Source organism: Globicephala melas, chromosome 7, assembly GCF_963455315.2.
Source record: "Globicephala melas chromosome 7, mGloMel1.2, whole genome shotgun sequence".
In the NCBI taxonomy this organism is placed as follows: Eukaryota; Metazoa; Chordata; class Mammalia; order Artiodactyla; family Delphinidae; genus Globicephala; species Globicephala melas.
Genome location: NC_083320.1, coordinates 52,944,587 through 53,086,838, shown reverse-complemented (window position 1 = coordinate 53,086,838; position 142,252 = coordinate 52,944,587). Strand labels below are relative to the sequence as shown.

Genomic DNA, 142,252 nt, shown 5'->3' with positions numbered 1-142,252 from the left:
ATTAAGAGATGCAGACTACTATGTGTAAAATAAATGAGCAAAAACGATATATGATACAGTACAGGGAAATATAGTTATTATTTTGTAATAACTTTAAATGGAGTATAATCTATAAAAATATTGAACCACTATATTGTACACCTGAAACTAATACAATATTGTAAATCAACTATACTTCAATTAAGAAAAATACTATTGTGGTCAGAAAACATAATCCAAAGATTTCAACCTTTGGAATTTATTGAGACTTGTTTTATGGCCCAATATACAGTCTACCTTGATAAATTTGCCATGTGTAATTGAGAAGAATTTATATTCTCTTGTTTTGGGCGGTACTGTTTTGAAAGGGACAATTAGATCAGGTTAGTTGATCCAGTTTTTCCAGTCTTCTATATCTTTACCGATTTTTATTGTCTACTTGCTCTATCATTTACAGAGGTGCTAAAAACTCCCAGTAGGTTTGTCTATTTCATACTAATGACTTCAAGCATTTAAGAGCTTTATTAGATGCACACATATTGTTTTCTGTTTTATTATTATGAAATGTCCCTCTTCCATCTATGAATATTCTTTGTCTTGAAGAGTCATATTTTAAAGAGTCTCACTCTGATGCGTGAGAGCAAATTGTCTTTGAGTATGAGAATCTTAGGATTTCTGAAACATCACGCTAGGCTTTACTCAGATTTTCAAAATGTGTTAAAAAAGCCCAGCCATTTTCTTCTTACTCACTTTTGTGGCATCTTCCTCTTCCTCCAGCTGTTCCACCAAGAACGGAGCATCTGTGGATTTCCTCTCTCACTTTCTGAATTGTAGTTTATTAGGTTTCTTTGCATCCTCAGCTCTCTTCTGTGCTCCCCCAAAACAAAACAAAACTATGAATTTGTACATTATCTAGATTGTTCTTGTTGTTTAGGCAGGAATAATGCTTTCTTGTGACTTTCTATAGCCTACACCATAACTGGATGCAAAAGGGCCAACATAAGCATTTAAATAACATAAGACTCTCTCTCTTAAATCCTATACAATATTAAGTTCTTCAGATTAGTTTGTTACTTCTCCTTTCCCCAAGCAGGACCATGATTACATTAACCTAGACTTGATAGCAGGGGTCCTCAATCTTTTCTTGATGATGTTACTTTCAATATAATAGAAGTTTCATGTACCATCACAGAGATTATATCTAATATAAGTGAATCTTACCCTAAGCAAGTCCCTCAACTATGGAGTCTCCTCTCATCGGTGCCTCTCCACCATCCTTCTTTGTCACCAAGGCTCCCTCCTCTAATCTTGCTTGTTCTCATGTGCACTCTGTACACTGCTGAGAGATAATTCCTAAAACACAGAAGTGGTCCTGTAGCCAGTTTTGAAGCCCTTCAATGGTTCCCCACAGCACAGATTACAATGCTTCTTATGATCTGGCCCTGCATCAAATCTACAGCCTCTTCATTTTAGATCACAAGATATGTGGTTTTAGTTTCATCCAAAAACCCTCTGTTTTGAACTCTATTTAGTGACAGTAAAGTTAATCTAGCCAATCTGGGGTAAATCCAGTGAAGCCATGGTTTTCTTGTTCCCTCTTTTCTCCCCTAGATTGGGCCTCTCATTCTTTAGTGTTTGGGTCCATCTTGGAACACTGTAGTTATCACCACTCTTCTACACTGGCAAATCCTGTGATGTCTGAGTGCTCATGAACCCACAGTGTGAAACAGTTGTGGGTTTCACAGTGTATCTGCTGCTGTGCCTTCTCCCTCTTTTGATGCCCCAAACCACAAATCCACAGGTTCTCAGTGGCATATTCACAAGAAAGTCTTTTGGCTAGTTCCCTCTCCTAGCTGAGTTTTTTGAGGAATCTATAAGTCTTCCTAAGATTCTTTTGTCTATTTATTGTATTTAGACATTTCTAATGTATTCTCCAGTGCTATGATGATATAAAGAATTCTTCAGGTCTTGTCACCTTCCCAGGAAACCCAAAAGGGCAGCAGATTACAGGATTCTTTAACTCTGAGAATTTCAAATTTATACCGGTCATCTGCTCTCCCTCAGGATTCAGAGAATCTTTATCTTAGATGGGAGTGATAAAAAACGAAGTCCTCCTAATCACATATTCTTCCAAATATCTCTGCCTTACTCTTTTGAAACTCAAAAGCGAAGACATCTTTGTTCTCTGATTCTACTGGGGCAACTCCCATTGAGGACAATAAGTCACCTGCCTAATGATTTAAATGCTGAAAAGGGTAATAGAAAGTAGAAATAGCAAGAATAGAGATAGCATTCTCTGCAATACTCCTGAACAGTCTTAATGATGGTGTTATTGAGCCTCTATCAGTAGAGCATATACTTGGGGAGGTTTTCTTATTGTGGCCACACAGTTGTGTTAATTATTCACCAGTCTCCCTCATCCTGCACCTCTGATTAGTAATACACATCAGAAAGACAGTGGCTAGGAGATAGGGACTACCATGCACAGCTAAGAGAACTGATTCATTATATAGAAGTCTCCTAAAAACTCAAATTACAAGCCAAAAGTCTCTCAGAGTGAGGAAAATTATAAAAATTACTGGCTGTCCTACTACACTGCAAAGAGATGAATGCCAACTTTTCCTGAGCTTGCTTCTTTATGTTGCATTTGTGGCATAAACTAAAATCATGGGTTTGGTAGGGATCAAAAGATTACTCTTAGATATGTCCAAAACGGAGAGAAGTCTTTCTTTCGAAAGCTTAAAGTAGATTCCACAACCCTCCATGGTAAATTTGTTCAACATTTCTCTGACAGGAAACATATTCCTTTAAAAAAAATCATGTAGTTGCTAAAGAACAGTTTTGACCATTATTTTCTAGACAGATAGGAAACAGTGATCAGCATGGTTTGTGGGAAAAACCTTACTATATCTGTAGGTCATTCCTGGAGTTTTCAAAGAGGCTGGTATAGTAAAATAATGATAAAAACAGTGCAATAGATATTTTAAATAGTTTAATATTTGTAAAGCTAAATATTGGAGGTTTATGTTGTAAAACTGACCACTAAGGAGAAAAGACTAGAAGAACAAGGAGAAATCTCCATCATTATTAAAACATTTGTTAACTGTGTAATAATATGTGAAAAGTATTATACTAGTTGCTGTGCAAAATGTTCAGAGATCATTGTTGTATGTATCTGTTAGGTTTTGTTGTATAGCAAAATACTCTTAAATCAGTGATTTAAAAGAGCAAACATTTATTAGTTCATGAAGTCCTGAGGGTTGACTGGGTGGTTCTTCTGGTCTGTGACAGCCAGGTCACGGCTCACTCATGTTTGGTGCTTGGCAGTCTGGTTGGTCTGGGGGCCTCAGTTATATGTGTGGCAGTTGTCTCAATGCAGGCTAGGGGGGTGGCCCCAGCCTCTCATCACCCAGCAAGCTAGCCTGGGCTCATGCACTTGGTGGGAAAAGGATTTCCAGCATCACGATATGCCATGCCCCAGTGACAAGACTACTCAAGCCTCCCTGTGCATGTTTGCTAATAGTCCATTGGCCAAAGCCAGTCACATACCTAGATTTAAACCTCTCACAGAGGTGTAAATTATATATTCTTGTTGTAAAAAGGCTGAAATTCTAACTAGGGTTCAGATAAATACTCAGATTCAGTATTGGATATCTCTTTGGGTCCCAACAGTGGAGTGATAGAGTATAACTCAGTGATAAGGGGTGTGCAGAGAGAGATTAGATAAATTTGTGGCCCTGAATCTCCTTCATCGTGCATCTTTTTTTATAGTTATCATGAGGCAATAATTCCAGCTGTATCTGAGTTGGAAAGAAGGTCAAAAGCACCTATAGATTTTACACATCTGTATCGTTTTTTGGCTTTGCTACTGAACAGAAAGTGTACAAATCCAAAGTCAATGCATTAGCTCAAAATGAAGACAATTATGTAACTAATACCCGGGATGTATTAATTTTAGTAACTAGTTTTAGTAATTAGTTACAAAATTAGTTTTGTAATAATAACTAATGTCTGGAAATAGAACAATACCAGTACCCCAATAGTCCCATTTGTCTCTTCTCCCAACATCGTCCCACTCTCCTCCCCAAAGGTAACCACTATCCTGATTAGGTCAGTTTTACTGTTTTCCTATTTCATATAATTGGGATCATATAGCATGTGTTCCTCTGAGTTCTTTCGTCAACACTTATGTTCTTTACATTTATCCATGTTGCTGAACACAGCTGTGGTTTTATCATTTTCATTTCTGTATAGCATTCCACTGCATGAATACAACACAAGTTTATTTATCCATTCTACTGTTGATGAATGTTGGGTTGTTTCCAATTTTGGGCTATTATGAATAATGATATTATGAATATTCTTGTACTCGTCTTTTGGTGCATATCTGTACACAGTTCTGTTGAGAAGAAAGGAGATTGAAATGTTTGTAGTGCTCTTAACTGTTCAAGTACCTAAGTATGTAACATGTGGTGTTTTGGGTTTTTTTTAACAGCTTTACTGAGGTATAATTGACAAAATTGTAAGACATTTAAAGTGTACAAAGTGATGATTTGATATACATTTACACTGTGTAAGAATATCCCCCCATGGAGTTATCTCTTACCTCACATATTTATCATTTTTGTTTGGTTGGTTGGTTGGTTTTTTTTGGTGAGAACATTTAAGTTCTGTTCTCTTAGCAAATTTTATTTATATAATACAATGTTATCAACTATAGTCACCATGTTGTACATTAGGTTCTTAGACCTTATTCATCTCATAATTGAAGTTTGTACCCTTTTACCACCCTCCCCCTATTCAACATGCAGTATTCCACTGCCCTGTTGAGCAATTAGGAGTGAAATTACTGGCTCATAGGGAGCACCTATGCTCAAATTTAGCTGATACTGTCAAACAATTTTCAAAAACTGACTTTACTCATTTACACTCCCATCACTTCTGTACTTTTTTTTCCTTTAACACACTTTTATGCATACATCTTTATCTTTCTTTTTTTTTTTTTTGCGGTACGTGGGCCTCTCACTGTTGCGGCCTCTCCCGTTGCGGAGCACAGGCTCTGGACACGCAGGCTCAGCGGCCATGGCTCACGGGCCCAGCTGCTCTGCAGCATGTGGGATCTTCTCGGACCGGAGCACGAACTCGCGTCCCCTGCATCGACAGGCGGACTCTCAACCACTGCGCCACCAGGGAAGCCCTATCTTCATTTTGGTGTCCTAGGTTTGAAGCTAATGCATTCTTACCTTCTATTTTCTCTTGCTCTACTACAAAATACTTACATTTGGACTCCAATTAGGTTAACAATAATTGATCCTGCATTTAAAATTTCATAAAACCCAGAGGATCCCAAAGTGTATCAAATCATTCTGCCTAGCAATAAACCAAAATAATCTGTTTGCCCATCAAATGCTTATTGACTACCTATAAGAGATAGATTTGAACCTGGGGACACAAAGGAATGTAAAATTGAATGTCTGACCTCCAAGGAGTGTCTACAGTAGTAGAAGACTCTTTTTCATTAGTACTGCTTGTTCCTCTCCAGTGCCTCCCGTCTCTCCTATCGATTCTCCAATACTTGCCTCCAGCCTAGGCGAGAAATGCAGCGTCTTTCATTAACCACAAACACAACTTTTCCTCCTCTCTCTTTTCCCTCTTTAGACAACTATAATTAAGAATTTTGTTTCTTCCTTTTTGGACAGAAAATAATATTAAGGACATAAGGAAAATTGTTCTCCAAACTTGAGGAATGGCAATATTTACTTTCTGCGTTTTTTCTATATTTTGAGGAAGCATCTCTGTGTATCATGGGGTTTTCAGGCTGCATTTATATTCTGTAAGAAGATTGCAAATGTTCGAAGTCTTCTTACTGTTCAGTATTTCATAGTGTAAAATGATCAGGAGAATACATTAGTTGTAAAGGTAATGAGCTCAAGTATCTTTGTGGTTTAAAGGCGGCATTACAGGTCCCAAAATAGCTGCAGTTAGTCTTTTTCACTGGTAATATGAAACCAATTTTTGTTTGTGAACTGAATTGTTACATCTGTGCAATACATTTCAAAGCCCAGGAAGAGTGCTGTAGGAAAAGTGAGGTTCTGTTATAAAAATAGAGCACTAGTAATAAAATTAACCTCATTTAAAATCACTCATTTAGATATTTCCGTGAAGTATTAAGAGCCACTCAAAGGTCCTTTTTTATATTTTTCACAGGTTATCTTTATGGAGTATATATTTATTTTCTTCTATACTCAAAAGGAAAGGCTACATGCAGAAGTATGTAAGCAAAAGTATAGTGTGGTGGGAAGAGCTGTCCTTGTCACCCAAAACTGCCGAACAACAGGAATCACCCTGAATTAATACAGATGCTTTTAGTGCAAGTGGTACAAATCCAAATCAAAGTAGCTTAAATAGAAAAGCGAATTCATTGGCTCATATAACTTGGAAGTCTAACGCCAGCCACACTTAAATTTATTTAGGAACTCAAAATTGTTAGGACTCCTCCTCTATCTGGGCACTGCTTGCTTTTGAGTTGTACTCATCCTCTGTACTGCAGATTGGCTTTTTCCATGTGGCCGTGGATGCTCTAGCTTCAATAAACACCTTCCTTGCTCCGTGTGCCCTTAGATATGGCCCTGTGTTTCATGTTCCAAACTGAAAAACTACTGGAGAAGCTCTGAGTGGCCCAGCTTAGGTCACATGCTCACTCGTGAACCAATGGCATTGCCCAGGGGGATCAGGTACTTTGTATGGCTAGGCCAGGGAGTTCTTTCTTTGGCAGGTTTACCAGAATTATCTGATCAGAGAGAAGGAATAATCCTCATACAAAAACAGCGAATGTTCAGTACAGCCCTCATAAGGCTTTTATGACTATATATCGGTCGTAAAAACAGTGTTAGAGGTCCTTCCCTGGTGGCACAGTGGTTACTAATCTGCCTGCCAATGCAGGGGACATGGGTTCGAGCCCTGGTCTGGGAAGATCCCACATGCCGCAGAGCAACTAAGCCCGTGCGCCACATCTACTGAGCCTGCACTCTAGAGCCCCTGAGCCACAACTACTGAGCCCACGTGCCACAACTACTGAAGCCTGTGTGCCTAGAGCCCGTGCTCCACAATAAGAGAAGCCACTGCAATGAGAAGCCTGCGCACCGCAACGAAGAGTAGCCCCCGCTCACCACAACTAGAGAAAGCCCGCACGCAGCAATGAAGACCCAACACAGCCAAAAATAAAATAAATTAAATTAAATTTATATTTTAAAAAAAGTGTTAGAGAAGGGTAGCTCTCTGGTTAAGCAAAACGGGTGCTATATAAAGTATGGGACTCATAAGGACTCCTAATTCATACCAGGTACTGTTCCAGGATTTTTTCTAGGAGGGAAACCGACTCACAGGAGATTCAATCCCATTTGCCCAATCATTTAGGTCTTGTAATGCACAAAATTACTGATTAAATGACTAGTTAATTCACTTTAACAACCATTTGACTGTCACTGAAGTGTATGATCAAAAATTAAGGTATTTGGATATTGGATAATCTAATTCTCTAATATGGGATTAAAAATAATACAATACTCACAGCTGGTTGTTTTCCATTCCTAAAATGTGTTGGTTATAATAAACAGCTATGACAAGAAACCAGAACCTATATGAGACAATCATTTGAACAGGCTAATCATGCTTCCATTTGCAGAAAATCTACCTTTTAAAATGTCAACCAGAATGTGTTCTGTTCTCTATTAAATGGTGAGTTCCTCATTTAAAACAAATCTCGCCCTCACAAAAACAAGAGGGCTGTATAAGTAGACACAGCTTTATATGAGTGGAAGACAGTGAAGTTCCCACAATAAACACTATCATTGTGATCCACTGAAGGGTATTTCCTAAGTGCTACATCTATGGCCGTGGTCATCAACTAGAGATGATTTTGCCTCCAAGGGCCTATTTGGTAATGTCTGGAGACATTTTTCATTTTCAGGACTGGGAGGCTGGTACTACTGGCATCTAATAGGTAAGGCCAGGGATGCTGCTAAACATTCTACGATGTACAGGACAGGCCCCCAAACCAAAGAATTAACTAATCCAAAATATCACTAGTGCTGAGGTTGAGAAACCCTGGTCAATAGCAAGGTACAGACAGAAAGGCAATGTTTAAGACAAAACTCCTGCCACTGACAAATGTATAATCTACTTAGGTGGGTTAAGACAAAAAATAAAAACGATCTCATTGTATGATATACAAGTGCTAATTACAAGGTGTTTACTATGTGTGCCTTGAAATGCATCAAGCGCTATAGAAGGAAAAGCCATTGTTGGGTTCTACAGCAGAGCAACCTTCAAGTTAGTAGCAAGGTGGATGTGTGTTGAATCTTGAAAGATTTGGATGGGCAAACAGAAAAGGATATTTTAGGAGGAGGGTAGGAGGGAGGCAGAAATCCAGAGAGGAGAAAGGGTAGTATCTTTCCAGGGCAGTAAATAACCAGCTCAGCTATAGCAGTGTTTGTGCAACAGGGTAACCTTAAGAAAAAACTGATTTCACCTGTCATGTGTGATCACGTGGGGGATAGAGTTCTGGCTTTGCCATGTCTTAGCTGGGCAGACATGAGCGTGTGAGCTGTAAAACTGGGATAGCTCTTACCTTTTAGTTGTCGTTGTAAAACTTAGGTACTCTAAAATGTGCCACATAGTAGTGCTCAGAGGATGGTCAGCTGCTAGAACCAACATTAAGAAAGACAAATGGAACTTGAACTTTAAAAAAATGCTAGAGAGTGTTCTTGTCCCCACGGTGAGCCACAGCCACACCACGCCTCTGCAGGAGGCCCTCCAACACTAGCAGATACACCAGAAATACATCTACACGTGGGACAACTCCTACAGAGCACCTACTGAACCCTGGCAGAAGACCTCAGACCTCCCAAAAGGCAAGAAACCCCCCACGTACCTGGGTAGGGCAAAAGAAAAAAGAAAAAACAGAGACAAAAGGATAGGGACGGGGCCTGCACCAGTGGGAGGGAGCTGTGAAGGAGAAAAGCTTTCCACACATTAGGAAGCCCCTTCGCGCGAGGAGACTGCGGGTGGCAGAGGGGGAAAGCTTCGGAGCTGCGGAGGAGAGCGCAGCCACAGGGGTGCGGGGGGCAAAGCGGAGAGATTCTCGCACAGAGGATCAGGGCCGACCGGCACTCACCAGCCCAAGAGGCTTGTCTGCTCACCCGCCGGGGCGGGCGGGGCTGCGAGCTGAGGCTCGGGCTTCCATCAGAGCGCCGGGAGAGGACTGGGGTTGACGGCGTGAACACAGTCTGCAGGGGGTTAGTGCGCCACGCCTGGCCGGGAGGGAGTCCGGGGAAAAGTCTGGAGCTGCCGAAGAGGCAAGAGACTTTTCCTTCCCTCTTTGTTTCCTGGTGCCCGAGGATAGGGGATTAAGAGCACTGCTTAAAGGAGCTCCAGAGACAGGCGCGAGCCGCGGCTAAAAGCACGGACCCCAGAGACGGGCACGAGACACTAAGGCTGCTGCTGCCGCCACCAAAGAAGCCTGTGTGCGAGCACAGGTTACCATCCACAACCCCCTTCCGGGGAGCCTGTCCATCCCGCCACTGCCAGGGTCCCAGGATCCAGGGACAACTTACCCAGGAGAACGCACGGCGCGCTTCGGGCTGGTGCAACGTCACGCCGGCCTCTGCCGCCGCAGGCTCGCCCAGTACTCCGTGCCCCGCCCTCTCCCCGGCCTGAGTGAGCCAGAGCTCCGGAATCAGCGGTTCCTTTAACCACGTCCTGTCTGAGCGAAGAACAGACGCCCTCCAGCGACCTACACGCAGAGGCGGGGCGAAATCCAAAGCTGAGCCCCCGGGACCTGTGAGAACAAAGAAGAGAAAGGGAAATCTCTCCCAGCAGCCTCAGAAGCAGCGGATTCAAGCTCCACAATCAACTTGATGTCTGTGGAATACATGAATAGACAACCAATCATCCCAAATTGAGGAGGTGGGCTTTGAGAGTAAGATTTATGCTGTATACGTTTGCTTCCACCATTTGTCCTCGGGTTCTATCCGTCCGTTTTTTTGGTTTTTTTTTTTTTTTCAATTTTTTTTCTTAATAATTATTTTTTTATTTTAATAACTTTATATTTTATCTTACTTTATTTTATTTTACTTTATCTTCTTTCTTTCGTTCTTTTTTCCTTCCTTCCCTCCTTCCTTCCTTCCTTCCTCCTTCCCTACCTCCCTCCTTTCTTTCTTTCTTTCTTTCTTTCTTTCTTTCTTTCTTTCTTTCTTTCTTTCTTTCTTTCTTTCTTTCTTCCTTCTTCTACTAATTCTTTCTTTCTACTTTTTCTCCCTCTTATTCTGAGCCGTGTGGACGAAAGGCTCTTGGTGCTGCAGCCGGAAGTCAGTGCTGTGCCTCTGAGGTGGGAGAGCCAACTTCAGGACACTGGTCCACAGGAGACCTCCCAGCTCCACGTAATATCAAACGGCGAAAATCTCCCAGAGATCTCCATCTCAACACCAGCACCCAGCTTCACTCAACGACCAGCAAGCTACAGTGCTGGGCATCCTATGCCAAACAACTAGCAACACAGGAGCACAACCCCACCCATTAGCAGAGAGTCTGCCTAAAATCATAATAAGTCCACAGACACCCCAAAACACACCACCAGACGTGGACCTGCCCACCAGAAAGACAAGATCCAGCCTCATCCACCAGAACACAGGCACTAGTCCCCTCCACCAGGAAGCCTACACAACCCACTGAACTAACCTTAGCCACTGGAGACAGACACCAAAAACAATGGGAACTACGAGCCTGCAGCCTGCAAAAAGGAGACCCCAAACACAGTAAGATAAGCAAAATGGGAAGACAGAAAAACACACAGCAGATGAAGGAGCAAGATAAAAACCCACCAGACCTAACAAATGAAGAGGAAGTAGGCAGTCTACCTGAAAAAGAATTCAGAATAATGATAGTAAAGATGATCCAAAATCTTGGAAATAGAATGGACAAAATGCAAGAAACATTTAAAAAGGGCCTAGAAGAACTAAAGATGAAACAAACAACGATGAACAACACAATGAATGAAATGAAAAATACTCTAGAAGGGATCAATAGCAGCATAACTGAGGCAGAAGAACGGATAAGTGACCTGGAAGATAAAATAGTGGAAATAACTACTGCAGAGCAGAATAAAGAAAAAAAGAATGAAAATAACTGAGGACAGTCTCAGAGACCTCTGGGACAACATTAAATGCACCAACATTTGAATTATAGGGGTTCCAGAAGAAGAAGAGAAAAAGAAAGGGATTGAGAAAGTATTTGAAGAGATTATAGTTGAAAACTTCCCTAATATGGGAAAGGAAATAGTTAATCAAGTCCAGGAAGCACAGAGAGTCCCATACAGGATAAATCCACACATATTAATAAGACACATATTAATCAAACTGTCCAAAATTAAATACAAAGAAAACATATTAAAAGCAGCAAGGGAATAACAACAAATAACACACAAGGGAATCCCCATAAGGTTAACAGCTGATCTTTCAGCAGAAACTCTGCAAGCCAGAAGGGACTGGCAGGACATATTTAAAGTGATGAAGGAGAAAAACCTACAACCAAGATTACTCTACCCAGCAAGGATCTCATTCAGATTTGATGGAGAAATTAAAACCTTTACAGACAAGCAAAACCTGAGAGAGTTCAGCACCACCAAACCAGCTTTACAACAACTGCTAAAGGAACTTCCCTAGGCAAGAAGCACAATAGAAGGAAAAGACCTACAATAACAAACCCAAAACAATTAAGAAAATGGGAATAGGAACATACATATCGATAATTACCTTAAATGTAAATGGACTAAATGCTCCCACCAAAAGACACAGATTGGCTGAATGAATACAAAAACAAGACCCATATATATGCTGTCTACAAGAGACCCACTTCAGACCGAGAGACACATACAGACTGAAAGTAAGGGGATGGAAAAAGATATTTCATGCAAATGGAAACCAAAAGAAAGCTGGAGTAGCAATTCTCATATCAGACAAAATAGACTTTAAAATAAAGACTATTAGAAGAGACAAAGAAGGACACTACATAATGATCAAGGGATCGATCCAAGAAGATATAACAATTGTAAATATTTATGCACCCAACACAGGAGCACCTCAATACATAAGGCAAATACTAACAGCCATAAAAGGGGAAATCGACAGTAACACAATCACAGTAGGGGACTTTAACACCCCACTTTCACCAATGGACAGATCATCCAAAATGAAAATAAATAAGGAAACACAAGCTTTAAATGATACATTAAACAAGATGGACTTAATTGATATTTATAGGACACTCCATCCAAAAACAACAGAATACACTTTCTTCTCAGGCACTCATGAAATATTCTCCAGGACAATCATATCTTGGGTCACAAATCAAGCCTTGGTAAATTTAAGAAAATTGAATACGTATCAAGTACCTTTTCCAACCACAATGTTATGAGTCTAGATATCAATTACAGGAAAAAACCTGTAAAACATACAAACACATGGAGGCTAAACAATACACTACTAAATAACCAAGAGATCACTGAAGAAATCAAAGAGGAAATCAAAAAATACATAGAAACAAATGACAATGAAAACACGATGACTCAAAACCTATGGGATGCAGCAAAAGCAGTTCAAAGAGGGAAGTTTATAGCAATACAGTCTTACCTCAAGAAACAAGAAACATTTCAAATGAACAACCTAACCTTATACCTAAAGCAATTAGAGATAGAAGAACAAAGAGACCCCAAAGTTAGCAGAAGGCAAGAAATCATAAAGATCAGATCAGAAATAAATGAAAAAGAAATGAAGGAAACAATAGCAAAGATCAATAAAACTAAAAGCTGGTTCTTTGAGAAGGTAAACAAAACTGATAAACCATTAGCCAGACTCATCAAGAAAAAAAGGGAGAAGACTCAAATCAATAGAATTAGAAATGAAAAAGGAGAAGTAACAACGGACACTGCAGAAATACAAAGGATCATGAGAGATTACTACAAGCAACTCCATGCCAATAAAATGGACAACCTGGAAGAAATGGACAAATTCTTAGTAATGCACAACCTGCCAAGACTGAATCAGGAAGAAATAGGAAATATGAACAGACCAATTACAAGCACTGAAATTGAAACTGTGATTAAAAATCTTCCAACAAACAAAAGCCCAGGACCAGATGGCTTCACAGGCGAATTCTATCAAACATTTAGAGAAGAGCTAACGCCTATCCTTCTCAAACTCTTCCAAAATATAGCAGAGGGAGGAACACTCCCAAACTCATTCTACGAGGCCACCATCGCCCTGATACCAAAACCAGACAAGGATGTCACAAAGAAAGAAAACTACAGGCCAATATCACTGATGAACATAGATGCAAAAATCCGCAACAAAATACTGGCAAACAGAATCCAACAGCACATTAAAAGGATCATACACCATGATCAAGTGGGGTTTATCCCAGGAATGCAAGGATTCTTCCATATACGCAAAACAATGTGATACACCATATTAACAAATTGAAGGAGAAAAACCATACGATCATCTCAATAGATGCAGAGAAAGATTTCGACAAAATTCAACACCCATTTATGATAAAAACCCTGCAGAAAGTAGGCATAGAGGGAACTTTCCTCAACATAATAAAGGCCATATATGACAAAGCCACAGTCAACATCATCCTCAATGGTGAAAAGCTGAAAGCATTTCCACTAAGATCAGGAACAAGACAAGGTTGCACACTCTCACCACTCTTATTCAACATAGTTTTGGAAGTTTTAGCCACAGCAATCAGGGAAGAAAAGGAAATAAAAGGAATCCAAATTGGAAAAGAAGAAGTAAAGCTGTCACTGTTTGCAGATGACATGATACTATACATAGAGAATCCTAAAGATGATACCAGAAAACTACTAGAGCCAATCAATGAATTTGGTAAAGTAGCAGGATACAAAATTAATGCACAGAAAACTCTGGCATTCCTATACACTAATGATGAAAAATCTGAAAGTGAAATCAAGAAAACACTCCCATTTACCATTGCAACAAATAGAATAAAATATCTAGGAATAAACCTACCTACGGAGACAAAAGACCTGTATGCAGAAAATTATAAGACACTGATGAAAGAAATTAAAGATGATACAAATAGATGGAGAGATATACCATGTTCTTGGATTGGAAGAATCAACATTCTGAAAATGACTCTACTACCCAAAGCAATCTACACATTCAATGCAATCCTTATCAAACTACCACTGGTATTTTTCACAGAACTAGAAGAAAAAATTTCACAATTTGTATGGAAACACAAAAGACCCCGAATAGCCAAAGCAATCTCGAGAAAGAAAAACGGAGCTGGAGGAATCAGGCTTCCTGACTTCAGACTATACTAGAAAGATATAGTAATCAAGACAGTATGGTACTGGCACAAAAATGAAAGATAGATCAATGGAACAGGAGAGAAAGCCCAGAGATAAACCCACACACATATGGTCACCTTATCTTTGATAAAGGAGGCAGGAATGTACAGTGGAGAAAGGACAGCCTCTTCAATAAGTGGTGCTGGGAAAACTGGGCAGGTACATGTAAAAGTATGAGATTAGATCATTCCCTAACACCATACACAAAAATAAGCTCAAAATGGATTAAAGACCTAAATGTAAGGCCAGAAACTATCAAACTCTTAGAGGAAAACATTGGCAGAACACTCTAGGGCATAAGTCACACCAAGATCCTTTTTGACCCACCTCCTAGAGAAATGGAAATAAAAACAAAAATAAACAAATGGGACCTAATGAAACTTCAAAGCTTTTGCACAGCAAAGGAATCCATAAACAAGACCAAAAGACAACCCTCAGAATGGGAGAAAATATTTGTAAATGAAGCAACTGACAAAGGATTAATCTCCAAAATTTATAAGCAGCTTATGCAGCTCAATAACAAAAAAACAAACAACCCAATGCAAAAATGGGCAGAAGACCTAAATAGACATTTCTCCAAAGAAGATATACAGACTGCCAACAAACATTTGAAAGAATGCTCAACATCATTAATCATTAGAGAAATGCAGATAAAAACTACAATGAGATATCATCTCACACCAGTCAGAATGGCCATCATCAAAAAATCTAGAAACAGTAAATGCTGGAGAGGGTGTGGAGAAAAGGGAACCCTATTGCACTGTTGGTGGCAATGTAAATTGATACAGCCACTGTGGAGAACAGTATGGAGGTTCCTTAAAAAACTACCAATAGAACTACCATATGACCCAGCAATCCCACTACTGGGCATATACCCTGAGAAAACCATAATTCAAAAAGAGTCATGTACCAAAATATTCATTGCAGCTCTATTTACAATAGCCCGCAGATGGAAACAACCCAAGTGTCCATCATCGGATGAATGGTAAAGAAGATGTGGCACATATATACAATGGAATATTACTCAGCCATAAAAAGAAACGAAATTGAGCTATTTGTAATGAGGTGTATAGATCTAGAGTCTGTCATACAGAGTGAAGTAAGTCAGAAAGAGAAAGACAAATACCGTATGCTAACACATATATATGGAATTTAAGAAAAAAAAATGTCATGAAGAACCTAGGGGTAAGACAGGAATAAAGACAAAGACCTACTAGAGAATGGACTTGAGGATATGGGGAGGGGGAAGGGTAAGATGTGACAAAGCGAGAGAGAGGCATGTACATATATACACTACCAAACGTAAGGTAGATAGCTAGTGGGAAGCAGGTGCATAGCACAGGGATATCAGCTCGGTGCTTTGTGACCACCTGGAGGGGTGGGATAGGGAGGGTGGGAGGGAGGGAGACGCAAGAGGGAAGAGATATGGGACATGTGTATATGTATAACTGATTGACTTTGTTATAAAGCAGAAACTAACACACCATTGTAAAGCAATTACACTCCAATAAAGATGTAAAAAAAAAAAAATGCTAGAGGAGTCACTGGACTTCAGTGGATAAGGACGAAAATAATGCTTTAGATTAACCTGAATCTAGGTAGATGGTATATAAGTGGTCACTGCACTGATTTTTCTGGATAGCTAACATTTTTCAAAGTATAAGTTTTTATTTTTTTAAATTGATCTTGTTTTCCCACAAAAATTTAGGCTCAACTGAAAACAGGTCCCCTGTTTGTGTGTCCTCTTTGCTATATCCTCAGAACAGTACCTGGCACACAGTAGATGACCAATAAGCTATTGTCCAAGTCCAGCCATATGTAAAAAGGGCCAAGACTATGGTGGTGTCAGAGTGGGAAGATAGGGATATTTGCAGACTTCCAAAAGCAATATTGATAGAATTTGGCAATTTGTGGATAGGGGAACAGCTCTGAACATGCAAAAGTGACAGGAGATTGGTGGAATCATCTCACAGTTAAGTTGGAAAAGATGCAGATCTGAGGAAAAATGAATTGTATTTTGGATCCATGACATTGTGGGGAATAGGCCAGTGCAATGCAGAACTGAAACTTGACACAAATTTTGGAGTAACTTAGCTAGAGGGGATTGCTGAGATTAGCAAAGTAAATGAGGTTTCTCAAGAAAGATGAAGGGCCTATTCTCCCACTATTATGAGAGCAGAAACTAAAGCTAAGATCTTCTTTGTATAATAAAAGTGTTATTTCAAAATAAGTGAAAGATCGTTTTTGAGGGTTTAGAGTGGAATCACAAACCAGCTACTCGAAAGCTAATTTACCTGTAGAGACTGCTTTCTTTGGACCTTCAATAAACTTTGGGCTGTTTTAAACTTACTCAAAGTCATTGTCAACATTAAACAATCAAAAGCTACATACAAATTCTTATTTTTTAATCCTCTTGAAAACCAGGCAGATTTGTCAACCTCAGCCTACGGCACAATTGGGTGGAGCTGGGCACCTATTGCTGCCTTTAAATGACTCCAGTTTACCGCTGCATTTGATTGTTTCAGCTGTGTGATCCACCTGGCCCCTGTAGGTATTTGAGTTTGCAGTTCTTGGTCTAGTGGTACCATGTCAGTACACTGATAGTACAAACTGTAACGATGAGCACTTAGTGCCAGGCACTGTTTTAAGCATGCCACAGAGATCATTTACTATTTGAGGGAGTTACAATTATTAAACCATATTACAGATGAGAAAACTGAGACATAGAGGTTATAGGACCTGTCTGAAAAGTTAAAAAAAAAAAGGACTGCCTGAATGAAGGTCAACAACCAGCAAGTGGTAAAAAGTTAGACTTACATGTGCAGTTAGCCAAACAGTATTCAATTTAAATGGTCATAAATTACTCTATATGAACCTGAGTCTTTTTCTAAAAGAAAGCCTGTGCTTTTCTGTACGTACACACAGACATACACACCCTATGTGACTTTGGCTAGCTGAGTATCTCCGTTCTTCTACCTGTGCAAAGTTGGCCTAAGGTGAACTCAACAGTTTCATCCCTCCCCACAAAGCATGGTCTTGCGCAGTGAGGAGGGTGAGTCATAGTGGTAAGATGTCCACACATTTATCTCTAGAAAACATACAATGCATAGATAGGACTAACTTCAAGAAACATATGTTCTAGCTGGAGATATGTAATGTGCTCAAAAGTTTTTAAGGACATTTAAAAAGAAACATGTGGGTGGGTATAAATAGAAGTTGTGGAACATATCCAAGGCCGAAAGGCTGAGGGGACACAAGAGATCAGAATAAGGAGAGCCGGGAAAACCACGTGGAAGTGTTTCAGTTAGGGTTTGGAAGTGTGCACATGGAGATGTCCACAGGAAGGGAACACCAGGCACTCTGGGTTCCCTCCTAAAATATCAGCGGGCATTAAAGTTTGCTTGACTGAAGAAACATCCAGTGGAATAAACATGGAACAGAATGAAAGAATGTGAAAGGTCAGAAAGGACATCTGACTACATTGGAAAAAGTGAGAAAAGGATTAGGAAAAAAGGATCAGGGTTCTAAAAGATCTTGATAAATGAAAACATATAATTATAGACATGAATTAGGGGGAAAAAACCCCACACCAGTAGAGTCAAAATGACAGTAGAATAAACAAAATATTAAAATCAAGAACAAAAAATTCCCTCATTAAAAAAAATTCACTCATAACTATCAGAGATAACAAAAACTTTTTTTCCCCTTTCTGACAACACATTTGGGAAATGTGAAATCAGGGGTATAAGAAGCTGGCCACTTAAATTAAAAGAATACATACATCTGGAAAAGAAGTACTATAATAGGAGAGAAATGATAGAGAATTACTCTTTGTCACACACTGACTCTAGAAAAATCCATTAATTTTCTGTGTAGCTATTTTAACACCATCCTTTTTTAACACTCTATCACAGATGACTTATAACACAACAATCATAAGTCAGTCAATGAACCTCAATTTTCTCCTAAGTCTTTGCTAGATGCTGGGGAAAAAGAAAACCGGTATTTGTTAAATGCCCACTCTGTGCTGTGAATTACTACAGGCCTTTGACTGCTTTATTTCATTTAATCACCACTATAACTGTGTAAGGTGGGCACCATAAACTTAAAAAAAATTTTGAGGTATAGTTGATTTACAGTGTTGTGTTATCTCTGCTGTACAGCAAAGTGACTGTTTTACACATATATACATTCTTTTTTATATTCTTTTTCATTATGGTTTATCCCAGGATATTGAATATAGTTCCCTGTGGGCACAGTAAACATTTTAAATTTTAAAGATGAATGTGAAGGTTGGAGAGATGAAATAATTTGCCCAAGTCCACATAGCTGGTAGGTGGCAGAGCTGGTACTCAAATATTACTCCTCTCAAGCTGGAATAAAGCTTATCTGGGTTAAAATCTGGTCCTGCTACATACCAGTTTTGTGGCCTGACCTAATTAACCTCTGGATTTCACTCTTTTCTTCTGCAATACAGGAAGACAAAACCACTTCTCAAAGGGTTATTTTGTGGAAATTAGTTTATTCATTTGTTCATCTATCAAATGATGGACCACAGAACAAGGAAGTGAAGAAATGAGGGAGGGGGTAACATTAGAACAAAGTCAATAGCTCTAAAGTTGTGATGGAAGTAAAAAAAGGTTGCTAGAATAGCAGCATTAAAGCAGATGAGCTGGATGGGCAGGGGTCAAAGTATAGTGCTTAAAGGAGAGTTTTTAGAGCTTGTATGGATTTTGATGTCAACATGAAGGAGATGACCACAGGAGGGGGTGGCTAGGGATGTGAAAGGTAGGGATGGGGGAAGAGAACCTTGGAGGCAAGGAAGTTGCGAAACTGAAAAACAATGAGCAACGCATGCAAAGTATCTAGAACTCAGGTGATCCTTACAAAATGCTAATCCTGAAAAGTAAAAAATTAGACATATCAAACATATTTCTTGTCTGCATATTAAAAAGGATGAAAGTGAGAAACCTGCCTGAGTGGCAGGCAGTGGACGGGAACACATATTTGACGCTATAGAAATGCATCAAGAAGGCAAATAGTGCAATTCCCCACCCAGGCTCTTATGTATTATGTCCTGATATGACTCCCTTACACTTTAAATACTTCTGCTTGAAGGTACTTAAGTGTTCCGTTAACTGCTTTTCTAAGAGTAAATAAAATCGTGAAGAGTAAAAAAAGCTGAATTAAGCTGAATTAAGCTGAATTAAGCTGAATTAAGTACAACAGGAAACAGTTGCGCAGTGAGTATGCAACAATGGTATGTTATTTTAAGAATATTAAACATCCTCCTTACAACTTTATTTATATTATTAATTCACTTAGCAGTTCCTTTCCTGTTTTAAAATACAGGAACATATCCAATCCATGTTGAATGATATCTATTATCATCTGTTGATAATGATTATGTTATCAGGTTACTGGGATTCCAATTAAAGAGACTTAACTATATATACTTATAGAGAAAAAATATAAGTAATTTTAACAATTAAAAATAAAAGTACAACAGGAAATGTTAACAAAACTTTCCAGGCAATATTTATTATAAATAAATATCTATGCCTCAGCAGTTCCTTCTGCCTTGGTTCTTCCCACAGCAAACACAACCTTGTGAGATATCTTCTCTGTCCTTCCTACGTAAAATCATCACCCCCCGCCCCCCTCCATTATCACACTCTCTTCTTCACATCATTTATTACCACTGGGTACACTTACATTTCTTGTTCATTGTCTTTCACCATTCTCTCTCCCAACTATAAGAGTTGAGACTTTCTTTCTTTCATTGTTTTACCTCTAATTCCTAGAACAGACTTGGGCACATAGAAGCTTGTAAAAGTTACATACATTAAAAAAAAAACTACTTTAATAACTCTTTAAGGTCTTAAGTACTCAATAAAAACAATGGCTTCCCATTTTTACATTTAGAAAAGAAATTATGAACTAAGGTTAAAGTGAAGAAAATAAAATTTCTAGTCCACTGTTTTTTCCTTGATACCACCTCTAAAGATCAATGTTTAGTTAAAAAAAAAATTAATGCTTATTTATTTCCTTTAGGGCTTACAGCCTATGTGTTCCTTAAATCCAATTTGCTGAGCTTCACAGTTCTGTGAAATGTACTATGTCTGTGTCGGTCCATTGTAATCACAACTCACCATCTTCCAACCACCACAGATGGAGAAAGTGTTGAAAAGAATTTTTCCAAGCTGCCATATTCGATTTAATACTTTGGGGGACACAGGAAGAGGAGGAGGAGAGCATAATATTTCTTTACTGACATGGACTTTATTGTTACTTATACTCAAGTTTTTAAATAACAAAAATAGAAGACATTTTGAATCAGAGTACGTCTCAAAGAGAAACATTAAAATGGTGGTCCCATTACTCTTGAACCTGGATACTGGCTAAAATGGATTTTATGTACTTTTAAGGTGAACAAGTACAAGTAGTCTATTTAGTAAATAAGGTTAAATGTCTGTCAGCAGATCTAAAATTTCAGAGGCAATATTTTATTTCAAAAGTAAAAATAATACGGTCACATATTAACTGGTGAGAGTTACAATGATAGAAAACCTTAAAATTCTTATAAAAAAATCTAGAATTATTTCACAGTTAGTCTTGCCCACACTTCTCATGACTGTATGTTTTCTGGTTATCTATTAATCCAAATTAAAAATTAAATACATATTAATTTACCAACAGTGATATAACTTCAAGGCTGAGAAAAAGCACTAATCACAAAGAATTTCAATTAAACGTTCATCTAACAGTCCAGAAAGAGATGTTATCGAGAGAAGTCCTAATTATAAATCAGATAGCTGTGTATCTGTTTAAAGACTAACATACACCTAGCTTCACCAAAACACTTCCAAAAAAAACTACACATACCTATTTTGTTCAAGACATAATATGAAAATTAAAATAATTCCTCTACTTTAAAAAAAGCGTGACTCCTAAGAAAGGTTCATAGCATCTCATTAACAAAGCAAAAATGTTAACCTGAAATGGTTCATCTATTTTGGTCTTCAGTTACAAATAAAAAGTCACTAACAATTTATTATAATAATTCTATAAACAATTGGAAACATTATTATCAGAAAAAAAATTTTGTCAATGGAAAACAATCACTGATTCAATGAGCATTTGATCATTTTATTAACAAAATATGGGCAAGAATTACATCCCTCTCTGGTGAAACTTTTCAAATAATTTTATGTGGAGGGCCTTGAGAAGTATCAATTACAAAACATTTTTTTAAATGAAAACATTTTTTAAATGTACAAATACAAACCAGTACTTTATACAAGCTACAAAGTTTGTCAATCAATGTAAAAAATAATTTGTTTCAACTGAATATAAGGCATGTTCAGTTTCTGTAATTTTGCAGAATTATTTTTTTTGCTTTGTTGGAGACTTTTCTCTTCGCTGGTCCTGATTTTTCTTTGATTCTCTGGATTGTTCAGAGTATCGGCTAGATTTTTCCCATCGTCTCTCAGCACCATTCTGATACCTATCTTCTTCACTTCTAGAGGCTGAATGTTTTTTATCCTTTTCTCTTGACTTGGACCTATCCTTTCTTCTAAAATTCTCACTGTCCTTATTTCTGTATTTGTGCTCATTTTCAGAGAAAGAATTTCTTCTCTCTCCTCTTTTCTTTCTGGGATCCCCAAGATTATGTTCCAAATCCATGTACATTTCTTGGTCTCTGTCCTTCATGGCTCTGCTGTAGCTGTTTCGCTCAGAAGGAAGCCCTCTGTCTGAAGTGTACTTTGTTATGGGATCTTTTGAATCTCTGTCTCTGGGTTTCTCTGACCTCCTTTCTCTCTCGGTCCTCGTTTCCTGGTGCCGTTGCTCTGGTCTCCTTTCTTCTTGTTTCCTATCATTCGTGTGTTGTTTCCTGATCAATTTATTTACTTCTTTCCTTCTGTGGTTCCCTTGCCCCTTCTTTCTTACATCTTTATCTGCATGTGTAAAATGAAATATAGTTAGCTTTCATTTTAGTCTTAATTTCACAACTGAAAAATCACACTTATTGATGCATTACAGGTTTACTAATTCAGACAAACTGGATGCAGAGCCAAATCGATTGAATGCAAAGTCTGATGACAGAACATTATACAAATAGTGTAATTTTTAAGAATATACAATATATTTACTGAAGTACTGCTTTGATCCTTAACTCAAAAGAGTAAACAAGAACTTTAAGTAAACTATAGCAAATGTAAAAGTTTTAATGAAGTGACTAAAGTGGTACATTTCCACTCACAAATTTTATCCAAAACATAAACTCTAGCCCACATGCATTATGTCATATGAAATATTATGTCAGATCTCGTACATAATTAAAATGCAATGATCATACATGCCAGCAACATCACTTCCTAAGAGGTGGGCTGAGCGGGATGACTGGGTTTGTGTAATGATATGAATATGTATTTTTCAAATGAAAACCTCTGCCTACAGAAATGATAGTTCTGCTATCAGAGAAGTACTAACTGTACTAGCAAAGAGAAGCTATATTGAGATATAATCATAGGCTTTATGAGAGCCACAAGGGCTTGATTTCTGAGAAAACTCTTCTAAGAAGGCCTTGAAACTTTTAATTTTATTGATATGATCACAAATATAAATATTAATTACAATGAAATATCTTACCATTTTAAGCTATAAAACACATTCAATCACGATATCTGTGTTATTTAGTTTGGGTACATAATCAAGGGTACTGAGATGACCACAGTTTCTGTCAAGTTCATATAAATACATACAAAAAGAAGGAAATATGGTGGAAAGTTGCCTACCCTTGTCCTACCTCCACCCAAACGTCAGTGTACCAGTCTCTGTTTCTCCTGCCAAATGCCTACCCCGGCACAGTCAGTTGGTTTGCCACTAAGGACCTATTTCTCTGGTTCCTATCAAGCCGCTCAGCTGAGCTGCAGCTACCCAAGCAGAAACCATCTGGCTCCGTGCAGAATCGACGTCCCTCTGACCCTGGTGTATGCCACTCTTGGTGCTTCTTGACACTAAAACCTGAGCCCTATAATAATATGCACTCTTCTCTCTCCTTGGTGTTTGCTTTAAAATTTTCTAATTTGGGGTAAGTTCATATTGCTTTTATGCTATTTAATATTTTACTGATAAAACTGAAAGCTCTCTACTGAAACAGTATGATGAGGCAAATTAATTCTGAATCAGCAAGCTTCCTTATTGCAGCAGTTCATGCTGTGTTATCATCTGTTCTCAAAACAGATACCATGAAATAACAAATTCTTTAGAGGTGAATGGTAAATGAACAATGTTAGTGTATTTCAATTCAAGAATAAAATTTCCTGTGAGCAAATGGAATCTTGCTCTAATAATATAAAACACTGGAAGTCCCCTAATTCTGCATGCCACTTAGTATGTAAAACACTTTGAAGTGAAACAAGCATGTAAAGACTAGCCTTCCAACCTACTAATAAGGCTGTGGGGAAAAGTGCTGCCTCTCTGAAATACGCATTGAAAGATACAAGAAATGACATGCATTTTGGACAGAGTATCTCTTATTCAAACTAAGATACTATGATGAAAGAAGCAGAATTGGCCCTGGGGAAAACAACATAGACCTTTTCAGAAAATGGCATATTTGAAAAAATCCTTTACTATAGCACTTCCCCTTCCCAAGGAGGACAGACAAAATTGTGAAAGACTAGTAATGCTGCTGAAAACAACTAGAAATGCCAGATAAAATTTTAACATCTTCTCTTGAAAGGCACTAAAGATCTGGAGCAACTTAAGATGCTATAAGGAAGTGCTCAAAAAAAGGGATGGGAGTATGTCAAAAGAACACTGGAGTCAACTTGAAGGAACTCCTAATTGACAAAGTTGAAATGATCTGAACAAGAAAATAAATGATAGCATTGGACTTTAACCCATAGAATAAGATAAATATTCATGAATCCACACTGATATAAATATATAGTTGAATTAATAAATAAATGGAGGAGGGCACAACTCTTTCTTACAGGAGAAATTCAATTACCAAATGTGGAAAAAGAGACAAACAGGAAAACCACCATTTGGCAAACACTACAGTAGTAAGTGTTGCAGATAAGATCCACAGATGGATGTGAAAATAGAAGACCAAAAGTTAGAGGAGAAAGAGGAGATTTGCATAGTACTGAATTATCTCCCTACAAGATATTAATTTATAAAGAAAAACAGTTTCCATGAAAAAACCCAATAGATACCACCTTAACCAAGTGGTCAAACTTAATGTCACCAATATCAGTATTATCAACTCCTCAATAAGGCACAGTAAGAACAACATATCTTTTCTATGGTATTCTGGCTAAAAATGAATAACCTCATTCTAATCATGAGAAAACATCAGACAGATCTCCATACTGCGGGACATTCTGCAGAATAAGTGACCAGAGGACTTAAAAAGGGTCAACGCCATTCAAAACAAGGAAAGCCTGAGAAGAACTACCACAGGTTGTAGAAGATTAAAGAGAAATACAATTAAAGGCAAGGAGGGACCTGGAAAAAGAAAAAGAACATTAGTGGGAAAACTAGTGAAATTCAAATAAGACCTGTTGTTTGGTGAATAGTATTTTCCTGATGTTAATCTCCTGGTTTTGATAAGTGAACTACAGTTATGGAAGATGCTAACATTAGGGGAAGTTGGGTGAAGACTATATGGAAATTCTCTGTACTATTTTTGCAACTTTCTTATAAGTCAAAAATTAGTTCAAGATAAAAACTAAAAAATAAAGACACCAGAGAGCTGGCAAAAAAAAATGAGGACTAGAAGGGCCAAGACTCAAGGGAAGGCAGAACCACAGAGAGGTAAGGTAATGTCACTTTCTCCCTGCGAGTATCTGCTGATTCAGGGCTGCTGCTGAGGGACATAGACCAGCAGAGCTCTGGCAGCCTTGCAGGGCTCGAGAGATAAGAACAGGACTAGTTACTTGCAATACATACATGTGACAAAAAATACATATCTGAAATACATAAAGGCACTTACAAATCAACAGAAAAGCCAACTTAATGAAAAGGGGGGGAGGAGGCAAAAATTCTGAACAGCCACTTAACAAAAAGAAAATATCCAAATGGCAGATAATACAGAAAACGATGCTCAACTTCACTACTGATCAAGGAAATGAAAATTAAAGCCACAATGCAGTACCATTACACACCCACCAAAATGGCTAAAATGAAAAAGACAGTCAGTTAAAGTGTTAGTGAAGATGGGAGCTATGGGAACTCTCATACATGGCTGGTGGGAGTGTAAACTAGAATAACCACTTGGAAGGCTGTTTGGGAGTATCTACACACACCCTACAGCCCAGTGATTCCACCTCTAGGTACATATCCAACAGAAATGTGCATATATATATATATATATATATATATGTATGTCGCCAAAAGATATGTAAGAGGGCATTCATGGCAACACTACTTATAAATTTAAATTTCCGCTGAGTAAAAAGGACAAATGTTAAATATACTGTGGAATATCTGCATAGTGAAAAACTACACAGCAATGAGAATGAATGAACTATAACTAAATGCAATAGTATGGACGTATCTCACAAACATAAAGTTGAAAGATAAACCAAACATAAAGAAGTTCATAATATATAATTCTAAAGTTTAAAGCAGGCAAAACTAATTTATAGAATTACAAATCAGAACAGGAGCTGCCATGAGGCAGTGGATGGGAGGAGTGGTAGTAAGTACAAGAGGGAAAAAGGAAGATTTCTGGGGTACTGGTTGTTCTCGTTCTGGGTCCTGGCTACACGGATGTGGTCTGTTTATGAAAATTTATACAGCTGTTCACTTAAAATGTGTGCACTGAATGTGTGGTATGCGTCAATTACTAATATAAAGCTTCACTATTAAAAGTAAAAAATTAAATTTTCTTTAAAATATAACCATCAGGAAAGCTCCTGTAAAGTAGATTACAGACATTATGAATGGCATTTCAGTCAGCACTCAAATAAATATTTGCCAATGGAATATCTTCATTTCGTTGAAGAGGATTCCAAAAGATAATCTTAGCATTATAAATGCTGAATTCAGTATAGACTGCAACAGTGATAGATGATCATTTATATTATTAACTGTGGCTTTTAAACAAATGAACTCTAAAATAAATAAGCAATCAAATTATTCTCTTCCCTTGTAAACACCACCAGCAATACACTTGTTAGAAAAGAGCACGATCAACTATACATCAGTTTCAGTACCTGAGGCTGAGCTCTCACTACTGGCGGATGAAGCGCTTTCTCCACTAGAAGACTCTGAACTGCTGTCGCTGCTGTCCGAATCAGAGGCAGAGGAGTCAGACTCAGAGGAGGAGGACTCAGGGGAGGAAGAGGAGGCGGGGGATTTATTTGGCTCAACATCTGGTTTTTGTGCCACGATGACCTTTGGTATATTTTTGAGATGCTCACGTAATTCATCCCTAATAAGAAACATAATCTCTGTTAGATTCTGCCTTGAAGGCAACTGTGAAATAATTCTGTAAATTGAATAAAATTCTGATAATTCTTACGTTAAACCTCCAAGACCTATAGAAGTAAAGAAGTTGATGGCAAATCGAGTGTTTCTTGGGTTATCTCGGGGTAATAATCCTTCAAAGAATGGCTGCAGAGTTCTAAAAAGGAAAAAGAAAAATGAACAAAAGAGAACAGATTGCTTAAATATAAAAAGGCAAAATCCTTATATAGTCATTTTTCAGATATTCTATATATTAAATTAGTAAATGAAATACAAGCAAGTGATTTAAAAATCATTCATCTGGTCAGGCTGCATGCTATCTAAATGAGTAGGGTCAAGTCATAATTTACTAAAATTAATTTCTAGGGATTTTCCTGGCAGTCCAGTGGTTAGCACTCAGTGCTTTCACTGTCATGGGTCCTGGTTGGGGAACAAAGATCCCACAAGCCATGAGGAGCAGTCAAATAAAAAAAAAATTAAATTGATTTCTAGAATTATACAAGAGGAGGTTTTTAAAACTTTCATATACACACACAACACTCAGAATAGATATACATATATAACACATATAAACCTACATATACATATGTATATTTATTATATGTGAGTGTATGTACAGAAAAGTAAAAAAACAAAACCAAACAAGCCTCCTCTGTTGTACATGCAAACACGCCTGTATACACAGCACTGTGGAAGGTACTGGAGGAGGGGAAGAGCAGTCAACAAAAGAGAAATCAAGGATGAAGACTGTAGGAATCACTGTTTCTAGGCAGGGGGAAAAATAGAGAAACATTAACAATATAATGTGGTTTTGGACATGTGTTTTTGTTTTTTTTTTTGCGTTACACGGGCCTCTCACTGTTGTGGCCTCTCCCGTTGCGGAGCACAGGCTCCGGACACGCAGGCTCAGCGGCCATGGCTCACGGGCCCAGCCGCTCCGTGGCATGTGGGATCTTCCCGGACGGGGGAACGAACCTGCGTCCCCTGCATCGGCAGGCGGACTCCCAACCACTGCGCCACCAGGGAAGCCCGGGACATGTGGTTTTGAGTGCTACATTCAATGCACTAAGCTGCAGAGTTAGGAAAAACCATTCTTCATAGAAAAAGGTAACTTAATGTAAGAGGAACGATTAATACGAGTTTGCTGGATAGAACAAGAGAAGGAATTCCTAGCTCTGGAAACAGAGGTAAGGAGGCATGAATGAGCTGGACTTGCTTAACCAGCTGCGCAGCGTTGGTGCAGTGCAGCCGCAGTGCGGCTTGCTGGGGAGGGAGTATGTGAGCCTGGCAAAGTAGGTAAGGTTCAATAAGTAAGTATACGAAGCTAAGAGAAGTGGATGGACCCGCCCAGAGCATGCAGAATCCAGGACAGACCTTTGGCGAACACCGGAGAGGCAGGCTGAAGAGGAGAGAGAGGTTGGGGGGAGCAAGGCAGAATAAGAAAGTGAGCTCATGAGCAAGTGGTCAACGGTGTAAGTGAGACCACGAGGTCACAAGGCATGAGGACTGAGAAAGACTGCGGGACTCGGCAGGTGGTCACTGAAAAAAATCTGAAAGGATTTCAGGAGTGTGAATGGAGTAGAAGCCAATGTGCATGGCAATGGGCAATCTGAATACATAGGAAGTAAGGAAGCTGGGACAGGGATTCCATAATAGTCCTGGAACAAAGCCCTAGTTCAGTGTAATAATTTCAACAGTTACAGGACTGATATTCACTGGTATATGTTCACAATCATCCACTGATAATAAAAGAATTATCATTCTTTGGCTCAATATTAGGGTAAAAATGAAAATAAAACTACAAATACTCATTACTGGGAAACTCCAGTGAGCATGCAAAAAAAATTTTTGTATGTTCTAACTAAACTAAAAGAGGCGTTAATTCTGCATTTTCTCTACTTGAACTAATTGATCGTTAAAAGTTTCACGTTGTCCTGTGCCACACAGAGCATCAGAGTCAGAACAGTGTAACGGACAAAGAATGTCCTAAGGACTTAACTTGTATTTTTACAACTAAGGGTGAACTTACGGCTGCTAAAGTAGGGGAAAACCTCCGAGGGCAGTAAGAATAAAGAGTGCTTAATAATAAACTTACTCATCCTTTAATCTTCCATTAAGTTTAGGAAGACCCATGTATTCACACAGTTCTTGGAAAAATATTTTCACAAAAATTCTACTGGATGATGTAGTAGTTTCTTCACTCAGCTTTATGCATTCAAGAACCTGAAAATTAAAATTAGAAAACGATAATTTTATCTTGGTGTTCAAAAGATGAGACAAAGTGACCAATATCTGTAACTTATAGTGTCCCTTGAAATTAACGATTTGCTCTCATCTGCAGTTAGAATTATCTCTAAATATCTTCCCTTATGCTGATACGCATTATTACTTGGGAAAGTTTAAGACTGCTTCTCTATACAAATTTCCAAAATGTTAAGATGCTACAGAAATAGAGTTCATTCTCTTTCCTGAGTAATGTGCTTTTTATTGCAGGAAGGAATATTGTCTTGAGCATATAATGCTAAGATTATTAGCTCCTAAAACTCACTCATCAAAACATGGGTGTAAGAGGGTATGGGGAAAAATGCCACTTAAAGCATCAAGCTACAGTTTTGTCCAGGACTAGAGTACACAAGACGAGTAAAGACGAAGAGTGATGGCTTGTTCTGAATAGTTAAGATTGGGCTTACTGAAGCTCACAGAGAGAAATTTTAGGGTAAATAAAAATAAAAGCAACCTCCAGTTTTTTATGGATGTGTTCCAGGAGCTCACTTATTTCAATTGTTTAAAACTTTGATTTCATTTTCCCAGAGAAGGGAGTAAAAACAAAGTAAAAGTTATGATTAGCCTGCTGGGTTAGCTTATAAATGCCTATTAAAGTAGCTGGACACACTTAGTACTTAAAGTATTACAAAACTCTATCCAACATTTATAAGCTCAATGATGCTGCTTCATTCTACCACTGGGTTGTGGTATTCTACAATATGATTCTCTTTTTTCTTCCATCTTGGATATAATTTCTTTCCGATTTTTCAGTTCCTTCAGCCTAACCTACTACTTTGTATTTTGCATTATTACCTTGGGCATCTTACCTCTTCTGTTTTATGGTACTAAGCTTCTTGAAAGCAGGGACCATATACAATTCATTTTGGATGCCCAGTGTCTCTTTCTGGGCACAGAGTTGGTGACTAAACAAATGGCTGTTGAATGAATAGTAATTGTACAATTAAGTGCCAGCTTAATGAATGCAGTTCAAATTCCAACACAGTGTACATTTCCCCATCGAGAGTATCTTTCCTTGTTCTAACTATGACTACAGAACTTCCTCCCTATCACTTACCCAACTTCAATGCCTGCTAAGAAAAATACATCTTGCCAGAACAGTCATTTCTCTTATATCCTTACCAGAGGAACTATTGACAGTTACTCCGTCAGGAAACAGGCAGTAACTCAGAGGCTCATATGCCACCAGACTATTGGTGTATGTGAATATGAGTGTGCACACACGTGTGTATACAGAGAAGATGAAAATCTACATTTTCTCTGAAAACACTCCTAGCCATCACTATCAGAAAGAACTGTAATGTTTGGACTGTTAATATCATCCAGGATAGTATTTCTTACACTCACACATTATTTACTTAGCTTTTCTTTTTTTAAAATAATTAATTAATTAATCAATTGATTTATTTTTGGCTGCATTGGGTCTTCGTTCTTGTGTGCGGGCTTTCTCTAGTTGTGGCGAGCGGGGGCTACTCTTCGTTGCGATGCGTGGGCTTCTCATTGAGGTGGCTTCTCTTGTTGCGGAGCATGGACTCTAGGCGTGCGGGCTCAGTAGCTGTGGAGCACAGGCTTGATTGCTCAGCGGCATGTGGGACCTTCCTAGACCAGGGATCGAACCTGTGTCCCCTGCATTGGCAGGCGGATTCTTAACCACTGCAGCACCAGAGGAGTCCCTACTTAGTTTTTTGATCCCATGTTATATGAACATAACCTCAAAGACTGCCATTATAGTAAAAGTTTGCTCCACATTTCTTTTTTTTTTTTTTTGCGGTACACGGGCCTCTCACTGTTGTGGCCTCTCCCGTTGCGGAGCACAGGCTCCGGACGCGCAGGCTCAGCGGCCATGGCTCATGGGCCTAGCCGCTCCGCGGCATGTGGGATCTTCCTGGACCGGGGCACGAACCCATATCCCCTGCATTGGCAGGCGGACTCTCAACCACTGCGCCACCAGGGAAGCCCTCAACATTTCATTTTAAAGTAGATTTCCTACATAGGAAAAGTATGGCTGTGCTATACTTAATATCTATTTCAAAATAACAGGGGATTAGGAAAGAAGTACAAATATTGACCTATCTACTTACGCTCCATGGAAGTGAATCGGTGTATAAGAGGTGAGCAAACATCTTAGCAACATTTCTCAATTTGTTTGTTTCCAAGCGATGGATGGTATCATATTGTTCTTTGAATATACTTTCAAAGGATTCCATGTATTCTTTTTTTAGCATGCAAAATCGCTAATAAATTAAAAATAAAAATGTCAATACCATTATGAGCATATTAAATACTAATTTTATTCAATCAAAAGTTAATAAATATTTGTATATCATATCACTCAATCTTCTTGTGCTGTATAATGGGATGCTCAAAAAAGAAGTTAATATATATCACCCCTATCTACCTGGGATTTATATGCTAAAACAAAGTTATACATGTAGCTGACCACAGACACACACATTTGTATAAGATAAATATACTTCTCTGTGGGTTGAGTTTGGACTCAAAAAATTATTTTAGCTCATGCTTTATTTGTGCTGCCTGAGCATGTACTTGACTTCAGAAACTGCTGTGAAATTTTGAAAAGACAGCATTTAACTGTCCTCTTTGGGAAATTTTACAAAGCATGTGGAATTTCTCAAAGTTCTGGAAGAGTAATACGTAATATTAAGGCACTACAAAAATGAAGTGGGAAAGGAGGAAGCTGCAGAGTGGGAAACCTGTGGAAGGGAAGAACAATTTGCTTTCAGCAAAGATATGTTACTAGACCAGGCAACAAAGCAGACACATTAATTCGCAATACTCATGTTAAGAATTACCCTTGTGATTTCATCAAAATCCAACAAGAAAAATGAGGTTGGAACTCACCCCAGCTAATAAGCCAAAAAATTTCTCATATGTCCTTTGTTGGGCACAGCAGTCAAGTATCATGTTGCACAGTTCTTTCTATTTGGAGAACAATTACATTAATGATTCAAAACACAGTGAATCCATGCTATATGATAATTTATCAATATGATAGAGACAGCCTGAATTTTTAAATAAGGTTTTAAAAACACAAAACTCTGTGAACTTTAGTTGTGCAGACAAAACAAAAAATTCAATCTATTCAAGCCTATAGTTTTTTTAAAGTCTTCTGTTTGCCTGACAGAAATTCCATAGTCATTTATGCTAATTAGATTGATTATAAAATTCTAAATTCATATAAGTATGAACCACTTCATGAAAACCTAGTATAGGAAACAGATACATCAAAAAGAGACTGAATATACTGTATTCTAAAAAGATTCTACACAGAAGTCTTTTAAATATAGATCACCAATATGACATATAACAATTCAGTTATACATCTTCCAAAGATTTAAACCCAATTATGAAGGAATATATTTTGTTAGTATGGAGAAGGCAGAACATGGTGAGTCTTTACAGAAGCATACATGGGCACAGCTTCAATGTTAATGTAAATGACCCTCTGGCTGATAAAGAAGAAAATATATTTAAAAGAGCAACAACAAAAAAAGACCTTTGTGGCTAAGTTTTTTAGCCTCAAAATAAATGTTATACATATAGATCTGTCAATAGATGAATCTCTATAAATAGATGGAATCATTTCATAACTGCTATAATAACACACTGTCCAATCAGTTATTTATGGGCCTTGAAAACTCCTTTGTGAAAATTCTGTTGAACTAAGAAATGCAAGAATAAATCCAGGATCAGGAAATACCATCATCACAAATGACTTATAACAAATAAATATTATTTACTAATTCCTGAAATAACCTTAATGAAATATGTGTTGATTACAGAAATTTCATAAGTGAAGAAACTCAGGAAATGTGGACAAATCAATGAAGACAAAATGAAAAAAGGCATAACCCTACCCCTAACCCTGAGCACTGCTGTAGAATTAACTAAATATATTTCTCAACAAAACATTTCTTATCAGAAAGTTTAAAATTAGTTTTTTTAAATACAGTAACTGCAATGTATTTGCTTTCCATAAACAGAAACCAAGCTTATAAAATATAATGTATACATTTCAGTTCATTTTTACTTTAATTTTACCTTTATATCTTCAATTAAGAATTTTGACACTTTTGTCTCTTGATAACATTTTGTAACATTTTGTCACTTGATATAATAATTACTAAGATACAACCTAAGCAATTATTGTAAATTATTTAAAAAATGAGGTCAATATGCATTTACTGCAAATATCTATGTGCAAGAGGAAGCAAGGGGACCCTGAAGAAGCACAGAACAGACACTCTAAAACTGTGCTGTCCAGTATGGTAGGCCCTAGCAACACATAGCTATTTAAATTTAAATTGCTTAACATTACATCAAATTTTAGTTTCTCAGTCACACTTTAAGTACTCAAAAGCGACATGTGCCGAGTATAGTGGCCACTGTACTAAACAGTGCAGAATATGAATATTTTCATCACTGCAGAAAGTTCTATTGGACAGTGCTGTTCTAGAAGCTGATAATTCACTTATAAAACTATCTACTCAAAGGCCTCCCTTCACAATATAAGATTATTTTTAGATGTAATTATATAACTAGATTATTATAATTTTTTAAAAAATTAGTCACGAGTTGCGTCAATTAAAATGTTTATAAATGTCTAAGTTCTGAAGAGATGTACTTGTCAAAATTTAATATAGTACTAAAAACTTAAATGAGGCTTTTCTGAGTTCTGCCATATAATGTTAATTTGATATACTAAAATACATTTTCAACTTCTTCTACCAACACTGTATTTTACAATAACCTAACAGGTAATCAGGTTTTAAACAATATAACATGGTAATATGCTGATAGCATTGCTAATAAAGTCAGCACTACCTGAAAAACAAATTACTTTCTTGCTTAGACTAAGTGCAATTACAACAGTTATTCCCTGTGGCATAAAATAATTAAATACTTTAACATTTTAATTAAATATCATAGTGATTTTAGGAGAGTCTTTTGAGTACACGAAAATAGATGCACTAAGACACTCTTCCAAATGTTATCAGAATATGTTGAAGTTAAGTTCTAGAACAACTATCCTCTGGATTAATATTAATAAAATTTATAATGACTTAATTGTATTCCTCAAATAATGTGACAAGATCATACTATAACTTCAGTTTCAATTATAATTTTAAAGGTTAATTCACTAATTTATTCCCTTCCAATGACAACACATCAAGTGAACCATAATACAAATAGGTACACTATTATTAATATACCAATAAATAAACTTTAAGAGGGAAAATATAATTTTTTAAATTTGAAAAGAATAATCTCTTTTCAAAATTCTATACCATGGCATTTCAAGAACTAATCTATATTCTTGAACAAAGGCTGGGAAACTTTTTCTGTAAAAAGCCAGAGAGTAGGGTTTCTCTGGTGGTGCAGTGGTTGAGAGTCCACCTGCCGATGCAGGTGACACGGGTTCATGCCCCGGTCCGGGAAAATCCCACATGCCGCGGAGCGGCTAGGCCCGTGAGCCATGGCCGCTGAGCCTGCATGTCCAGAGCCTGTGCTCCGCAACGGGAGAGGCCACAACAGTGAGAGGACCACGTACCGCCGAAAAAAAAAAAAAAAAAAAGGCCAGACAGTAAATATTTTAGGCTTTAGTGGCTATATAGTCTGTGTTGCAACTAGTCAATTCTGCTGCTATAGGGCAAAAGCAGCCATACACAATACATCAACCAATGGGCACAGCTGCACTCCAATAAAACTTTATTTACAAAAATGGGCAGTGAGCCTGGGCCACAGTGTGCCCATCCCTGTAACAGAACATATTTAAAGCCTTAAGACAAAGGACCTCCACTTAACGTTAACTTAGCTCAGATAGTCAAGAAGATCTTTTAGAAGAACTAGAAACCAAACAGCCTAGTAGAGCTGATACATTCACTCTGCACCTGTCTACTACATGTAAAGGAAGGTGTTAAAAACAAAACCTTGAAAGCCTTGGCTCAGGTTCCAAGGATCTAAAATCCAGATGGACAGGGAATAATATACATAAGAATACAACTAGAAAAAAACACCCATCTAGTCTTTATTATCCTTGGTATTAGGGTTCTACGATACTTTGAATACTGACGTTTACTAACTAGTTATAAGACTAATGGGCTAAGAGGGGGCTAAAATGTACTTTATGGCCAGCTGAATCCCTGACACCTTGCGAGTGCCTGACATACAATATATGCTGAATACATTTTGTTAAATGAATTAATGCATGAAAAAAATGGTACAGATTCTTCTGTATGCAATTAAAGTAATGTAACAACATGTATGGTGATCTTCACAACTTCTATGACAAAAGAACGTTTTAGTGCATAAAGTAGACGAACCAGGTAATTCATTAGAGAACAAACTTCCTATTGTATTTAAGCCACCATTTGATTTATAGGCAACCACTCAGAAATTTGTGTAAAGTGTGGTGGTTCAGAGAGACTTCCTCCTTTTCCCAAAGCCAAATCAAACAGCCAATTTAAGTCACTGGAATGAGTAGCATATATGAAGCACCTCAGAACTCCTAAGTTTTGAGTTACTTTAAAATTTTAGAAAACCTACATTTAAAAAAATGAGTATTCAGTACTGAGTTACTGTTTCAATTCATGAAACCTATTAACTGTCTTAACCATTTTTATAACCAGTATATATTTCCTAAAGAAAAAAAAGTATTAACTTACTGTTTGACCCTCAGGAAACTCCATTTTCAGCAATTTGTGAGCACACTCTTCAAAATCTAAACTGTAGAGATAAAATGGTCACAATAATTAGGTTAAAAACCTGCAGCATATTTAAACTGTAGCACTCTTTCATATATAAAAATCTTACTTTAATAATTGTTTTAAATATTTTTTTACTATAATTTCATATTACTGTATTGTATATATAAAAAAGACATAGTTCTTAACTCTGCAAGGAATGAAGTACTGATACATACTACAGTATAAAATGGATGGACTTTGACTTATGCTAAGTGAAAGAAGTCAGACATAAAGACCACATACAGTATAATTCCATTTATATACAATGTCCAGAATGTGCAAATCCATAGACACAGAAAGCAAGCAAATTTTTATTACACTGCTAAATATTTCCACTTCTCCTGATCCAAGTCAGGAAGAGGTAAAAGATGTTCCAGGAGCCCAGCATGACATCCAGTGCTTAATCACCACCTTTACAAGTTATCTTGATTCATACCCAAACACAGGGCTTCTATTGTACATTATATAAAAACTAAGTATAAAAACAGTACATAACCAAAATCACTTACAAAGAAAAAAATGTTTTTATACAACACTTATATAAATTACATGAAAAATATCTTCAATATGCTTCACTTAAGAGTATTATCAAACTCAGTGTGAACTTGATTCAGGAATAATGCTAATATCTTTTGATAACAGCAGTGTAAAATAATCACCCACTGAAATATAATTATGAATTTAGTTTTATACTTCATCTCTATTCCTCAGCTTCTGTTACTGATTGGGTTTCATAAACACAAAAGGGGTAATAATTCAAGATGGTAGAATGGAATTTCAAAAAAACTAAAAAGAAAAAAAGAAAGCTATCAAGAAAGAGCTTTCACAACAAATAATATTAAACAATATCTAGCTCTAAGATTAAAATAGTTGACTGGAGTTGATAAATTTCAATAATATAGCAATACCAAAAAGTATTTTAAAAGATGTGATATTTTCTAGTTTTTATTCAAAAAAAAAAAAAGAATTAGTACTCAGGAAGAAAATCCTGTAATTTCTGAAAAACAAGTCAAGTAGGTCATGGAAATTTTTACAACTTTCCTTTTATCTAGTAAGTGAAGAATAAGGGAGAAGGTATGACAGTCTATTTCCCTTGTTCCTGTTTTACTTTAGAAGTATTTGGTGACTACTTACCATGACTGTTTTGAAGCTGCACTAAATGTAAATATTAAATGAATTAAATTTGCTTGATATTTTAAACCAAATGAATTCCAGGTTTAACACAAATTAATAGTGACTGAGGGAAGGGGAAAGAAAAAAGACTTTACATGATGCCAGTTTTCAAGCCGTGCTTACAAATGGTTTGTTGATGTCTCCAATTTAAGAAACTTCAAATTGTTGAGGACATTAAAGTCCCACCTCCCTCTGATGCTACAGCTTCAACATCACTTAAAAGCAAGAACAACCAGGAAAGTCTAATTTTTAATAGCAAAGCTAGTTGTGTTGTTTTATGTTTCCACAAATAAAAGAAGACTGCTTAAGGAGCCAGAACATTAAGATCAGAGTACCGTTGAGGTCAGTCAACAAGTCTAAAAGGAAAGAAAGTAAAAAAATAAAATCCCCAAATAGTTCAGTTGCCAGAACTTGGTTTTGTTCAGAAGATTTCCAAAAGTGAACAGTTTATATAAATAATCCAACCTCCTCTCAAGATAACCACTGGTGTTATGTTAATGTATTATTTCTAGAATCTGCCTTCCTATTTGTATACTTAAGATAATGCTACCAGCATGGTATTATATAGTCTATATTATTAGTTTTTATCCCCACCTAACAATAAATCAGACCACTTGCCCGCATCAGTACCAATGCTCCATTAACCTAATTTTCAATGGTGGTATAAATTGAACATTTTGATTATTCATACTGGGCAATAAGATTCTCTCTCTCTCTCCCCCTCTCTTTTTGCTTTGAACAATTCTGTGTATAATTCTCTGTCAATATGTATTTCTTTGAGAAACAATGAAAAAGAAGGGTCAAATGGCAATCAAACTAAGCCACTGATTCATGCTGCCAAAAGGCTTTCCATAAAGAATGCACCAATTTAAATTTCCACCAGTAATCTTTCCGTGTATCTAACTGAACTCATCATTACTACTAAGTACTGTTGCTTTAAAAAGATAAAGTAAACCACTTTAGCTGTTTTAATGACCAACATTACTTATTCATCTAGAATAATATTTGTTTCGTAACGTTTTTACATTTTATAATCCCATTACATGAGTCTCCCAACCAAGTCCTTTAAACACCTTTTTATCAAAGTTGTGTTTACTTCCTAAAATTATTTTTACTAGGCATTTAGGGGCTGAGACTCTTAACAAATAACACATAAGACAGTACTTATTGTACTGTTACTAGAATTGGTGCCACTATATAATAGTGGCTGTCACTTGTCTAATGTTTTAGTTTTTCAAATCTTTTTGTGTGATTCAGAGGTTATCAAGGTTAGATCGCTTAAAAAACAAAGTTTCTTTTAAATAATAATTCAAAGAGCTCCACTGTGACTCTTCAAAGTTAGTGTTAATAGCAATATTAAAGCAGTGAATCTGCTCTTTACAACTGATTACTATTGAATTTCTAAAAAAAAGGACAAACAAATAAAAGGTCAAACTCTAAGAATAGCTACTTAAAACAAAAAATTCTCACTTTTAAGTTTGTATAAAAAAACATTTAATAGGTTTTCCTTTCATGTGAAAGGCAAAGAAACATGTAAGGGTAAAGCAAAAAAATTTCTTAGCAATGTTTTGCTGTTTAACATTTCTCTTTTTGAAGACGAATCTAAGCCAAAAAGTTTTCAGACAGACTGAAAACAAGACGACTCCTACTTATGAATCATTTTTGCTATTACATCATACTAAATGGAAATATACAAAACCTAGTAACAAAACAAAACAGAGAAAATATTCCTTCTCCACTGTAAAATATACACGGTGCCCACTAAATCAATAGGCTGATTACCATTCGAAACAACAGATGTACTAAGCATTTAATATTTTCATTTATTTCTCTTTAAAACCAAAGTCACTGCCTTCAAAGGGAATAGGTTGTTTTCATGACATCATAGTAGTTCTTGCTTAACATTACTTCAAAGGGTCCTTAAAACCTTCCTAATTCCTACTTCCGTTCATATTCATTTCCATTTGCACAACAAGTCAAGTGTCCAAACGTCATCATAACAGTGTTTCTCTGCTTAGAGCCAGAGTTAGAAACCAAATTAAAAAAAAATAAAACATTAAACTTCCACTACACAATTAAACACTGTGCTAACTCTGTAATGTAGAATTGTTTTCAGGTTATTAGTGATATTTAAACATAAGAAATGACATAGCTTTAAAAAGAAAAACATTTAATTACGCAACAGATAAGTAAAGACAATTTGCTCTTGAAGTGAAGAACCAACAGCAGGAATCTATTAACTGGGGCTTGGGATGGGGGTAGAGGCAAGTAGTTTGAGACTCCCTGCAATAGTGTCTAGTTTTCTGTTAACAGATTCTAAAAATCCCATCTGCTTGCCCATCCCCTGTCAAAAATAAGGATGAACTGATCTACAGTACCTTACCTTGACTGAATAGCAAGATAAATTGTACGACGAAATGAGACTAGATTAATTTCTGTTTTGTCATGAATAGTCACCGTTTGTCCTGAAATTAAACATAACAAAATTATAAAACTACACAAATAAATGTGAACTGAAAATGTATCCCTGTATAATATTTTCATAATCTATTTAGAATCTATGAGTTTAATAACACTCTCTTCTACAGTATAAGTTAGTATTTACAGAATTCAAAGTAACTATTTCTAGTCTTTTGCCATATCTTAGAGTATTTTAATAAGTTTATTCACCTCAAAGAAGTCCAGAACCAAGCCAGGAAAACTATTTTTGTTTCTGTGTTACCTGCTCATTTAGACATTATAAAAGGCTGCACTCATGCTGTTGTTTGGTAAAACATTATTTCCATATTTACAAACTGTTACCTTGATAATTTGAAAGAACTGTAACTTATGGGTAGAAATTCAGTTTCAGAGAACACTGGATCATCATGACAGGTTTAATGGGTCCAACAGTAATATGAATATTTGTTAAAATTTTCTCTTACCTAATGCATGAAAACTTTCCTTATAAACATTTAATAGTTTTTATTTGAATAGTATTTTCACATTAAAACAAAGAAATGCTAAGGTTAAATAAATGTAGTACATGGTTAGGAGATGTTTTAAATGAGGAAGACATTGGAAAAAATCAAACTCATTTTTATAAACTATGTTGTAGAAGAGCTACTATACTCTAAGACAGAACATTACGCCCTAAAAGGGAAAGATATACTTTTAATATTTTCAAATATGTAACGTAAGTAAATATTGACCAGTGTATGTTCTGATGTTTTAACTGAGACTTAACCAAAGTAAAGTTCTGAGCTTATTTTCCTGTGAAATAATATAATCAAAGCTGAAGAGGAAGAACATCATGCCTGCTTCTGTTCAAATATAGCTTTGGGCCTCTCCACTCTATTTTTCCAACATAAAGAGCAAATATCTAGTCACTCTCATCTGTTACATTCATGTCAGGGTAACATAAATCACATGCCCTCAACATGAATGTACCCTTTTCAGAGTTTATAATCAAAGTCATAAAATGTCAAGTTAAAATTATGTTGATATTAAAAAATGAATTTCCTTGTTTAATACTTTCCGAGCAGGGTCTTCCAACCTTGCCAATACTGATACTTTGCTGTGGGGGGCAGTCTTATGACTCACAGGATGTTTCACAGCATCTCCAGCCTTCACCCATTAGATGCCAGCAGCATCGCTTGCAACCCTCCACAGATTAAGAGCCACTGTTTTAGAGGAGTACAGCAGATTACCTTGGGAGTATTTTACAGTTTCATTTGAATAAGCTACACTTTTACCTTCTTCATCTTCTTCTCCCTCTTCCTCCTCTTCTTCCTCCTCCTCTTCACTACTCCCAGCATCTTGGTCTGTGTTTGAGTCACTATCTCCTTCATCAAGAATTTCTAAAAGAAAAAAGTAGGTTTAGAAAATATGAATGAGCAAGGGATATAAATGCATCTCATTCCAAGAAGATAATTCTCAGTTCACTGCAACCCACAGTGGTGTAACAGTTTATCAACCAGTGAAGATGATCACACAGGCCGTATGTTATTGCCTGAGTGTTCACAGAGCATTGTAACTAATTTGACTAGAGAAAGCCATATGTGTAATTCTTCTGCCAGATAGAAAGTGGCCATGAAACAAGCAAGGGATGAGAAGAACAAAAAAAAAGCAGATGAAGGTTTTCCAAAAGAGCAAGAGCACTGGAACAATAAATCAGGAAGAGAAGTTAGCATATCGGAGTCAAAATATTAGTTCATCATCAGAAAGAAGATAATTTATCATAAGAAGCTAAGGCTAGCTATAGAAAACAAGAATTTAGGCTAAGAATGTTTTTTGAAAGACAAAGAAGGGAGAAGAAAAAATTGTGTAATTTAGCATTCACTTTACATAAATAGTGGTGAGATTTTTATTAAAATATATACTTATTAAATAGAACATTACAATCCATAGACTTTGCATATGTACAATAGAAATGGAAGTTTAAAGGCCTTTAAGAAAAACTGGTAAGATGAGCACTTCATTGGAATATCATTTCTTAAAATACATGTCACATTAAGAACTGGGCGAAAACAGTGATGTAAATAAGAGACTACATAAGGCCTGTCATCATGTTAATAGTAATAAATGACAAAAACCAGAATCGTATTTTGCCCAATGGTATGTGCTCTATCTGTCTGACAAAGATTTTACAAACCTAGACAACAATTCACTTTTGCATTTTTATTATAATCAGACAGGACTTAATATAGTTTGGGGGTCAACTAAGTTTTAGGAAAATTCTAATTTCCTTATATTTAACCAAGTAATATACATCAGGAGCCACATGTAATACTTAATGTTAGCAGAGAACTTCCTACTGTGAGAAACAAATCATTTTACAAAAATGGAGAGTTGTCATTCAGCCCTTAGCTGGCACGCAAGTCTCCTTGAGAATACTTCTAACAAATTGTGACTTCAAGAAATGATCTTAAGTGTCTAGTTTATTATGACATAAAGTGGGTTAGACAGACCTTTAAAAGAGGAAACTGTTTAGTATTCAATAGTAGGAAGACAGGCACTCCTGCTGTTTTCCCAAATGCTGTAAGACCTAAAACACAAGTACACCTGGGTCACTCTAAGGTGCTAATTACTAAAGCTGTGCCCACTTCCTGCTGCAGCCATTTTTTAATGCCAACTCTAGAACATTTTCTGAAAGAATTAAGGTCAAATGGATTGTCTAGTCATTTACATCATCCTCTCCTTATCTCTTCACTTTAAGATCTACTTACTGAAATCACTTAGGCCATGACAACTGGATTTTATTAACTGAATAAAGCAGTGGTTTCCAAGCATGGTCTGTGAGTCCTGGGGGGAATCACTGAGACTTTGTCAGGTAGTCTGTGAGGTCAAACTATTTTCATAATAATACCAAGATATTATCTGCCTTTTCACTGTGCTGACATCTGAAATGATGATGCAAAAGCAAGAAGGGTTAAAACTTGCTGCATCTTGAGCAAAATCAAGGTATTGAACTGCACTAGCAGTCATTGTATTCTTTACTGCCACACTATTGTAGTAGAGGGAAACACACACACACACACACACACACACACACACACACACAGAGTTTCATTTAAGAATGCCCTTGAAGAAAAAATATAAAATTATTAATTTTGTTAAATCTTAGCCCTTGAGTATTGGCATTTATAATAGTCTGAGTAAGGAAATATGGAGTTTATATATAGCACTTCTGTTAAAGACAAATGTACAACGGTGGTGGCTATCTCAAGGAAAAGCACTTGTGTGACTGAGTTGCAAGATGAATTAGCCATATTTTTCATTTTTACTTGAAAGAATGGCAGACAAACTAGAGTTGTTAGGTATTTACCAGACATTTTCTCAAATATAAACAAAGTGAGACTATCATTTCAAGGAAAATGAACACAGGTATTTTCAGGTATTTGCCACCATGATCAAATTAAGAGTTTTCAAGAGGAAATTAGAATTTTGGAAAACTTGTATCCATCCCTGTGAGCTTGACAGCTTCCCAATACTTAGACTTTTCTGATAAGATAGGTGGTAATATGAATAAATGTGATTTCTTGACATTGTATTAATGTGTCAATTTAATTTTGAAAATGTTAACAAGTTAATACTTGGAAGATGTGAATAATTCAGTGAATCAGTATTTTCCAAATGACCAATGCAACATGTTATGAAATCACGCATGAGTAAAAGATCCATTCAAAGTGACAGGCCAATGGATTTTAATGTTAACAAAGTATGAAAATTTGTGGATATTGTTTCAGGTTTCACAATGCAATTAAATCATTAAGAAGCTACTAAATATTGATTGCAATAGTATTAAACAGAAATATACACAATTATAATTCTGAAAAGGCTATTAAAATACTCCTCCTTTTCCAACAACGTATCTGTGGTTAGGCTAAATTTCCATCATATATTTCAATCAAAACAACCTACTGCAACAGATTGAAATCAGAAACAATATGAGAATCCAACTGTTTCCTATTAGGCCAAACATTAAACTGCACAAAATATATAAAACATGCTATTCTTTTTCTTAAATTTCTTTTTGTAGTTATTTTCATAAAAACATGTAACATGCAAATATGTACTATGTTTATTATTATTTTGAAATCATCTAATATTTTTTATGTTATCAGTTTTAATTTCTAATAAGTAAATGTCAATAGATACAACTCACATAAACAAAAGCTCTTTGGAGTCCTCAACAATTTTGAAGAGTGTAAAGGGATCTTGAGACCACAGAGTTTAAGAAATGTTATAATAAAGAAAAGTACAACTTTCTTGGCCAACTGCCAAGAGCCCAGAGAAATGGATGGGGAATTTCCAAGTTCAAAAAAAATAAATAAATAAACAAAACCATACCAGGTATAATAAGAATTCCACAAAATCATTTGCTGTCTTTTAGGGAGACAGTAGAAAAAGAAGTTCATAAGAAAAGAAGAAAATGGGTTTAAGGGGTTTCTCCATGTTTGAAAACTAAATTTATTAGAGAAAAAGGAATCTGGCTGTTGCAGTGAAACCCCCCCTAGGAAAACAGCAACTAAAGAGAGAAACATATTTGCTGTACCAGATTTTTAGGATAACGTATAAAACTGGAAGCTTCTTACACCTTTACCCGTCAACATTTCACTTCTAAGCGTGACTAAAGCATAGAACGCAGCAATGACAAGAGGTCTACGTCTCTGCTCTCTCTTCCTAGGAGCTTTCAGAGCTGCAAGTATTTGTCAGGTAAAAATCACAACTCAAGGTAAAAAAAACCGATGAAATTATTATATAATTATAATATATAAAATAATATATATAATTATGTAACAGAATATAATAGAATGATATAAGTAGCTCTGGATATTAGCTTTAGAAGAAAAATAATGACACACATGAAAAAAAAACAAAAAAACCACCCAGTACCAGTGTCTAAATACATGCTCTGTGGCAATATAAAACACTGTGTTTTATTTATCCTTACACAAACAAGTAACATTACATCAAACAAGCAATTTGTTCTAGGTGACTAAGCTAGTAATGGCAAAAACAAAATACAAACCAGTATCTGTACAAAGTTAGTGCTTATAATATACTAATGATGTACAAATGATAAAATAATCAATTTATCCATTTATTAAGTATATTAAATACCAATACCATATCTAGCACTGTGACTGATTTTATCAGAAAAATATCAACCTGCCCTCAACAAATAATGAAGTATAGAACTTTATAATAAAGTACAGCACTGAATTGAATATTAAATTGGGTGGCAATTTAAGTTAAATAAAGGCCATTGGTAATACATGAATATTTCTTAAGAGGGATGAAGCTTAAGAGCTGAATAATTAAATAGAAAGAGGAGAGGGAAAATTAAATAATTTAGAATGAACTAATACCATGGATAAGCACTAGAGAGAAAAATAATGCATGGGCAAACAGTGAAGAGAATGGCTTCACAGAGCAAATATTTCAATAGGTGGCAGTCAGTGATCTATACCATTCTATCAGTACTACATAATTACATAAATTGCTTCTACTTATCCAAAGGAAATTATTTTGTAAAATTCTACATACCCTTCTTAATAGCTTTGTACTTCTCTTCATTCTCCATAAAATTAGGATCCATCTTGAAAACATCTCAAAAAAAAATTAAAAGTTAAGTTAGTGTTTATTTTCTGTATTTACGTTTGTTTGTACTCCACTTCCCAACGCCTACCCCTGACTTACTAAGAACATCTTCTGGATTATAGTCATCTTCCAGAGGGAGCATATGGGTGAACTGATCATCTTCTTCCACTAAGTCAAGTCCTTCTAGAACAACAGGGTGGTCCTTGAATCCATCCTTCCTTACAGCAAACATCACTTCAATCATATACTGAACTCTTTTGTCAATTTCAGACTCATGGAGAATGTTTCGAAGACGTTCAAATATAGCTAAAGTTAAGCCGAAAGAAAATAAACTAAGCAATACATATTACAATACTCAAATAAAAGCTCAATATCAAACCAAGGATAAATACTTACCATTGATTCCTCTTGGTGACACTTGTGTTAATTTGAGACCACATTCCTTAAGAAAACCAATAGCTACTTCAACACTATCATCTGTTGGTCTTTCCAGGAGCAAAGTGAGCATTTCTAAGCATAAAACTTCATGAGCCTTGAACAGAATGAAGACACATAGAATAGAGAAAATGCTTTTACATATATTAATCTACTACTGACGGTCATTTTAAAAATTAGTAAATCTAGCTTTTGCTAGATGATGATGAGCAAAGATTTATAATGTACATAAAAATACTCCAAATATGGGATACAGTTTTTCTTTCACTTCCATTATGCATCTGTTAAGAATTTTCTGAGGATTTTTCCAAAAGTCTTAATTTACTACACTGAATACAATTATATGATTTATCTCCAGAAGAAATATTCTTCTTATACTCTCTATATAGGAAATATATATTAGCTATAGGAAATGCCATAATTAACCTCAAAATATAAGTTAAAAAGTCATTTACTAATTTTTAATCTGAGATATTTTCATAATTACTATATGAAGAACAGTAACATGATTCTTTTTATATCCTTCTCCATGACCACAACTCTATATTCATTTCCCAATTCATTCTCTCAGCAACTGTTAGCAAATAGTTCTTAAGTTACATGAATACTGATTTTCTCAGAAAATATCTTTCCAGTAATTTATAGCATACAACAACAGTTTTGAATACTTCTATTTTTAATTAAATCAAACTCTACACTGGCCATGGTCAAAATTTAGAATTTTATAAACAATGCCAGGTAGAGAGGGAATAAAGGTCTACTGACAAGCTTTGCTGTAAAAGAAAATGGACTTAGGAAGCATGTTCAAAAGACCATATATATGCCTTTTTAAAACTAGACTCTTATTTGAGATGGAGAGAAACAAAATCCAAATCTCAACACAGGAAAATATCCTCTTACATTTAGCACAACATCAAAATTACATACTGCTTTTATTTTGGAAAGGCAGGCGAGGTTGAAGTCTTACGTTAGGGACAAGAAAACATTGCCTGGTACCACAGTTTGGAAGATTTAAAATATTTATCATTTTAACTGGTTTATGTCAATGCCAAAAATATCTCCAATATAAGTGTAATATACATTCAAAAACTGAAACATAATATCTGTGCTGTTACAGATTATGAAATTAGGTTTACAGACATGTGAAATTAAGTTTCCATGGTCTTAAGTAGAAAATTATCACTGTAATAATATGACTAGGTTAAAATCTAAAAGGTTTCTTAAAGTGAATAGTGGAAAGAATTTCATATAGGAAAAAACTAAAATATTATTAAATGTTAGAGAAATAAGATTAAGTGTGACTTCAAAATTCTTCCTTATGTATAGATATAATTTTAAAAACAACAGTATATATCTGAAGGAAAACTGTGAGTATGAACAAGAGCAATTTTACTATTTTCACGTTTAAAATGGAGCTAAATCAAAACTCACAAACAGTGGAAGAAAATAAAAACTAAAACTAAATAAGAAAATGATAAATTTCTGCATTTAAAATAGATTAAAATTATTTAATCTACAATATTTTATAAACTGATTCTAAGAATATATGAATATATGCATATACTATGTAGTTATATATATGAATATACACATATACTATGCAGTTGTGGGAAACAGCATTCTTTTTAAAGAATATCAGCTATTAGGTTTTCATGAACACTTAGGTACAGGGAAAAGAAGAAATAGCAACTTTTTAAATAAAAACACATTACACGGGCTTCCCTGGTGGCACAGTGGACAAGAATCCGCCTGCCAATGCAGGGGACACAGGTTCAATCCCTGGTCCGGGAAGATCCCACATGCCACGGAGCAACTAAGCCGGTGCACCACAACTACTGCGCCTGCGCTCTAGAGCCCGCGAGCCACAACTACTGAAGCTCGTGCACCTACAGCCCGTGCTCCGCAACAAGAAAAGACACTGCAGTGAGAAGCCCACGCACCGCAACGAAGAGTAGCCCGCACTTGCTGCAACTAGAGAAAGCCCGTGTGCAGCAACAAAGACCCAATGCAGCCAAAAATAAATAAGTAAATAAGTAAAAAAAAAAAAAAAAAAAAAGAAAAAAGAAAAACCCAACACATTACACTCTTTGAAGGAAAAATATGTAGTAAAGTAACCAAGTACAGTATTAAGAGTTAGATAAATTTGATAAAACACTTGTTCTGGGTTCCTCTTTATATTAAAAAATGCACTTATTATAGTTCTAAAATTAAAATATTCAACATACTTTTCCAAAGGACTATAAATCAAAACAAAGATGTCACTGAAGTGGCATCAAGCCTGTGGTCTAATGCCACTGAATGGAACCAAATTTTGAAATTAATTACTTACCACATTTTGGTTAATAAGATGTGCCACAAATTTTGAAGCTGTCAGACAAAGTGGCTGAAAGAGAAAGTAGGGACAAAGTTAATCTATAAACTAAAACCAATTTTCATTTATCTACAGAGTCTACAGTTCACTTACATACTCTCCTTAAAATATGTAACACGCAAGGTAATTTTAACTTGTAAGAAAGTTATAAAATAAAAACTAATACATATGAAAAGGTGCCATTTCTGGATCAACAGTTATAATTCAACAGTTAACAGCCATCATTTTTGCTGCTCATTATCAGAGGCCAGGAATATTTACTAGAAAAAAGTTCTCACGAAACATGCAATTTTAAAAAGAATTTCTACATAGAAATCAACATTGCTCACTACAGTTGATACTGGTTTATTAGTCTCCCATGTGTAGCAGTCTACTTACAAGTCCATTATACATACCTTATCATTTCTCCGATAGCCTTTTCGAAAATTAAGAATTAACCTTTTGAGGATTAATTCTCCAATTTGTGGAAATTTTGAGTTGATAATTGCCACTAATGCTGCATAAACATGGGTGAAGATTGGAGAAGCACTCTGTGCTTGCAAAACAGATCTGGATAGCAGGCCTCTGATTAAAAGAGAAAAGAAAGGGAGTCAATAATAATCACCAGTTTAATTAGAAGGAAAAAAAACTCAGTTAAAATCCAGCTATACTACTCCTCTGTAAATCATCATAAAAGCTAAATCAGGACTAAATTTTCACCGCTCTTATCTAGGGGAAGAGTTTATCTTACTAATAAATAAAAACTGGTTTTGAGGAAACAATTTTCAATTTGTATATATATAAAATAGACAGATTTAATACAATATTGTTTTCAAAAATTTTTCTAAGTATAATTTCTCTTTTCCAGCTCCTGTTCATTACACCTAATCATGAATTTGAGTTTTTAACTTCTTGTATTAATTTGCTTAACTTTATCAAAAAAATAAAGGGAGAAAAACCTGCTTCAAAAGTACTGAACTTAAAGTAAAATTTCCACTATGGGCCCATCATTCGTATAAGTTAATTCTGGGATTAAAGACAAATCTGGGCGGTTTCCATCTTTAAAGATAGGTGTACGTCTATTGTTCTTGAAAATAAAAGTGGAAATATGGAATTCTCCTAAAAGAGATAAAGACATAATCAAAGCACTGCAAAAATAACGCTAAATCAAGGACAGGAAAATAAAAGCTTCTACCTTCTAACTCATTTTGAAATGGGCATGTTTCTACATATATTTGATAAGAGGAGAGATACAAAGTGGGCTAAATGAAGAGTTATTTTTAGAAATGTAATGACAAATAATTATTGGATTGTCAAAAGGCACAAAAACAATGTCTTTATAATTATCAGGTTTAGGTATGACATCTGAATCACTACAATAGAAAATGAGAAAAGAGAATTCAGCTTATAAACCGTAAGATCTTAATCTACCCTTCTCTGAGTCTGTTCTTTCTGAGTAAAATGTGAGAGCTCTTCCCTACCTCGGAGGACAGTGGCTGCCTCCTGGTCACCTTACTAACTCCCACAACCTGCTACACCTTACTTTATATCCCCAATGTTTTGAGATGATGAATCAAGGTCCTATGAAATGACATGGGAAAACAGCCCTCAGATTTTAAAATAATAAATAGAATACAGAATATGTCTATTTCCTGACCCTTTAAAATATCACAACTACTTAAAAACCACACAGAAAATGGTTGTTATTCCCTTCTGCTTTTCTAAAATTTATTACTAATCTTTCTCATTTCGTTCACATTCCCACTTTGCTTTCATCAGAAATTAAACTGGTCTGAGGTAGCACTTTACGTATATATAAAAAAATTAAATGTTTATTATTACTCATGAGTTTAAAATTATTGGAAGTATTCAGTAAACAAATATACGTGTAAAAATCATTATGTGACATCAAAGCTTCTTAAAAAAAAAAATCATTATGTGACATCAAAGCTTGTAAAAATTCCACATAATCTCTAACAGTGGAGTATGTTATCTGTTAGTAGCTTACATTTTTACAGGAACTGCATTTTAAATATTCCTTGAAACTTCCTTTGAAATGAAGTAGCATAATAAATCAATGATTATTATTCATGTAGATATTATGTTCCTTTGAAAAAGTGCTATGAAATACTACAAATAAAATAGCTGATGCTTACCTTCCTCTAACTATATTTTCTTGAAGAAGTTCTTGAATAATAATACCAATATTGGAAATGTTGACTTTGTTGATCAGACCATTGATGGACTTCTTTAGGGCTTCCCAGCTCATCCTCTGGTATGCTAAGCTAAAAAGAATTGATTTTAATAAAGAGGAAAACTTACTCAACAATTACAATACCAAGAGATTATAATAACATAAAAAATACTTAGTGTTCCTTTACTTTCAACATTTTCACAAAGTGACCCCGAAGTGCAGTAAAATATATGACCATGTAGATACACAGATTATATCCTAAACAATATTTTACTCTCTGTACATGTGATACTCAGGTACAGACTAATTCCTTTTAATAACATAATAAAGTAATACAAGGATATGTAAGGATAACATTTTGTTCTTATATCCATGAATACTGTAGTTTATAATATTTATTAGTTAGATTCAGTACATGCTTATTTTACATTATAACAATTTACTTAAACTTGTCTTCAAAGGAAATGTTTTAAAATAAAAGCAACTATTTCTTATTTTAAATTACAATATGAAATACCTAAATATAAGCCATGAAAAAGAAATTATTATTATGTCCCTTCTCAAAAGCATGACAAGAAAACAAAATTAAGTGTTGTAAACCATAAAGAAACAGTATTAATTACAGAAAAAGGGAGAGTCATACAAAATCATGGGGCTGCAAGACTGTTCAAAGTATCTTAAAGAACATCTCTATATTTAGGCAGTACCCACAGGTTTATCAGCTGAATCTTAGATGGCTACACTGTTTTTTAACTTAGAGCTTAGGTAAATTATTTAGTCTAACTGAGTTTCTTTACAATGAACTTGGTAATATCTAAGGTCTTTCAAAGCTCTAAAATTCTATGGTTTTTATAATTATTTCTCTGTGGAATATGATTTCAACTGAAGAAAGTCTTAACTTTTCTTTTTCCTTATACTTCTCTGGCAGTCTGGTGAAGGGAATGAACTTCTTAGAATAATATATATAAATACATAGGATTACAAAGGATACCAATCATATTGAAAGAGTTTTCAAAGCATGAAAAGAACAGAAGTTTGATATAGTATTCTATGTGCTTCTTAACACATTAATAACAAGAAGTGGTGGTAGGCATGATAACTTCTTTAATTTGCAAGTAGCATAAACAGTATTTTGAGGTATTTGCAACAAATAGTCTATTAATATCATGGTCTGTTGCCTACATTCCTGATAGAAAGAAATGCTAAATTAGATCAATTTTAAAAGATGCAACTTTCTTCCCATTCACATTCATGGACTGTCTGAATTCTATCCATGGACCTCTTGAAAGTTTGTAGGTTAAGAATCCCTGTTCTGAACCCTCCTACATGCTGATGGGAATGTAAACTGGTACAGCCACTATGGAGAACAGTATGGAAGTTCCTTAAAAAACTAAAAACGGAGTTACCACATGATCCAGCAATCCCACTCCTGGACATATATACAGAAAAGATGAAAACTCTAATTTGAAAAGATACATGCACCCCAATGTTCATAGCAGCACTATTTACAATAGTCAAGACATGGAAGCAACCTAAGTGTCCATCCACAGATGAATGTATAAAAAAGATGTAGTATATCTATACCATGGAATATTACTCAGCCATAAAAAAGAATGAAACATTGCCATTTGCAGCAACATGGATGGACCTAGAGATTATTATACTAAGTGAAGTAAGTCAGACTGAGAAGGACAAATAAGATATTATTATCATAGTATCATAATATTATGATATCACTTATATGTGGAATCTAAAAAATAATGCAAATAAACGTATCTACAAAACAGAAACAGATTCACAGACATAGAAAACACACTTATGTTTACCAAGGGGAAGGCGGGAAACAGATAAATTAGGATTATGGGATTAACAGATACATACTACTGTATATTAAATAGATAACAAGGATTTACTGTATAGCACAGGGAACTATATTCACTAATTTGTAATATATAATGGAGAAGAATCTGAAAAAGAATATATAACTGAATCACTTTGCTGTATACCTGAAACTAACACAATTTATATTTAATCAACCATACTTCAATGGAAAAAAAGAAAAGAAAAGAGAAAAAAGAAAGAATCCCTGTTCTGGAGTGGTATACCAGGTATACCAAGGAGAGGTGGTGAGGAAGAGTATTTTATCACTGACATTGTCCTCAGCAGACACTGAAGATCAAAAGCAGACTGACTTGCAGTTAATTTCATTACTGTTGCTGAATTCTCTATAGATTACAGACTCCTTTACTGCCTGCATCCAAGGTGGAAGACTCCTCTGGCCTCCTAACCCCAACTGTTTAGTATGCTGCTGTCTAGAGTAATAAGATCTATGGCTTAACAATTAGCCTGATTAATAAGATATTGCTGATACATAATCACAAACTCTCCTATTAAACTTTGGTCAACAGATGATAATCAAGTACACTTGTATTTCTCAATTAGGAAACCTACACTTAACCTGATTTAGTATCTACTGAAAGCAAAGACTACACTTCTACTTCTGTCCCTTTTATAGCCTATAAGCAGAGTTCAACTGTATATAAAATTATCTTCCAAGAATCTGTTTAAAATTGCATATACTGTGGACTCTTCTCTGCCCCCTTTATAAGGAAGCCAGACTTGGGGATTAACAACAATGTACCCGGTCTTTTACAATTAGGATTGCTTTGGACTGGATTTGGACTGGATTTGCACTTCTCACTAATGCTGTCACTACTGCCTCCAGTAAGAGCAGAATTCTGACATGATCATGAAGCTCCCACAAACCACAGAAAGCATTTCCCAATCCCTTCTCAACATACCACTCCAGGCATCACTACCAAGTGCCAGAATATGACGCATAGAGAAAAACTTACTTATTAGTTTTAAATTTAATGTCATTTAAATGTCTCCCTTCTAGCTCATAAATTTTTTAAACTTTATTTCAAATATTTATACTTTATATAAATGACATTTCTACTTCAAGCTAATTCTTGCAACAAATTTAGATTTCATTTATATAAGGTTCTCAAGTACTTTCAAGTTGCCAAGAAAATACCCAAGAAAGATGTGGGAAGATTTTCTTGACTCACCTGGAATCTGTTTTTCTTAAAGCATAGCTATCTTCTATCCCAATCTTTTTCCTGACTACCTGGCAATTGAGTGATCACTTCAATCTTGGACCACAGTTTTCCTGGTTATCTCATTCCACTAGAGAAAAAGACCTTGAAAAACTCAGCTGCACTTTCCTACATAGTTCCTCTTCATCCCAATTATTTTGCAAAGGGAAGAAAAGGTACTTAAGGGGTGAATAGTCATATATGAATTTTGATTGTTTGCCTTAGTGTAGCAAAAAACTATAGTCTAAGATGTTATGGTCTAAGAAAAGGAGGGAAAAGAGAAAACTGTCAACTGTTTCAGAGTTTAGTACAGGGGTTGGCAAACTACACCCATGAGCCAAATTTAGCCTACAGCCTGTTTTTTGCAAATAAAGCTTTATTGGAACAAAACCATTCTCAATTGTTAACATATTTTATCTATGACTGTATTCACTACAATGGTGAAGGGGAGTAGCTATAACAGACAGAATAATGCACAAAGCCTAAAATATTTACTATCTGGCCTTATACACAAAGCCTAAAATACTTATTGATATTATCTGGCCTTTTATGGAAAAGTCTGCCAACTCCTGGTTTGGTACAACTGGAAAGATCCATTTTAGTTCTGAAATATCAATATTACTCTTGATTATCGACGAAGAATGGACATTACTAATAGGCATGCATGCAACTACAAAAGGAATAGCTTGAAACCAGGAAAGAAAAAAAAGATAAGCAATCTTTCCTCAAACTTTTCCATTCATTCATGCAAAAAGTAAAGAGCTTATGAGCTAATGTCAGGGAAAATAGTAAGCAGAGCTCCAGTGGAGCTTCTGAAGGTAGGAAGGAAAGAAGTCTTAATTTGAAGTCTCTATCATTGTGGACTCATGCAAATTCTCAGCAGCCAAGGTTAATTAGAGCACAGATGATTTTTTAAAATGAGGGTATCACTTCCTTGTATACTTAGTGATATTGACATGCCTGTTTTTATCTGTAATCTGTTCTTGCATCATCCTGAGCTTTGCAGGAGGAATATATGCTCCACCAGTGCGAGTAAGAAGAGGATCCACCTCCTCTTTCTTCTTCTTTGCAGTAGGTTCATCCTGAGAAGAGGAACTCTGGGTTACCAATGGTTCTGGGCTTCTTCTCCCAGGAGATGGAGATTTCCGGGACCTTTTCCGATCCACATCTCTTTCTCTGCGTTTTTCTCGGTCTCTACTTCTGTAATATATTTTTTTAATGGAGAAAAGACAATACAAATTACATTCTTAAATGAACTGCATACCAAATGAGTGAGACTATTTGGGGGCCACAAATTCAGACAAGGAAAAGTGGTTAAGGAAGTGCCTCACAGAGAAAATGTAACAAACTAGGTCATCAAGGCTTAACAGGATTTACATTGGGGGCAAGGTAGGAAGGTGGGAGGGGGAATGGAGGATGGCATTCTGCAACTAGTAGAAGACAGAATAACTACTGAAAAGCTGAGCAAGGGTATTTGGGCCAGAATAAGTAGAAACAATAACAAATCATATATAACAGTAGTTGGAAAGATAAGTTCAAGTCAGACTATGAAATCTTAAAAGACAAGCAAAGACTTTAGGTTGTTTATCCTGGAACTGATGAGGAATCTTTAATATTAGTTTCTGAGTGGAAGAGTGATGTGAAAATAGTATTTTAAGATGACAAATTGGCCTGTGATGTACATGATAAGTTGTATAAAGGAGAAACCAGCGTTTATCTCCAATAATGGCAATTTAGGAGTAAGAATGTTACAATAAACTGTAACATTTGAAATTGTTTCTTGATAGAACTCGTAATTTATTATAAATCTCAAAACATCAGAAGCTTCTGGTTGAGACAATGTGAAAAAATAAACCATTTTCTAGCACAATAACTTTTCCCTATTAATGCAGGTGACTATCCCTTTTTAAGTTAGCACTTTTAAAATGATTAGGGTATTTAATGTTCCCAAACTATCAAGAATGAGCAAGAAATAATGCTTTGCCTTGCTTTTTGCTATCTTTCCCCAGAGAAGAGTTTGTCCACTTGGCTGTTTTTTACTTATACTGCCTGGAAAGTCAGATTATTCTGCTCATGCTTTGTGCAACCATGAGTTATATGAATACAATAAATAAAAACAAGTTTCATATTATCACTGCATTACCAGGAAACCACTCAATAGATTTTAGCTAAATCTAGAGGGTATATTTGAGATAATATGTCTTAATAAATGGAGAGACAGAAGCAGTCACCTACCCAGGCAGCTGTGGAGGAACTCTTTAAAACCGAAGTATAAAGAGACCTGAGTGACTGCCCCATGAAGACAGAGTCTGTACCTACTAAGACAACATGAACAGTGGGGGAAAAAAGTGGTTCCAAACAGAAACCCCAATTAGTTAAAGGCAGGTCCTCTGAAATCTAGCCAGAGATTTGTAATTGAGTTGCTTCTTACTGTAGATGTAAAATGTTCCAAGAGAATAGCAACAGAAGGGATTTACTGACACTGGTTATGATTCTTCTGAGAAACGCCAGGTAAGACTCTCACTGGCTGGTAAAATCATGTCCTTACATGATTATAGTGTTTGTTCCTTTAGAGTGCAGAAGTAATATTCTTCTGAGTCTAAACAGAAGTATTTCTCTTCAAGTGTTTTTGTACTACAGCCTTTATATTCTGCATAATACACAACCTGCTTTCTTCACAGTGTGACTGTGTGGAACAAGTGAGACTTTATATACATACAGTGGACCAAACACAGAGTTAGAGTGAAGTAATACAGTTAGGGCATATGGAAATAAACATGGGTTTTGGAGCCAGAATTGAGCTCAAATCTCAGTTTCATCATCTACTAGATGGGTAATGGCAACCTCAGGTTAGTTAATCAGTTCAGACCCCAAACCCTTACATGTTAAATTGTGAGATACAGTACCTAGTGTGTAAGAGTTTTGACAGTATTTGAGAAGGTATAGGAATGCCTAGCTCACCAATTATGGTGGTAGTAGCTGCTCTTATTAAGGTGTCATTAGGGTAACAGCAGAAGAACCTGGCTTTTGAGGTTAATCTGACATTTAAGGATTGGTTACATATTAGAAAGTAAGTAGTGAGAAGGAAATTTTGGCTGCAGATATCAAATAACGTGTTTAATATGTCCATACTGGAGATATTATTTCTCTACTCCAAACTGCGGAGAAATTTGATCAAAATTCTAGTGGGTTATAGTCTCAGTAGTCATGGAGTGGATAATGTGAGAGAGACATCAAAAAGGATATAGAACTAGGTGAACAATAAAACATGGTAGGCAAGTTTTTGAAACTGGATGACTAATAAGGTGGGAAATCAAGTTCTTCAAGACTCAAGTAAGAATAATTTACACTTAGATAAAAACTGCAGACTGGTAACTTCATTCTCAATGTCCCTCTGCCATTATGTAGGAAAGTAAATTAAGATCACTCTATGTCATATAATATAAATGGCTTTCATTCAGTAAACAATCTCAAAAACTCACATAAGCCAATTCCTCATGTAGTACAGTATAATGAATAAAAGCTTGGGCTCTAGTCAGACAGACCAGGACTTGCCACTGATACACTTCTAAAACACAAACAAATGACTTAACTTCTCTAAGTCTCATTTTCTTCATCTATAAGAGACATATATTTACTGCAATTAGGAGTTAATTCACATTAAGTCCTTGTTAGAAAGCTTAGCTCCTAAGAACATCCATTTAATACTAGCCACGATTATTATTAAGCATAAAGAAAATTTAAACAAATATATGTTTCTATAGTTAAAATATCCAATACTAACCGTGACTCCATGCTATCATCATAAGAACGTCCTCTTCTTGAATGCTCGTAGTCTGACCTGCTGTAATCAAAGTAATCTCTATCCCGAGGGGATCTTTCTTGTTCCGTGTATCTAACACATAAAAGAAGAAAACCAAAGTTTTAAGTTGAAAATAATGATGTTATACTTAGGAAAGTCATATATTGGTAATGGCAACATAACTCTATGACTGAACAAAGTCTTATCAATGGATTTTAACAAACAGCTTATTTTGATGACACCTATTCATTTAGTCATGATTATAAAAGCTTTCAGCTGGTGTGCAACAAAACAACTCCTGGAATTCACTTAACCAAACTTGACACCCTGATTCGTACTGTCCTTAGTAAAAGATATATATCTGCATATCATATATAGTTTAACATGAAAAAGGCTATCCTCCAAATGATTCCTTTTGCTGAGTCGGCTCATTTTACCAAAGTACTGAACAAATGACATTAGTGTCATTGGTTGGCCTCCATAAAGACCAGTTTAACTCTACTCCAAAACACTATTTTTATCAGCTGCTATTCTTGAAATTATATTATTAGATATCTGTGAGAATGGATTGAAATTATTAGCAAACAGGGATAGACAGTATAAATCTGCTATTTGAATCTTAGAAGTAATAAAATCAGAGAACCTTAAGAGAAGTTAAATACATACACACACGATAAATAGACACAGTAACATAATCCATGTTTTATATACATATCTACAATTAGTTTATACACACACATGTACATGTGTGTATGTCTGTAGAGAGATTTAAAAATATATATATATAGGGAGAAGGTGATCGTAGATGCATACCACAGTGATTAACGTGATGCCCATAAAGCAAAGGTTTTTAGAGACAGCAGAGTGGAATATGAACAAAGTACATAGGCAATAAGAAATTAGACAAATGAAACAAAGGTTAGAGGATGCTTTTCCTTTCACAAGTTATTTTTAATGGTTATAGCTTACTAAGTGAAATAACTAAAGTCCTACTATGAATGCATGATGAACATTAATGGTAATATTTCTGGATCTTTGATCTTAACATAATTATGGTAAGATATATATAAAAACATTTTGAAAACTTATATAAAGAGCTATGTAAATATAAAGGATAGTATTAACAGTAAAAGCACTTCACAATAATGTGATTTCAACTCACCTTTCCATTTTATAAACTTTCATTCTATTTAGTATCTGAGATATTAAAATTATTCCCTGTCACCTAAAAAATTTCATAAAATCTAGAATTATTTACTAGAAATTCCTAGAACAGCCATTCAAGGATGATCTGTTCTCAAGCTCACTCAATAATATTGCCTGTAAAACCATCAAAAAGAAGTTGCTTACCCTAAAATTATAAATCTAAGAGCTAGATAATTTCTTAAACTCATTATAAAAAATTTAAATGGTATTTGGAACACATAAAACTGTTTACCTGTCTTCTGGAGAGGAGGTCCTCTGATATGAATTATAGTTTTCCCTTCTGTCATGACTAGAAGAATGCTTTCAAAGGAACAAAAGAGGGGAAGGGGGCATTTAAAAATTCTGTTAAAAAACATATAGACAATGACAAATGTATCTTGGAAAGTTGGAAGTGCTTTAAAAAATTATTTCAAAATATTTTTTTAACCATAAGAATAATTTGTATTACCTAAATAATATAGAAGATAAAACAAAATTTTCAGGTCATCCAAGGTAAATGTTTGTGGTTTTCACTATAGATCAAATACTGTTTTTAACAAAAAAACTCAAGGTAGAAGAAAATTCTCTAATTTTTGATGCCACTTAGTTAATATTTTATTCCTATGTAATAATATATAAATTTACAGAACATAATTTTTTTTTTATTAATTTATTTTATTTATTTTTGGCTGCGTTGCTATGCATGGGGCTTTTCTCTAGTTGCGGCGAGAGGGGGCTACTCTGTTGCGGTGCGCAGGCTTCTCACTGTGGTGGCTTCTCTTGTTGCGGAGCACAGGCTCTAGGTGCGCGGGCTTCAGTAGCTGTGGCTCACAGGCTCTAGAATGCAGGCTCAGTAGTTGTGGCACACGGGCTTAGTTGCTCCATGGCATGTGGGATCTTTGCGGACCAGGGCTTGAACCCGTGTCCCCTGCATTGGCAGGTGGATTCTTAACCACTGCGCCACCAGGGAAGCCCCTAGAACATCATTTTTATAAAGGCCTTTCCTGGTGAAAACCAAGACCAAAGCTTTCCTTTGGTGAAAAACATGACCAAGGGCCAGAGATTTTCTAGCAAGAGCTCACTTCTGTAGTTATGCCCAAGTCTTTAATAACACTGAACTTACTTTCTTATCTCCATTAGCTTACAGAAACCACAACATTAGTCCAGGTTACTAACTCTGGATAAAATAAATAGCTAGAAGAAACTGACTCCAATGTATTTATGAAAATTCATTTTTGTTTCCAGCAAACAATATTTGAGTGTCTGATATGGCATGTATGGTAATATGGTAGGCTGTAAGGATTTAAAAAATATGACTTGTAAAATATAGCTCCTAAGCCAAATCCTTTGAAAAATAACAGACATACAAATAAGTAACTTCAATGTAACATGAGATTGAAGATATGTCACACTGAGACAGAGATATGAACCATCCAGTTTAAGAACATATCCTAATTTAAAAGTCCAAATATAGTTAAGAAGCCAAAATATTTATCTCTATAAATAGGTAAATTTTTTAAACCACTGGTATAAAAACATTCATATTGACAAGCTTATTTTTAAGAATTAAAGTAATTTTAATTAACTGAACTGTAAGAAAGGAAAAACAGTATGTTTTCAAAGTATCTTTATCTTGAAATCTAAGAAAAAATAATTCAAATAATGACTAACTTGTTCCACATACTTACTTAATGGCAAAAAAATACATTTAAAAATTGAAAATTATACTGCAAAGAAACGTAAACAAGCTCCAACTTCCTCTTATGTTATGACTATCTAATTACCAGCAGTGTGAGTATAACATTATCACAAGTAAATTGCCAATACAATCTTCTTAAGTATTGAATTTTTTGAATAGCATACACTAATTAGACTAATGCATGTTGGTGAATAAACATGTGATCAAATTTATAATTTAAAGAAGCCAGTCTGGCTGTATTTCACACTGAATGCAAACATCTTAAAATCCTGTTTCCAATGTGTATAACTTTTAAAAATTATTTCACTGGGCAACATTAAATTAAATAGAACTGTTCAATATATATGATATAGGTTTTCATAACACTTGACATCTAGATTCTAAACCAAATATAGAGCACAAGATTCATTCAATTCATGGTAACGCTAAACACTATATTTACTTATTTATTATAAGACACAGCCCTTCCTGTCTAGACACTCTGGGGGATACAAAAGATAGGAAAAACCTTCAAGGAACTTGAGATCTTATGGGAGAGAGCTGGTTATAAAGATTTCTACAATTAAACACATCAGAGTATATATGAGAGAGACAGAGAAGGGGGAGAAGGGGAAGGAGGGAAGGGAGGGGAGAGAAAGAACAATAAAGTTGCACTGTCTACTTTTTCTTTTACAAGGTATGACAATTATTTTGACTACGTTAGGGAGCAGGCCTCAATTCTGTGCTAATGATTTTTAACACGTCTACACAATATCTGTTGTGGGTAAGAGGGAGAAACCAAAAATACCGAGATCGTGAATCAGGATTTTGTAAATATGATCAAGTTAACAAATGACTGGCACACTAGTCAGTGCTAACAGGAGATCTTGAGTAGGAATAAGCACTGTGGTACAGAGTACTGAGGGTGACAGTGAGTAAAGGGGAACCTGAACTGGGCTTCGGTAGGTTTTACTAAGTGCAAAACAATTTCGAAGTGTGATCCAAATAATAATAACCTAATTTCCCTATTTCCCTTATCATAGAGTTTAGATTCTAAGAGCAGTAGTTGAAAGTAACATATTGTTTAAATTACCTTTAAAAATTCTCTAAATTGTTCATTCAGCGAAGCAAATATGGTACACAGTGCAGTCACCTGTAGTCTCTGACGATGTAGAGAGCAATATGGGGAGGTGAGTGGAGCAGACAGCCTGTGTTCAGAGGCTCTGAGCATCCATTAGGCTCAGGGAACAAGTCTTCAAGAGCCAGAGGGAGGAGGGGCTGGAAGAGTTAGGGAGCTTGCTTCCAGCTGGCAAAGGAAGCTACGGGAAGGCTCAATAGAAAAATAAGGGATCCTCAGCTAAAGCCTCCTGAACCTTAGAGATGAGGTCTCAGAATATCAAGAGAGGATCTGAGCTTCACCTGAGGTAAGATTGGGCCCAAACCAGCTAGTGGACCTGCTTATAGCCAACAAGATGGAGAGAAGGAGACAAACTAAACTGAGAACTGGCTGGAGGGCTGAGCCACTAAGTGTGAAGGGCTTGCTGATTGAGGACATCCCTTCCTAAGCTGGGGGAATGCCCCAGAGGACCACAAGAGGGAAACGTGGAGAAGCACAGTCTAAGAGAAGCAGGACAAGAATTCTGAGAAAGACCAAACACTTCTCCTTTTGTGTAAATGGTACAGAGTCTAAATCTCTGTGCTCTTACCTAACACGGCTCAGTCAAGAGCCAGTTCCCCACAAGGTCTCCTTTCTCCTTATGTCCCCAGCTCCTAACACAGAGTCTGCCACCTACTCGGCCCACAATTAATTGTTTAATTAACTGTCATTGGACCAATCAGTACAAGTCCCAAAGAGGCAAATTTCAGAACACTATATGAAAGTATCTACTGACAGATGGGGCCAGCTTCAGGGACAGTGAACCCCCTGCCAAAGGAGTGATGCAAGCACAGCCTGCATGTCTACCTAGGAGGGAGGCTGGAGAGTGTCTTCTCACACTCAAAAGAAGTTCAAAGAGATGGCAGCAGAGTCTGCCTTGGCCTGTAAGCATATCAATTCAGTTTATTAAGCATTTACCACATCCCAGGCCTGGTACCTGGTGCCTGCTGTTAAGGAGCTCCCATCTACTCACACTCTTTAAAGTAGGTTTAGGGGTGCAGAGGTGGTGGAGGAGGGCAAGGGACAAGTGCCGGTCTTTACAATCAAATAAAAATCCACCTTTCCCTTTACTGACTCCAAGACCCAGGAAGTGATGTGCCTGCTTGTATCAACAGATCTGTGGACTACACAGATTGGCTAGCAGATCTGTGCAGCTGAAAAGAAAAGTAGAGTGGCTTGCTCTCCTGCCAAGTCCGCTCACAGGCAGAGGAACAGTTCTGAAGCAGATGGAGTTACTGGTTCCTGTGACTGCTCTGACCTCCTCTACTATTCTACTTTTCTCAGAACCTGCTCCAGCCACACTAGACTCTTCACCTTTGCCTCTGTTGTTCCCTCTGCTTGGCACACTCTTCTCCCAGACATCTATGTGGCTCACTCCCTCATCTCCTTCAAGTGTGTGCTCAAAAAGGCCCATTTTCACTGGGCCCTCCCTATGAAAAATTACATCATTCCAATGCTACTCATCAACCTTACCCTACTTCTTTTCTCCATAGCGCAAGTCTAGCATTTAACACCCTAATATACTATATAATTCACTTACGTATTAAGTTTATGATTTTTCTTTCTCCCCCACTAGAATGCAAACTCCGCAAGACCAAGGATTCTTGTTTTATTCACCATTTTACCCAAAGTACTGGGACATAGTAAGAATTCAGTGAATATCTGCTGAATAAATGAATGTATAATGTCTAAAGTACAACACAGAATAAGGAGCTCATTTATGCATATGCAATATGCAACAAGAGGTTCACTTGTAGACAGACATGTAGGAACTGTGACCAAATAAGGAAGAAGATACTCATCTTCCATTTCATGCTCATGCAGGTGAGTGGAGCAGACAGCCTATGTTCAGCGGCTCTGAGCATCCATTAGGCTCAGGGAACAAGTCTTCAAGAGCCAGAGGGAGGAGGGGCTGGAAGAGTTAGGGAGCTTGCTTCCAGCTGGCAAAGGAAGCTACAGGAAGGCTCAATAGAAAAATAAGGGATCCTCAGCTAAAGCCTCCTGAACCTTAGAGATGAGGTCTCAGAATATCAAGAGAGGATCTGAGCCTTTGAGAAGAATGGTGGAATTTCTCGCTGTTTATTTTTCTTTTGCATGTGTTCACTCACATGCACTTTCTTGATTAACACACACACACACCCCGTATGTTCTCTCAACTGCCCACCTGCACATCTGGCCAAGTATCTACATTTGAAATTGTGTTAAGTTAAATGTGCGTATGATGCAATTCTACTGTCTGGTTCTAATGCCCTAATTATATAAATGCATTTTGGTTTAAGGGTAGATAATTGACTACAAGTTTATGTTCTTTATTATAAGTTTCAAACACTAACCTTTATTTGTGCCACGCTACTTTTCATTTTCTGTTGCCAGTTGATCTGATATGTCAAAGACTCCTTAAGCTGGTCCAAATAACAAGTACCGAACGGTATGAATTCCTTGACAGTTTAGTTTTACTGTCTGCAAATGACACCTATAAAATATGCCAAAGAAACCTTTGTTAACACTTATGTGTGTAAAATAACAACATATTATTTCCACACAATGGACATTTGACTACCTTATTTTTCTTAATAGGCAAAGATATAATCAATAATTAAATGTAAGTTCAAAAACTCTTTAAATAGTTCCATATAACAATGTATAAAAAACATGTATTAGTAGAAAAGACTCAGAACAAAAGAGCAATAATAACAAAGGCTTATTAAACACTGTAAAGTATTCTAATACAAAACATCCAATGTTTCGATTTAAACTAAGAATGAAATAGCCAGTGTTCTTGTAGTAATGATCATTCAGAAATATACACCACATGGAAATATAAGGTGCTAAACCAGAATAATCAAGTCTTAATAATGATCTATTAAAGGCACAGGGCCTCAGATACGTGCACATATGAGAACTAATATTTGGTCACAGTAAACCTAGTCATCAATGTTAGATGCTAAATAAAATGTCTTTCAGTAGCCATCTATTAAGTAAAATTTAGTAATTCTGAAAAATGCTGAACTGATAGTTATGTTCGCACACAACTGCCATTCAAGTATTTTACTGGAATTGCATATCTAAATAGTTTATAGTTTATGGTATGGTATAAGGTAACTAAATCAGAAAAGTAAAATGAAACATAAAAAAATTTAAAAATTAAAAGAAGTAGAGAATATAGAGAAAAAACTGTGCTCAGTACCAAAATAACCGAATACAATTAAGAAAATTTCTAATTTGAATGTGAGAAAGGATGTTACAGATTATCTGGTCCAATTCCTTCTTTTTAAGGATAAGAACACTGACGGTCAGATAAATCATTTCAATGTCCTAAGCTATAATAATGTCCTAAGCTATAAAACAAGCTAGTGGTGGACTAGAAACCTAGCTTAAGGACACCCAATTAAGTATTCTTTTCACTGGACCACAAACACAAATAATCTAGATACTATAAAGTGATACAGAGTTGCTATCATTTAATGCAGATGGGGATGTACACAAATCACTAAGTCAAGAAAAATTTCCATTACAATGGTTAGCATGCTATCTAGGTTAGTAAAAATAATATACACCAGATTAATTTGTCAATCTATAAAATATAACTGCAATCTAAAGCACATCATTGCTCAGCGGCTCCCAAAGTGGAGAGAGCCAAAGAAAGGAAGCCCCACAGGCTAGATATACTCTCCCAAATCTCTGACCACCGCTGAACCAATACATGTACTAAATAGTGTCCTACTCAGGATCACAGGACTGAACTGAGATGTGAACAACTGCGTAAGAGACAGAATTTGCAATTTAAGCCTAATCAAATTAATTGCCTGAAGGGTCACTATTCCTCAGAGGAATGCACCAGAATCGAAAGCCTTAACATAATAGTAAAATGTCCACGATACAATTAAAAAAATAACTCAACTTATCAGAAAACTGTGGCCCAATCTTAAGAAAAAAGACAATCAAAGGAAACCAACACTGAGACACCAACCCAAATGCTGAAACTAGTATAGGAGGTTTTTAAAGCATACTCAAAAGTGCAAAGGAAAACATGCTTGCAAGGAATAAAAATACAGAAAATTTCAGGAAGAAAAAAAAAAACCCAAAAACCCAAAACAAAAAATGAACCAAACTGAAATCCTAGAACTAAAAAATATATGAAGCAAAAAATTCAAAATGGAGACAAAGGAAAGCCAGTAAGCTTGATGTAAGATCATTAGAAATTATCCAATCTAAAGAACAAAGAAATTTAATGAACAGTATCAGGGACATGTGGGACAATTATCAAAAGGCCTAGTGCATGTGTAATTAAAGTCCAAGAAGGAAAGAGAGAAAGAATGGGATAGAAAAAATATTTCAGGAAATTACAGCCAAAATTTCTCCAAATTTGGTGAAAGGCACAAATTTACAGATTCACAAAGCTTGGAGAATCCCCGGCAGGATACACATAAAGAAAACCACACTTATACACATAGTCATATATAGTAGTCAGTAGTTAACCACAATGCAAATTTGCAACAGGGGAGAAAAAAGAACCAAAACTTCCAAGGCCCTGACTTTTTTCTTAAAGTACTTAAAAAGGAAAATTTGTATTTTTTATTTACATTTTATATTTTTGTACATATTGTTAGGGGGTCAGCCATTTTTAATGATCTCAGATGACCAAACCAGCCTTCAGAGCATTCTCTGTCCTACTTCTTACTTTACTTGTGGTGTGATCATGTTCATTATAATCTCAAAGGAGAAAAAAAACCTTGTAAAAAAAACAAAAACCACCACAACAAAAAATCTTATTCCGAGCATTCCAGTAATCTTTTTGTGTATGTACTTAGCTGTACTGTAAGAAGTTGGTTTGTATGAGACGGTTAAAAAGGCCAAAGATAAAAGGTTTCTTTTTTTTCCTTTTTTCCCCATCTATGAAGTTGTTATTTATTTATTTTTGGCCTGTTTGATATATGTGTGAAACAATGTTGCTGAAAATCAAAGATAAAGAGAAAATCCTGAAAGCAGCAAGAGGAAAAACACAACACATTATGTAAAAGGAAATAATTCAAATTACTGATGACTTCTTATCAGGAACTAAGGCGACCAGAAGACAGCAGAATAATTTTTAAAGTGCTGAAAGAGTAAGAAACTGAATTAACCTAGAATTCCAGCAAAAATAATCTTAAGAATGAAGATGAAATAAAAACATTTACCGATTGAACAAAGCAAACAAAAACAACGAAGAGAAACCAAGAGAATGTATCACCAGCAGACCTGCACTATAAGAAATGCTAAAGGAAGCTCCTCAGGCTTATTGGAAATGATAGGAGATGGAAGTCTGGATTTTCAAAAAGGAATGAATAACACTGGAAATGGTAACTTTCTCGAGAAATATAAATGACAACTTTTTCCTTTATCTAAAATACACAGGTTTGTTTTAAAGCAAAAACTACAATGTCTTGAGAGGGCATAGTGTATGCAGATGGGATATATACGGACTAAAATGGACCTACATGAGGCAAGGTTTCTGCATTTTTTTCTGAAGCAGAACAATATGAACTCTAAGAGGCCTGTGAAAAGTTAAGGCTATATAGTGTGTTCTCTAGAGCAATGACCAAAAAAAAAACATAAATAAATATAGCTAAAAACTCTACAGACAAATTAAAATGGAATTAAAAAAATATTTAACTTATAAAGGCAGGAGAGAAGGAACAGAAGAACAAAAAACAAAGGGCACAAAATGAAATAAAATAAGATGGCAAACCTAAATCTAACTCTATTAATTATATCAAATATTAATGCACAAACATTTTTAATTAAAAAACAGAAGCTACTCCTCCCTCACCTCAGGTGATACAACCCTGAAGGCACCTTGTCTTGGATGGATTTTATGTCCCAGTTGCCTCAAGATGACTTACATAATGTGTATGTGCCATACACAAATCACATGATTCTTTTCAAAGATCCTGTTTTTATGGCTATAAATGTATAGGGCTATAAAACTCAAAATTTTACTCAACTAACTTTTGCTCAAAGGCAATGGTATTTTTGTTTTTTACTTCTACTAGCACAATTGTTATAGTCTAGCATATCCTTATCACCTAGTATTATTTATACATATACTTGCTCAACAACAACAAATATTTATTACACTTGTATTATTTTGTCAGGCATTTTTCTAGGAACTGGGTAGACAGCAATGAACAACCATAACAAAATCCCCTGCCCACATGGAGCTTATGTTCTGCTTATAAAAAGTAAATCTATAATGATAAGCAAAGCACTAAGCTACTAATAAAGCAAAGTGGCTGGTTGGGCTTTTTTCACACACACCAGTTTCAGATCATTACTTAATATTGTAAAACCAGATCCCTAAGTCACTATGTTAAAAATAATTTGAAGTAAGAAAACTTGCATGATCAGAAAATTACGTGTACATCTACTGGGGCCCACCTGACTTACCATAGCAGAAGATACGTATGTGGGGGTGGGGGGAATACCTAGGTACGCTGGTTTTATGAAAGCATCCCCAAGGTAATTCCAACATTCAACTCTTCCTCAAGACTGCTCAGCTTTCCAATTCTGGATGAGAAACTGGTTCTCAATTTGTCTTAAACCATGAGCCACTTAAGGTAAAATACAGAGACTCCACAGCTTACCTACTTTATAATGAAGAACTTAGTCATAAATCATTTGGAAAGGGAAACATGAATTCCAAATATTAATCCTTAACTCACTGGTAAGAAGCACATACATGCATGTAAAAAAAAAATCAGTATCAGTGCTTTTTAAATCTGAGAAATTCTGGGCACAATTTATAGGGAGAAAATTCTCACTCATAATGCACTGACGACCACAGCGCAGGTTTTCTGGAGCTTAAGATATCAGTCATGGGACTTCCCTGGTGGCGCAGTGGTTAAGAATCTGCCTGCCAAGGCAGGGGACATGCGTTAGATCCCTGGTCTGGGAAGATCCCATATGCCTCAGAGCAACTAAGCCCGTGTGCCACAACTACTGAGCCCACGTGCTGCAACTACTGAGCCTGCATGCCTAGAGCCTGTGCTCCGCAACAAGAGAAGCCACTGCAATGAGAAGCCTGTGCACCACAACAAAGAGTAGCCCCCGCTCGCCACAACTAGAGAAAGCTTCGCCACAACTAGAGAAAGCCGGCGCGCAGCAACAAAGACCTAATGCAGCCCTAAAAAAAAAAAAAAAAAAAATCAGCCATGATAATTAAAGTAACACTATCTACTATAACATGATCACAAACACAAATTTAAGCACTGAAATGCAGTCATCCAGATGATTAAATATGTTCATAAAACACTTTTATTATCCTTAAAATGAAAACAAAACATGAAAAATTGAGAGAGGAAAAGAAGAAGAAAAAAACCTGCATTGAGTTCAGTCTTCCTATATATACGAGATATGTATCTGATAACAATAAATGTTTCAATGAACTTCTCAAGTTAAAAATTCATATACATAGACTGAAATAAATTCTATAAATTTTATTTTGCCTGTAGGCTTAAATATGCTTATTAATTGGTGAGATCTGGAACATACTTTATGTAAAAATTAAAAGTCTAGAGAACTCTCAATGTCCTTACTATCCATAATTTGTTCTTACTCCCAGGATGATACTGTATTATACCTTAATAAAGGATTCCACTCTCCTCTAATAATGTTGTTATATAAATTAATAGTTTTTGCTCATTCCTTACATTCACTCCTCTATGAATGAGCCTCAGGAATTGAATCGTCCAGAAGGAACCTCAAAAGAATCCAAGTAAAAGCCTCTACCTAGTACTCTTTACTTTTTTCAGGGAATATGCTGATGGATACTGCTGCCATCATCACCTGTGACTGATTTCCAGGACTTTTCTGATCCTGAAGGAGAAAACACTGAAGACAGAACAAGGGCTTCCTTCCCCTGATGCTAGACAGCAGTGACTGTCATGCACTTCTTTGCATATTTTTGTCCTTGATCCTCTTGGTTATTTTTTTACCTCTCTGCTGGCTAACACTTCTAAATCAGCACTGTATAACAGAATTTTCTGCACTGATGGAAAGGTTCATATTCTGCCCTGTCAGTAGCCACCATACCAATACAATAGTCACGTGTGGCTACTGAGCACTTCAAATGTACCTAGTGGGACTGAGAAAATTAATTTTATTTAATTTTAATTAAGTTTATATTTAAACATGAATAGCCACATGTGGCTACTGGTTACCATACTGAACAACACAATTCTAAATGATTAGCAGACACTGGGGCCTTTCAGTCATGGTACTCCCAAGATCCTTGTTTTTTGACAATCTCCAGATAGGATACTAATTAATTCTTCAGATACTGGCAAAGTTAAAAAAAAACCTCATATCCAAATTAACGGGAAGAGTTGTTTGGTTATTTTCCATGGCAGATTCAGATTATGGAAAATAAGGGATAATATAATAATGCTCATCTTAGAGTTTATCTATGTTGCAATCATCAATGTGTGATCTCCAGAGTCTTAAATGCTGCTCTGCAGCTACTATGATGCCAAATGATCATTTTACATAAACAACAAGAAAAACCTGGCACTAGAGATACTACTACCATCACAAACTTGATATACAATCATGACCCACTGAGTAACAGTGCAGATAGGGATTGATTACATCTCCAGAAGATAATAGTCTATCCTTCAGCTTAGATTGAGTAACCAGAAGGGGTATTAATAAAATGAAAAAAACAAAACAAAAAAACTGCCTAGATGACAGCCAATAATTGACAACTGACAATTGACAACAGAAACCACAATTTGTAAAATGGATTTCCACTCATTTGCAAAAGAGAAAAATTAAACCAATCTAAGTCATGATATACAACATGGATTATTTAGGGTCAAATTCTTATTTCTAGTTAGTCCAGACCCATCTAACCCACACAAAATGGTGTCCGCATGGACTCGCGCGTTCTAAAGATACGACCACTTACTGTTCTAGCAACTCTTTAGTTCACAAATTTTCTCTAGTCTACAAATTCCTGCCAAGACCATCTGATGACTACTAGGTACGTTACTGGGGATTTTTCATTGATGGGCTTTAACATACAAGACAACTGAAGCACTTTCTCCAACAATTCAATAGCATGGGGGACAAAAAAAGAAACGAATGGCACAGCTGTTAAAGAATAAAAGAGGCCTAACAGACTTAACATATGTAATATGTAGACCTTGCTTAGATCCGAAGTTGAACAATTTGCCCTACTCTAAAATGGGATTTCTTTATGTAGCAGGACTCATGCTAACTTGAATTCAGCACTAACTCCTCTATGGAGCCTTTCTTCTAAAAAAGGAGATGGACTGAAGGTCTTTTCTCTTTATGGGAGACAAAATAATGGAAGAAAACACTTTCTAGTCCACTAAGACTGTGAACTTGCTGACAATTTTTATATTCACATCATGGTTTTCTGGGTAGAAGAATGAGAAAAGGGTGGGATCTGGACTCTCAGAATTACTTAAATCCTTAGATACATATTTTCTACCCAAGAGAACTTATCTTAGCATGTACCCGAAATAAGACTCATTTCAAAATCAGCTGTTACCTATATAGTGTGCCCAAATTGATAATAAAGGAGATAGTTTAAGCTTTAGTGCCAATAATATACAAACTTTAAAATAGCATTTTCCTCAACTATATTACAGTTCTCCAATGAGACAAGTCATTTTAAAATAATACGATGATGGGACTGCCCTGGTGGTCCAGCGGTTAAGACTCCATGTTCCCAATGCAGAGGGCCTGGGTTCAATCCCTGGTTGGGGAACTAGATCCCACATGCCACAACTAAGAGCCCGCATGCCGCAATTGAAAAAAGATCTCGCATGTCGCAATGAAGATCCCGCGTGCTGCAACTAAGACCCGGTGCAGCCAAATAAATAAATAAATAAATATTTAAAATAATACGATGATCAGTGTCCCAAAGCTGATAGAAATAGTGCAATGGTGTACGCAGGCGGCCCAACACCGTTCAAAACCAGCCAATGGAAGAAATGCCAATGTATACAGTAGCCCCCAACAAACTAATTTGCCATCCACACTAACAGATTCTATAGCACATTACAATGATGTTTCTGAGATATCCAGAGATGAACTAATTACATTTCCCGTGTTAGAAGTCAGAAACATGTAATTTAGAGTAAGATAACAATAACAACAATAACAAATAATAATACATTATTATAGCCACAAAGACACTATGCCAGGCACTTCATTTATATATTCTTAATTCAACCTTCACGATTACCCTGCTTTCGTGATTTTTTAAGTCTTATTTTTCAGTGAGAGAATTGAGGTACAGAGTTGAAGCAGTGTGTACAGTAAATCACAGCTAGTAAACAGCATTAAAATTCAAAAAAGTTTATCTGATGCTAAAACCATCTGATATTGCATCCCAATGAAAATGCCAACATTAATAAATTGATGCCAAATTGGTAAATTATAAAATGTAAACAGATATGATCTCTATTATCCAGAAAATTTTTCTTTTCTAAACTGATCCATTCTTCTAAAGTTCCAGATAGTAAAGGTTTTGATGTTAATATAATGAGGCACTACTTCTTTTTAAACATGAATAATTTTAAGGATTCCCTTGTTTAATTTGCATACCTAGAATTCACTGTGACCAGGTAGGTACAATATGAAAAAATAAATCACTTGACTCTATTGTGCAAGACCTAGTATTTTCCTTGACTATCCCTCTTGGGTCTTAAACCTGGTTTCTCTTCTCAACCTACCTACACACAGACACAGGGCAATTTTTAATGCCTTTTATTTCAAATTATCTCATCCATTTAAATTTAATGACTTTTCTGATCAGTGTCATCTTTCACCTTTCTTCCGTTTAACCATCATCATCAAACATTTTTCTGGCAATCAAGTACAACCTGTTACATTTCTACCTCCCAAAAGTAAGTGTGAAATTGACAATACTGCAGACTGCTACCCAGTTCTAACAAAAAATGCATGAAGTACTATCATCATCCACATTTATATAGAATATGCCTGTAGGGAAATAATGAGAGTTCAACATGTGCATGCTTGATACTTAGACTAATTGGAAATTCCTGCAATGAGAGCAATTTATCTAGAATTTATAGCTCTCACTGCTCTTCTTAGCATCACTGTGTGGATTTTATGATGAATTATTAAATTTCTCTCTCCTTGTCACAAGTAAGCAACTCAGCAAAACCACACCTGCTCTCCTGAGCAAGAAGGATATTTTATAATAAGATGTAGCTTCAGCAAGCATCAGAGAGCAAAATATTCAATAAGATTTGTAAGAAATGCTTTAGATTGCTAACTGGAAACTCTGAAATTATAAATTCCACAGTTATCTCAAATATTCAGAAAATGAGAAAATATTCAAGTAATGGCTGAAATGCAATGCTTTCTCAATCATTTCAGTATAACACATCTATCATTGTCCCTTAGGTGTCCTCAACCTATGTTGGAGGAACTTGTGGAAGCATACTGTCCTAAAATTGTTAAAAGAAGTCAAAGAAGGACTTCCCTGGTGGTGCAGTGGTTAAGAATCTGCCTGCCAGTGCAGGGGACACGGGTTTGAGCCCTGGTCCAGGAAGATCCCACATGCCTCGTAGCAACTAAGCCCGTGTGCCACAACTACTGAGCCTGCGTTCTAGAGCCCGTGAGCCACAACTACTGAAGCCTGTGCACCTAGAGCCCGTGTCCCACAACAAGAGAAGCCACTGCAATGAGAAGCCCATGTACCACAACAAAGAGTAGCCCCCACTCGCCACAACTAGAGAAAGCCTGCGCGCAGTAAGGAGACCTACTGCAGCCAAAAATAAATTAAATTAAAAAAAAAAAAGTCAAAGAAGTGGATTTCCTTTAGTTTGCTCTTTTGCATTCTAAATAGTAACAGCAGGTGTGGCAAACTCCAAACATTATAACAGAGTTAAAAACAAACTTTAGTTGCCCAGTGGAGAAAATAGAATATTAAATAGTATTCAAAATAAAAGCTAGTTTAAATCTGTTCTTAATAAAAAAAGGCGATGGTATCCTCGGGAAAATCTACTAATAGGACCCAAGCTCCTGACCCTTCCAAATGGTGATTTTCCTGTTCAGGGAACAGATAGGAGTAACAGATGGGTCACAGTTCTTTGTTTTTTTTTTTTTTTTTTTTGGCCGCACAGCATGGCTTGTGGGATATTAGTTTCCCGACCAGGGATTGAACTCACGCCCTCCACAGTGAAAGTGCAGAGTCCTAACCACTGGACCACCAGGGAGTTCCCTGGCCACAGTTCTTAAGCATTAATGACAAAATTGATATGGCTTTTCCCTATTTGTACTGAAGGAAAACTCCATTGTTTAAGAAAAGTGATTCCTTAGTTTTTCTTGCTGTATTTTTGGATATATACATATTAGTGAGAAATTTGCCCCATGATATGCCACATAAGAAAAAAATGATACTGTAATTTGAATTCAGCACAGGTTCACAATTTCAAGAAAATAAAAGGGCCAAAACTTTTTAGGAAAAGTCACCAGGGTGACAATCCCTTATCTGCAATTCTGAAATCTGAAAAGCCTTGAAATTCAGATTTTTCTTTAGCTTGTGCCAAACTCATTTGGCAGCAAAATTTGACATGCACTAAATTGAGACTTAATGTGATTCTTCACTTGATGCACTGTGGAAATATTACATGTATTTGATTACAGGATGTTGCCCTGGATCCCCAAAGGGGAACTACTTAATAAATATATCTGCACTGTATTTCTTCCCTATAATCTGAACAGAATTCTGAACATCAAATCAGAATTACAAATAAAGAACTGCAGACCTGTCCTCCCTGTTTGCTTCCTGGTACACCATTGTACATCAGGTATGCACTCTGATGCATAACCATTTGAATAACTGAAGGTTACCATGTTGAAGTACAGGGTTAAAAACTGTGCAGATAGTATTGGATATTGTTTGGGTTTTTAAGTGATGAGGAATAAACAATATAAAAACCCTTGACTGGTCTCTGACCCTATGTAGGGGAGACAGGACCAACTTGGGGACATCTTAAGACAGTGAGACTCAGATGAGTTAAAAAAATGACAAAAATCTAAAAGTTCTTATCATTTTAAGGAATCAGTAATACCAATATTCATATTGAAAATTACTCATTATAAACTGGGAGGAGGTATTACCCCCCCATTCATTTCCTACACGATGAAACCAGTCCAAATTAGTCTGTGTTTAAGTTACCAAAGACATTAAAGTGATATGATCATTTGGATATGCTACTTAAACACTTTTTAAGTAGCATTCTTTTGTTGGTACATAGGAAGATCCATCCTGTAATGTGCTGCTCTTCACCAGAATGCAGGCTCTATGACAGCAGGGAAGTTGTCAATTTTTGTGTTTCCAAATTTCTATCAGCTATTTCTTGATTTATAGTATTGATTTCCACATGAATTGGTTTTAAAGAAAAATTCTATATGTTGAAGTTCTTTACTGATTCATTTAAATATAAATTATGTCATTTATGGGGCAAATGCCCTGGATCCTACACCCTTTCTACTTCCAGTCTCTTTCTCTACACAACCAGGTTTTTTTGGTAGATGAGTCCACACTGGCTGCCTCTAATTCTTAATCTCCCATTAAGCCCTCTTACGCACCACAATCTGGTTTTCCACTCCCACTATTACATAGTACTTGTCAAGGTTACATAATGACCTCCTTGTTGCTAAATCCAGGGGCCACTTCCTTATTTTATGATGTTGTTTCTAGCACTTGGTACTGCTAACCCCCTTCTTGAAGTTCTCACTTCTCAACTTACGGGGGTGCCAAGTTCATCTGGTGTTGCTCTTGTCTCTTCTTCTGTCCACCCCTCTAACATTTTACTATCCCATAGAGTTTAATCTTTGCTCATGGATTTTTATCTGTTTTGTTCATTGCTGTAATCCCAAAATAGAAGTCTCAATATTTGTTAAATGAACAGATGAATAGTGCTTATCTTTTCTTTCTCCATATTCTTTCTGGAAGACCATCTCCACCCTCACATCTTCAACTCATATTCATAAGAATGACTTTATTCCAGCTCAATCTTTTCTACAGTGTTCCAAATCTTTATCGCCAAATGCCTATAGAAACCTCCATGTGGATGTCCCAAAGGCCCTCTGAACTAGGGGAGTCCCAACTGGAACTCATTTCCTCCTCTCCTTAAACCAGCACTTCCTCTAAGATATTACCTGTAAAGCTAGCCAAGTGACAGTTTCCTTTTCCTCACTCCCAGTCAGTCATCAAATCCCACTGATTTTGCTTTCTCAGTTAATAGGAGATAAAATCAAATCTCCCCATTCTCTCTGCCACTGTATACAAGAGAAAGTAGGGGGAAGGCTCCATTTAGGGAAGATCCCATAATAAGATAATCCTCATTTCATTTTAGAAGAAGGCAAGTCGGTTTTGACCTAACAAGATTTCTCACAAGGTCTTCATCTCTTGGCTATAAGAACTTGCCCAACTTGCCTCTAAAAAATATATGCATACTACTAACCTGTAGGGTTCCACTGCATTCTACCCATGCAGGGTAAAAAGATCATTTAAATATCTGCAAAGCTACCCACAGAGAAATCAGGCCTTAAATTAAAAGTACATCTCACTATGATAAAAACTGTAAAAAATACAAACACATGAGGGCTAAACAATACACTACTAAATAACCAAGAGCTTACTGAAGAAATCAAAGAGGAAATCAAAAAATACCTACAAACAAATGACAATGAAAATATGATAACATAAAACCTATGGGATGTAGCAAAAGCAGTTCTAAGAGGTAAGTTTATAGCAATACAATCCTACGTCAAGAAACAAGAAACATCTCAAATAAACAACCTAACCTTACACCTAAAGCAATTAGAGAAAGAAGAACAAAAAGACCCCAAAGTTAGCAGAAGGAAAGAAATCATAAAGATCAGATCAGAAATAGAAAAAGATATGAAAGAAACAATAGCAAGATCAATAAAACTAAAAGCTGGTATTTTGAGAAGATAACCAAAATTGATAAATCATTAGTCAGACTCATCAAGAAAAAAAGGGAGAAGACTCAAATCAACAGAATTAGAAATGAAAAAGGTGAAGTAACAACTGACACTGCAGAAATACAAAGGATCATGAGAGATTACTACAAGCAACTATATGCCAACAAAATGGACAACCTGGAAGAAATGGACAAATTCTTAGAAAAGCACAATCTTCCCAGACTGAACCAGGAAGAAACAGAAAATATAAATAGACCAATCACAAGCACTGAAATTGAAACTGTGATTAAAATTCTTCCAGCAAACAAAAGCCCAGGACCAGATGGCTTCACAGACAAATACTGTCAAACATTTAGAGAAGAGCTAACACCTATCCTTCTCAAACTCTTCCAAAATATAGCAGAAGGAGGAACACTCCCTAACTCATTCTACGAGGCCACCATCACCTCGATACTGAAACGAAACAAAGATGTCACAAAAAAAGAAAACTATAGGCCAATATCTCTGATAAACATAGATGCAAAAATCCTCAACAAAATACTAGTAAACAGAATCCAAAAGCACATTAAAAGGATCATACACCATGACGAAGTGGGGTTTATCCCAGGAATGCAAGGATTCTTCAATATACGCAAATCAATCAATGTGATACACCGTGTTAACAAACTGAAGGAGAAAAACCATATGATAATCTCAACAGATGCAGAAAAAGCTTTTGACAAACTTCAACACCCATTTATGATAAAAACTCTCTCAGAAAGTTGGCATAGAGGGAACCTACCTCAACATAATATGAAAAACCCACAGCCAACATCATTCTCAATGGTGAAAAACTGAAACCATTTCCCCTCAGATCATGAACAAGGTTGCCCACTCTCACCACTATTATTCAACATAGTTTTGTAAGTTTTAGCCATGGCAATCAGAGAAGAAAAAGAAATAAAAGGAATCCAAATCGGAAAAGAAGAAGTAAAACTGTCACTGTTTGCAGATGACATGATACCATACATAAAGAATCCTAAAGATGCTACCAGAAAACTACTAGAGCTAATCAATGAATTTGGTAAAGTAGCAGGATACAAAATTAATGCACAGAAATCTCTTGTATTCCTATACTCTAATGATGAAAAATCCGACAGAGAAATTAAGGAAACACTCCCATTGACCACTGCAACAAAAAGAATAAAATACCTAGGAATAAACCTACCTAAGGAGACAAAAGACCTGTATGCAGAAACTCATAAGACACTGATGAAAGAAATTAAAGATGATACAAACAGATGGAGAGATATACTATGTTCTTGGACTGGAAGAATCAACATTGTGAAAATGACTATACTACCCAAAGCAATCTACAGATTCAGTGCAATCCCTATCAAACTACCAACGGCATTTTTCACAGAACTAGAACCAAAAAATTGCACAATTTGTATGGAAACACAAAAAAATCCCAAATAGTCAAAGCAATCTTGAGAAAGAAAACCAGAACTGTAGGAATCAGGCTCCCAGGCGTCAGACTATACTACAAAGCTACAGTAATCAAGACAGTATGGTACTGGCACAAAAACAGAAATATAGATCAATGGAACAGGACAGAAAGCCCAGAGATAAACCCACGCACATATGGTCACCTTATCTTTGATAAAGGAGGCAAAAGTATACAATGGAGAAAAGACAGCCTCTTCAATAAGTGGTGCTGGGAAAACTGGACAGCTACATGTAAAAGAATGAAATTAGAACACTCTCTAACATAATACACAAAAATAAACTCAAAATGGATTAAAGACCTAAATGTAAGGCCAGACACTATAAAACTCTTAGAAGAAAACAGAGGCAGAACACTCTATGACATAAATCACAGCAAGATCCTTTTTGACCCACCTCCTAGAGAAATGGAAGTAAAAACAAAAATAAACAAATGGGGCCTAATGAAACTTAAAAGTTTTTGCACAGCAAAGGAAACCATAAACAAGTTGAAAGGACAACCCTCAGATTGGGAGAAAATATTTGCAAACGAAGCAATGGACAAGGGATTAATCTCCAAAATATACAAGCAGCTCATACAGCTCAATATCAGAAAAACAAACAACCCAATCCAAAAATGGGCAGAAAACCTAAATAGATATTTCTCCAAAAAAGATATACAGATTGCCAACAAACACATGAAAAGATGCTCAACATCACCAATCACTAGAGAAATATAAATCAAAACTACAATGAGGTATCACCTCACACTGGTCAGAATGGCCATCATCAAAAAAAATCTACAAACAATAAACGCTGGAGAGGGTGTGGAGAAAAGGGAACCCTCTTGCCCTGTTGGTGGGAATGTAAATTGATACAGCCATTATGGAGAACAGTATGGAGGTTCCTTAAAAAACTAAAAATAGAACTACCATACGACCCAGCAATCCCACTACTGGGCATATACCCTAAGAAAACCATAATGCAAAAAGAGTCATGTATCACAATGTTCACTGCAGCTCTCTTTACAACAGCCAGGACATGGAAGCAACCTAAGTTTCCATCGACAGATGAATGGATAAAGAAGATGTGGCACATACAGACAATGGAATATTACTCAGCCATCAAAAGAAACGAAATTGAGTTATTTGTAGTGAGGTGGATGGATCCAGAGTCTCTCATACAGAGTGAAGTAAGTCAGAAAGAGAAAAACAAATACTGTAGGATAACACATATATATGGAATCTAAAAAAAAAAAAAGCGTCTGATGAACCTGGGGCAGGACAGGAATAAAGACACAGACGTAGAGAATGGACTTGAGGACACAGGGACGGGGAAGGGTAAGCTGGGATGAAGTTAGAGAGTAGCACTGACATATATACACTACCAAAGGTCAAATAGATAGCTAGTGAGAAGCAGCTGCATAGCACAGGGAGATCAGTTTGGTGCTTTTTGACCACCTAGCGGGGTGGCATAGGGAGGGTGGGAGGGAGACGCAAGAGGGAGGGGATATGGCGATATACGTATGCATATAGCTGATTCACTTTGTTATACAGCAGAAACTAACACAACACTTTAAAGCAATTATACTCTAATCAAGATGTTAAAAAAAGGGCTTCAGTGGTGCAGTGGTTGAGAGTCCGCCTGCCAATGCAGGGGACACGGGTTCGTGCCCCGCTCCGGGAAGATTCCACATGCGGCGCAGCGGCTAGGCCTGTGAGCCATGGCGGCTGAGCCTGCGCGTCCGGAGCCTGTGCTCCACAACGGGAGAGGCCACAACAGTGAGAGGCCTGCGTACCACAAAAAAAAAAAAAAAAAAAAAAATGTTAAAAAAAAATCTCACTATGATATATTCAATCATTCCACACTTTCTAAATTTCCTTCTAAATTTCAAAAATGAAAATTCTGTCTCAGTGTATCAACAATCTATATCCTTATATTACTCTTTGACAGAAAAGAGTTCTTGGGGTAGCAGTCCCTCTAATTGCTGAATAAAATAAACCCTAAGGGACATCGTTACTGCTACTGTACCCTCAATCACTTGTACTTGACTCCACCTCCCACAAGCCCACCTCGTCTCGCCTCAGTTTCCCCACACTTCACTTGGTTCACAGCTCAACTGGCTGGCAAAAGAATTTAACTTTCCTCATTAACCCCAGCACCTCATTCACTGGACAAATATTACCATTATGGGTTTTACTGGTCTGTGATTAAGCTCAATTTATACCCATTTTCAAGATAAGAAAGAGACAAAACCTTACATTTCAAACCTATATCACAACCCTCACCACTTTACTTAATATATATCTTATGGCAAAGAAGTAGCTCTAGTGCTTCTAATCACCCACTGAATAGCTCCTTTCTCATTTTGTCTTAAAGTTTGTATTTGTGCAGGGGAGTCTCCTTTGTGAGGTCATAAAAACTGAAAAATTTTGTACAGATGAGAAAACAGAACTAAAAAAATAATAATAATGAGGCTGGTGCCATAATTGATAATTATATTAAAAAGTGGTTCACTCTGTAATGACCTATATGGGAACAGAATCTAAAAAGAGTGGATATATGTATAACTGATTCACTTTGTTGTACAGCAGAAACTAACACAACACTGTAAATCAACTATACTCCAATAAAAGTTAAAAAAGACAAAAAGCTTACAAACTCCTAAAAAAAAAAAAAGTGGTTCAGAAAAGCACTTGCTGAGAAAATGAGGAAGTATAAGGTTAAGAGAAAAAGCCAGATGGTCTTTTTCTACTTTCTTACCTTACCCCCTATTCTTCGGAAACAAATTAAGAATAGAGGGTTAAAGGCATTGTCTGTTGTATAGTGAGGGGAGATATATGTTAAGCTGCACAGGAGGCACTGAGGTCTGAGAGATGAGAGTTCCTATCATCAGACAGAGCAGAGAAGTGCTATAGCAAGGTTATAAACTCAATACTACTGGAAAAAAGGAAGTGCAACTAGGTGGGTCTGGGGCATATAGAAAGAAATGGGTTTAGAAGCTGAATTTTGAAGGACAAGTAGGAAAGGGAGAAAAGGTCATTCCAGCAATGAGACAGCATCAGTAAGGACTCAGAGAGATGAAAGACCTTGTAGAAGAACATTGGATCCTTGAAGTTCTTGGTCACTGTTATATATCCAGAACTTAGGACAGTGCCTGCTACTTAATAGGTTCCAATTCTAATATCAAATATAAAAAGAGGTGTGTGGACTTTTGATTATTGCTCCTATTTCTTAACTCCCTATAATGATATTTTGACAACTTCTTTACCAAGGAATACCACAGCAGCCTTGTCCCACATATCAACTCCTATTTCTAGGAACAGCCAAGCTATATGTCATCAATTGCATCATGACAGTCCTATCAGGTGCCATTCCTTATCTGTCTTCATCCCACATTAACCTGGAGAGCAGCTTGAATATACCTCCCTATTGCCATGAAAAAAAGAAAAAAGAACAACAAAAAAAAAAACAAAACAAAAAAACCCAGTTCCTTTGAAGGCACTGCAAGAGGAAATCTGATCCTGGAGGTGCAGTTACTTCAACTTACCAAAACAAGTCTAATTATTGAGGATGCTGCATGCTTTCAAACATTCATACCACTTTGTCTCCCCTCACCCCAAATCTGTTCATCAGCTTGCCTAACTAAGTATATGGGCCGGATATGTTCACCAACTCTCACTGCACAGCTTTATAAGTGGGCTTGCTGAAGAGTTAATGAAAGCGCCATTTAGTAAATCACATTCTAAGTTTTAAAGAAAACTTGGATGCCGTGTCCTCCACAGAGAAGTTTATGAACTATCCCCTAGACACACAGCACTACATTCTACTCCAGAGGCTCCTGTCCCCAGGTTTAGAAGAAAGCTGTCCTGGTAAACTAATTCAGGAAAGGACTCAGAGAGTAGCTTTTGAGATGGAAGTACTGAATTCTAGTCTGATCCATTTATGAGTTAGGATCAAAGTCAAGTTAAACATGAACCTCCACTGGGTCTCTCCCTCCCATTAGCCAAACTATTCGATAATTCCAGGAGCCCTTATGTCCTCAGGCCAAGGTAGCCCACACCATCTTTTTGGTATCTGTTCACTGGGAAAGATTTATTAACTTAGTTACAAATAGCAAAGGCTTGCTTTAATCATTGCTTCCTCTCCAGATATATTATTTCTGAAGAAAATGCTTTGAAAGTTTGTACTCTGTTGTAGGCCTTGAAATGTCTCTTCCAATGTCCACTTGGGAAATGTATATACTGAGATAAAATATTCAGGCTACAGGTTTATTACGTCTGGAAGTTTGCTAAAGCTAATACGCCAGAGCCCTTTTTGTTCCATTATCCTCCCACGCTAGGATTCTCAGATTTAAACAGAGAAATAGAGAACTGCAGCAAGGAAGCCCTCCAAGTCATTAGTGGGATCAGCTATATTACCAATAGCCACTTCTTTCTTGAACTAGCTCTAGGCCAGTCATGACTTATATCAAGTTAAGGATATACCAGGTAGTACAAGATTCAGTCCAAATACAAGTGAACCATAAACAGAAAATAATGTTCAAGTTAAGGCATGGGCATTATAAATACACAATGCATCACTCTGTACACTCTTAGGTGGTCTCAGATACAAGGAGCCACTGCAGAACTCTTGGCAATGCACAATCATCAGGGAGGAGACCTAACCTCTAACAATGCAGCAGCTGGGAAAAAGGACAGAGCTAAGAAGACTGGTTTAGGAAAGACAGTTGAGCAATCTAGGAAGTGTCAGAACTCCAGAAGTGATTGGAACTAAGCTATGCAACATGAGGAAGGATGTGGTGGCATAATAAGGAAAATACTGGCTGGCCACAGATCAAACACTTTGGAGCAAAGAAGGCAGCAAACCTGATTCTGGGAGTAGGGGTGAACCACAGCCGATACCTAGGAGATGGGCTAGAACAGTGGCTCTCAAACTAACTGGCATGAGAATCTCGGGAATGCTCTGGCAAAAAAGAGAGTGAAGGGTCCCTCATTCCCCAGCTTCTGATTCAACAGGATTGGGGTGAAGCTCAGTAATTTACATTTCTAACAAGTTCCATGGAGATACTGACGCTACTAATTCTCCTGATTCAGGACACCACATTTTCAGAACCACTTGGTCAGGCAGGATATTAAAGGTTCTTGGCCTCTGAAGTCTCAGTGCCTTACATGCATTATTTTTCTTCAACTTCAAAACAACCTGTAATTTTTAGACAAGGAAGCTGAGACTAGAGATGTTAGGTAATCTGCCCCAAGTGACAGATCTAATAAGTTCTGAAACAAGACTGGAATCTTTGGTTTACTAGTCTTTCATCCAGTACCAATTCAAGTAGGCCTCCTCCTCCTACAGATACTAGACGCTTCTTATAATCAAGATCACACTTTTAATGCCAATTCTAAATCCACTTTTCCACAGTAGGATGTTAACTGAGGTGAACTGGCAATCCTAAAACAAGTTTAAATACAGATAAGGAGGAGGCCAGTTAACTGGTTTTCTGAAGCCCAAGTTTGCTTGTTTCTCTATCTGCTATTCCTAGTCTGTGGAAACCTAAAAAAGCAAACTCTCACCACACTTTCAATCACTTAATTCTTGCATCTGGAATAGGCTTTCCCCATTTTTTTCGTTCTCCATTTATCTCAAAGAATTGTTTTAAGAATTAAGCGAAAATCGGTAAACTGATCATTGCAGTTGGAGTCAGTAAAATTAACTATGATATTATATTACCGTTACGTGCAAATGTACGTACTATAGGATTGGAGCTCGATAGAGATGTGGAGACTGGAGACCCAAGTTTGGGAGTTATCACCTTATTGGTGGTAGTTCAGGTTATGGAAGGATAAAGGATGACAGAGGAAGAACACATGTAATGAGGAACGAACAGTCTCCAGTAATAAATACTAGTAAGCGTCAAAAATTACGCGGCAAATGAATGAAAAAGAAACGACTAATGAAATTTTAAAAAATCAGTCACATAACGCCGCAAAGAGGAATGAGAGTGAAACTTCCACTGTTTTTTAATTAACTACCATTCATGGATCCCACAACCGTGGCCCGACGCCGGGGCACTAAGAAAAGGGCCTTGGGAAGCCCAAACGACTCGGGAGGCTCTAAGCGATCCGCGCCCAAAACACACGCACACGAAAGGCGAGAGTACCAGCACTGGTGCTGGATTCCACAATAAAGCCACTGCGGAGAGACAGGCCCAGGAACCTCTCGAGGAAGCTACTCTGTCCGCGCAGGCGGGGCGGGAGTTCATCGCTGCCCCCTCCCCACCCCACCCGCTGGGACTCCTCGGCCCGACCGACACTCACAGCCCAACCTCATGGGCCAGCGCGCGGCGGGAGACCCAAGCGCACCCCAGAGTCGCCCACGGCCGTACCAGCGAGTCCGCACCCACTCCTGGTTCCCCTTCACTTCCCACCCGGTCTGGCAACCCACCACCCCCACTTCAGTTCGCTGCCTGTAGCTAGTCTACGGAGTTCGGTAATTACCTGGCGCTCCACCGCGCCGCCATTACACCGGACGCACGTCACTTCCCCTTCCCGGCCCGGCGGTAAGAGGAAGGCGGAACGTGAAATACATAAAAACCTGACGCTAAACTGACTTTGATACCTTATCCTATTAATTTATTTAAAGTACCATCTTGTAATACCAGATACAGAGCCGTCCATCCGGCCACATTTTTCCCTTCCCAAGACGCCGAAAAAAGAGAAGTTGACACAAACTACAAAATCCAGAACCCACCGCCAATGAGGACGGAAATTACGTGCTCAATTGTAGGCTGAGAAGGCAGCAAAGCACGACGGGAATTGTGGTTCTTCCGGATAAGCGCCAGAGAGAGCGTGCTGGAGGCCCGCGAGAAACCTTGTCGTGTTTAAGAGTTTTTAAAATTTACTTTAATCTGTAATTATTTCTCAGCAGTTGGCAAGAAAGTAGACCTTAGTGTAGTCACTTTTCCGTGAAAATCTTAAGGAGAGCAGACACCTTCTTCAGACTTTTTACAATAGTTAAACCAGGAACCAAAAAAAGCAAAAATGTTACCAAATGTTAAGTGCCTACTAAATCCCAAGATTTCCAGCCCAAGTGAATGGGAGAATATTGGACCACAGAGTGAAGTAATGAGGAGAAACTAATTCTGTAGAGAAGATGGTGCCTCTATTTTAGGTTAAGGTACCAGCTGGCGAGATATGCTGAGGAGAAGGAGATTGCCTGACCGACTTGGAAACAGCAGTCTGTACGCAAATCAGAGGTAATCCGTCGAAGTATTTTCTTAAACATTACTTTTCAACAGTAACAAAACCTAAAAGTTAACTGCTTGTTACTGTTTTGGAAACTCTTTTCCTAAAACAACTGTATCTTTATGTTCCTCAAAACAAGTGTATAAACCAGTCCTGGTTTCTTCAAACACTGATTTATTACAATGTTAGGGTACTGCTAAACCCTTCCTAGAGTCAGAAGAGTAAAGTGATTACGGATAAAGACACTGGAGCACAACTTATGTTTAAATCATGAATCTGTTGATATATTCATGGACGATTGACCTTAGGCAGGTTACTTCACACTGTGTGCCCATTTCCTGATTCGTTAGATAGGACTGATAATAGTACCCACCCCACCGAATAGTTTTAAGACTGAATTAGTTTTGATACGCTTGATGCATTTGTGATAATTCCTACCATATGGTAGTATTATCTATCCTTTTTCATATGTTAAATATTTGGCCGTAGCTTAAGGTGCATTTTGGTGTCTTAAAATATTTAAGTGGATAGATTTTAGTTGTAATAATAGGAGATGAATCTGGTAAGCATTTGTATCCACACCTGAAAAAAGCACAATACCACCTCTACAATTGTCAACAGAAATAGGAAAGTTGGAGTTGAACCTAGCGGGGCTGGGTGGAACTGGGAGAGACTAGGTTTGTCTTTTGGGTCCTCAAGGAAGTAAACAGTGATAAAATTAAGAATGTAAAAAAGATGAAAAGAAAAGGGAGAAAACTAGATGGGGTAGGGGTAGCTCCAGAGCAAAGATGAAGTCCCTCCCTGGGATACAATGTTGAGACCTTTACAACACTGTCTTGCTTGGTCATTGGCCAGAGCCTCCCCGAGAAGCGTGTGGCCTCAACTCAAAACCTGAGGTGAACTTGAAAGTGGTAACAGTTAAAGGCTGTCACCTAACCACACTCCTTGTAACCAGGCAAAAAGCCATTTATTGAAGAGGTATCTGAGCAGCACATCTCTGTGTCTGTCACAGTCCACCCATTGCACCATGTAGATTCACTCTCCCTACACATTCAGGGAACTGTTGTCTTCCTGAAGAGAAACTTCAAAGACAGAAGTTAGTGGGACAAACTACAGTCCCCATCTTTGCAGTTGGTCTTGAGCCACAACTGAACTCATTGACTCTCTCCTCCACTGTTCATCCTAAATTTTCCTCTCTCTGTCAGCTACCACTTCTGCTGGTCTCAATAATTAAACTTGTGGTGTGAAAACCCTGATTCCTGAGAAATTTGAGCCCCTGGTAACAATCCCCTTCTCAGGCAGGTGTTGCTGCACTTGTCCATTTACAGTCACTATTGGAGAAGGTAGAGGTGTACAAGTGGATCACCTGAGTACCAAGTGTATTCCTACTTGCCTCCGTCGAATAACATCAAGCCTGCCTCCTCCTGGTGATGAGTTAGCTTCCCTGACAGGGTGTTGACTCCTTGCCTACTTGTCTCTGAACTCAAGAATTCCAAAGTTGCTAGGCAGCAGATGAAGCTTAGTTCAGTGGGACCCTTCCTGTGTCCCCTAGCAAGAATATACCACCTTTGGGGACTAGAACCTCTAATTCACAAAGTTCAGAGTTGCAGGAATGGGAAGTACTATGTCCCTTAGTGGGTCATTGGGAATGATGGTAAATGGGGCTATTCCTGTTTGAAGCCATTGTTTATGGCCCCACTTATTGTTTCTATCTGGGATCCTGAGCCATATCGAGGTCTACTGCATCCTGGGGAACAGTACCTCATTCTTGCAGAGTATTGTCTTTTAGAAAGTACTTGAACTTCACCCTGAACAGACCATTCCAGTGCTATACTAGGCCACCAGATTCTGGGACGTGCAGCATGTGGTGCAACCAGTGGAACCCATGGCCACAGGCACCTTCCTGCACCTGAAAACTGTAAATCAGTTCCTGTAAACTGATTTCCCTGTTTGGATGCTATATTGTATTGTATTCCGTCCCTGTGGATCAGGCATTGTGTAAGTCCCCAGATGGTTGTGGTCGGTGAAGGTTGGTGGGCTGCACCTTCCAGGATGGAATGACCTCAATGTAGTCAACTTGCTGCCAAGGGCTACTTGAGTAGGAGTGATGACATATTAGGAGCTCAGCATTGGTCTCTCCTGCTGGCAGGTTGAATTTTCAGATGAGGCAGTAGGCAGCTCAGCTCTGGTAAGTGGGCTCCATGCTGATAGGCCCATTTCGTAGACTCCATTCTTGTCACCGTGGCCATTTCATTCATGTGTCCATTATGCCAGCACTGGGGTGGCCGCTAACAAAGACAGGCTAACATCAACTAGCTGAGTAATTTTGTCTACTTGGCTGTTTAGTTCTTCTTCTATAATGTATACTTTCTGGTGGACATTGACATGCAACAAAAAGATCTTCACACTTTTTGCCCACACCAGTATTTATGTCCACATATCTCTAAGCCTCTAAGACCTCCTTGTCTGCAACCTTCTAAATCTCTTTCTTTTCAGACCTCTGACCAGCCAGCCAGGCTATTTGCCATTGCCTATTAGATAATATTCGAAAGCCAGGCCACTTTTCCCTCCATACCATGTGTACCACCCAAAGCTCTGCCCATTAGGAAGATTTTCCCTCTCCTCTGTCTTCAGGGCTCTTCCTGACTAAGGCTTTAATGTAGCTGTTGTCCAGTTTAAGCCTTCATCCACATACTTAGCCAACCCACCTGTGAACTACGTTTGGCCCTTTTTTCTTCCTTCAGCTTGTTGTTCAAGACCCCACCTCCTACCCCACATGGCCATCAATATGAGCTGAGAGAAGAGTATCGATAAAACTGTGATGGGTGATGTCAAGGTCTGCACTATGTCTGGTCTTCTTCATGCTTTATCCCAAATATAATGCTTTCATCTTGTGACTGGGCCCCCAGAATTTATGACATGGTGGGTTCAGTAAGACACGTTTCATTTTGTACCACTAAGTGTCTCGTGATCAATCATTCCCTTTTTAGCAGTAGCATGCCGAGAGCTATTTTTCAAAAGTTGTACAACCTTGATCCAGAACTCTATGAACCTGAACTGTGATTCTCCTACTAAGATTTCCATAAACTCCACACTGCATCTTTTCCCAAAACTGACAACTCTAACACCATAGGATCTGCCAGATCCTTTAGCCCAAGTATCAAGGCTGCTTGCACTATAGCTCATACCTGGCGCAGAGCCCTTTCTTGTGCCAGGTTGCACCTGGTATTATAGGCCAGAAATATATTCCTAGGTCTGGAGTACGTTGTTTACAGAACCCAAAGCATCCTCTTGGCCCTGTGCTTTCTTCCTTCTTGTAGGGGATGCAAGAGGCAGCAATTTGTCTTTTACTTTGAAGAGGATGTTCTATCACTTCCCAGAACACTGCACTCTAAAACCTTTAACGAGGGGACAGGTCCCTGATCTTTCATAGGGTTCATTTCCTCCAGCATGCTATCCACCTCTTGCTCAACCTGTTTGATCAGCATGATGTCATTGTTATAATGGATCTATATGACCTTCGACAAAATTTCCTGATGATCTAGATCTCTCTGGACTGTATTATTAAAGAGGAGAGTTAACATAGCCCTGGGGCTAGAGTGTCAGTGCATGTTGTTGTCAGTTTATTTCATGTGGACATTAACTATTTCTAATTGTCTTTCTTGACTGGGATAGAAAAGAATGCTTACTCCAAATCAATGGCTACGTACCATGTACCTGAGGTCCTATTATCCTGCTTTAGCCATGATACTATGCTTGGCATGGCAGCTGCAACTGGGGCAGCTTCTTGGTTGAACTTGCAGTAGTCTACAGTCATTCTGCTAATTCATCTGGTTTCTGCAGGTGCCAGACTGTCAAATTAAATGGAGATATGCTGGGAACTATTACTCCTGTATCCTTTATCTCCACCATACCCCAGGCATTGTGATTTAATGCTTTAGATTTGCTCTCTTGTCTGGGAGAGACAGGTTCAAAGACTTCTGCTTGACTTTCCCCCACTATGATACCTCTCACTCCACAGGCCAAGGACAATATATGGAAATGGCTCCAACTGTGAAGTCTGTCAATCCCAATTATACACTTGAGACTAGGTAAAGGACTACCAAGTTAATCTGTGAATCCAGGAGACCATTGTGGGCCAGACTCTGGCCATAACTCCATTTATTACCTGGCCTCCATATACCCCTGTTCCGATAGCAGAGCCATGATGTTGCTTCAGATCTTCAGGTATCAATGTCAACTCTGACTTGCATCTAATAGTGCTCAAATATGTGGATACTCCCCTTTCCCTGTGTACAGTCATTCAACTAAGTACAAGTGGGTCCCTTTGGGAAAGGGTCAGGAGAATCTCTACAATATATACTTGATATGGTGTTTCAGGGTGCTTCTTCCTGAGACCCAGCTAAGTCTTCAGCCAATGGTTTGAAAACTGGTACAGGTTCAGGCACTGGGCAAGAGATGGTGACTTTTTATTGGGGCAACCACCTTCAGCCTCCTGCTCATCCATTCCTTCTTCTTTTAATCATGTATAGTGAGCAACAGTCTCATTGGCTGCCCATATATTTTGCCCCTAGTGACACCCTGTTCTGTCAGCCATCTTCACAACTCCCTCCCTGTATTCTGGTCACTATAATTATGACCTCCTAGCTTCTGGGGGTTAAGTGTTGCTCATCCTCTATTGCTTCAGGGCCCCATTATCCTCACTGCTACTAATAAACCAAGCTCCATGGCAGGCTCTCCTGTAGTCACCCCTTGAGGAGTCAGCATTGGATGTCTTTCTTTGTGATGCTGGTGCCCCTCTTACTAGCACATTCCTCTTGGCCTCGAGGAATGATATGTCCTCTGGTCCTCCTGTGCAAAATAAATTTGTGGTAGGTTTTCTGGCCTCACATAATATATTTACTCCAGCATGTCCACTTTCCTGAGCTTTTTGTGTCTTTTCTCCAGGGTCAGCTATGGCAATTCAGGCATTTCATTTCTCTCGCCATGAGCCATTACTTTCTCCAGATGTCTGGGAATCACCCTACCAGCACATTCGCTCTGCCCACTCAGATTCTTTCCAGAGTGTTTAATTCTATATTCCAAGAGAGTGCCCCAAAGTCAGTAAACTCTACCTATCTAGTATTATATGCCAGTGCTCTCTATCAGTGAAAAGTTTTAGCAATCACACTCCCATATTGTGCCACGTACTAATTGTTCCCCATGTACCACCTGAGATGGGCTTTTCTTTGCCAGTCAAGAAGGGAGGGATCCAGTTTCAAGCTCCCAACTTATCACTTGCTTTTTTGGGTCTTTCCTGGAACCACTGTGTCAGTTGGGTCCTCTGAGAAGTGGCCTTTGAGATGGAGACAGGAGAATAAAGGTTTGTTGGGGAGTAACACCTGTGAAAGGAAAGAGCAGGAAAAAAGATTGAGCAGAAAGAGTCAACAGACCATAATGCAGATCTGACAAAGTACCTGAAAGCCCAACAGAGAGGCCCAGAGTGAGGATTAGCTCTTAGAAGAGTCTTGCATTGGATGAAAGTCTAGACCGTGTAGCACATCTTGCTTGGTCTTTGGCTGAGGCCACCTCAAGAAGAGCATGACCTGGACTCAGAAGCTGAGGCCAATTGGACCTGAAGGAGTTAATAGCTGGAGGCCACAAGTCCTTTCTTGAAGAAGGATCTGAACATATGAAGGTTGTATTTCTGTATCTGCCACAATAGGTACTAGCACTAGAAATAATTAGGTTTGTTTGGCATGTTCTGTATTTCTTAATTAGCTCACTGCTATTATAAGAATTGCATTGGAGGAACTGACAAATCAGAAGAGATATCAGCCTTCCCTGAGTTAAGTTCATGTAAGCATTTCAGAGATTGTAGGTTTTAAGGGAAAGACCTGGAAATTTGCCCTCACTGTCCATAGTAGGTTCTTAGTTCTTGGGAAACATTGATTAAATCCTTACAAAATAGCTAATAGAGAATTTTACTTTCCTTCATTTTGATATTATTGGTACTGTACTAAATTGACCACAGCAATTCAGTCTCATTATTAAACAGGTTTCTGCTTCTCTCTGAAGCTTGCCTGAGACTCTAGTTTAGGCAACAGGCTAGTGATTGTGTCATTAACAAAAAAAACTGTCTCAGAGCCCTCAAGATTGCACTAGGTACTCTGAACTATGGTTATTCAAAGAACAGAGTCTTGGGTACAATCTTCCAAGGTAAAATTGCTTAGGAAACTTTTAGACTGTACAGTGTACCAAGTCAGGATTCCCAGGACTCTTTTCTGTCCAAAAGCAGACATACTTCAACAAAACTAACTACTTGATCCAAGGCCCAATGAAATACGAATTAATTTCAGTGGACTTAAGAAACTATTAAGGGAAATTTTAATGTGGTAGTTTATTCAGAATATTTTTGGTATTATTTTAATGTTCTATTTTTTGTAGATATATGAAAAAGCCTTTTCCTTTTCTTCTGAAGCTATTTCAAATCTTCAATTTAATAAACTCTGCCTTTGGGATTTGATTCTTACTGATACATAAACATTGAGAAACAGATATTTTCACTGAGGCTCCTTACTTTCATAACTTTTTTCCAATAAGAATATTTTCTCCTTTTTACCAGGGTGTAATTGGACAAATCAGTGGTGCAAAAGTCACACCTGAAGTGTCACATTTGAGAATAAGTCTCATTTAATTGTGTATCAACCAGGGTTAACTTTATATGTCAAGATCAGCTCATGAATGGCACCAGCTGTTGACTTTAGCTGTGAAGGCCAGCCAGCTGAGTAATGACCATTGTCTTGGAGACCCGAGAACCTGGGAACATTGCACTAATCTAAGGATCCTCACTAATCCTTTTTCCTATAAAGACCAGATGCCACCTTGGAGAGGAGGTGGGGGAGGGATGGATCTGGCATGCTAAAAGATTTACCTAAATACACGAGCATTACTTAGGTTTCTTTTTTTTCTTTCTTTCTTTTTTTTTTTTGTTAGGAACGTGGGCCATACTTACCTGCAAGGGGCTGTTTGGAAATGTGTAAGGGTGGTGAAGTTTGTCGTCGTGCCAGGAGAGGCTGCTTTGGCATTTTGTAGAAGAAGAAAGTAGGGATGAAGAGGGGCAGGGGTGCTAAATGTTTGCAGAACTCTAGGAAGAACTGTCTCCCCAGCATACCACTTGAGTTATCATGAGAAACACAGAGAGGGGGAGGTTAAATCATACTATCCGTTTGGGTTTAGAGGAGTGGCTTAACAGTTTGGTTTGGTTTCTGCACACAATCCAGTGGGGAGAGCTCTTGAGGAAGGTAGGATTAGTTTGAAGCAAATAAAGAATTACTTTTCCTTCCCATATTTGTAACATGATTGGTCCTGTTACAGTTCTACTTAAAACAGAGTTAATCCAAATGCAAAGTAATTATAGGCATATTTTTAAAAGGTGGGAGTATAGATTCGTGGAAGGAACAAAAGATATTCTTTAACTGATTTTCTTTAAGATATGTTTTTGTCCAGAGTGCCTCATTCTCAGATGATCATGTTAGTCACACTAAAAAGCCGAAGCTTTGAACCACTGTTGTGTGACTCAATTCATATCATATTCTGAAAGTTTTAATAAGCCTCTTGTGTTTATGTAACCCACATGTAATAACTTAAAAGTGCTCTTGGAACTATTTCTGACAGTTTCTACAAAAACACTTTAATTGGGGTGACCAACAACTTTTAACTGCCACAGGGGTTGTTTTGATATGGGAAGTGGGTGGGAACAAAAATCCACTAAAGAAGAGGGTTCCCTTGCCCACACCCCCCCGACCTGTGTTTTTCTTTCTGATGATGTTTCCAGAAAGCTGTCGTTTTTAGACAAATGTTAAAGTTTCCAGAAGGCAAATTGTGCCTTTTTCTGTAAGTGAAAGCAGAGGCAGGAGAAAACTGTTTATAGGAGAAAGTGGAGATGCAGAGGAAAATTGGTTCTAAGAGTAAAGAAGAACAAAAAGTAGCATAGAAGCAGTGAAAAAAGAGAAAGTGGAGAAACGAAGAGAAATTCATGAAATGGCTTTAATAAGAGTGGGTATTTCTGAGTCATAATCCAACAGGACTGATCAATAATGACTTTGTGGTGCAAGCGAGAGGATACAGACTCTTCTTTAGTGTAAGAGAAGGAGTTGATTATGGCCTGTGCTTTGTGCTGGAATCTCAGCACTACCTGGGGGCCATTGGGCAGCAGGAAGGAGCACACTGAGCCTGGCTGCAAATGCTGGCCTCTGAGAGAGATGCTGAGAGAACCAATCCCAAGTACCAGGGAGCAGCAGAGCATACTGGCTAAAATATGATGTCCAGAGCCAGATCGGCCAAGTTTAAATTTACCAGATGTATTATTTATTGTCACATAACAAATTACTCTAAAGCTTAGTGCTTAAAAAGTACACTTATTATCTCACATTTTCTGGGAGTTAGGAATCAAGGGCAGCTTAGCCTAGTCCTGGGTTTCAGGGTCCCTCACAAGGTTTCAGTCAAGGTGCTGGTCAGGGCTTCAGTCATCTCAGAGGCCAACTGGGAGAGGATCCACTTCCATGCTCACTCACATAGCTGTTGGTGGCCTCATGTCCTTGCTGTCCATTGGCCGGAGATGTCAGTTCCTTGCCACTGATGTGGACCTCTCCATAGGGCAGCTCACAATATGGCACCTGGCTTCCATCAGAGCAAACAAGTGAGAAGGCATCAGAGAGGGCACAGTCTAATCTTGAAAGTGACATCTCATCATTTTGTCTATTCCTTTTGTTAGAATCAAGTCACTAGGATCATTCCACACTCAGGGGGAGGGGATGACCCAAGGACATGAAGACCAGGAGGTCATCTGAGAGGCTGGTTTATCATACTGCTAAGTAACCCAACCTACCTTCAGTTTCCTTCACTCTAAAATGAGGATGAATAATAGCATTTACAACATTAAACGATACAATAAAGAACATATATTTGGCCTACATTATTTGAGAATGGACTAAGATAATGTATGTAAAATGCCAAATGTGGTGCCTTACACACTTACTTTTGAAATAGTGACCATCTTTCCTCCTAGGGATTTCCTTTTCCTTTCTCCTATGCAAGTAATTGGTTTCCTTTGCTCATTCCTCCAGAGGGAGATACAGCCACATGGGACGCTGAGGCCTGCTGGTCTTCCCAGTTTGGTTTCCAAAAGCCTAGAACCTTATGGAAACAGAAAGTTTGGGATGGAGACCAAATAACTGGGAAAATCATTAGGGAAAGAGCAGGTCCCGGGAAGGAAGAGTGGAGCGAGTGCTGAGCTTTCTCTTTCTTCAATCAGGCATCACATGTTATCGATGGAAAGGTCTTTGTTTTCTAATTCTTTGAATAAGCAATCTGGTGAAAATTATGGACATTTGAATAAGCAATTCAGTGAAGGAAAATGACCAGACTATATTAGGCAGAGGGAAGGTCTCTACAATCTTATTGAATCCTGCAGCATGTGTTCTGTAATCCTTGGATTAAATAAAATGACAGTACCCTGAAAAAGCAATAATGGGGATTTCACTGCCTGGAGTTTAGGTTTAGACTGCGTTAGTATTTAATACCACTTGGCAGTATTTTAAAAGTTGCATATCTGTAGTCAGCAAATTAGTTAACACTATTTTTGAATACTATAAGTATTCTATCATACAATCAAACCTGTGCTAAGGAAATTGCTGACTGGATGGTTGAAAAGTCAGTGTTCAACATATTGAGACATTTAGGGATAAAAAGAAATAAAGGACATTTCTCATACTGGTATGTTTGATCAATAAATAGGAATTATTACCAAGCACAGGTTACAGTAAGAGGTACTGTGAGAAATATGAAGTTTGTGAAATATTTTCTCTACTTTCAAATTTTCTATCTCGTTGAGAGCTTTTGTCAAAGCTGAGTTTTTAAAAGCTAGTTGAGAACCTCTGCAAAAGGCCTGACATACAGTGTCTTTTATCAGGTTTCCCATCTGACTTTCGGAAATCCCCAGAGAATAGGTCCTTGTTCCATAAACGTGTCACAAGGGACAGGATATCATAGTGGTTAAGGTGACTGGCCCTGAAGCAAAGGTGACTGCCAGAATTTGTACCTTGCCTCTGCCACTTGGTAGCTGTTGGATCTCAATCAAGTTACTTAAGCATCTCTGTACCTCAGTTTTCCTACCTATGAAGCAGTAATAATGTGACTCATGTCATATGGTTATCGTGAGAACAAAATGAGATAATCTGTGAAAATACTTAGAACGTGTTAGTCCAAGTGTGTCTGGCTCAATAAACATGAGCATGTTCTTACTAGGTGGTGGTTGTTCACTTTTCTCCATGAAATGACTGCTTCAGGCTTTTCTGCTCACTGGCTATTGCCATCTTATAAGCACTTCATCTAGTTGCTGTTTTCTTCCCATTCTAGTTATGCCCCAAAGACAGACATGGCTCCTAATCCTTAATTGTTCAAAGCACAGCTGTGGCATTTTGTAAAACTTCACTGACGCATATATGGGTAGATAATACAATTAGAAAAGGAAAGCCTAAGACAAAGCATTGAGTGCCATTTCTCCTGGAATCTGTTAGTCATGCCCTTCCAAAGGGGCTCCTTGGCAAGCTGTCCTTTACTCTGCCTTGCTACCATGATCTGGGGCTTGACTCATTTTCTCCAGGTGGATATCCCCTCAATCTTGCCCTTCTTCTCAGGGTCCAGGGCCTACACCCACTCTATCTCTAACTTTCTCAAGAGAAAGCAAAAACCAGCCAACACATCATAATCTCTGCAGAGAAAACAACATGCCCACAAAGAAAACAGAGCACTTCCTTTCTCGTTGTTTCAAGTATCTCCGTTTCCACTTTCTCCTTTGCTTTGTACAACACAAAGGTCCATAAAAATGTATTTTACCAAAGACCTGCCTTTTCCCAAATATAAATTTTCTGCCACCCCTAGAACAACAGGCACAAATTTCAATCTGATTTTACCTTCACCAAATTCTATCCAAAAAATCCTCTTTAGAATCTCTCTCACAATTCCTAAATTAATGTTTTTAGGATGGAGGAAAGTGAGGAAAATATTGAATCAAAGTGATCAGGCTGTTCCTGGGGGCAATTGCAGCTCATTTCTGCTGGAGATCCTTTAATAAACTATATACAATGTTGTCCCACAGAAATGTAATGCAAGCCACATAGGTAATTTTAAACTTTCTAATAAGTAAAATTAAGTAAAATTAATTTTGATGTTATATTTTACTTAACAAAATGTCTAAAATATTATAATTTCAATATATAATCAATAAAAATATTAATGAGATAGTTTATCCTTTTTTTCATACTATGTTTTTGATGTGCAATGTGTATTTTTCACTTAAGATGCGTATCTGTTTGGACCAGGTACTTTCAGGTTCTCAATAGTTACATTTGCTAGTAGCCATATTGGACAGCATGGAGAGCATACCTAGGAATTGCCCCTAACAGGACAGTGGTCCTTCGTTGACTGGGAGCTGCTCCTGGGGAAGTTGACTTCTTCTGGCCAGCCTGGCATTCCAGCCAAGCTTGCTCCTGCAGCCAGAGAAAGTTTTCAGGCAAAGAATCCTTATGCTAGAGAGCCATTAGGGGAAGTGTCCATCAAACTGCAGGTAACCTCTGCAGAGACTAGGGGATATGGTCAAGTTATCAACAGTGTTCACTACAACCACCTAAAACAGTAGCTGGCACTATTCCATTCCAGTGCTAACTAAAAATGGCCAACTAGTTACAAAATTAGGACACTGTATCAGGAAAATTACTAAACAAATGTTCCTTTTTTCTCGTCAACAAAAGAGATTGTTCTCTCCTGAATGTGAAATGATGTATCAAGTTTTTTGGGTTTTTTCCCCCCTATACTTTCTATTTCCTCCAGGAAATATGCTCTGGGTGAGACTCTTGCACATTTGCAGGGCCCTAGGTCCTAGGAAATTTGAATTTTTTTTTTAATGGATTGGTTTCTTAAAATTGTCAACATTATCTCTAAAAAGCTTTCAGTTGATTTTCTGGAAGTATGGGTGGAATTTTTAAAAACCTCAGATTTCATGAATTAAGCACAAAATTTTCACTTTTCACACTCTAGGACTGTGTCTATGTATCTGTTTTTCTGGCTTCCTGAGGAAAAAAAAGAGCATTTGTATTTTAAATAGTTGATGTTCTTCTTACATGCACATATTTATAAGATATCAAATCATGCATTCCAAAAATAATAATTAAACCTTGAAGCAGTAGCCAAAAAATGACATATGCATTTTAAGCAAATTGAATATTTTAATAGAAACATCTTCATTATTGCTGCTATTTATGGATTCTGAAATTTTATTTTACTTTAATTTTAAGTAAATATACTTTCAGGCTTACAGGAAAATTATAAGAATACACAATGAATTCTTATACCCTTAAGCAAGATTTCCTGAATTTAACATTTTACCACATCTGCTTTGTCATTCTCTTTCTCTCGCTTTCTCTGTCTCTGTCTCTCTTCCTCCCCCTCAATCTCCCCCCACATATCCACTCTCATACATGAGTGTGTGTATATATATATATATATAATATATATATATACACACATATACACACATACGAGATTGTAAGGAAGCTGTAAAAATGTCTCCTTACCTTTAAATACTTTAACATTTATTTTCTAAAAGCAAAGACATTCTCTTATATAACCACAGCACAGTTAAAATCAGGAAATTAACACTGACAGAATACTATGACCTAATCTACAGACCTTAGGCAAATTTTGCCAATTTACGAGTCCTCAGTGGCAAAAGGAAATCCTAGATCACACATTGCTTTCAGTTGTCATGTCTCTTTTGTTTCCTTTATATATATATATATTTATTTATTTATTTATTTATTCATTCATTCATTCATTCATTCATTCATTTTTGGCTGTATTGGGTCTTCGTTGCTGTTCTTTAAATATGTGGTAGAATTCACCCAGTGAAGCCACCTGGTGCTGGATTTGTCTTTGTTGGGAGATTTTTGATTACTGATCCAATCTTTTTCCTGGTAATCAGTTTATTCAGATTTTCTATTTCTTCATGATTCAGTCTTGGTAGGTTGTAAATTCTGGAGTTAATCCATTTCCAATGTGTTGTCTAATTTGTTGGTGTATAATTTTTCATAGTAGTCTCTTCTGATACTCCTCTGATACTTTGTATTTCTGTGGTTGTTGATTGTGATTTGTCCTCTTTCATTTCTAATTGTATGTATTTGAATCCTCTTTCTTTTTTTCTTGGTAAGTCTACCTTTTAGATAGGCCTAACCTATGATCCATCCTGGGTAATATTCCAAATGTGCTTGAGAGAAGGTATATTGTACTGTTAGTGGTTGGAATGTTCTGTGTATGTGTGTTAGGTTCATCTGATCTAATGTGTAGTTTAACTCTAATGTTTGCTTGTTGATTTTTTGTTTGGATGATCTGTCCATTTTAGAAAGTGGAGTATTGATGTCCCTTGCTATTATTTTATTACTGTCTATTTCTCCCTTAATATCTGTTAATATATGCTTAATATATTTAGATGCTTCTATGTTGGGTACATAAATACTTACTAATGAATTGACCCCTTTATCTGTATATGATGACCTTCTTTGTCTCTTGTTGCAGTCTTTGGCTTAAAGTCTAGTTTGTCTGATATGAGAATAGCTACCCCTGCTTTCTTTTGAAATATCTTTTTCCATCCTTTCAGTTTCAGGCTCTGAATGTCCTTAAACCTGAAGTGAATCTCTTGTAGACAGCGTATAGTTGGATCTTATTTTATTTTTTTCCAGTTCATTCAGCCACTCTATATATTTTTCTTGGAGAATGTTAGTCCATTTTTATTTAAAGTAATTGTTGACAGGTATGGGCTTACTATTGCCATGTTGTTGTTTTCTGGTTGTTTTGTAAATCCTTTGTTTTTTTCTTCCTCTCTTCCTCTCTTCTTTTGTGGATTGATGATTTTCTCTAATGGTATGCTTTGATTTCTTTCTCTTTTGTGTATTTATTATGACTTTTGCTTTGTAGTTACCATAAGGCTTACCTTAAAATATTATATTTTTAGCAGTCTATTTTAAGCTGATAACAATTTAGCTTCGAATGCATATGAAAGCTCTACATTTTTACACCCACCCATTTTATGTTTTTGATCTTTTTATATTCTGTATCCATTAACAAATTATTGTAGTTGCAGTCATTTTTAAATACTTTTGTCCTGTAACCTTCATACTAGAGTTATAAATGATTTACCTACCTATTACAATATTAGAATATTGTAATAACTAAATAGTATCCTTACCATTGAGTTTAATCTTTCATGTTTTTGTGTAACTAATTAGCATCTGTTTGTTTCAGCTTGAGGAAGTCACTTTAGCATTTCTTATAAGGCTGGTCTAGTGGTGATAAACTCTGTCACCTTTTGTTAGTCTGGGGAACTCATAATCTCTCCTTCAATTTTACAGGACAACTTTGCCAGGTAGAGTATTCTTGGTTGACAGTTTTTTTTCTTTTCCAATACTTTGAATATATCATCTCACTCTGTTCTGACCTGCAAAGTTTCTGCTGAAAAATCTGCTGATTGTCTTATGGTGCGGGGGGGGGGAGTCCCCTGTACGTAACAATTTACTTTTCTCTTGCTGCTTTTAAGATTCTCTCCTTCTGTTTAACTTTTGACATTTTAATTCTAATGTGTCTCAGTGTGGATCTCTTTGGATTCTTCTTATTTTGAACTCTCTGAGCTTCCTGGATCTGAATGTCTATTTCTTTCCCCAGATTAGGGAAGTTTTTGGCCATTATTTCCTTAAATAAGCTTTCTGCCCCTTTATCTCTCCCTCTTCTCCTTCTGTGACCACTATAACGTGAATATTGGTCCACTTGATGGTGTCGCGTAAGTCCCTTAAGCTATTGTCAATTTTTTACATTCTTTTATCTGTTTGCTCCTCTAATTGGATGAATTCCACTGCCCTGTCTTTGACTTTGCTGATCCTTTCTTCTGCTTCATCTAGTCTGCCACTGAACTTCTCTATTGAAATTTTCAATTCAATTATTATATTCTTCAGCTCTGTGATTTCTTATTGGTACTCTATTATATTTTTTAATCTACTTACTGAATTCTCACTGAATTGTTCTTCTGACCTTAGGGAGCAGCTTTATGGCCAGTGTTTTGAACTCTTTATCTGGTTAATCACTTATCTCCATTTTAATAAGATCTGTTTCTGGAGTTTTATCATGTTCTTTTGTTTGGAACATATTCCTCTGTTTCTTCATTTTCCTTGACTCTCTATGTTGGTTTCTGTACACTAGATAAAATAGCTTTTTCTTCCAGTCTTGATGTAGTGGCCTTGTATAGGAGATCAACCTTAATCAGTCCAGCCAAGCTCTTGTTTTTCTCTCACACCATTTTGATTATCCAAGCTGCCTTCTTTATTCTTGTTGCCTCACCGTAGTTGAAAATGTGCCAAGACCCATCAATGTCCCAAAGGGGAGGATCACAGTTGGCACCTAGATGTAGGCTGATTAGAACATGGACCTTCAGGCAGCAGCTGGGAAAGTACGTACTTATGTCCCTTCCAGGGAGAAACTGCGAAATAGGTGTTTTTGTCTGCTCTATCTGTGCTGGGCCTGGTTGTATAGTCAAGGAGACGGGGTGGTCCTCTGCCCATTAAGAACTATTTCTTTGTTTGCTACTGTGGGACTAGTGAATGCAAACCGCATTGGCTATCAGAGCCAAACAATCTGGAGGCCCATCTCCCGGCAGCAGATAAAAAAGCTTGGGTGCCATATGTGTGTATAAGCTCTTTCCAGGGAGATACTAGCAACTTGGTTTTATTGTTGGAGCAGGATGTAGGGAGAAGGCAGGAGATGTCTGCCAGCTTCCCCAGTCTTTGAGGGAAGGCCTAAGATCAGCCAGGCCTAAGATCTATACTAAAGTTAGAAACCTGACCCTCAGGCAACTGCTTTTAAATTAGGTATGTAAATCCCTTTCAGGGAAAAACTGGGAGATTAGATGAGCTCTAGGGGGATAGCTGGTTAAAAACTTCTTTGTTTGCTACAGTTCTATGGAACTTGTGAATGGAAGCCCCATTGGCTATGAGTGCCAGGTGATCTGGGAACCCATCCCTCAAGTGGCATCTGTAAAAGCTGGAATGCAGACATATGTACAAGCTTCTTCCAGGGAGATACTGGTGACTTGGAGCAGACTGGAGAGAGAAGGTGGGAGAGCTATCTGCCAGCTTTCCCAGTCTCTGGAGATGATCACAGCCAGCCCCTAGATTCATGATAAATTAGAAGCCTGGCTGTCAGGCAACAGCTTTTTAAAGTATGCAGATAAACCCCTTCCAGGGAAAGAATGGGAGACGGGCATTTTTTGCCTGCTTCCTCTCTGCTGATCCCTGGGGAACAGCCAGTTACGAACTGCTTCTTTGTTTGCTATAGTCTTGTGGGTCTTATGGATGCTAGCCTTAGTGGCTTTCAGAGCTAGGTGTTTTAGGGGCTTGTCCCTCAGCTGGGAGTTTTAAAAGTTGGAGTGCTAGATGTTACTCAGCATAATGTATTCAAGGTCATCCATATTGTAGCATGTATCTGCAGTTCATCATTTGTTGTGGTTGAATAAATACATCAACTGTATGGATATATCAAACTTTGTCTTTCTATATTCATCCATTGATGGCCATGTGGATTATTTCTGCCTTTTGCCTATTGTGAACATTGTTACTTAAATATTTGTGTATAACTATTTATTTGAATCCTATTTTCAATTCTTTTGGGTATATACAAGGAGTGGAATTGCTGGGTCATATGGTAACTCTGTGCTTAAATGTTTGAGGAACTGCTAGACTCTTTTCCAAAGTGGCTGCACCATTTTGCATCCTTACCAGAAGTGTATGAGGGTTCTAATTTCTCCACATCCCTGTCAACACTTGTTATTATCTGACTTTTGATTTTAACCTCTTAGTAGGTATGAAGTGGTATCTCATTGTGGTTTTAATTTACATTTCTCTGATGACTAATTGTGTTGAGCATCTTTTTATGTGTTTATTGGACATTTGTATATCTTCCTTTGAGAAATATTTATTCAAATCTTTTGCCTATTTAAAAAAATTGGGTACTTTCCTTTTTATTATTGAGTTGTAAAAGTTCTTTTTGTATTTGGGATACAATTCCCTTATCAGATATATGATTTGCAAATATTTTCCCCCATTTTGTAGCTTGTCTTTTTATTTTCTCAGTGGTATCCTTTGAAGCACAAATGTTTCTGATTCTGTTGAATTTCAGTTTATCTATTTTTCCTTTTGCTGCTTGTGCTTTTATTATCATATCTGAGAATTTTTTTGTCAAATCCAAGGTCATGAGACTTACCCTTTGGTTTCTTCTAAGAGTTTTATAGTTTTAGCTCTTATAATTATGCCTTTGATTTATTTTGAGTTAATTTTTTAATATGGTGTGGAGAAAGGAAAGAGTTCAGCCTCTATCTTTTGCATTTGTCTACCCAGTAATTTCAGCACCATCTGTTGAAAGACTCCCCATTAAATGATCTTGGCACCCTTATGCAAAAGCAGTTAGCCATAAACATGTGATTTTATTTCTTGGCTGTCAACGCTATTCCCTTCACCTTCATATCTATCTTTTTGCCAGTACCACACAATCTTGATTACTTCTGCTTTGTAGTAAGTTTCAAAATAGGGAAGTATAAGTCCTCTTACTTTGCTTTTTTTTTCAAGATTGTTTTGTCTGTTCTGGGCCCCATGCAATTCCATATAAATATTAGAATCAGTCTGTCAATTTCCACAATAAAGTCAGTTGAGATTCTTATAGGCATTGTGTTGAATCTGTAGATCAATTTGGGGAGTATTGCCTCTTAACAATATTAAATCTTCCAATCCATGATCATGGATTTTTTTCCATTTATTTAGATCTTCTTTAATTTCTTTCAATAATGTTTTGTAGGTTTCAAATATGTAAGTTTTGCACTTCTTTTATTAAATTTATTCCTAAGTATTTTATTCTTTTTAATGCTATTGTGAGTGGAGTAGTTTTCTTATTTTTATTTTCAGACTATTTGTTGCTAGTGTATAGAAATACAATTGATTTTAATATATTGACCTTGTATCCTGCAATCTTGCTGAATTTATTCTTCAGTTCTAATAGTTTTTTAGTGGATTCCTTAGGATTTCCTGTATACAGTATCAAGCCATCTGTGAATAGAGATAGTTTTACTTCTTCCTTTTCAATCTGGATGTCTTTTATTTCTTTTTCTTGCCTAATTGTCCAGGTTTGAACCTCTACTACAATCTCAAATGTACTGAAAGAGGCCATTTTTGTCTAATTCCTGATCTTAGCGGGACGGGTCTAGTCTTTTACCATTATGTGAAATGGCACAAGCTGAAAGGTCTCCACTGACAAGGTCTGGATGTTTCAACAGTTATATATTTATTTTGTGAAGATTATTTGGTACTGGAACCTCTGGATTTCCAGTGATCTTATTTCCCGTGGTCAAACAGGTTTGGGGGCAGAATTCTGGTTGCAAAAAGAAGAGAAGTAGAAAGGTTTTTTTTTTAGCTTATCTAAAACTAAAACAAGGAGAAATTCAATTTGTGAACTGGGGTAAAAAGAGAGACTGATTTCTTGCTTAGGTATTGTGTGTGGAAGCAACAAAATAAGAAATGAGAAAGAAACAGTTACAGAACAATGTAATTTATAGTTAGGGGGAAAAAAAAACAGGATACTTCACTCAAAAACCTTTTTTGCTTCCATCAAACCCACATACCTTCTAGTCACTTTTGCTGTAATTAGATTCTCAAGAGATACAATAATGAAAACAATCCTGGTTGAATGAACCCTTTATTCCTAGGCAAGGCTTCCATCCTGAATCTTTTCCCACTTTTCTCCCCAGATGAATTAGATATAGATATCTCTTTTATAAGAATCCTTTAAAATTACTACAAGACCCAAGTCTGGGCATCCAGATTAGTCTTCTCTGTCTTTAGAGTAGAACTCTGGTCCCCTTAGATAACCATAGTCAGAGGTAGCCTGAAACAAAAGTCTGGATCACCAGAAGTTTTTGGAAAGAGAAGAAAAAAATGCAGAATGTAATTATATTTCTGTGATCATTTAATTCTATCTATAAAATGTTCCATCTGCTTATACTGGGAAAAAAGGGTGAATTCAAGGCATCATTCCATGGTGGCCTTACTGTGTGCCCTTACCAAGGTATTGTGCCATGAAGCCAGAAGCTTTGAGGCATTCGAAGTGGGGATATTGCTGAAGATTGCTTCATCACTAATTCTGGCAAAAGGTTTTGTGGAAAAATTACTGTGGATCTTATGAATTTATTCTTAATATATTAACATTTAATAATGTAACTAGAAGCAATGACTAATAATGCTTAACGGACTTTAACTTCTTGGTAATAAACAGTTTTTAAAGCTAAAAAAGGAAGAGAGTACAGTAAGAGTAGACTATATGACAAGTTAAGTTTTATTTTTTTTATTTTTATTTTTTTTGCGGTACGCGGGCCTCTCACTGCTGTGGCCTCTCCCGTTGCGGAGCACAGGCTCCAGACGCGCAGGCTCAGCGGCCATGGCTCATGGGCCTAGCGCATGTGGGATCTTCCTGGACCGGGGCACGAACCCGTGTCCCCTGCATCGGACTCTGAACCACTGCGCCACCAGGGAAGCCCGACAAGTTAAGTTTTGATTAGAAGCTAGTATGAAGTAAGGACCTAGTTAATGAGGTCCTGCTTGGGATGGGCCAGTCAGAGGAGGATACTATGTGGGAGTACCCAGCCCACCGGGAGACACTAAGGGGAATTTGAGTGCTGAGCGGGCTTCATAAAGAGACAGAGTGCAGAGTAAAAGATATTTGGATGGTGCCAAAGAAAACTTTCAAAATGTTATGTATTAGCTAATTAATTTTTAAATAACACCATTTATTATTTTGGGATTACTTTCTCAGATTACATCAACCCATTACAGCAAGTAATGGTGGGCATTTATCACTTTTAATGATCCAAATGAGCACTCCCTGTACCTCCCATACCATTCCAAGAGTTATTCAGAATCACTGCTTGGGAATGCAGAGATTCTATGGAACCCTCACTTTAAGTTGCTCACAGGACTCCTTGGTTTGAGAAATAAGCCTTTAGAAACTTAATAATTTTTTATAAACACTTTTAGTGCCCCAACTGAAGCAACAGTTCTAGAAGGGAGTATCCTTTTGGGGACTCTGAGTGCACCAAAGAGGTGGTATTCATCATGGAGGTAAAAATAATCCTTAGAGCTCTGTTCCTAAAGCCCCAAACTCTTGTTAGATCAGGTTGTCCCAAATCTAGAGGCCCCAAGGAATGAAAGACCAGGCTCCTGGGCATTGCCCCCGAAGTCCTAACTTACATTAAGACTGAAGGAGTTCAAGATTATCACAGGAAGTGTATGTGGAAATATAGTATTATGTGTGTGTATGTTTTGGAAGAAGAAGTGAGGAAGGAAGAGAGAAGGGAGCCAATTCCAGATCTTGCATGACTTCAAAGCTTGAACCTTTTTACTGAGCAAATTAGAGCCAAATCTTCAACTTAAAAATCTCAAATGCCCTTTGAATCACTTAGGACCATGCTTAGAACATCAAGAACAAGTCGTGGCAAATCTTCAACCCCTGCACCTCCTCATATTTCATTCCTGTTTCCCCATATCCAAGATCTGAGGGCTTATTTTTATGGTAGATTAAGGTGAAGGATGGATTTAGGCCTGAGCTTTCCTCCATCTCCCACTCCCAAGCTTCCCATTGTCTCTCTTGATTTTGTTCTTTCAGGAGGAGTAAAGAGAGACCTGATTTCTCTGGCTTGATTTGTAATCCCTTTGTTTCTCCTTGTAAAGATCAAATGGAGAGAAAGAACTTTGATCCCCTTTAAAAATCGTACCCTTTTCCCTCTCTCAACCGTCTCTTCTCTCCCAGCCCTTCCTCACAATGATGACAATATTGAATACTGGAGGATCTGGTTTTAGCCCTGATCCAGAGAAAGTCTTCCCCTTCTTAGACTTAGAAGACATCAAGGGAGGCCTCTGCAAGGCCATATCTCTATTGCCATAGAAACTGAGAGGAGAAAGTTGTTTCAGAAGTTGAAACAGCCATTTGGGGGTGATATATTTCCCCCATATTATGATTTCAGCAAATCATAGTAGTATTATGTTATATATGAGAAAATTGAGTCTCAGCCAGGTTAAGAGACTTGCCTGAGATCTCAAAAGGGCAGAGTTCAACCTTCCTGACTGGTCTAGTTCTCTTTCCACTACACCATGGCTACTACTTAACAGTTTATTATTTTATGCTTTATTTATTCTCTTAAAAACTTGTGGCTAAGGGAATTTCCCCACCATAATTTATGAAGTTAGTCTGATTCAGGTAAAAAGAAAGAAATCTTGGGAGCATTTCCCAACAGAAAAAAAAATTTTTTTTCCAAGAAGATATAATTGCTGAGAATATTTTAATCTGTGAGGGTATTGCACAGTTTTAATCGGCACAAAATATTTGTACCAACCAAGTTAAAAATTGCTAAGAGAGGCTTCCAAACAAAATTGTCAATTTGAGATGTTGACTTCTTTTTTCCCCATTGAAATAGTGAAGGTCACAGATTCCAGTTAATATGTTTTGGTTAGTTTTACAAAAATGAATACTAGAGACCAACTTCTGCCCTCCCTTTCTCTTCTTTTTTCTGGATTCATTTGTTCATTGGTTAACAGAATTTTTGCCTTTCAGTTAATTTCATTATTTAATTGTTTTTGTTTTAAAGAATATAGAAAAGTTTTCTTCTTGACTTCAGTAACATAAACCAGCCAGAAATCACACACACACACAGCCTTGTATTTGAAACTAAGTGAATATTTAAAATATTTTTCTCAGTTGTTTGAGTTTAGTATTATATGACACTGAAATTATGCTATTAAGGCAGGAAGTAGGATGAAACTGCCGGTAAAATAGTGGCTAACCGTGGATATTTCTTTGGAAATGCTTAGTTCACATCACTGCTATGATGTTTACAGAGCACCCACCATGAATACAGGTGAGAGACCATGAAAGACTTGCTTGGCTGACATTTGGCCCAAACAGATGATGGATCTCCCATTCATCAGAATGGCCACACAGACATGGTCCCCCGGCCTCAGGCTGCACCCTTCCTTCTATCTACTTCAGCCTAGGATCTTCTCACCCTTGTGTGTTTCCTTTCCTCTTGCTTCCTCAAAACCATCTCATCCACTGCTCATTCTCTCACTATCTTTTAATATAGATTCTACAGAAACAGGAGGGTAAAGGTTGAAGAGAGGTGGGGAGAATAAGGCTATAAGCCACGGAGCAGCTGCTGTTCTCCTTTCTACCCTTCTCCTCTCTCAGCCTCAGGGCTAATCTCAGATTGTTTGAATATTTTCCACAATTTCCCCCAATATACCCCTTTCCCTGTTCAGCTTCCTACTAAGAGACTGTGCCCCATGTACTCTTATGAAATGCTTCAGGATTCTTCTGAACACAAGGCAAATTTTACTACATAAACCTGCCCTATCACTTATGTCATCTTTATCTTTTCTTTTTAAAATGTATTTTATTGAAGTATAGTTGCTTTACAATGTTGTGTTAATTTTTACTGTACAGCAATGTGATTCAGATACACACACACACACACACACACACACACACACACATTCTTTTTCATATTCTTTTCCATTATGGTTTATCACAGGATACTGAATATAGTTCCCTGTGCTATATAGTAGGATCTTGTTTATCCATTCTATATATAATAGTTTGCATCTGCTAGTCCTAAACTCCCAGTCCATCCCCTACCTCCCACCCCTTGGCAACAACAAGTCCGTTCTCTATGTCTGTGAATATGTTTCTGTTTTGTAGATAAGCTCATTTGTGTCATATTTTTGATTCCACATATAAGTGACATCATATGGTATTTTCTTTCTCTTTCTGACTTACTTCATTTAGTATGATAATCTCTAACTCTAGGTCCATCCATGTTGCCGCAAATGGCACTATTTCATTCTTTTTTATGGCTGAGTAGTATTCCATTATATATATAATATATATACACACATATATATATATGGCACATCTTCTTTATCCATTCATCTGTCGAGGGACATCTAGGTTGCTTCCATGTCTTGGCTATTGTAAATAGTGCTGCAGTGAACATCGGAGTGCATGTATCTTTTCAAATTAGAGTTTTGTCTGGATATATGCCCAGGAGTGGGATTGCTGGATCATGTGGCAACTCTATTTTTAGTTTTTTCAGGAACCTCCATACTGTTTTCTGTAGTGGCTGCACCAATTTACATTCCCACCAACAGTGTAGGAGGGTTCCCTTTTTCGCCACACCCTCTCCAGCATTTGTTATTTGTAGACTTTTTAATGATGGCCATTCTGACCCGTGAGAGGTGGTACCTATCTTTTCTACCAGAATTGAAGCAGAAGGATGAATTTAAAAACTAGATACATAGTAATCAATCTTCTAAGTCACATTTTTATTCATTCATTTTTTTTTCAGTTTTATTGATGTATAAATGATAAAATTGTAAGACATTTAAAGTGTACCTCAGGGTGATTTGATATACATATACATTGTGAAAGTCACATTTTATCTTTAAATAACATTTTGTCGTTAACTTTAAAAGTAGAACTGTGAGAAAAACCACAAAAATAGGTCCATACTTGCTTAAGGCCAAGAGAATAGGGTAAATGCTGTAAGATCACTATGTTTCTCATTTGTCCAGAGAAGGGCCCTAGACACACACAAAAGATGTGGTACTAAAATAGAAGTAGCTTGGCTGATTCTTGAGGCTTTTAGGAGGTAAGGAAGGTGGTGACAGGGCTGTTGACTGGGGAAAAAAAAAAAAAAGCACAACCTAAAAGTTGAGAATTATGTTTCATTTGAGACTTGCTGAGGACTTAGGCCCTGTGCCTCTCAGATAGTTCTGGGGGACTGCTCTGAAGATGTAAGGGAGGAGCCATATATAGGAGTTTTTGCAAAAAAACCCAGTTAGTTGGAAGTCAAAAGATGACTGTTAATTAAAGGAAAAGAGACCTCTCAAGTTAATGAATTTAGTGCTTTTCTGTCTATATATGGGAAGATGCAAGAGTCTGGGCTCATTGAATTCATTCCTTTGATATGTACCCTTTGATATCTAGGGCCAGTATCCTGCTTTTCTCCATCCTGAATCCCCTCAGGATGCATGCACAGGCAGGGTGGCTGCAATGACTAATGGCTTGATGGCCGCAGCATCCTTTGTTTACTGATATGGCAGGTGATACTCTTTGTTCACTGGGCATTGGCCAAGATGGTGGCCTTATTTATCCTCACTCCCAGGAACCCCTGACTCCAGTTCCCCAAATCCCCATCAGGCTATATTCTGTTGGAGCCCCTCCCCAGGCCATGATAACTGCATCAGAAACTGGGATTTGGGAGTGTGAAGAGAAACCTTAGGGAGCCAACTGATGGAACCACAGCTGAGTTTACTCTGTTGATGTATTTTCATTGGCCAACATGGTGTTTCACTTTTTTTCTTTAAATTTGAAGGCTTTCAGGTGTGGAGTCTTTAGTGTGCCACTGTTTCCACCACTCCCTGTTACTAAATACACAACAGCTTCAGTTACTTACGTAGTTGCCCAATCTTGAAGACATTTATGATCCTCATTACAATTCCATAGCTGGAAATGGAGTATGGGGAGGTATGTTCTTACTTCTTCCCAGGACTTATGTAGGGTGAGGTCTTTTACGGCCAGATCTTGGGGAGAGGGGGAGGGGGTTGCTCTGAAGCGCTGTGTTTTATTTGTTTTGTTTTTAATTTTTTTAAAGCTTCATTTCTAAAGCTAGCTCCAGAGACTTGCATTCCCCACCACTGTTTACCTCAGAAGCCTCCATTTTGCTCTGTACTGACAGTGTTCATGCCAAAATGCTGAACAGTTCCCTACAGGAGTATAAATGTATGTGTATATATTTATTATTCTTTTGAAAAATCAATAATAACAAAATAGAGCAAAATTCTGATACATGCAACCACATACCCCTGACCTTTGTATTTTTTTTCTCCAGCAAAAATTGCTCAATTGAGAAGAAATTCATTTGTTGAAAGTTGTAGTTTTAAATTTAATTTAAATGAAAAGGCAATATTTATTAATTAGGATTTCAAATACATATGTCTTACCTTAATGCATTGCCTATAATTTTTGATGAAACAGAAAAGTATTATTGTAAGGAATTTCAAACCTCAGCCTCATTACTAGCAATGCAGTCTATTTTCTTTTTGCTGCTGGATTTTACTGGTAGATTCTGTGGATAGTTTGACTCTCTGGCTATAAAGAATCAAAAACTGAAAGAAAAAAAAACTTAGAAGGGGTTAAAAAGAAGAATTTTTCTTCTTCCTTGGTAATTTCCCTGCAGAATCAACAAAGCAGGGAGCTGTGTTAACTTCATCTCCAGGGAGGACTGGGGAGAGCTGGACACAGACTGAAGAAAAATGTCAGATAAAAATAAATCAACAGCTTTACTCTTTGAGGTGAAAATGAAATCTAATGGAAAATAGTGTGTTTTTTTTGTACCTGTGAATGATATCCTATAGAAACCAGTAAGAACTGAAAAATGGTCAAGATAGTAAATTTTTGTTATGTGTATTTTACTGTAATAAAAAACGTGGCAGAAAAAAAAAAGAGATCAGTAAAAAATGAGACAAGCCATGAATTGTGATTTGATAGGAGAGCTTTTATTTCAGAAGATCACAAACTCAGTATGAGAATGGCTATTCAAATAAAGAAGCTAATTAGCATGCGTTTAAGTTCTTCAGTGTCAGCTGTGATTAAGTTTGGATTTTTACCCCTTTAAACTATGATAGCTTAATCAAAACAGTAGGAACAGTAAAGCGAAGGAAAAGAAACATAAAACTTGTGGCAGAGAATATTGTTGGAAACTGATACCCTCTACTGGCATCCTGTGCAATTTGAATGAATGTTTTAATTGGATGAAAATCAGTTAAATATCCATTAAGGAGCTGTCTTAGAATATTGTATCTTTAAGTAATAGAAGTTGCTAATTTTTCTTAATCACAACTGGGAAATGTGAATAAAAAATTGGAGTAAAGAGGACATTTTGGAATGCCGTAGTTGACCTGTAAAACCTGCTCTGAAGTAGTTATAATTCTGTCTGGCTCATTCATTGTACTTTTCAGGATTTCAGTGGTGCTTATTGGTAGGGAGAAGGAAGAAACTAAAACTATGAGGGACCAGAAGAGGAAGAATGGACCTCTCTTCTGGATGGTGGATCTTAAGCTTCTTCTGGGCTATGGATCCTTTGAAACTTGGAAGAAAATTCATTTGCATATATCAAAAACTATCTGTAATAAAATTAATGTTGAGGGTTCATGGATTGTCAGAAACTCATCCATGTGTTATCCAGAGTTCTGTGGACATAGTGATAGGAACCTTTTCTCTAAGGTTTGCCTTCAAGTTGGATATCAGCAATAATGCCCAGAGTCAACTTTGGCCCGATGGTGGCCCAGTCTGGAAGATGGTAGATAGAAGGAAGAGAATTTAGGCAATGCTGACATGCAAAGCTAGGGAGGCATCATAACAAATTCTCCAGATCATCACATTATTCCAAATCAGACTCCAGATTGCAGCTGAGACTACAGGGGACAGGGCTCAATGTCTCCATAAATGAGCAGTTTCAAATAATTAACCAGGATCACAATCCTTATTAAACAAAACAGCCCTAATAACAGAGTAGAGTACTGAGTGAGAAATTGAGGCACATCTTGTAGCTTGGACTAGCTAACCCAGTAGGGATTTGGAGAGTATATGCTACTTGGAGGGTCCACTGGTTTGCCAAACACCATACCTTTAGCATCAAACTAAATTTACAAGCATCAAGGAGATTCTTTTTGTACTTCGTGTCCTGGTTATAATTGTTTTAGTAATTTCTGAACTCAGACTTGAGGGTAAACACTATCAGAGACTGTAGTTGGGTATGGCTAAGAATGTGAAGAGTGAACTGTGCCTGTACATTTTATTCTGGACATAAACTTGGACTGAAGTATGTAGACGGTATGGCAGTAGCATTAACCCTTTACATGCAAGACCACACATAAAGCCCCTTGGTATAGGAATGATATCTTAAGCACTGACATTCTCCTTGGGTGAACAGCAGATTAGATCTCATTATATTATGTTGTTTCCTAGTGGACTTTCTGTATCAACCCAGTTCTTAACCATTACTTTATTTTTTCTCTTCTAAGTCAGTAATTGAGGCTGTGCTTTTAGGAGAACATATCTATTATTTGGTATTTTTTCCTCCCTCTAAATGGTTTGCATCATCAGACTCATCCCTCTGAGCGCAGTCTGACTCAGTGTGTCATCTGGCATATCCACACCTGCCACATTTCAGCCCTGCTCTGTCATGCATAAAAGTACAAGCAACATGCTGTTTAAACGGAGCCACACTGACAGTCTCCATTCATTCAAATAACATCTGTGAGGTTTGCATGGTTTGCATGGATTAACATTCAGATGACAGAAATCTAGTTCTGATTCAAATAAAGAGATAAAGATTGGTTCATTTTAACCATGGGCAGGCACTAGAGAAGACTCACATCTCATTGGAATGAATTGGTGACTATTATTTTACCAAAGGTTTTTCATCTAACGTATCATGTGTTTAGGCCAGGGTCCTGGTACCTCTATAAAGAAAACATCACTGGACATGCAAATAATACTATGTTTCTTATTACTGGGAAATTGCTCTCAAGAATTAAAAACTTCAGTAAGTGTCTTCTCTGCTCATTGCAAAGGAAGAATATCTTTTTGAAAATTGTTAGGTTTGCCCAAACTCATCCACATAGCTGCTTCATTCTTCAAGAGATGTAAAAGACTGTAGGTTAGAATGACAGACGTCCTTCAGGGATTGATTTTGGTCAGTCAGGTAGCTATTATGTGCTCTGAATGAGACTGAGGAGGATTGGTGGAGGGGATAGTAGGGATGTAGAACACAGGGGTGCGTATAGATTCTGTCTATTGTGGGAGCTGATGGCCTTATCTCCGTGTTGGAGTACAGATGCCTTGCAAAGAGCTGCCCATCAGCAAGTGTAGACCTAAGGACAGCTTACAGAACACCAGTCATAAGGAAAGTGACTTTATGTAAGCTTCTTATTTGTGTATCATAGGCCAGTTGTGTAATCATAGGCCAGAGTGAGGAGTTGCTTTTTTATTGTTATAAATGCTGAATCATAAATATAAGCCTAGACATATCCCTAGAGTCTAGAGTTTCTTGAAATCTTTTCCCCAGGCCATCCCTAGGAAACATTGGAATGTAGAGTAGATTAATGTCTGATGCCTTGCTGTTCTTGGTTTCCACCAATGCTGTCTTCCCTTCAGACACTCCCTCAGATCGCCTTTGTTTCTTATCCGCATCAAAGTTTGGATCTTGTTAAAAAAAAAAAGTCAGAATCATATTCACCTCCACATTAAGCTTAAAAAAAAAAAACTGAGTGCTGACTTTTGCTTTGCTGAAACAAATAAGAAACTGGACAAAATATATAAAACAATGGTTTTCAAGACATCAGATGACGAAGGACACTAATCCCTGAGAAACAGGAATAAATGAGGTGAGCCCTATGTTGGCCCCAACTGACTGCATTGAGAAAGCCCCCAGACCATGGTGTGCTGGCAGGGGAAACCCAGGTGTAACCTGGTGGACTAAGTTGAGAAAAATGAGTATGTTTTTAGTTGTTTCTATGACTGGACATGCTGTAGATATCTAGTGGACAGCAGTTGATGGGAAATTCCTGAATAACAAAGAATCTTCCCAGCCAATTTGTACAAGTGCCACTGAGGAGAAATACTGGTGGATGATCTCTGCCCAGAATGCTGAGGAGGTGAGGGAATATCCATGACTCTCTACTGGAAGGACACTGGGATGCTGAGGATAGAACAATTTCTAAAAACACGAGCAGCATACAATGAATTCTTTAGTTTAAGAGTTATTTGAAGAAGAAAATATTTTGACATTGTATGTATTTCAGCTAGTCTGAAGGCTTCAGGGAGAATTTTCTTTGATGTGATGTTGTAAAAACCCATGATCCTGAAGCACTCTTTCATTAGTCATACATTCTGATCTCTTCTGAATTTCAATTTTATCATGGCATGGCCTTTGGTGAGCAATTGTCTTTAAATAAAGAAACATATGGTTTTATTGTGGCTTCATGAACTGAGAGTCACATTCCTGCGGATGAAATGGCACTTCAGGCAAAGTGCAGGCTGCCCACCTTAGAGCATCCTGATCATTAATTATAAGTAAACATCCTGCCCGCTTGGTGATAAATGAAAAGAATCAACTCTTCCTATTTAATGACTATATTCATTATGAAAGCAAAACACAATTATGCTGGAAAAATAAATCTTTGGTTTCAAAGGATAAGATTATTTTGTCTTAGAGCTTATTAACGTAGGTAGAAATCACTACTTGTGTGCTGATAGATGATTGATATATTCAACAAAATTACTTTTATAAATACTGTAGCTTGCCTTTGCCAAGGAGAGGTGGAGATAACTGTTGGCTAGTATGCATTTTCCTTTCTTCCCTTGATCAATGCTCCTTGAGTGTGCTCTGTGGAGAGGGATGGTGCCAGATGCTGAGACACAGGGGAACAAGACAGACACTGCCTTGGCTCTCTTCCTTCTTTGAGTTGCTGTCAGTTCATAAAAGTGAAGGGATTGGAGCTGAAGAGGGTGCTTCTCAAGTGGATTTGGTGTGGAAAGGCTACAGGGAAAGAATTACTCTGTAGTAGAGTAGGACTTAGGGTCTGGGAAACAGCTCTGGTACCAATACATGACCCTGAGCAAATCATATTAGCCACTGGGTGTCAGTTCCTTCATCTGTGAAATGAAGGTATTACTCTTTGATCTCAAAGGTTGTTTTTTTTTTTTCAGCTTTAATTTGTAAATGAAGGAGATCTGCTCTTTGCCCCAAGTAATGGGTTTTCCTCCCAAAGCAAAGTTTATGTGCTAAGCAGAGACCTTACTTGACCCTCCCCTGATGATTCTTTCCCTGCTACACCCAGTTGTACAGATCAAGACGACAGAGTGCCTGAAATCATGGAGTATACATTCTTTTCTCCTGACCTTTTTCCCTTAGGTGAGAGTCATGGTTGTCTCAGATGCCTTAGGAGAATTTTCAGAAGGCTGAAGGCTTTTCAGTTCCAATGATTATTCAATACAATGCATGGACAGGCCCAATGTTTTTATATACGTAATTCGTCTTAATGACCTCAGACAGTCTGACCTGGCCTAACTTAATACATGTGTAGCTTTATTGTGTATCTTTCCTATTATTCTGGTTTAACATTAATGCCCTATAAATATTACTATAAAAGCTTAGAAAATTACTTTCAGATTTTCATCTGGAAGCATGAAGTATAATAGCATTATTTATTTTTCATGACAATACTTTGAACAATGCCTAAGACAGTGTAAGCCTTCAGTAAATGATAGCTGCTATTCTTTTCTGATTACTAAAGTTTAGGGATGCTTCAATGTTTGGTAGGGCAAGTGTTCCCTCATTATTTTAGTTTTTAAAAAATTATTGGGTATTATCACTGAATATTCATAAAGATTACCTTAAGATGCTTTTATTAAGGCCCGAAGGAGGTGAGGAGAAAAGAATAACACTGTCATCTTTGCAGTGTAAGTTTCCCCCATTGTCTCAGTTACGTATTGCTGTGCAACAAGCCACCATAAAACTTAGTGCTTTGAAACAGGAACAATATTTCTCACAATTTGGTAGGTCGATTAGGTTGAGTTGGGCAGTTCTTCTGTTCCATGTAGTGTAGGTTGAGGTTGCTTACATTGTCCTATTCAACTAGGAGATCTGCTGCAACTGGGCTAGAAAGTCTGAGAAGGTCTCTCACATGTTTGGAAACGTAGTGCTCCCTGTTGCTTGGATGCCTCAGGTCTTCTCCACGTCGCCTTTCACACCAGGTAGATAGCTTGGACTTCCTTCCAGTATGGCAGCATGCTTCTAAGAGTGCAAAGGTGGAAGCCGCAGGTGCCTTAAAACCTGGGCTCAGGGCTGCACAGTTTCACTTCCACTGCATTCTATTAGTCAAGTCAAGTCACAAGTCTAGCCTAGTTTCAAGGGGAGGAGAAACAAATTCCACCTCTTGGTGGAAGGGGCAACATGTACATCCAGGGAGGGGAGAATTTGATGGTGTCTGGTAATGGGCTGGAACCCATGTTGGTTAGCATGGACAGCAGTCAGGAAGAAGTGCTGGACATGGAACAAAAGAGAGGGAGGACAAGCTGGAACTCAAACCACTGTATCTGTCACTGCAAATAACCATTATTAGCAATAGCTGCTGCTTCACTTCTACCTCCCAATTCCCATTCAAATATTTCCTTTGGCCAATTCTAACTCAGGACCGTACAGAGATGAGGCATCTGGGAACATAGCTCTAGCTTAACCAAATTGAAAATATAATGATCTAGTACACTATTTAAGATCATGGTTTATCTCTCCATTCATTTAAGTCCTCTTTTAGTGGTGTTTTATAGTTTTGTTCACATAAGTCTCTTCATATTATTCACATGTGTTTAGGGAGGTTTCATTGTCTTAACAGCTTTTCGTTGTCTTAGCGGCATGTATTTTTCTTATTTTTTGTTGATGTTAGTATTTATGTAGTGCTTTTCAAAATATGTTTATAACTGGACAGGTTATTGATAAAATTAGTTCCCATAGCCTTTTCACCAGTACAATTGTATTTTGTAGACAATCAGGTGGAGACATTCAGAGTTACACTTTCTTCTTTCCAAAATTGATAACTTATATGTTTTTAAGACTGGATACATTGGTTAGCACTGACAAGGAGGCCCTCTGATTGAAATTCATACTTTATAGGGCTCCACATATCTCAGGAAAATACAAAAATAAATTTATTAAAGAGCTTATGAGTGTCACTGCCGTTTGAGATTGTATACTCAATCCTGATATAGTACAGCCTGTAACCTTAAACATCCACTTTTCTGACTAACACTGTTCAGGATCCAAAAGAAATGCTTCTCCCCAGCTCTTGCCCAATGTCCTTGAAACAAAAACCAATAAAATATTTTGGAGATTGTGCCAGTGTGAATGTTTGTGGATTGTGCCTCTGCCGACATTGGTGATGGGCTCTGTTTTGAAATGCAAGGAATCTTTGAACCATGTAAGTGCTTGGGTCATAGAAAAGACATATTCATTAACTCAAAGAAATCCTTTCTGTCATAATAGCATGGATAGAATAGGATTTTGTAAGCATCTGTTTTCTTGCTTTTCTTCATGTTCTACTCACAGTTCTGGAGGTGCTTATAGATTAGCACAACCTTTGCCACAGATACACTTGGCAGCTGAGAAATATTTTGCAATATTAAACAATTCTTATTACTCTAAATTTTGTATATATGTAAATATGAATATAATGTATGAAAACTAATACAATTCTTTTTTTTTTAACATCTTTATTGGGGTATAATTGCTTTACAATGGTGTGTTAGTTTCTGCTTTATAACAAAGTGAATCAGTCATACATAAACATATGTTCCCATATGTCTTCCCTCTTGCATCTCCCTCCCTCCCACCCTCCCTATCCCACCCCTCCAGGCTGTCACAAAGCACCGAGCCAATATCCCTATGCCATGCGGCTGCTTCCCACTAGCTATCTACCTTACTACGTTTGTTAGTGTGTATATGCCCATGACTCTCTCTCGCCCTGTCACAGCTCACCCTTCCCCCTCCCCATAACCTCAAGTCCGTTCTCTAGGAGGTCTGCGTCTTTATTCCTGCCTTACCCCTAGGTTCTTCATGACATTTTTTTTTTCTTAAATTCCATATATATGTGTTAGCATACGGTATTTGTCTTTTTCTTTCTGACTTACTTCACTCTGTATGACAGACTCTAGGTCTATCCACCTCATTACAAATAGCTCAATTTCGTTTCTTTTTATGGCTGAGTAATATTCCATTGTATATATGTGCCACATCTTCTTTATCCATTCATCCGATGATGGGCACTTAGGTTGTTTCCATCTCCGGGCTATTGTAAATAGAGCTGCAATGAACATTTTGGTACATGACTCTTTTTGAATTTTGGTTTTCTCAGGGTATATGCCCAGTAGTGGGATTGCTGGGTCATATGGTAGTTCTATTTGTAGTTTTTTAAGGAACCTCCATACTGTTCTCCATAGTGGCTGAACCAATTCACATTCCCACCAGCAGTGCAAGAGTGTTCCCTTTTCTCCACACCCTCTCCAGCATTTATTGTTTGTAGATTTTTTGATGATGGCCATTCTGACTGGTGTGAGATGATATCTCATTGTAGTTTTGATTTGCACTTCTCTAATGATTAATGATGTTGAGCATTCTTTCATGTGTTTGTTGGCAGTCTGTATATCTTCTTTGGAGAAATGTCTATTTAGGTCTTCTGCCGATTTTTGGATTGGGTTGTTTGTTTTTTTGTTATTGAGCTGCATGAGCTGCTTGTAAATTTTGGAGATTAATCCTTTGTCGGTTGCTTCATTTGCAAATATTTTCTCCCATTCTGAGGGTTGTCTTTTGGTCTTGTTTATGGTTTCCTTTGCTGTGCAAAAGCTTTGAAGTTTCATTAGGTCCCATTTGTTTATTTTTGTTTTTATTTCCATTACTCTAGGGGGTGGGTCAGAAAGGTTCTTGCTACAATTCTTTACATTACTCTGTGGATCTGATGTTGTTTTAATGATGGTGAAAATTGCAATATAAGTATCATAAACTGACAGGAAAATAAATATTTTATAATATTTTCTGTAATGATAATTTATAATATGTAACCCATTATAATATTTGAACATAATATAGGGACTTTATGGACATTTCTGAATCCAAACATTGGTTTAAGATTTTTATTTACATTTCCAGTTGCTACTGTCATGGCAAAATGAAGTTTCTCAAAATTGAAATTGTGAAAAAAATTATCTGAAATTTACAGTGAGTCAAGGAAGATTGTCCACTTTGTGTTACTATCAATAGAATACAAATTATGTGAAAGTCTTGACCATAACAATATAATTTGTGATTTCTTTGAAATGAACTAAGAGAATGGATTTATGGAATAAATCTATAATGATTTATAAATTGTGTATATTTTTATTTTCTACTCATATGTCTCCATCCCATCGACAGAATACTAAGATAGGTGCACTAATATAAAAATCTAGCTGTCTTTGATATTTTGATGACTTTTTTTTTTTGCGGTATGCGGCCCTCTCACTGTTGTGGCCTCTCCTGTTGCGGAGCACAGGCTCCGGACGCGCAGGCTCAGCGGCCACGGCTCACGGCCCAGCCGCTCTGGGGCATGTGGGATCGTCCCGGACCGGGGCACGAACCCGCGTCCCCTGCATCGGCAGGCGGACTCTCAACCACTGCGCCATCAGGGAAGCCCTTGATGACTTTTAAGTTATATAAAATCATTGCTTTACATAGTTGAAAAATTTTTTGAAATCAGGGCTGGTGTGTGGATGGGTGGAACCAAGAAACAGATTCTAGATTATGGATGCACCCATGTGTCTCCTTCAATACATGGACTCTAATGCTGTATGGGAAGTGAAACCGCAGAAATGCATCTCGGAGGGCTCTGAGGAGCTCTGGTTCTTTATGTCTCAGCACAGAAAGAATTCAGTGAGAGGCAGAGTGATAGATAAGAAGTGATTTATTAGAATAGGATGCTTGTGAGGTTTACAACCGGGAAGGCAAGAGGGTGCTGCCCCAAGAACATAGTGGGCTACAGTTTTATAATCAAAGGAAAAGTGGGGAGTAGGAGAAGATCACCTTCTTCCTCATTCTTGGGTACATGTCAAGCTTCCATCATCAGTTTCTCCTCCACATTGGGCAGGGGAGTTTTCTTGTCTGTACATGGTCAAACTGGGCCTGTCATGGCACAGTGGAAATGAGGAAAAAGGCAGTAACATATACTAAAGTATGGTAAGTCATATTAGGTTTCAGTATAAAGTCACCTTTTCCGTATATTTTTGTTTTTAGCGTGGTAGAGGAGCATGTCCTAGCAATCATTAACTTACTTAGCTCACTGCGCAGGATGTAGGTCTCATTCCACCATTGTTTTATTGTTTTGGCGCATGTCTTACGTTTCTGTTGCATGATTTTATTGCTAAGCAAGCCTTCTTGGTTTTGTGGTTAAGCAAACCTGCTTTCTTGAGTGATAATTAACTTACAGGGGTTTTCAATACTTTTTTCTTTACGTGTGATCCCTTAGTGGGATTAACTATTTAATCACCTACTTTGTCCCTTTACTCTGTCCCTATCAGAAGCATCCTAAGACAGTGACCTCACACACCTATGTCAAGTTACGGGATAGAACAAATTTTAATTGACAGCTTTTTAGCCTGATTTTTATTTTTTTATTAAAAATGTTTTTTTATTGAGATATCATTGACGTATAACATATTAGTTTCAGATGTATGACATAATGATTTTATATTTTTATACATTGGGAAATGATCACCACAATAGGTATAGTTATCATTGTCACCCTATATAGTGTCGACAGAAAAAAAAAAAGCACAACCTAAAAGTTGAGAGTTATGTTTGTTATTCAGTGGACAAAACTGAGAAGTTAAGCCCAGGACACAGCATCTCAGATAATTCTGAGAGACTGCTCTGAAGAGGAAGGGGTGGGGGAGAAGCCAGGATATATAAGAGTTTTTACCAAAAAAAAACCCCAGGTAGCTGGAACGTCAAAAAATTACTGTTAATAAAAGAAAATCTGATATCTCAAGTTAGGGAATTTAGCGCTTTTCTATGTATGGGAAGATGTGAGAGTCTAGGTTCACTGAAATCATTCCTTTGATATGCACCTTAGCTACCTGGGGCCCGTATCCTATGTTTTCTTATCCAGAGTCTCCTCAGGATAAGGGGGGGCGGTGGCTGCAGCAGTTGACTGCTAGATGGCGGCATTCTTTGTTTCTGTCCTGAGTTCCCTCAGGGCTCACTGCTGGAGGTGAGGGCAGCTGTAACGTGATGGCTGGATGTCTGCCTTTGTTTACTGATATGGCAGGCAGCATTCTTAGTTCACGATAGTTATAAAAAAAATGTGATAAGATTTAAGATCTACTCTCTTAGTAACTTTCAAATATGCAATACAGTATTGTTAACTATAGTCACCATGCTGTCCCTTACATATCTGTGACTTATTTATTTTATAAATGGAATTTTGTGCCTTTTGACCCTCTTTTCTCATTTGTCCCACCCCCTGCCTCTGGCAACCACCAGTCTGTTCTCTGTATGTATGAGCTTGGGTTTTTTTTGGTGTTTTTTTGATTCCATATATAAATGAGATCATATGGTATTTGTCTTTTTTCTGTCTGACTTATTTCACTTAACATAATGCCCTGAAGGTCTATCCATGCTGTCACAGATGGCAAGATTTCCTTCTTTTTTAAGGCTGAATATATATACACCATTGTGTATGTATGTATGTGTATATATATATATATATATATATATATATATATAATGCATTTTCTGTATCCATTCATCCATCTATGGACACTTAAGTTGTTTCCATATCTTGGCTATTGTAAACAATGCTGCAGTGAACATGGAGGTGCATATATCTTTTCAAGTTAGTGTTTTAATTTTCTTCAGATAAATACTCAGAAGTAGAATTGCTGGATCATATGGTAGTTCCATTGTTAATTTTTGGGGAACCTTCATACTGTTTTCCATGGTGGCTACACCAATTTACATTCCCACCAAGAGTGTACAAGTGTGCCTGTATCTCCACATCCTTGCCAACGCTTGTTATTTCTTGTCTGTTTGATGATAGCTATTCTAACAGGTGTGAGGTGCTATATCATTGTGGTTTTGATTTGCATTTCTCTGATGATTAGCTATGCTGAGCATGTTTTCATGTACCTGTTGACCATCTATATGTCTTCTTTGGAAAAATGTCTATTAAGATCTCTCTAAACACTTTTTTTTTTTTTTTTTTTTTTTTTTTTGTGGTACGTGGGCCTCTCACTGTTGTGGCCTCTCCCATTGCGGAGCACAGGCTCCGGACGCGCAGGCTCAGCGGCCATGGCTCACGGGCCTAGCCACTCCGCGGCATGTGGGATCTTCCCAGACCGGGGCATGAACCCGTGTCCCCTGCATCGGCAGGCGGACTCTCAACTACTGCGCCACCAGGGAAGCCCTCTCTGCCCACTTTTTAATGGCATTGTTTCTTTTTGCTATTCAGTTTTTAGGAATTCTTTATATATTTTAGATATTAACCCCTTATCAGATACATGATTTGCAATTTTTTTCTCCTATTCAGTAGATTACCTTTTCATTGTGTTAATGGTTTCCTTAATGTGAAGAAGGCTTTTTAGTTTGATGTAGTCCCACTTGTTTACATTTTTGCCTTTGCTTTTGGTGTCAAATCCAAAAAAATCATTGCCAAGACTGATGTCAAGGAGCTTACTGCCTATATTTTCTTCTAGGAGTTTATGATTTCAGGTCCTTAGCATTCAAGTCTTTAATCCATTTTGAGTTAATTTTTGTGTATGGTGTAGGATAGTGGTCCAGTTTCATTCTTTTGCATTTGGCTGTCCAGTTTTTCCGAACACCATTAGTGAAGAGACTGTCCTTTCTCCATTGTGTATGCTTGGCTTCTTTATTGTCATGAATTAGTTGATTATATATGGATGGGTTTATTTCTGGGTTCTCTGTTCTGTTCCATTGATCTATGTGTCTGTTTTTATGCTTATACCATGCTGTTTTGATTACTTCAGCTTTCTAATACAGTTTGAAATCAGAGAGTGATGCTTTCAGCTTTGTTTTTCTTTCTCAAGATTGCTTTGGCTATTTGGGATCTTGTGTGGTTTCATACAAATTTATTTTAGGATTATTTGTTCTATTTCTGTGAAAAATGCCATTAGAATTTTGATGGGGATTGCATTGAATCTGTAGATTGCTTTGGGTAGTATGGGCATCTTAACAATATTCTTGCAATCCATGAGCATGATATGTCTTTCCATTTATTTGTCTCCTTCAGTTTCTTTCAACAATGGCTCATAGTTTTCAGAATATAGCTCTTTCACCTCCTTGGTTAAATTTACTCCTAGGCATTTAATTCTTTTTGATGCAATTGTAAATGGGATTGTTTTCTTAATTTCTCTTTCTGGTAGTTTGTTATGATTATAGGAAAGCAACAGATTTTTATATACTGACTTTGTGTTCTGATAGCTTGATTTTTTTAAAAACATCTTTATTGGAGTATAAATGCTTTACAATGGTGTGTTAGTTTCTGCTTTATAACAAAGTGAATCAGCTATATGTATACATATATCCCCATATCTCCTCCCTCTTGCGTCTCCCTCCCACCCTCCCTATGCCACCCCTCTAGGTGGACACAAAGCACCGAGCTGATCTCCCTGTGCTATGTGGCTGCTTCCCACTAGCTATCTATTTTACATTTGGCAGTGTATATATGTCCATTAATAGCTTGATTTTTAACTTCTAGTTATTTAAGTCGTATGGTACATGGGCCTCATTTTGTTCTCTTGTCGCAGAACCCACAAAGTTAAGGGAAAGCCTGACCAAAACTCTATTAAATAAAGTTGTGATAGCTAAATCCCTATCTTGATTCTTAATTTAATAGAAAAGCTTATTTTTTAATTTTATGATTTCATATGGTGCTGGTTATTTTGCTGCTTGAATTTGTTATTTGTTTGATTTTAGTCACCAGGATTATTTCCTTGAGTGAATGTTTTAGGAAAAGTTAGTATTTGTTATATTTTCTGTATTAAAGGATATCTGGGAATGTCTTTTTGTTGCCCTTAAATATGATCTCTCACTGTCTGTTGAATTATTATGTCACTATCTTTTTCCTAAAATGCTTCAATTATTTTTATATTTGAGAAGGTTATATTGATACCAATATGAGTCCTATTTCATTCAATTCATTCAACAATTACTTATTGCAAGCCTCCTGTATGTAGTGTAGGTAACTTGATGTCTCCTCCTTGGGTGTTTATAATTTTGACTGTTGACATTTAAATTCATTTTCACTTACTATATTTACCTCCTTATCCTTTTCTTCTGAGTTTGAGGAGAATTTCTTGAGTGTTATTCACATTGTGATATTTCTGCAGTATGCAGTCTGCTGTTTGCTGTCCACATAATGTTTGTAATTCAGCTCCTTCCTTTCATAGAAAAGCGGTTTTTCCTGATAGCAAGCAGAGTGTTCTCTCTTTATAGATGCAATGTTCTCTTAAAGATCTTTGACAATATAAATTGATATTTTAGTTATTTTAAAAATCTGTTTCATAGGACCACATTTGCTTTATCCCTCATTCATTCAACAAGTATTTACTGAATACCCATTATGTGGCAGGCATTGTTCTAGGCACCAGGCATGTATTAGTGCGCTAAGGAGGTCTTATACTGATATACGATATATCAATGAGCTGAAGGGATTTTTAAATCCCTGGCCTTGGGGAGCTTATATTCTAGTGGGAGAGGAAATATGATCAACAGTGAACATAATTTTTTGAAGGTCACATGATCATTCACATGTTTGGTGACTTGCTGGGAAGACTCACTGGACTCAGGGGTAGTTGTACTCACAACTCTTTCCCCCCTCTGTAGGGGGAAAGACTCATCAGGCAGAGTCTGGAGGGGTCCAGGCACAGCCTTCCAAAGTTCTCTCACCCGGGGGTTGGTATGTCACAGAAAACTTGCTTCTTCCAGCGATCAAATGAAACAACACGTGTGCAATGGCATTGTTTCTGCTCAGGGAAGCCTGCTTGAGACTTAGAGTCCAGAGTTTTAATTAGGGGCCAGTCATATAGGCATTCTCTGTCTATGAAACCAGCTGCATATTGCCAAAATTCCAGACTCCCAGAAGGAAAGAAGGTGTTTCATTGTAAATGATGCTGTTTTCACAAATATAGGCAGACCTTGTTTCATTGTGCTTCACTTTATTGCTCTTTGCAGATATTGTGTGTTTTACAAATTGAAGGTTTGTGGCAACCTTGTGTGGAACAAGTCTATTAGCCTCATTTTCCCAACAGTACTTGTTCAGTTCATGTCTCTGTGTTGCATTTTGGTAATTATCCACTATTTCAGACTTTTTCATTATTATATTTATTATGGTGATCTGTGGTCAGTAATCTTTGATGCTTTTATTGCAAAAAAATTATAGCTTGCTGAAGGCTTAGATAATGGTTAGCATTTTTAGCAATAAGAAATTTTTAAAGTATGTACTTTTCTTTAGACATAATGCTATTGCACACTTAATAGAGTACAGTATAGTGTAAACATAACGTTTGTATGCACTGGCAAACCAAAATATTCTTGTGACTCACTTTTTTGTGATACTTACTTTATTGCTGTGGTCTGGAACTTAACTCGCAATGTCTCTGAGGTTTGCCTGTAGCCTAGGCAACCAAACTTATCAGTAAGTAAAATAGGGAACATTCTAAAATCCAACTTCCCAGGCCCAGCCAAAGACCAGCCCCCTAAGCAGGCCCTTTTAAAGACCAACATCAGATGTTCTATGTGAACAATTTTCTGCACAATTGTAAACAAATAAATCTTATAGTTTAATATAACATGATAAATACCATGAAAAAATAGAGCAGAGTAGGGGGGAATTGTGGGTGCCAGGTGGGGCTGCAATTGGCAAATAGATTACAATTTTAAAAAGCTTGTTTGAGAAGGTGATATATTTGAGCAAAGGCAGAAAGGAGGTAAAGCAGTGGGCCATGTGGATAGCTGGAGAGAGAGAGCTGGCTTGCAGAGGAACACCCAGAGTGCAAAGCCCCCTAGCAGGAGGGTTTCTTTTCTTTTCTTTTTCTTTTTTTTTTGATACATGTATTTATTTATTTATTTATTTTTGGCTATGTTGGGTCTTCGTTGCTTTGCGCGAGCTTTCTCTAGTTTCAGCGAGCGGGGCTACTTTTCGTTACAATGCGCGGGCTTCTCATTGCAGTGGCTTCTCTTGTTGCGGAGCATGGGCTCTAGACTCGCGGGCTTCAGTAGTTGTGGCATGCGGGCTCAGTTGGTCCGCTGTATGTGGGATCTTCCCGGACCAGGGCTTGAACCCATGTCCCCTGCATTGGCAGGCGGATTCTTAACCACTGCACCACCAGGGAAGTCCTGTTATTTTCAAAGCACAGCAAGGAGTACAATGTTGCTGGAGCAGAGAGTATGGAGGAAAGACGTGATCAAAATGGCAAATTTGGATTTTCATTTGCTGCAGATTTTCATATGCTATTTTTTTGTTTGCCTTTCCTTATGTGGAGATTTCTATTAGGGGGAATTGCAAGTGGTTCTGCAAAAATCTCATGGCTTTCTAATCAAAATTTTAGTCCTAAACAAAGTAAAGAAGAAATTTTACAATTTTAACATTTTTATATTGATGGATTAGAGGTTTTCTTGCCTCGAGGGTAGGGTGGAATGAGGGTGGGGACTGTTTACAATTCATTGCCTAATTTCTATAGCAAAGGAGATTTCTTTCTTTGCCTTTTACAAGTGGGGTCTGCTGCTCCTTGTGCTGAATTCCATTGTGCTCACTGGAATTTGTTCTCAGGTTGACCTTTGCCCCCCACCCCCAGTTGCCCCAGGACCAGTCTTCACATCAAGCTCCTGAATTAGGAGTAAGTTAAATTGGAGTTCTAGATGCCTGAGGAAGGCAGTAGACCTGGTCTGGGAGTGCATTTCAGGTCTCTGCTTATTGTGTGTGCTGGTCCAGGGTCAGCTGGAACAAAGACCTCTTACTCTAATTGGCAACAGAATCTATTGGAATCTACCATGGCAATTCCCTTTTGAATTTAGATATTTGGATTTTAAGAGGGCTTTTTCAGCCAGGACTGCTAGGTAGGTGGCACCTAGAAACAGTCTCTAAAAGAGGGATGTGCCTGTGAGCCTTCTTCGGTAGATGGATCGTAATGCTGTTTTGGGAAGCACCCCAGGGTGCTGAAGAGATGTTGTGATTAATAATTGATGCCTGCTCTTACCCAGGGGAAACGAGTAGGCACACATCTTCCATGTATTGGGCATCTCTGTCTGGATCTGGTGAAAGAATGACTATGACTGCAGTTGCAAGCACTGTTAAAAGCAAATCCAGGAGTTCTTTGGGAACTGGAAAGGGACCTATTCTGGTATCCCTCAAATGGTACCGCAGAGTCATCATTACATGTAATCTCCACATTGTGTAGTACCAGCAGCAGCATGAGCCTTCTTGCAGTTAGTCCAGAAAGGCTAGGCTAGGTTTCATATAACTGGATCCTGCTACCCTGTAATTGGGGAAGAGGTCCAAGAGCTGCTGCAATCATTAAAGCATAGCACCATGCTCAAAAAGAGGGCCCTTCATATTGGTATGTAAGAGATCTAGTAGATGTCATCAAAGACCAGAAGCATTGCTGCGATTTCTTCTAGTTACCTATATTAACAAGGCACTTGGGAGAAGTTTGGGTTAGAAAGAGAACGAGAGCAGATTTTTATGGAAACATAAATTAGTGCTTAGCTCTTAAGTAACTCTCTATACAAGTCCTAAGTTTTCAGCCCTTTAAAATCAGGGACTCAGTTCCAGCCAAGGCCTCTGTGAGCCCTCAATACACATTTGTTGAACGGCCAGCTCTTGCGGGCCAATCCGGTGGCTTCTAAAGTCCAAATTAATCACTTAGTTCAACCATTTTTCCACATAAAGAGATTAGAAATATGCTGTGGAAAGATTGTTGCTCCCAGGTCAGTCTTTTTGAGCATATTGATAAATAGCATAGCATCATTATTTTCAAATCTGAAGGTCCTTGGCTGCACTCTCTGGAAAATATTGTATTCTTTCCAGAGAAATTACAAGGGTTAAATAAGATAATTCACAGTTTCTAAAGACACTTTACTGGAACATAATAAATGGTAGTTTCCTCTTCTCCTCTTAAACATGGCAGCTGAAGAAAAAATATAGCAATAATCTACAGATTGAGAATAAGGTAATAAAATTCAAAATGGCTTTTGAAGTTTGTTAAAGTTGAGTACTCTTGACTAGATATAGTTTTGCTTTTTTTGTTTAAATGTAGCTTAAATCAAGAATCAATCCAAACAACTTTTTCAATTAATTCTGGCACAAATAGAGCTGGTTTGCTCATTATGTTATTACTGTCCGAAATCCTGTTTTCTAGTTTAGTTTACGACTCTGGAAGAAGCTTTTTGGTCTGATCTAATGTGCCTTTTGAGAATTATTAGACTTGAGTGGATTTCAAAGAAGAATTCTATGAAAGTTTTGACTATTATTTTTGTTCTCTATTACTCTTAAAAATACATTGATTCATATGTAAGTCTTTAAGATAATTAGAATTATGTTCACTATCCCAAACATTTGTAGGATTATCACAAGATTATAATGGTAATGATATAAAGTTCTTTCAGTTTTTATGTTATAGATACCACGCCAACTTCTTTACTTCCAGGTAGGAAAATACAACGTAAGCTGAATGGCAAAATTTCTATCAGCAATGCATAGCCTCTGAAAGAATGTTTTTAGTCCTTAGAACTGTGAGGAACTGAGTTCCTGATTTGTGTGGGTACCAGACAACAAGAAATGAATTTTTTTTAAGAATTAATTAATTTTTGGGTGCGTTGGGTCTTCATTGCTGTGCAGGTTTTCTAATTGTGGTGAGCAGGGGCTACTCTTCGTTGTGGTGGGCAGGCTTCTCGTTGTGGCTTCTCTTGTTGCGGAGCACAGGCTCTAGGCACGCAGGCCTCAGTAGTTGTGGCACGTGGGCTCAGTAGTTGTGGCTTGCAGTCTCTAGAGCGTAGGCTCAGTAGTTGTTGCTCACAGGCTTAGTTGCTCTGCGGCAAGTGGGATCTTCCTGGGCCAGGGCTCGAACCCATGTCCCCTGTATTAGCAGGCAGATTCTTAACGACTGCACCACCAGGAAAGTCCCAACAAATGAATTATTAAGAAGATAGAAAGGGAGTATTATTCAGCTTTAATGATGCTTATTCCCCCAAATTTATAGTTGTCTCCACAGCACGCACATTATGGGGGAAAAAGACAAAATTAATTCACGAATCAGGAATCATAAAGTCTCCAAGGATGATATTGCTGTTTAATAAATAAAGTACTAAATACTAAAGATTTTAAATTTTATTAGAAAGCTACTCTCTGGATTTTTTAGCTTCTGGCATTTTTTTTCAAATCTGAAAATTTAGCAGTTTTGATATTCACTTGAGCTCTAAATTTTTTATATTTGAAAATAATATTTTTTTCCAATAAGCCTCTGGCAACATCAGCCTGAACAAGAATATAGCAGAAATAAATTGACTTCATATTTGAAAATCTCAAAGGACTTAAGATACTTACAGTTGAAAAATGCTTTAAAAGACGTATTTCCTTCAATTTATAAAAATGGCCAGTTTGAAATTATGCTTTTAAGAAACAATTTTAATATTTATGATGATTGTGAAACAGTGTAATTGAATGCTGAATTGATATTCTATTAGAATATCTAGAGACCTCTTAAAATGATTTTAAGGTTACCTAATAGGATCTCCGTGTTTTGCATTACATTTCTGGGAATTTTAATGAAAAGTTCAGCAATTGCAGTCAGTAGATCTTTAAAGCTCATGTGATTTCTGTTATGTTATGCTTAGCTTCTCAAAGCTGTCACATTGTTTAAATCCCAGTGGAAGGACTGGAGCCAGGTGAAGTCAGAGTTGTGAAGTATAGTAGGTGAAGTTCATATTTACTGCCCAGAACTTCTATATTTGGTGCCCTTTTCACATTCTTGATGTGAGTACCCCCCAGTCCTCATTTAATTATAGATATACAGTGTTCACATATAGCCCTCTGTGTCAAAACCTGTTTACAGATAAAGAGTAGATAAGAGATAGCCATAAATTTATTTAAACAAGTAAACTGGTAACATCATTTGCCCTTGACTGAGAAATTAGAAAAACAAATTTTCTTTGCTGCTATCAGTGATCCCAGAAGGCAGGCACCAAAAATACAAGATCCTGCATTTTGCATCAGATTAATAGCTGCATAACGTTGTCATGAATTATGAGCCAAAGAAAAGCCTTGTACATTACCTAGTCTAGTTCCTTTATTTATGGAGGTGACAGGTAGTGGGTGGTTAGTGGTGGTGGGTTGGGGGAGGCCCAGTATCACAGGTGTACTGTCAGTGGAAGACTGAAATTCAGGCAGCCTGAATGCTAGTTCAGAACTCAGCCTTGTGAAAAGCAGTGTATTATGCAGATTAAGTGCACAGGCTCTGGACTTAGACCTTCTGGGTTTAATTTTGGCTCCAGCCCACCCCTTGCTATTTATTTAACCTAAGTACCTGTACCAGTCTTGATGTGAAGATTAAATGAACTAACTGAAGTTTAAGATAGCCTGGCCTGTGAGTACTCCACAGATGTTAATAACACCACTGGCCTTGAGGAGGCTGGTCTCCTCTGCCATTTGACCTATATTTAGAATCATTTCAGCCCATTAGTAGTTTCAGCCCATGCTGTAGTGTTATGTTTTACTTTTTCAGCCCATTAGGAAGGTTATTCCTATTGACCTATGAGTTGACCCATGAATAAAAAGCCATTAGACCCCACCATAAAAAGAAGCCCTGGACTATATATCTTTGCTACTTGTATATATTAAACTGAAGTTCATATAAGCCAATTCTTTAAGCATGGGGTAGAGAATTCTTTGTAATAATTCTTGCTATGTGTTTCCATGGAAAAAGCCATTTAGTTTACTTGATATTTCCCAAATGGACCATATTAGGGTGATAAGTAACACTTGATTTTGTTTCTTTTGCACCTACTAATTGCTGCTGCTGCTAAAACAGCAATGTGCTCTCTAATCTGCTTCTAGAATAAAGGCAGCTTGAGTGGCTGGGACTAGAACTACACATCTGTTCTTTCTACTCTGGTTGGCAGACACTTCATCTCTACATCTGTGTTAACCCACGAACTTTTTGTTTTAGGAATTATTCAAGTATTTCCGGAAATGTAGTACTATGATTTTTTTTTTTTTTTTTTTTTTTTGCGGTACTCCCGTTGCGGAGCACAGGCTCCAGACGCGCAGGCTCAGCGGCCATGGCTCACGGGACAAGCCCCTCCGCGGCATGTGGGATCTTCCCAGACAGGGGCACGAACCCGTGTCCCCTGCATCGGCAGGCGGACTCTCAACCACTGCGCCACCAGGGAAGCCCTATGATTTTTTTAAAAAATAAATTTATTTATTTATTTTTGGCTATGTTGGGTCCTCGTTGCTGCGCGTGGACTTTCTCTAGTTGCAGCGAGCAGGGGCTACTCTTCATTGCAGGGTGCAGGCTTCTCATTGCAGTGACTTCTCTTGTTGCGGAGCATGGGCTCTAGGCACGTGGGCTTCAGTAGTTGTGGCACATGGGCTCAGTAGTTGTGGCTCGTGGGCTCTAAAGTGCTGGCTCAGTAGTTGTGGCGCACAGGCTTAGTTGCTCCGTGGCATGTGGGATCTTACCCGATCAGGGCTAAAACCCGTGTCCCCCTGCATTGGCAGGCGGATTCTTAACCACTGCGCCACCAGGGAAGTCCCAGTACTATGATTTTTTTTTCCTAATGGCTATGAGTTACAGTTGACATGGATGCTAAATTGTTTTAATCTTGACATATTATTAAAAGATGTTCCGTGGCACCACCTCAGTGAATTACATACATTATGCATTTGACAAATTAGAATGATTATAATCTATCTATAGTGAAAGTTCTTTGTGTTTTTGTTTTGGTCTTTGCACACCATTTCACCTGGAAGAAATACTACTATATAATAATAGGTTTGTAGTAGTGCTTTACAGATGACCATGGGGCCTCATTTAGTCCTCAAATCAAGTGTGTCAGGAGAGATATTAGTGTTATTCTTCCCACTTTATAGAATAAAATGAATGAACATAAGAAATATTGAATAACTTACCCATATTAATACAATTAGGAAGTACAATTGGTAAGAACATAAAGAGAGCTAATGTACTCAAACTCATACAATTAAGATCTTCTGACCTTAAATGCTGAGCCTTTTCTACTATAAAGTACTGACTACTAAGATGTTCAAAAGTCAGTATAGGGGCTTGCCTGGTGGCGCAGTGGTTAAGAATCTGCCTGCCAATGCAGGGGACATGGGTTCGAGCCCTGGTCTGGGAAGATCCCACATGCCATGGAGCAACCAAGCCTGTGCACCACAACTACTGAGCCTGCGCTCTAGAGCCCACGAGCCATAACTACTGAGCCTGTACACCACAAGTACTGAAGCCCACACACCTAGAGCCAGTGCTCTGCAACAAGAGGAGCCACCGCAACGAGAAGCCTACACACCGATACTAAGAGTAGCCCCTGCTCGCCGCAACTAGGGAAAGCCAGCAACAAAGACCCAACGCAGCAGGGAAAAAAAATAATGAAGTCAGTATAGCAGTCACACTACTGAAATTGTAGAACTAGTGTTTTCAAATCTTTAATCAAACTGAGGTTCTGTTGTAATTTAATAGCTCCATATTCTTTATTTATCTCTTTGCTTTATGAAACACAACATTAGATTGATATTCAAGTCAGTTGGTAAATTTAATTTGTGGGTTAGCATTGTGAAAGAATGCCAAAATAAGAAAAAAAATCAAAGGGGTTTGCTTGTATTCTTTACTTGGAAGAAGTACTTTTTTTTTTCTTTTGTGGTACGCGGGCCTCTCACTGTTGTGGCCTCTCCCGTTGCGGAGCATAGGGTCTGGACGCGCAGGCTCAGCGGCCATGGCTCACGGGCCCAGCCGCTCCGCGGCATATGGGATCTTCCCAGACCGGGGCACGAAACCTTGTCCCCTGCATCGGCAGGCGGACTCTCAACCACTGCGCCACCAGGGAAGCCCCGAAGAAGTACATTTTATAGTTCAAAGAAATCATTTGAGCTGAAGAAGTTACTCAAAGGGAAATGTACCAATGAAATATGCTAAATAAGACACAAATCAAGTATTACATAGTTAAAAAGCTTTTTTTTTAAAAACTTGAACAACGAATAAATAAATTCCCATGGTTAAATTTTTCAACAATATGAGAAAAGGAATTAAGGGGTTAAGGATTTTTCCCCCTGCCCAAATCCCATTTTCTTCCCCAGAAGTAAACACTGTTAGCAGTGTGGTATACATTTTTTCATTCTATTTTCTATTCATTTACACATATTTGCATGCATATGGACAAATATATTGTTTTCGGAGGTCATGTGTAGGATCCATTTGTAAGTATTCTGTTGACTGCTTTTTTCACTTAAAAGTATTTTGAAGATCACACATACAATTGTGTATAGATCTTCCTTCGTTCTTTTTAATTCCTGCGAAGCAATTCATGGTATTACTATGATTTAATTATTGCATTATTGGTGACCCTTTAGGACTTTTCTTGTTTTTCACTGTTACAACTGATACAGGAATAGAGCACATTCATGGCTATTTTTTCTAGAATAGATGCCTAAAATTGGAATCACTGTATCAAAATGTATGCATGTATTTAGCATTGATAGATGCAGCTAACATCACCTCCAAAAAGCCATTACATGTTTGTATTTTGACAAAGCATGTCCATTCCCAACACTCTTCTCAAAGCCAAATCATATTAATATTTTATTTTATGCCAACTGGTTGGGTGAAAATTTTTATTTCCTTATAGTTTTAATTTATATTTTTCTGATTACTGGTGAGGTTCAGAAACTTAACTTCTATTTATCTTTTTTCCTCTAAGAATTGCTTATTCCTCTCTTTGTCCCTTTATATATTGAGGGTTTTTTTGTCTTTTACTTATTGATTTGTAGGAATTCTTTTTATACTTAGATTTTAATTTTTTGCATTTTATATATAGTAAATATTTTCTTTGTCTATGTAAAAAAATTTTGTGTCCTGTTTTGGACAGAAGTTACATATTTTTATATTCAAATATGTTAACCTTTCTCTTTGGGTCAATTGCTATTGTGTCAGTTGTTATATTGATTAGGTGAGACATTACATATTTAAGACATTATGAGTCTTTCCATTTAACAGTTTTGCACATATCAATCCATTTATGTTTTTGATGCAACTGGATATCCAATTGTAAAGAAAGTTAGATGTTAACTTCATATCATACTAAAAAATAAATTTTAGATGGAATAAAGAGGTAAATATAAAAGTGATGTGATATGTCTTTATATTTCTTATTAGAATCTTTTTAGGTATCTTATTTTGTCTTGTTAGTAGAATCAACTTTTCTGTGTTATTTTATAATTGATCATTGCTGGTATATTAGAGATCTATTATTAGTGTTTGCATTTTGATCTTGTATTGGCCCCCTACAGAACTCTTATTAGTGCTAATTATTTCTCAGTTGACCTTCTGAGAATCAGTTATTTCCTCCATAAATAACGATGTTTGTCTCTTTTTCACAGTGTCTTTTTTTTTAAATTATTGCATTGACAGCTTCCAGTACAGTGTGTAAAGCAAGATTGCTAGATGACATTCATGCTTTATTCTTGACTTTAATTAGAATGCTTGTAATGATTATCATTACATTTCCAGTTTCATATATATGTATATGACATGATTTTCTTGACATGATTACATGATTCATGATTACATTTTGGACCCTATAATATGATAATATAATGAATTACAACAATAGACTTGTTAAGTTGAACCACCCTAGCATTTCTGGGGTAAAACCCAAATGGTCAAGATAGATTTTTTTTTTTTTAATCTACACTTTTGGATTTAATTTCCTAATAATTTATCACATTGCACCAAGGTCCTTAAGTTAGCTTTCCTTTTTTGATCTTGTTCGATCTTAGCATCACAGTAAGGATTCCTTTGTAGAATGTCTCAAAAAGTGCTTTAAAAATCTATTTATTTTATGCTCTGGAAAGGAAAACTTATATATAGTAATTATTTATTGAAGGTTTGGTAAAACTATCTGAATGTTACCCTTCTTAAGTGACAGACATTTGACCACTTTTATAATTTATTCTAGGATTATTGGCCTATTCAGAATTTCTTTATTGGGTTGGAATAATTTTCACAATGTGTATTCATTCAATTATTCAAGCATAGATGATCAAATTGATTACAATATAGTGATGGTACAAAGTATTTTACTACTATTTCAAGTATATTTTCTATATCCGTAGTTATATTTCCTTTTGCATTTATGCCATTATTTTGATCATAACTACAAAGATTTTAAAATTTTATTTTATTCACCTTTTTAAAAAGGTGGCTTTTGGTTATAATGGTGAAAGTATTATTTTTATTTCTATTTTTATATTTATTAATTCATTTTTTACTTTTGTTGGAACTTCTTGTTAGTAGCTATTGGAGTTTTAATATTAATTCACATTTTTCTTTTTTTTTTAAACATCTTTATTGGAGTATAATTGCTTTACAATGGTGTGTTAGTTTCTGCTTTATAATAAAGTGAATCAGCTATACATATACATATATCCCCATATCTCCTCACTCTTGCGTTTCCCTCCCACCCTCTCTATCCCACCCCTCTAGGTGGGCACAGAGCACCGAGCTGATCTCCCAGTGCTATGTGGCTGCTTCCCACTAGCTATCTATTTTACATTTGGTAGTGTATATATGTCCACATTTTCTTGATTTCCAACAAGTACAAGTGAGGCTAAGTATCTTCCTCATATTATTACTTTGGCTTACATCTCACAGATTTTGATATGCAGTGCTCTTATTTTTCATTCACTTCTAAATATGATTTCTGTTTCCTTCCTTGCTTCCTTTCTTCCTCTCTATTTCTTTCTTCCTTCCTCTCTCTCTTGTTTCTTTCTTTCTTTCTTCCTCCCTCCCTCCCACTCTCCCTTTCTCCCTCCCTCCTTCCCTCCCTCCCTCCCTCCCTCCCTTCCTTCCTTCCTTCCTTCCTTCCTTCCTTCCTTCCTTTTCCTCTCTTTTTCTCTCTCCCCTTCCCTCCTTTTCTTTCATCCTTCCTTTCCTCCTTCTTCCCTTAGAGTGAAGGGTCCTTATTAGCAAGTGCCCTCAGGATCAACACCTGCAGGAGGGGGAGGGAAAGGAAGCAGGAAGGACAAGAGGGGGCAGTTGAGCCGCAGTGCAGCTCTAATGACAGCCTTGGTTGACCCCACTGGGAGTTAAACAGCCTGCCAGGATTGTCCCAACTTTGTCCAAAATGGCTAAGCCTCTATATCCCTGCTTTGACCAACCATCAGATGTGGGCTGCCCTTTGTCCTTGAGTAAGGTGCTTCTCTTTGACTGAGACCCTCCCTGGAGGGGCCGATAGATGAAGGATGTCTGCTGACAGCTCTCCAGCTGTTGGAGCAACCAGCCCTTTTCTGGAAGGGACGCTGTATAGTTCTTCACCATGGCCACCACAGTCTTCTACATGCTCAGCACTTTCTCTGTTCACCATTCCTTTCATACCTTCGTCTGGGAACATTTTTCTTCTGGAAGTACATCTTTTAGAATTTTCTTTAGTAAGGGTATACTTAATTTCTCTCTCATTCTTTTTTTTTAATAAACACAGGGAACCCAAATTTTATTTATTTATTTATGGCTGCGGTGGGTCTTTGTTGCTGTGCGCGGGCTTTCTCTAGTTGCGGTGAGCAGGAGCTACTCTCTGTTGCGGTGAGCAGGCTTCTCATTGCGGTGGCTTCTCTTGTTGAGAGCATGGGCTCTAGGCGCACGGGCTTTCGTAGTTGCAGCACACAGGCTCAGTAGTTGTTGCACGCGGGCCCTAGAGCATGCAGGCTTCAGTAGTTGTGTGGCGCGGGCTCTGTAGTGTGGCTCACAGGTCCATTTGCTCCGCGGCATGTGGGATCTTCCCAGACCAGGGCTCGAACTCGTGTCCCCTGCATTGGCAGGCGGATTCTTTTTTTTTTTTTTTTTTTTTTTTAACATCTTTATTGGGGTATAATTGCTTTACAATGGTGTGTTAGTTTCTGCTTTATAACAAAGTGAATCAGTCATACATAAACATATGTTCCCATATGTCTTCCCTGTTGCGTCTCCCTCCCTCCCACCCTCCCCATCCCACCCCTCCAGGCTGTCACAAAGCACCGAGCCAATATCCCTGTGCCATGCGGCTGCTTCCCACTAGCTATCTACCTTACTGCGTTTGTTAGTGTGTATATGCCCATGACTCTCTCTCGCCCTGTCACAGCTCACCCTTCCCCTTCCCCATAACCTCAAGTCCGTTCTCTAAGAGGTCTGTGTCTTTATTCCTGCTTTACCCCTAGGTTCTTCATGACATTTTTTTCTTAAATTCCATATATATGTGTTAGCATACGGTATTTGTCTTTTTCTTTCTGACTTACTTCACTCTGTATGACAGACTCTAGGTCTATCCACCTCATTACAAATAGCTCAATTTCGTTTCTTTTTATGGCTGAGTAATATTCCATTGTATATATGTGCCACATCTTCTTTATCCATTCATCCGATGACGGGCACTTAGGTTGTTTCCATCTCCGGGCTATTGTAAATAGAGCTGCAATGAACATTTTGGTACATGACTCTTTTTGAATTTTGGTTTTCTCAGGGTATATGCCCAGTAGTGGGATTGCTGGGTCATATGGTAGTTCTATTTGTAGTTTTTTAAGGAACCTCCATACTGTTCTCCATAGTGGCTGAACCAATTCACATTCCCACCAGCAGTGCAAGAGTGTTCCCTTTTGTCCACACCCTCTCCAGCATTTATTGTTTCTAGATTTTTTGATGATGGCCATTCTGACTGGTGTGAGATGATATCTCATTGTAGTTTTGATTTGCATTTCTCTAATGATTAATGATGTTGAGCATTCTTTCATGTGTTTGTTGGCAGTCTGTATATCTTCTTTGGAGAATTGTCTATTTAGGTCTTCTGCCCATTTTTGGATTGGGTTGTTTGTTTTCTTGTTATTGAGCTGCATAAGCTGCTTGTAAATTTTGGAGATTAATCCTTTGTCGGTTGCTTCATTTGCAAATATTTTCTCCCATTCTGAGGGTTGTCTTTTGGTCTTGTTTACGGTTTCCTTTGCTGTGCAAAAGCTTTGAAGTTTCATTAGGTCCCATTTGTTTATTTTTGTTTTTATTTCCATTACTCTAGGAGGTGGGTCAGAAAGGATCTTGCTTTGATTTATGTCATAGAGTGTTCTGCCTATGTTTTCCTCTAAGAGTTTGATAGTTTCTGCCCTTACATTTAGGTCTTTAATCCATTTTGAGCTTATTTTTGTGTATGGTGTTAGGGAGTGATCTAATCTCATACTTTTACATGTACCTGTCCAGTTTTCCCAGCACCACTTATTGAAGAGGGTGTCCTTTCTCCATTGTACATTACTGCCACCTTTATCAAAGATAAGGTGTCCATATGTGCATGGGTTTATCTCTGGGCTTTCTATCCTGTTCCATTGATCTATCTTTCTGTTTTTGTGCCAGTACCATACCGTCTTGATGACTGTAGCTTTGTAGTATAGTCTGAAGTCAGGGAGCCTGATGCCTCCAGTTCCTTCTTTCGTTCTCAAGATTGCTTTGGCTATTCGGGGTCTTTTGTGTTTCCATACAAATTGTGAAAGTTTTTGTTCTAGTTCTGTGAAAAATGCCAGTGGTAGTTTGATAGGGATTGCATTGAATCTATAGATTGCTTTGGGTAGTAGAGTCATTTTCACAATGTTGATTCTTCCAATCCAAGAACATGGTATATCTCTCCATCTATTTATATCATCTTTAATTTCTTTCATCAGTGTCTTATAATTTTCTGCATACAGGTCTTTTGTCTCCTTAGGTAGGTTTATTCCTAGATATTTTATTCTTTTTGTTGCAATGGTAAATGGGAGTGTTTTCTTGATTTCACTTTCAGATTTTTCATCATTAGTATATAGGAATGCCAGAGATTTCTGTGCATTAATTTTGTATCCTGGCAGGCGGATTCTTAACCACCACGCAACCAGGGAAGTTCTCTCCCTCACTCTTAAACTGGGTACAAATGTCTAGCTAAGTGTTTTGTGGTTTTTCCCCCCAACACCTTGAAGATACGATTTCATTATCTCTGACTTCCATTGCTTCTGTTTAGAAACCTCCTGTCAATTTAATTGTCATTCCTTTCTGTGCTTTTCTTTCTGGCTGCTTTTAAGATTTTTTTTGTCTTTAATTCTGCTGTTTCCCTCTAATATGTCAAGCGGATTTCTTTTTATTTACCTTGCCTATGTTGTCCTTCCTGCACCTGTATCTTCTACATTAAAAAAAAATTCCAGACACAAGCTACATCTTTTCTTTCTATTATCTATACCTTCTATTTCTTCTCTGTATGTCTCTCTTATCTCTCTTTCTCTGTCTCTTTTTCTCTCTCAGTAACTTTAAATTTTGATATAAATTCAGATTTCTAGAAAGTCACAAGAACAGTAAAAATCACTCCCATATACCCTTTACCAGGCTTCATTAATACTTTATATTTGAACCCATTTGCTTTATCATTAGTACTTTCTCTTTATGTATGTGTCTGTGTATTTCATTACTATGGCTACATAATACATTTTTTCCCCAAAATTTAGTGACATTAAACACCATTTATTATACAAATGGGTCCTCTGGATCAGGAATTTGGATAGGGCACAGTGGACATAGTTATGTCTGCTCATGGTGTCTGGAAGACTCAAAGGCTAGATGCTAGAAACATATGCAGGCTTGTTCACTCACGTGTCTGCCAGTTGATGTTGACTAAAGACTGGTGGAGACTCAGTTCCAGTCTATGTGGGCTTCCCCATGTGGTCTCTGTCCCTTTATCTAAGGAATTGAGTCCTTTCATTTTGGACTTATTAATGTCATCTTATTTTGTGTTTCTGTTTTCTTTTTTCCTTCTTATTTCTCTGTCTGCCTTTTGTGGATTAATTGTGTTTTATTTACACCTTTTAGAAAAACTTCCTTCGGCTATTTGAAAGTTACATGCTCCATTTGTCTTCTTATGGAAGTTACCCTAAATTTTTTTTCACACACCTAAGATCAATGTATAAGCTTTGTCTTCTAACAAAGTCTAAAATTAATCTAAAGAAAAACTTAAACACTTTTTGTTTCCTGTTTTCTCTCCTACCTGCTATTACTAAGGTTAAGATCATCTGGTATTATAGACCAGATTGTCAATAATTCTATTTGCATTATGCTTAAAGAATTATTTTTGCTAGATTAAGTACATGTGTTCCAAGTAATTTTAGAAGTATAAGTAAAATAGACAAGCAGCCTGAAATCCAAAACAGAATTCTCAGGAGTCATTTCTGAGCTTGAGGCACCCTAGTGAATAGATGTCCTTCATGGTCTAGAGCCTGATAGATCAAGAAGGAGCTTGGACTTTTTCCAGTTATCTAAAATCAGTGCCTCATTGCTCCAGCTTCCTGTTTTCCTCTCAAATATCTCTGGGGAGAATATTCTCTTTAGTAGAACATGCATTCTTCCATTCACATTTGTAAGCGCCAAATGCTCTTATGTTTCTATATCCTCTGATAAGTTGGCTTTATTTCATAGACAGACACAAATTTTAGACAGAAATGTTGTTCTTTATAAACAGTTGATTTAAAGTAGTAAAGTATACCACTAACAGAAACTAAAAGTTATTTTATTAACAATGTGATAAGAGCTTAATTCATTTATTGAGTCAATTTATTTACTGTGTCCTCAATGCTATCTTAAGAAAACATCTTAAAATCTATCACTCTCAGTTTTCTTATAGGTAAAGTTGGAAAACAAGAAAACCCAAACCCTAGCTCTCAGAGTCATTATAAAGATTAGAAATAATGTTAAGTACAAAGCATAGCACAGAGAAGATGTTCAATAAATGGTGGTGGTTTTTATCATATCCCTTATTTTAGCACCATTTTGCCCCCATGAAGTTCTTAGGGTTCTCCGCTGTCCACACTTTGATAACTGAGAGTCCATCTGTTGAGAGAACACTGGCCTATGGTGTGTGTGTGTGTGTGTGTGTAATTTTTAATCCCTTGGTCTAGAGATGAGCTGCTCTTCTCTAGTCTGATAATTAAAAAATCATAGAATCATAACAGGGACTATGAATTCAAGAGAATCGCAGCAAAATATCAGAGGTTTATCTTGTCCTCATATTTTTTCATGTTCAGTCATTTTAATGCCATCTTCATGATTTTTGCTTTCTACACCTAACAGTTATAGTATTAGATAGTAATTTTTTAAATTGACCTTAATTCAACTCACTTATTTTATGTTACCTTATCTTAATCAATAATATATATAATAGATTATATAATAATATAATCAATAATATATAAAATACTTTTAATTTTAATGGCTATTATAAATATTATAATTATTAATATAAAATGATTCCTTTGTATGTCACCTAAAGTCATATTACAGCATATTTGATCAGTGCTATACTTATTTGGGGAAGCTCTGTTCTAATGAATGCAGTGCTCACTTTCTCTCCATACTGTGATTTGTTATAGGCCTGAGAATTCAACTAAGCAACTAGCTGACTTCCTGCCTCCCTTCTTTCCCACTTGGTGTTTATCTGACCACCCATTTATTCATTTATTTACAATTTAGTGTACTGTACCGTGCTTGGCACATGGTAGGCACTCAATGAGTAGTTGTTGAATAATGAAACTGATGCTTTTCAAAAATGATTTGAGGCATCTAATTTTATTAAATTTGTCCTTTCTATTTAAGTTTACATTTTAGCCAGTGTTTAAAAATATGGCAAACAAGTAGAGATCACAGTTGTGCCTTGTACACAATATACACAGTTTATCTGAAAATAATAATAAAATTCCTGGATATAACAAAATCCAGCCTTTATTATTTTTTATGGCTGAGAATCTTGAGTCTTAAAGATGTGAAGTTATTTTTCCAGAGACCTCAGAGTAAATTAGTCCTAGAGCTGATTTTGAACCCAGGCTACTTGACCACTGAATCAGTTTCAAAACTCTTGGAGATATTTCCCAACCACAGCTTGGAGATTAGGGAAGCAAAGTTTTATTTTCTGTTGTCCATTGTCCATTCCCTTTTCCTTTCTCTCCCCAACACAATTCCCCTTCCATGTACCCATACACACACCAATATTATATTTTCTCCATCACTCTTGGGAATTGAGCTAGAAACTATGCTTGTAATTACACTATGATTTGGAATAGGTAAAAAGTACACTATGGCACATTATTCCAATTTAGGGCGGAACTACATTAGATTATCTTGCTGTTCAGTAGGAGGGTCATATATTTTTGTACTTGTATCATTTGTATTACAGAAACACGGCATACACTTGTCCATGCAGACTACAGTGAGCAAGTTTGGGTTTCATAATCAAATAAGGATTGCATTACCTCCAGAAAAAAAAAACCTCATTGACTTTGTATTCAAAAGCTCTTTTATATAAGATAATTTATATCTGGCAAAAGATGCGAGGTTCTGATTGAAAAGCAATCAGATGAGAGCAGAG

At 37.3% G+C, this 142,252-nt stretch overlaps 1 protein-coding gene across 1 annotated transcript; it reads right to left on the bottom strand.

The window, feature by feature from the left end:
* Positions 1 to 20,895: 20,895 nt before the first annotated feature.
* Positions 20,896 to 84,255, bottom strand: CWC22 (CWC22 spliceosome associated protein homolog). Its single transcript, XM_030850690.3, has 20 exons — positions 84,052 to 84,255; positions 63,433 to 63,572; positions 58,519 to 58,586; positions 57,063 to 57,173; positions 54,239 to 54,478; positions 50,143 to 50,271; positions 48,403 to 48,571; positions 47,966 to 48,019; positions 45,598 to 45,733; positions 45,301 to 45,507; positions 45,148 to 45,210; positions 40,851 to 40,955; positions 39,500 to 39,581; positions 35,863 to 35,923; positions 32,039 to 32,116; positions 31,258 to 31,410; positions 28,989 to 29,116; positions 26,949 to 27,050; positions 26,641 to 26,858; positions 20,896 to 22,368 (listed from the first exon to the last, which is right to left on the bottom strand). The coding sequence occupies exons 2-20, from the start codon at positions 63,457 to 63,459 to the stop codon at positions 21,797 to 21,799; spliced, it is 2,703 nt and encodes a 900-aa protein (XP_030706550.1). The 5' UTR covers positions 63,460 to 63,572; positions 84,052 to 84,255; the 3' UTR covers positions 20,896 to 21,796.
* Between the last annotated feature and the right edge of the window lie 57,997 nt (positions 84,256 to 142,252).

Coding starts and splice junctions, on each gene's coding strand:
- CWC22 (XM_030850690.3), bottom strand. CDS start 63,459: ATGAAAAGTAGCGTGGCACAAATAAAG. Junction 35,924..39,499: donor TATCTTGCTATTCAGTCAAG/GTAAGGTACTGT, acceptor TTATCTCTACAG/TTTAGATTTTGAAGAGTGTG. Junction 29,117..31,257: donor CCGATTCACTTCCATGGAGC/GTAAGTAGATAG, acceptor TTTAATTTTCAG/GTTCTTGAATGCATAAAGCT.